The sequence below is a fragment of the Magnolia sinica genome, chromosome 11 (assembly GCF_029962835.1).
Source record: "Magnolia sinica isolate HGM2019 chromosome 11, MsV1, whole genome shotgun sequence".
NCBI lineage: Eukaryota > Viridiplantae > Streptophyta > Magnoliopsida > Magnoliales > Magnoliaceae > Magnolia > Magnolia sinica.
The window spans coordinates 9,992,621-10,136,799 of NC_080583.1; the positions used below are offsets into that span (position 1 = coordinate 9,992,621).

At 40.8% G+C, this 144,179-nt stretch overlaps 4 protein-coding genes across 12 annotated transcripts; 2 read left to right on the plus strand and 2 right to left on the minus strand.

Annotated features, from left to right (window-relative positions):
- The first annotated feature begins 6,928 nt into the window (after positions 1 to 6,928).
- LOC131218782 (kinesin-like protein KIN-8B) lies at positions 6,929 to 22,631 on the plus strand. Of its 2 annotated transcripts, none has more exons than XM_058213573.1 (16): positions 6,929 to 7,907; positions 8,013 to 8,090; positions 8,213 to 8,329; positions 10,092 to 10,180; positions 15,733 to 15,877; positions 15,984 to 16,079; positions 16,541 to 16,632; positions 16,926 to 17,027; positions 17,127 to 17,273; positions 17,340 to 17,490; positions 18,109 to 18,171; positions 18,259 to 18,495; positions 20,230 to 20,334; positions 20,410 to 20,523; positions 20,636 to 21,244; positions 22,108 to 22,234. In XM_058213573.1, exons 1-16 carry the CDS (start codon positions 7,860 to 7,862, stop codon positions 22,132 to 22,134), a joined length of 2,220 nt encoding a protein of 739 aa, XP_058069556.1. In that variant the 5' UTR covers positions 6,929 to 7,859; the 3' UTR covers positions 22,135 to 22,234. The 2 variants fall into 2 exon arrangements, with proteins under 2 accessions (XP_058069556.1, XP_058069555.1); XM_058213572.1 differs by having other exon boundaries at positions 6,931 to 7,907; positions 22,162 to 22,631.
- An 11,503-nt stretch (positions 22,632 to 34,134) lies between these two features.
- Positions 34,135 to 76,213, plus strand: LOC131218783 (probable protein S-acyltransferase 23). 3 transcript variants are annotated; one of them, XM_058213574.1, is made up of 13 exons: positions 34,140 to 34,600; positions 35,338 to 35,478; positions 40,017 to 40,129; positions 46,661 to 46,740; positions 49,057 to 49,220; positions 60,062 to 60,200; positions 60,296 to 60,395; positions 61,490 to 61,550; positions 73,842 to 73,919; positions 74,059 to 74,157; positions 74,504 to 74,582; positions 74,949 to 75,097; positions 75,646 to 76,213. In XM_058213574.1, the coding sequence occupies exons 1-13, from the start codon at positions 34,334 to 34,336 to the stop codon at positions 75,832 to 75,834; spliced, it is 1,659 nt and encodes a 552-aa protein (XP_058069557.1). In that variant the 5' UTR covers positions 34,140 to 34,333; the 3' UTR covers positions 75,835 to 76,213. The 3 variants fall into 3 exon arrangements, with proteins under 3 accessions (XP_058069560.1, XP_058069559.1, XP_058069557.1); XM_058213577.1 differs by lacking the exon at positions 75,646 to 76,213 and having other exon boundaries at positions 34,135 to 34,600; positions 74,433 to 74,582; positions 74,949 to 75,088; XM_058213576.1 differs by lacking the exon at positions 73,842 to 73,919 and having other exon boundaries at positions 34,139 to 34,600.
- A 1,667-nt stretch (positions 76,214 to 77,880) lies between these two features.
- On the minus strand, positions 77,881 to 92,761 carry LOC131218786 (L-galactose dehydrogenase). Its single transcript, XM_058213585.1, has 5 exons — positions 92,405 to 92,761; positions 92,083 to 92,311; positions 89,865 to 90,164; positions 87,132 to 87,260; positions 77,881 to 78,349 (listed from the first exon to the last, which is right to left on the minus strand). The coding sequence occupies exons 1-5, from the start codon at positions 92,581 to 92,583 to the stop codon at positions 78,218 to 78,220; spliced, it is 969 nt and encodes a 322-aa protein (XP_058069568.1). The 5' UTR covers positions 92,584 to 92,761; the 3' UTR covers positions 77,881 to 78,217.
- On the minus strand, positions 92,177 to 112,941 carry LOC131218784 (sucrose transport protein SUT2). Of its 6 annotated transcripts, none has more exons than XM_058213583.1 (6): positions 112,415 to 112,941; positions 100,319 to 101,061; positions 100,141 to 100,204; positions 99,664 to 99,707; positions 98,306 to 98,465; positions 92,177 to 92,311 (listed from the first exon to the last, which is right to left on the minus strand). In XM_058213583.1, the coding sequence occupies exons 1-5, from the start codon at positions 112,896 to 112,898 to the stop codon at positions 98,307 to 98,309; spliced, it is 1,494 nt and encodes a 497-aa protein (XP_058069566.1). In that variant the 5' UTR covers positions 112,899 to 112,941; the 3' UTR covers positions 92,177 to 92,311; position 98,306. The 6 variants fall into 6 exon arrangements, with proteins under 6 accessions (XP_058069566.1, XP_058069562.1, XP_058069567.1 ...); XM_058213579.1 differs by lacking the exon at positions 92,177 to 92,311 and adding an exon at positions 95,397 to 95,567; XM_058213584.1 differs by lacking the exon at positions 92,177 to 92,311 and adding an exon at positions 95,900 to 96,350.
- Between the last annotated feature and the right edge of the window lie 31,238 nt (positions 112,942 to 144,179).

Below are 144,179 nucleotides of genomic sequence, written 5' to 3' on the forward strand. Positions count from 1 at the left end.
CTACTTATAAATGGTACATCGAAAGATGTCCCCATGTCACCGTTTAACTTTCTCATTACCTTTCCTTGAAGGGCTGAGATAACGGTGTTAATACTCAAGGTTTTATTTACGGTGCACATCGTTTCCTTGAATGACTCATATGATGCCAGAAGAGAATTCAACAACATGCATGCTTATTCCTCATCTTTGATCACTTCCTCCATATCCAGCAGTTTGCAAATCAATTTATTAAAGTTGTTAATGTAGGCCTCCAGATCTCCACCCTTTACCATCTTAAAGTTACATTACTGTAGCTTTAAGTGTAGGCGATTTTTAGAGAATTTTTCCATATAGATATCTTCTAACTTCGACCATAAACTAGTTACAGTTTTCTCCCTCAAAATATTGTAGAGAACCTCATCCGTAAGAGATAAACGGATCGAGGATAAAACTTTTTCATCAAGGGTATTCCAATCATCATCAGTCATACTAGACTTTCACTCCTCAAGAGCATCATCTTCAGCTTGTTTGGTTAATGAATTAATCATCTTGATCTTCCATAACTCAAAGTTATTTTTCCCTGAGTACTTCTCAATATCATACTCAGTGCTTCTCATTGATGTTAATTTTACAGATCCAGATCTATATCCCAACGATAGCTCTGATACCACTTGTTGGGATTTGTGCTGCAGAATCACACAGAGATGGATCTAGGATAATAGTCCAAGAGCATCAAGCAAACACAAGAGATTACAAAGATTTAACGTGAAAAACCCTTTCGGGAAAAAACCACTGCACAAAGCGACAAAAATCCACTATGAACGCATAAATTACAAAGAGAAAAGATTTACCTAATTCGAATAACATCAAATCTCGCCCTTGCTACACCCTTTGAAACCCTTAAAACTCTTTTATAAACCCTTAAAATACATTTTGAAAGCCTTAAATTCTTTATAATGACCCTAAGGACTCCTATTTATAGTTTAGGAAACCCCACCTATGCACCTCTTTGAAAACCGCCTCAAATTTACGCAGTCTGCACACAATCTGCGTAACCCTCGACTAGTCGAGCTAGAGTTTCGACTGGTCGAAGACCTCGGGAATTCCAAATACATTGTTGTTGGACTTCGAGCCAAACTTTCTCAGGGTTAATCGAACTTTTCAAATTTAAGACATTTATTAACAACAATAGAGACCATTATTCAGAATTTACGACTGCATACCAACCGCATGAGTTACTTTAGTTGAAAAATCTAATGATTTCCCAACCCTTAAGTAATTCAATAGATTATAGTCAACCGTATATTATAAGTTTCATTTGGTTAGTGGCGACTTTGAGCAAAATGTACTTTTACCTCTAAGTCAACACTACATTCCAATTACACCAAACCAAAGCCAGAGCAAGAGACAAAGTTGAAATAAAAACGATTAGAGACTAACTCCGTTATATTTTAAGTTTCATGGTAATGAGGTGTACCAAATCATCACGTTTCCTTACAGCAATAAAAACGATTAAAACCTTTTAATTAAGTAAATCCAATGTAAGATTTTTAAAAATATAATATTTTTCAAGGAAATGACATATAATCAAATATATAAGTAGATTATAAATAATTTGTCCCAATCTCCAATTATTTGTCCAAGATTGTTAATGTGATCGCATCTAATCAAACAAATTTGATTCCATTTGTATATGCATACAAATCCCAATACTCCAATTGTGTGGCACATCTTTTATATATTTTTGTAATCGAATAAATTTTATTTAGACAAACTTGTTCAATCAACGCTTGTTAAAAGTATTAACATGATAATATATAAATATTTTTCACAATCAGTTCCTAATAAAAATTGATTGTCCATTAAATCCAACACTTTAAATAAATCTCTTGTGCATTATCATCTATTATTATTATTATTATTTTTTACTTGTTTCCGTATCTAATTTGGTTACTTAATCAATGTGCTTCCTATATAGTTGAATATATGAGTATAACCTTAAGAATGCACAACAAAGTGGTATCACTTCAATGTTAAATTTTCACATAATGTACAGTAATAAGGATATAAGAGCCACTTGCAAGACTAACATACTTGCATAGTGACTGGCTAGAACCGATCCATCGCTTGAAGGTAATTGGGTGTTAAATATATATTCATTAGCCCTAGTATTGCAATAAGGTTTCCTAATCCACATGAATATAAGAGATACCTTTTTTGCACACCATATTAGTCAAAATAGCACATATGTAATCCATTCATTCATCTATCGGATGGGCACGGCCATGAACATGCTCATATTTGATCCCAAGCTAGCTAAAAACCTAGATCTAATGATTTAATGGGTACTTGAATGTTATTAAAACTGGGTCTTTAAGAACAAGGATAGGCTAGGCAAGAGTTTGACTCGATTAGTTTAGGTATAAGAAGTATGGGACCTCATCGGAAATCAACCCATTGATAAACCCGTTTGTATACAATATGATCTTCAAATCAAATTTTGTGTTTTCTTGAAAGAAATGAAAGAATATCTATACACACAAATATATTACGGTATACCACGTGCATCTTAACATTGAAGTTTTAATTTTAAAAACATAACATGAAGGGAAGAAAAGAGATGAAAACACAATGACATAAAAGCACCACAGTGTGGCAACTGGATTGAAGCCTTGATTCAGTCATGCTCAATGAAAACATTCCTTAGCCTTGAAATCCTATCAATTCACTCATCACATGAGCCACATATACCAAAAATGAATGTTTGAAAGAGGACTAATCACCTCTGTAAATTTTTACCGTTATTAGTAGCACATGGCTTTTCTAGCCATAAGCATCCAATGTTAGTGGCTCATGAATAAGGTAGACCCCACACATTTACATGCATACTTTTGGAATTTTGAAAATTCTTGGGCTCTTAGCTACAATGGGTGTGTGTGTGTGTGTATATATATATATGAAGTTGTAACATGTACAAGGAAAGAAAGTCTTGATAAAACTTAATTTTTGTGATGCGAGATAAAAATCAAACTCTACAAACAAGAGATCTTGACCATCTACATTCAAGTTAAAAGACATATGGGGCTACCCATATCAAGCACACACTTGGGAGACTACATTGGGGGAGGAGTTGAGCCAATGGCATCTACACATAGAACATGACGAGTACAACCATAGCTGTTCATCATCCATTCTAAGTGATGGAGAGAGCCTTGCATCATCCGGTTCACGATGGCTTAGGGCGTGTTTGATCTTCCAATTCCTAGGGAAATGCCCCGTGAATGGTAATAAGTGTTTCCCTCCTTAGTTGTCACGCTCTTCCCCATAATTGATTTGACGGCTTACTTTTTGGGTGTAAAAACGGTAAATATTGTGAAATATTTGTGGTCCCATTGTGATGCATATCATATATCCATACCGTTCATCCATTATGTCAGATGAATTCACAATATAAGCCAAAAAATGAGGCAAATCCAAAGCTCAAGTGGACCACGCCATAGAAAAATGTGAATCAAATACTTACCGTTAAAAACTTCCCGAGGCCATTGTTTCTTTTGGTATGGGCCAATTGAGTGTTGGATCGACCTTATTTTTCTTTTTATATCTCAAAATGTTGTGATAAAATGGATGAACGGAACAAATATGTCATATACATCAAGATGGGGTCTTAAAATGGTTGCTACTACTTTTGAACTGGTTTTCAAGAATGAAATTCCCATGAATATCCAAACAGGTGAAACGGTTATAATAAGCCATTTCCAGAGTATTTACGATTTCTCGGTGAAACGATACAAATCAAACAGACCCTTAAGGTTTGTGACCCACTTTCTTCTAGCTAATAATTTTCTAGTTAATAATATTGGCCAAATATGTATGAAAGTTTCACACTCTAATTAAGCAATTATAGCCGTCGTTCAATTCTATGAAAGTCAGCATCTAATGGCTAAAACAAAGTCATGTACCACTATTCATACTAGTTGCCAGGAAGATCCTTTCTTGACTACTTACACAACAATACTACAAATAAATAAAAAAAGGCATCACTGTATAGAGATTTACGTGGTTTCCTATGGATGCCTTCACATATCCACACCAATCCACTGTACTTAAAAGGTAAAAAATGAAGAGAAGCTCTTAATACAACGGTAGCTTTTTCTTTCCTCGGGATAGAATGTATATTACCTAAAAGTTATTAAAGTTTATATAAAAATTTCATATGAAATTATTAAAATACCCTTTGAGGTGGTGGGATGAGCCGTACATCATTGATGATCATGCCCTGCATATTCTAACATCAGTAAGGCCACCTGCAAGGTTGGGACACATTCACTAGTCCTCCTAATGAGCATCCTAAATCTAGTACATGCTGAGGGCATGTATTTGGCATGCACAAGGAAGGTAAGGTGGATTGCCTATGAAAGCCTTTCCCGGGAACTTCGTGTAGCTGGAAGGCATAGGTGGGGCCATCATCATGTTGGTGAGAAATTCATTTTGTTCATTTGTTTTGCTAGATCCAACATGGAACCAAAAATAAGATATATCAAAATTCAAATAGGCCATAAGATAAGAAACCATGAGGATTGAATGTCAGCTATTGAAACATTTGCGGGGCTTTTTTTTGTTCATCCCAGTAGGAATAACCCTACGAACGGTATAGATAGCATATAAACATCGCAGTGGACCCAAGTAGGTTTAATTATAGGCATTTCCTACCTATGTTTTTTCCTGTCGTGCATCTGCCCACTTGAATTTTGGATCTAACTCATTTTTGGCTGTGTTCAAACAGAACGGATGAACCGGGTGGATTTCTAACAAACATCACGGTGGACCCCAGGTAGCTTTCCTTTGCAGTCGGTTGTCCTCGCAAAAGTCCGCGTCCCCTAGTTTCAATGTTCCATTGCCTTGGCCAGTTTCGTCATTTTACCAGCACAGCCATGCCAGCAACGTTCATGGCAATGTCGTAATTTGGGAGCAATGAGGTGTCGGTTTTTGTAACGATTGTCCTTTTTCTTTACGTAATTCGGAAACGCGAGGACATGAACGAGATAGGAGGAGAAGCGCCTTATTCGCGGAAACGGATTGCCTAGTCCCCCCGCCACTGGCCGTGGCTGATGGGCAGTGCTCTGTGGGCCCCACAATGATTTATTTGTGTCATCCATGCCGTTCATACATACTTAAAGATCATTTTATATTAAGATCCAAAAAAGGAGAGGGATTTAAATCTCATGTGGACCACACTACACGACAACAATGGCGATTGGATATCCACCATTAAAATCCTCCTAAGGCACACTGTACTGTTTATTTGACATCCAATATGTTGATTAGGTCATACAGACCTAAATGAAGGGAAAAACAAAGATTAGCTTTATCAAGAACTTTCATGGCCCTCAAAAAGTTTTTAATGGTCGATGTCCATTCAACAGTGTTTCCTGTAGTGTGGTCCACTTGAGATTTGGATATACCTCATTTTTGGTCTCATACCTTAAAATGATCTAGAAAAATAGATGGACGGCATGGATGACGCAACCACCAGCAGGGGAGTAGCCAATCCTTTTTCCTTATTCGCAGTCGCATATCTGCACGCGCTATATACACGTGCCACGCATGGGCCGGCTCGACTCTTTTACGTGACTTCCAGGGTATTCTTCGGCGTTCCGGATCGTGAAAGTTCTTTAGGCCAAACACCTCTCGTCAACCCATCAAGTGGGCCACACATTAAAAAAATAAAAAATGGTAGATATGTGGAGATCCGGTCTGGACGATTTCACGTTTTCGGCCCACTTTATGTACGTCCCAGATCTCCACACATCTACCACTACGGCACGCGCAGGGCGCTTGCATTTGTTGTATCTGCGTGCGCGGCTCCAAATAGCATTCCATCGAGACCAGGCCGTTGGAATTTTTCAACACGGAGATCCGCGCGAGTTTAGATTTAAGGAAGCGAATCGATACAATGGTGCCAACTTGGGACACGTATGCGAGATCTGGACCATGTACCAGTTGTTTTTTGAATATTTGAGAATTCACATATAAAAATATAATCCTTTACACTTTCCAAGTGGGCCAAATTGGTAGGTCGGATATAGGCCATCAGTTATATTCTTTTTAATCTTCCACATTCTCTTATGATTTTGGTCATCTAGTAAGTATATCTGAAGAATTAATGTTACTGAAAATTCTTACGGTCTGATTTTTGGTCCCGATTGTAACCACGTCAGCCATTCTATCAACTGTCTCGCGATTCACTTCTTTAATCTATTCCTGCGCGAATCACCACCGTATTCCATTTTAACGAAACCTATCCTCAAAAAATCCAAAAAAATGGGAAATGTCACATACGTGCGGATATACGTGACTTTCCATACGCTTGAGCTTCTTTAGGGCCCATTTAAATGTATTTATGGAATCAAAGCCGTGAATAAAATGTAAAAAATTATGTTTACCGTCCATACCAAAATTAAAATCGATCAAAAGCTCAGGTGAGACAAAAAATATGGAAAAATTTAAAACTACGCGTAAAATCTATAAAATCACGATGTGTGGCTCATATAAGTTAATGAATGGATTAATATACATTTAAATGATTTATAATTATTTAAGGATTCAGATGAACGGATAGGATGTCATATAGACATCACTATGGGCTCCACATACTATCTGAATGTTTATATGTTGTGAGCGCCCCCTCCTAATCGCTTCTGTCACCGTGAACCATCTGAAATTTGGATTAGATAGAAGTTTGGTTTACGGACCAAAAATGAGGGGCCTCATCTTTTGTACGGTTTGGATGGAACAGAAACATCCGTGGGACCCACAAAGACTGAGCTTTGGAACTCAAATACGTCCCAACGTATTTTATCCATCATTTTCTCTCCCGAATATCCAGATAAAATGAACGGTCGGATTTCCACGACACATCAGAGGATATAAATACATCCCGCCCGGAAACTCTGTCTTCAACCGTCTCGCATTACTCTGCAGAAAATGTCGATCTCAGACAGAGCTTGTGTCTGAGAAAGAGATTTTTCTTTTTCTCAGAGAGATTTTTCTTCTCCTCTTTCTCGATCGCGATTCCTATTTATCGTTTTCCGCGTCGTTTGGGGAAGATTCCAAATCGCGAATTTTCACCTTCGTACAGCTGGAGCTGAAGTCTCTGCATTTCTCTCCATTTCTGGAAGTTTATGTGATTTTTTATCTTTTTTTGGGAAATTAGAGTTAGGGTTTCATAGTCTAATCTGAAATGCGTGTTTGATTGGGTTTGGACGGATTTGGAGGTGGGAAGAGCGTCTTTCTGGGTGGTGTTTGGATTTATCAGGTGGTTAGATAGAGGATTTTTTCGGGTTTTATTTGATTTGAAGAGGTTAGGGTTAGGGTTTTGTTGTTTGAGAAGATGCAGTATGTGAAAATGGCGGTTGCTCGGTTTCTCAGTTTTTTACCTCGTTGAATAGTGTAGAATGTGGTGAGGAATTTGTAGGTTTTGTTTTAGGATGTGAAATTGGAAAAATTAGGGTTTAAAGATAGTAGGTTTTTGTGAAATTGATTTTAGAAATTTGGTCGGAATTCTTTTTGATAGGTTGATTTAGGGTTTAGGAATGGAAAAAGGAGTTCGATTTTAATGAACTTGAACGCAAAAAAAAATAAATAGGAATTTTGATTGGTTTAGCAGAAGAGAATGATGAATTTGGGTATGAAGGTGGTGGGTTTTTGAATTCAATGGTGGAACTGTGATAGGATTTTTTTCGTTAGATTGAATACACTAGGGTTTAAGAGTGATAAAAGAGGGGAGCTTTGATGAAATTAAGGTTGGAGTTTTGAGAATTTTGTGTGATTTAACGAAGAAAGGCCTTTTTTTTTGGGGAGGTTGATGTTGATTAAACATGCCAAGCATTAGAGCACCAGCTTCGAAACAAACTGCAACCCTCTTGGTGAGTCCTGTTAATAGTCCAGAGTTTAGGTATTCTAACTTTGTAATTTTGTATTATATATATAACGTTTTCAGCTTTTCTGGTGTTTTGATTTGTTGGGTATAGGTAGCTGTGAAATGCAGGCAATTGACCGAGGTAGAAGGACGAAGAAGGCGCAATATTATTCAAGTTACTGATGATAAGGTGCTGCGATTTTTTATTTTATTTTAAGAGTATTCTTTGGAATTATATTTATTGTTTTTTTTTTTTTTTGGGTGTCGGAAAGCTGTTATATACTTTCTTTGTTTTTTCAAATTAAATTGTAGGGCATCACAGTTTTGGATCCCGACCGAGAAAAGGATTACCTCAACCGCATCCAAAATCGGACCAAAGAACGAAGATATTTATTTGATCATGCATTCGGACCTGAATGTACAAATATGGTATGTCGATTGTCAGATTTAATTTACGTCTATTAGTTTGGGGCATAAGTGGTTGCAACCTCTTCATTTGGGGTCTGTTATTTCTTCCATATTCATTTTTTTATTGGAAGATTTGAAAATTTAGCTGTTTTATGAGAGTTTACTTTCCTGAATAGGCACCAATGCCTGTTTTGAGGTCACAGAGTTCCTGTAGATTCAGATCCACCAATGTGCAGCTTAGTAAATATCTCAATTCTCAGAAACCATTGAACAAATAGTAGCTGAATGCTCAGCTGCGCACCAGTTCGCATGGAACTCGTGCAAACTTTTTTGAGAACTCATCATACATGATGTGACTTCAACATCTGAACAGTCCACGTGAAGCAGCACCTCATGAAACCCCCCAGTCCCAATTTTTACTTTGCTCCAAACTTTGATGTGCCATGAAAAATGAAAACAGTTTCCTCCCTTGATTTGCATTTCTCTTTTCTATGGCCCACTGGAATTTTAGATCAGTGTGAAAATTTGTACCTTGGGGTTTCATGGGATTGCGCATCACCTGGACTGTTCGGATTAGATGCCCATGACACGTGTGCAAAGGTGCGCAGGTGAGCATGACTCTCTCTCTCTCTCTCTATATATATATATAGATATATGTTTATATATATATGTCTGGGCCTTCTATCTATGTGTTTGGACTCGGGACGGTGGCAATGCTAGAGTGGGATGTAAGGTAGCAACGTTAAATCCAGTTTATTTAATACTATTGGATGCTTCTCATTTTTATTTTTATTTTTGAAGATTTTATTGGATGATTATCATCTTATCCATTAACAAAAACTAAGCCAATGCATTCATCGAAAATTAAAAAGCATATTCCTAAAGGCTCTTGCTCAAATGTCATTTAGGATTGGTAATCATTGATATTTGAGAGAGTTTCTTTAGAGTGATTGGCAGCATTGTGCCAGCTGATATCTAGTCTAGGCAAAGGAGTGTCGATCTTAGGTAGGTAATCTTTGAATGTCCGCAGAGCAATCATGAGAAGCCAACCCCAAACAGCTGGTATAAGGTATGTGATGATGACGATGACGAGTGATGTGATGGCGATGACGATGATGATGATGGCAATGACAATTGGTGCAGCAGCAATGGTTAGCTGTAGGTGTTTGCACCCCATGTTTTCTTAGGTTTAGGTGCTTGTACACCAATGTGGAGTTCTTTAAGAAAAAACAAAAAAACAAAAAAACAAAAAACAAAAAAAAAAAAATCTAATTGTGCATAGTTTTATCGTTTGTCTAGTTCATCCATTGCTCTCATATCGTCTGTATTGATGACTCTCCCATCAACTCCAGTCCTTGTTAGTCTATTGCATTTACCAACTGCTTGCAAGTACCTTTAAGATCCTTGAAAATTCTAAACATTTCTAATATAATACATTGGGGTTGGCACCAAATTGCATGTTCACATTAACACTTTTTCTCTATTTTCGTAAAATTACCCATTAATTATAAAATAAAACACCTGGATCACATTAAAGTCTAGTAGGAGCATGCAAGGTTAGCTTCAAAAAGAGTTTACCCAGTTAATTATGAACATAAAAAAGAGTACATATTATGCGCAAGATTTCTTCATGCATCAGCATGATAGTAGGACTTTGTTGGTTTAAAAAGGGTCCCCCCCTCCCCCCCCAATATGGAATGTTCTGCCTATGTATTCACTGGAGTCATTCAAGGTCTCAATGCTATTATCCCACATAATGAAGCTTCATCTTGAACTTGTCCAGGATGTCTACAGGAAGAGCATTTCTTCTACCATTGCTGGAGTCATTCAAGGTCTCAATGCTACTGTATTTGCATATGGTTCAACTGGAAGGTATTAACTAAATTCATGTCTGTTCTTGCTATCCCTTTTGTTATGTAAAAGTTGATTTTGAGACATGTTGCACAAAGGCTAAACTGTTAACTTTGCAAATTGCAACTGAACATTCCATGGGCAATCATCAGTTCCTGAGGTTACTAACTGGATAATAGGCAATGAGTTATAGCTTATATATAGCTGACGACTATAGCTTATAGCTCAAGGCTGAGTTGGCAAGACTTGAGTACACTTATTAGCACTGTGAGTTGATTATTCCAGAGAAACTTCTTGAGGGTGGATTTGAAAATCTCTGTTGAGCTTTGTACTTATATCAAGGTCTGCTGTATGGCCATATCGGTTTTGGTGGGCATAACGGTGCCCACTGAAACTGATACGTGTAATGGCCGTTATGGCCTGTAACGGGGGTGTGTAACGGCCATTATGGCCTGTGATAGTCAATTTTTAAGGAAAAACTCCGAAAAAATGTCAAAAAATCCAGATATTGAGAAGATTCCAAAATGGTTTTTTATTAACATGTTTTTGATGGTGTAACGATCCTGTCTTTGGTAAGAATGCTATTTCAGCTTGTCTGATGATTTTATTAACTTAACAAGCTTAGATTAACCTCAAATTAGCCCAAAATTCATACAAGCTATGACACTTATCCCACCAATGCACATCTATAAGCATTTGACATCATTCCCCCCAAGTAATTTTAAGAAAAAAATAAATTCGAATAAATAATGCAGCCGATTTAGGGGACCAGTCGAATGCCACCAAATCGACCTCAAATTTATGCAATTTGTGGCACTCGTCCCTCTAATACATATCCCTAAGCACTTGACATCATTCTTCCTAAAAAAATTTAGAGTTAAATTTGGATGAATGGTGTTGGGGACCACTCAAATGTCCCAAATTGGCCCAAATTTCATGCAATCTATGGCACTGATTTAACGTATACAATGGGCTCCAAATTATGCTCATTTCACCATCCTACTATTGGATCAATGGACATTTATTGGATGGTGAAGAATTAAAAATATCTAGTCCTATTTCAATAAACAAGTGTCCCCAAAATCAATGGTTAGAATCATTCATAAATCATACAATCTGATTTTAATATTGTGACTTAGCCACATTGGCCCTAACATTTTAATGGGTTTAATTTGATTTAATGCATGCCACAGGTGTAATTTTTTTATTGCAAGTGTCTTAAGTTTCATACACCACTAGAGCATAATATAAGGAAAAGGTTCTCAAGTCAAATTGGTTGGACCACAAGCTACAGTCAACCCTGTAAATAACTTCCAATTGCTCAAGTGCATGTGAAATCCAACCTTTCCAAAACAAGGTATTCCGTAACGGCCACCACTATTACTAACGGCCCCTATAACGACCATTCCGGTCTCTATCTCTGTCTCTCTCTGGAAAAACAATCCAAAAAAACTTGTATTGCTCCGTAACGGACCGTTACAACCATTACAATGGGTGTACTGGTCTGTCACGACCCCATAACATGTAATGGTTGCCACTATTACCTTTACTTAATGGCCGTAACGACACAACATGTTCCAATGGATTGACCCCAAAATAAGAGTCACCTAGTGCAAAATTCATCAACATCAATTGATCAGGTGGGCGACACCATAGATAAAAAAGAATTAGCCATTGATAAATAACAAAAAATACAACCGTGGTCCACTTGATGCCTGAGTTTTGAAAAAAATAATCCTCGTGGTGGGGCAAATTTATTGGATTGATTGGAATTTTCATTTACATAAAAGATTGGAAGTTATTTGTTGTTGGACAGTAGCATATAGTCCATCCAGTTGGACCATCTCATTTCTTTTAAATGCTTGGATATAAAGAAGCCACGTTGTGGCATTCTTTTGAAAAGACAAAGGAGAGAGAGAGAGAGAGAGAGAGAGAGAGAGAGAGAGAGAGAGAGAGAGAGAGAGAGAGAGAGACGCTGCTAGCAGAGGAGAAGAAAGAAGAAGCATCTCCATCTAGCCTTAGCCTTAGGTACACTTTCTTTTTTCTTTTTCCTTTTCTTATCTTGAAGAAGGAAGAAGAATAAAAATAAGCTTTGTTGGGTTTTTGTTTTGGGAGGCGACTATTATGGGGGAAATGGCCATTACGCCCCATAATGAGCATTACGGTCAGGTTTTTCTGGATATGCTTGTCTCGAACTTGTATCGCATAACGGTCTTGACCGCTATCGTTATTTATTGGCCAGTTCCCCCCCAAAGTTAAGGACAAGTCAAACTAAGTTAAGGCCGAGCCTGCCAAATCTAACATACAAGTGTCCTAACCCCATCATAGTTCTAGTCAAAACCGATATGACTTAGACGATACCAAGTCATATAGGATGATATTTAAAACCCTGATTTGGATGTTATGAATATCCATACATGTGCCTAGTATGAGTCACCACCATTTTTTACTTCTATCCTAGTTTGAAACAAAGAAGTTGAAAATAAATAAGGGTAAATGGCAAGTATTCCTAGACTGCTGAAGTGTAATTTTAGCTCTCTAGTCGGGCCATGTGAATCCTAGGATCTAGAGTTTAGAAATGTTGTGATGGTAGCCTTAGAGGTATAAGACATGACTCTCTTGAGTGATTGCAGTGACTTGCTTGAGTCAAATTTATAGATGGATTGATCAAGTCCAGTTCCTAATTTTTTCAACCTTGGAAATAATATCTTTCCATAATAGATCAAGTAGCCTCAAAGTAGCGTTTAGTGGAGTAAAGTTGTCCATGGTTGCATGAGCTAATTTTTTTCAATGTAATTTTGTTTGGGGAACTGTATGCTTGGGCAATAAGGTATTCCATAGCGGTAATGGTGGCTGTAACATCTACTGTTGTTATTGTTTAGCACGGGCCGATATGGCCTTTTTTATTTTTATTTTGAAAAAAAACTTGTTTCAGCTCCGTAACGGACTGTTACAAATGTTACGGCGTTGTTATGGGCCATTTTTTCCGTAACGGCCCTGTAATGCGTAATAGTTACCACCATTATCTTTACGTAACTATTTTTAAATACCTTGTTGGACAATCAACCCTGTTGTTTCTCTACTTGTAAATTAACGTTAATCGCCATTAAAAAAGATATTGTGAAATTCTTATAAAAAATGACATTGTGGGTTCCACTAAGTTGGAAGGCTTCAAATAGGCCTGTCAATGGGTTGGGTCTTAGTGTATTTGTGTCACACCCTGAAAATCGGAACTTGAGTACAGTGACCCTGATCCTGAGTTCTAAAGTGCAAGCTATTGTTTCGCATATTCATTCATCACATTCTCATTCCATTCATCATTCTTCCAAACCAAACTATAATTAAATCATCCAAACCATAATAATCTAAACTTAGAATTTAACTTGATAAATTCTGAATTCAAATCATCTACTCCTAAAAGGATTGATCCTTTTTCAACACTACTTTCTTTAAATTCGATACAATTTCTCAATTAAATAAAATAAACTAAAGGACTCTAATGTAATGGAAGTATCCATTTAAGTATTCTTCATCTCCAGCTTTTCTCTCATCCTGTAACTTGTAAGAATAATTAATTTGGGTGAGCTAGAAGCCCAATGAGGTCATATCCTCCACAAGTTTGAAGCATACCTGATGGAGGCAAGTAAACAACGGTTCAATGCATAGCAAGATAAAGTACAAGGATGCCATGAATTTGAAATGGACACAATAGAGACAGGTAAAACATATAGTAAGATGCAATGTAATGTTACAAGATTCACAATTTGAGTATGATGTCATGATGCATGAATCATTCAAGACATAATCAAGGGAACCCCTGCTCGATAATCCCACTGATGCATGCAATACAAGTCATCCTGGAGATGATCCTCCAAGGAACCCCCTCTCGATAATTCCACTGAAACATGCAATCATCCTTGCCATGTAGGTCAAGGAAACCCCTTCTCAATAATCCTACTGCTTGATCGGGTTATTACAATTTGGACCAGGTTTGATCTGGTTTGGGTCTTGCTGGGTCCATGTCTAGTTCTTCAGGAATTGACCCGAATCCAATCGGATTGAGGTACCCATTGAGTCTTTGACCTAGGTTTCAAATAAGAGCATTTGCATGGTCGGGACCACATGATATTTGAATTAGATTGCACACACGTGCGCTTCTTTGACATATATGGTATGTATAGGGGCTCTCTTACATTCATGTGGCTTACCAAATCTTATTATTTTTAATAAAATTACCCATTTTTGATGCAACCCAATTTCAACTAGATCCAAGATGGTGGCCACATCTTGATCTAACTAGACCTGATTTTTAAACACGGTCCAAAATGGTAGACCACGGCCCCACCCAATTACTAAACGGTTTGGAGGGTCAAGTCCGTTGGGTATCCATTGTAAACCCTAATGTGTATGGAAGTGGCGGAACCCATGGACCATCTTTTTATGCATTGTTCTTTTGTTCGCATGATTTGGGAGCACTTCCTAGGTTTGTTCCACATTGATTGGGTGATGCCAAAGTCAGTTGTGGACATGATGTGGGTTTGGTATCATGGCGGAGATGAAAAGGCTGGCAAAGTGTTATGGAGGACGCTCATGTTGGGATTTGTTTGAGTTATTTGGGGACATCGAAATAGGAGGGCTTTTCAAAATAAAAGTTCTTCTATCCAAGATGTCATTGGGAAGATTAAATGGAATTTAGTGGGTTGGGCTTCTTTTGTTAAAGAAACAAAATCTGTTAATATTTTCTCCTTCATTCAATAAATGGCAGTTTTATATATATATATATATATATATATATATATATATATATATAAGCCTTACCTTCAAATGAAGAAGACACTCCCAAGTTCTAACCTTTATGGTTAGCAATAAAAAATTGTCTACTGTCTTCAGCTGGTTGGTTGTGTTTTTAATGGTAAACCCATCTCTTAAGTGGTGGCAATGGGCCAAGCTTCCTACCTGACCTGGCTCAGCCTTGTAGGGTAAAGGCTTGAGCCCCTAAACTTGGCCCGAGGGCGGGGCCAAGCTGGGCCCAGGCCAATGGTGAATGGCCCTGCTTGGCTTATTGGACAGGTCCAATCATCAAGCGGGCCATCGTTATACATAAAGAATGGACGGTTTAAGGATACTCGTTAGTGGTTCCCATTCAATGTACATATGTAGTTTAAAGACACTTGTTACATTTGGGGTCATGTTTCAATAATCCAAACCATTTAAATGATGGGGACTCGTTGATGATGGAGGATACCCTGAAAATTTTTCTTAGATTGAACTAGTTTGAACCTTTGATAATTTAATTATTTTCCATATTGTGGAGGCTGGCCCACCCTATATAGGGCCTTTTCAGGGGACTAGGGCTGGCTAAAGCCACTTAACCCAGCCATTGCCGCCTTTAATCTCTCTTTCCTTTTTATGTTTTAGCTAGCTCTTTATATGCATGTGCAACATGGAGTGTTAGGTCTATTTATTTGAAATATGATATTATTCACTAAGAATCTTGGCTTTAATCAATTTACTGGTTTCAATTGCAACTCCTTTCTTCCTACAGAGGCTTACCTGTATGCATTCCTTTTCAGTGGTAAAACATACACAATGGTCGGAACCCATGATGATCCTGGACTTATGGTTCTCAGCTTACATACAATTTTTGACCTTATCAAGAAGGATGATAGCTCGGACGACTTTGAAGTCACTTGTTCCTACCTTGAAGTCTACAATGAAGTAGGATGTGCATTTTGATTCTTAGCAGGTTAAATTTTCTAGTTCTTGTGAGCGTTCATGCTCTATTAAGGACATAATCCCTAAATTTATTTTGATTGAACCACAGGTTATATACGACTTGCTTGAAAAATCGTCTGGGCATTTAGAGCTTAGAGAGGATCCTGAGCAAGGAATAATTGTAGCTGGCCTCAGATGTATTAAGGTTCCTTTCCTTTCTCATAAGCAAATTGTATAGAAATTGATGGAATCTGTAATCGTCATCGTATATTATGAATCTTAGTTATTATTATCCTTTCGTTACAAGTACATGAACATGTCTGTCATTCGACATAAAAAGCTCCAAAAACTTTGACATGAAAGCATGGCTGTGCTGTGCATGCATGCATTTGCCCACCTTCCTGCGTGCATGGTTATATGTCATATACTCATTTCAAATTATTTCTAGTAATTTTGGCCATTCATGTTTCTGGATGAATGCATTTCCCTTTCTTCCTCTGTGCACTCTGTTTGCCTCTGATGATCGTTTATTCTATAAGGTTTATTCTGCGTGTGTGCATGTGTGTGTGTGTGTTTTTTTTCAGGGAACTAGATGTTCATCCCATTATAATAAATACTCAGTTGCAGGCTATAATGAAAGGATGCATTTATTCATCATGTTTTTAGGTCCACTCAGCCGATAGGATTCTTGAACTCTTGAATTTGGGAAACAGCAGGCGCAAAACAGAAAGCACAGAGGCAAATAAAACATCTTCACGGTAAATACAAATGACCATACTCACCCTATTAGTAGCTCTATATAGCTCTCTCATTCCTGAGAACTTAATGCTAGCGGTTTCTTTTTTCCTTTTTTCCAAATCTAAATAAATGTTCTATTCGAAGCTTCTTTATTTCCAATTATCTGATTAAAATCAGAGATCCATCCATTAATCCCTGATTTTTACTGTTCTCAAGTTATTTCTGATTTACACAGAAAAGTTCAATCTAAGTATGATTTTGTATTGGGATAGCACACAAACCAATAAATTTCATTCTCGGCATGGGTTAACAGATCACATGCTGTTTTGGAGATCACTGTGAAAAGGAAAAGAAGAAACCAGTATCGTGGTCAAGTTCTCCGTGGAAAACTCGCACTAGTAGATCTTGCTGGCAGGTGGATAAAGAAAGCATTTCTCTTATATCGTTCCTCTCTACTTGTTCAGGTCCATTTGAATGAAAACTACAGAACATTCATGAGTCTTTAACTGTGCAGTGAAAGAGCTTCTGAAACAAACAGCGGAGGCCAAAAGCTTAGAGATGGAGCCAATATTAATCGGTCACTTCTTGCTTTGGCAAACTGCATCAATGCTCTGGGAAAGCAACAGAAGAAGGGTCTTGCATATGTCCCTTACCGCAATAGGTATCTGGTTGGTTATTGTAGCATGAAGCCTTCCTTCAGGCGTAGCTAACAACAGGATTTTTGCAGCAAGCTTACACGGATTCTTAAGGATGGTCTGAGTGGTAATTCTCAAACAATCATGGTAGCTACAATATCGCCTGCAGACAATCAGTACCACCACACTGTTAATACCTTGAAGTATGCTGATCGAGCAAAGGAGATCAAGACACACATTCAGGTGAGAATGGTAAAGCTCCATGAGAATTGGTCTCTTCTATGCATGGCTCAAAACATCATCAGCCAATACATATAAGTGTTTCCAAAAAAACCTATGTGGCCCGGTGTATGGGCGGCCAATCTCTATTCTGTTTTTGAAAAACTAACGTCTGCAATGATACTAATAGTTTGAACCTTGCTTTGTGGGGGTTTTCATGCATGCAACAACTAGGCACCATCATACATTTATGTGCATGTACAGGGACCTTACACAACTAAAATATCAAAATTTAGCCATTTCCTTGCTCCAGTTTTTCAGCACTGGTCTTGTTGGAAGTGCTGTCTGTCCAAGAAACATGCTCACATGTGTATGCATGCATTTCCATGTTCGGTTGTTTATTGGATTGTTCTTTCGCAATATAAAATGGGAAGTTGTGCGGCATACACTCTCCCTCAGTTCTAATTAGTCGAGTGAGCATATTCACTGCTCAGTTTGGCAGGTTGGCTTAATGGATTTACTAACCTTTTTACTCTATTGGAGGAAATATCTTTAGCTTGTTTATTCTAAACGTCAGAAAGATGCTATTCATGACGATACCAAGTCGCCCATTCCACCACTAATACTATTCTATCTTTTCAGAAAAATATTGGCACTGTTGATACCCATGTTGCAGATTACCAACGGATGATTGACAATCTTCAGGCAAGCTGTTGAAAGAATCCTTTTCTACCTTTTGATTTTTTATTTTAAAGTTCCATTGTACTCAATTGCTGAAGCCTAACCATGCAGATAGAAGTTTGCCGATTGAGGAAGGAGCTAGCAGAGAAGGAATCACAATTAAGTGTAAAGCCTGCTGAAAAAGCAGCGGATGATGAGCTGTCTTGGTTGAATGTTTTGAGCCATGAAACCAATGAAAATGTTCAGGAACGCATAAACCTACAAAAGGCATTGTTTGAGCTTGAGGAAACTAGCCTTCGTAACCGAATTGAGCTCCAACATCTAGATGATGCCATTGCCAAGCAACAGGTGTGTAATGCCAGTTTTCCTTATCAAAGACGGATATAAATATGTTTTTCCATCCTCGTATTTTTACATTGTAGTGTTTATCATGGTTGAAACTCGAAGCCATTCACATTCTGCATCCCTCGGCTGTAGACTTGTGAAATTTCTTACATGCTTGCTTGAAAGTTCCAAGACCGTGCAGTTCTCTTGAGGATATGGAATTTCTCATTTTGGTTCTGCTGAACTACCACCAGCTAAGAGTTTGGAAATTGCAAATGTGAAGAACATTATGTTGGCAAATGTGCAATCTAGGAGTATTCCATATATCTTAGGCTGTGTTCTTGGCTGTTCAATTGAATTGAAATGCAAGTATTCAATTCAATAATGACTAAATGATGGAAGTGGGGTAAGCTCCACCGGATGCATAATGTGGCTAAGCTCCTTAGTTGCAATCACCGGTGTTTCAAAACCAACTTCTAAAACACTGGGGTAAGGGTTTGGTTGTCACTGTGCATCAGTGTTTTAAATTTCAACGATATCGGCCGATATATACCATGATATATCTTGTATCCCACCTGTGCGATACGAAGCGTATAGGTAGTGCCACTATATCCCACCTATTCGATTTGGTGAACATTTTCGATTTCCGATCCATTTTTTGTTGTAAATCACATTAAATCAAAATGGTTACAAATCTATGATTCTTCATGTTTTCCATGACAAATCATGGATTGAGAGCTTTGATTTTGATATTTAAAGAGATGGGTAAGTTGCAGAAAATTGGAAAAAATTGAATTTCTCAATTTCTCGCAAATCAGTTGCAATCTTTGTATCCAAACACAAAATCAAACATGTATGTAATTTGATCTAAGGATTCTTCTTTTGTTTTTGAATGAATTGCTTGTGTTTCCATACGTGTCTTCTTATGTTTATAAATTATATGAATAGACTTTGAATATACTTGCATCAATTCAATTGTACAACGCATGTATTAGGACCCCATGCAAAGGAAACCCCTAATGTGATATGTATATATATATATATATATATATATATATATATATATATATATATATATATATATATTGTAATGTTTTGATTTCTAAGTGTGTATTGATGTCTTTTTCAGCAATCTTTGAAGTTTCATTGAAAAATTCCACCAATTTCCCAATGTTCCCATGTTTCCCAACAACAGCGATATATTACGCGATACGACCGATATATCCCATGCGATAACCGATATGTATCCATATCCCAAGGGTGTGATACATTACGCAATAATGATATTTAAAACATTGTTGTGCATTAAATGCACCTTCCCCATTTACATAATCTGCTCTGTTTTAATTAAGTATTCAGATGCTCTCTTAAGTGTTTTATTCCTTTCTCCATTTCTGCCAATCTGCTATTGCTTTAGTGATGGAACAGAAATAGGAGAAATGTAGTAGTATTACATAATGCCATTTTTTTCTTGACGTAACATGCAATTAAAATAACAGTAGAAGAACCTATGGCTCATTACTCTGTTGATTAGACAAACTCTACCCATGCAGAATGGGGAAATGGGTATTTCTGGTTATGAATTATGATCGACCTGAAAAGGTTCCACATAAACAAGTATACACTCTTCAGTGCATTGTGAGCTGACTTTGTTCATGGAATCTGTTCTATGTCCGCCTCTAGTTTTTGACTTCTTAGTTTAAGAATCCTAAAGTTCTGGCATTATCGACTGAAATACTGATGAAGTGCTGTCTGCAGGCGATTAAAAAGGATGAAGCAGCTCTGCAGTCTTTAAGATCAAGGAGGCAGGTTATTCTTGATAACATCCGTGACAATGATGAGACTGAGGATAGTTACCAGCAGGTGTGCCTCTTAGTTTACTTGTTCATAAGCAATTATTTCCTTCCCCTTGACTAATCATACTAATATTTCCTGTAGGAGATAGAACTAAACGAGAAGCAGCGGTGCCAACTTCAAGATATGATTGAAGAAGCCATAAGTAACAATGGTAATAGAACCTACTTGCGCATTCTCAGTCAATACAGGCTTCTGGTAAGTAGAAACTGATAATGCACCATTCATCTGTATAAAAGCTATCTCAACTGTTCTCGATAATTCATGCAGTTCAAAATGACAGTGAAAGTTGATGATGTATCAAATGTAGGGAATGGCTAATACTGAACTTCAGTTTGAAATGGCGATACGTGATCAAGTCATAAACAATCAAAGAGAAGCCCAGCGGAACCTGTGGAACTTGATCATGGGATTAGGACTTGATCAGAAACAGATAATGGAGCTAGCTGCCAAACAAGGAATAATAATCGAAGACTGGACTATGCCCAATGGTGTGGCCCTCAGTCCAAAGCAGTCACCAATTCGGGCTAATGGCAAATTCTCACCATTCTGGTCTCATCCAGGCATCAATGAACAGTCATATGCGTCAACAGCTTGTGTTTTCCAGCATCGCCAAGATTTCAGTTCCATGGCTTGTTTCAATGGTCAATGGGATGGTCGCACCGTATGCAGGCAGGAGCACCATAGTTCCTACTACTTGATGTCTCATGACCACTCTCCGTCAGCCTATCTCGGTATGAGGAAGGGAAGTGAGCCTGGGGCGGGTGGAAAACCAGTTCCATGCTTCTACACGCCTGAAAAAGGGGCTCAAGATGCATGCCGTTCGTATCCGGAGGTGAGGCCTCAGTCTTACCCATGGAGTGAAGAAACCCACCTTTCTACGCCTTCTTTCCGTGATGATTTAGGCCAGCGGCAGAAGGTATGCCTGCACAATCAATGTTATTATCTTTTACTTCCAGTTTACATGCTGGTTCTGTTTAGTTGCATTGTACTTGCGATTTTCAATCATTTGCACATCAATTAGCTACTACTAAAGCATTTCCATTCCATTCTATGGGCTGCATTTGAAATATGCATGGCGTACATGCAATCCTACCCATACCTCCAAATCTTAAATTCCATTGTCAATGGAGCATGTCCTGAAATTCACAGAGAGTAGACAATCTTATCTGTTTGATTTTTTGCCATCAAATGGATGGTTAAAATGAGAATGGTCAGCAGTCTGGGCTCAATGGTAAAAAAACCAAAAAAGAAAATGGTTGGTTGTCTGATTTCAACTGGCCAGGGCTGTCAACAGGTAGGGTTGGGGTTGGGTCCTTTAGTACCCATACCTAGGCTGACTGGGTTTGAGTCTTTCTGGGCTCGAATCAGGTTCTTGAATACCCAACCCAGGCATGACCTTACCTGACTTTAACTGGGCCCATCACATGGAACCCGACCCAAACCTAACTAGACCTGATTTTTCAAAAAGGTGAGACCAGATCCCGACCAAATTTCTTTATGGGTCCGAAAGATGGGACCCAGGCCCATTCAAATTGGGTTGGGTTCGGTCCATCTGGTACCCATTGACAACCATTCAGCTGGCAAAACCAGATGATGAATATCATCCAGTCAGTGTGATTTCTGAGCTATGCTCCATCCACAACAGTGAGGATGATTTGGATGGAATGGGCTGGCGTGCCATGCCATGTATTCCTTGTACGAGTTGCCAAAATTTAGTATTTCATGGTAGACACTCATTGGAGTCTAAAGACTAATCCATTTGTTGTTTTCTATTTCTAGATCTTCAGCCATGCAGATTTCTTATGATATGATATATTCATAAATTTTGGGCAGGATGCATGGCATACAAATATGCAGCAGCTGCCAGGGGTCATGCCTGTCACCGGCAGCAGCCACAGTTCATGCAAGGAGATTGCAAGGCATAGTGGTGTGGCCCGACCTTTGTTTGCTAACTCTACAGAGCTCACCAAAGGTATGCCTAATTCCCCTAATTTTTTCCATAATACACTGTCGGGCTGTCCAGATCTGTCTAAGTTGCAGTTGTCAAGGGCTTTCAGTTCCCTTACTCCTGAATACAAGGGTCACCCCTCCAATTTTGTATAGGCTTCTTGCTGTTTTTTCTTTTTTTTCTCTCTTTTTTTCATGTAATATTTACCAATGAAACAGTGATTCTGATTTTGCCCCTTCCAAGTTGTGTTCTTTAATTTTCTATGTAAGAAGATGTGTAGCTTTCGGTCTCATTGGAAAATCTGAAATGAACAGTTGAATGCCCAAATAATAATAATAACAATAAATTCCTGACATCTAATCAACCAGTTTGAATTTGACAGGCTGCGTTTGGATGCACTCAGGCATCAAATTGCAAGAACCTGTTTGGATTGTGGAAGAAAAGAAAAAACATGAGGTTTTTCATATTTGATCCTTTTCTTTGTTTCCAGGTAAAGGAAATAGTGAGATTGGAAATGGCTAACCTTTTCCATAGTTGAAATCGAGGTGAAATTTGTCTACTAGATTTCTACTTGCCATCCAAAGTGGAATTTGTGGGAATCCATGCTTCAATAGGTGCTCAGGGAATCCATCATTGGTTACTTCTCTCCCACCATCCAAACAAGTTAAGAGGTGCACTCTAACATATGGTGGGACATGGCTTCAGTGAATCCCCATGGGGCCCACCGTGATGTATGTCTTATATCCATGCCATCCATCTGTTGTGCCAGATCATTTTAGGGTATGAGCCCAAAAAATGCAGCAGATCCAAATTTCAGGTGGACCACATGACGGGAAATAGTGGTGATTGACCATTAAAAACTTCAGGGGCCATAAAAGTTAAAAAAAAAGCTTTGGATGTTTGTGTGGTCCTTTCATCCAGGGCTTTGTGACCTTATCAACAGGTTGGATGGAAAATAAACATTCTAGTGGTCCCCAAGAATTTTTTAACAGTGGGTGTTCAATCACCATTGTTTCCTATGATGTGCTCCACTTGAGATTTGGATCTGCTGCATTTTTGGACTCATCCCTTGAAATGATCTGGCAAAACCGATGGATGGCGTGGATATAATACACACATCAGGTGGGCCCCACCCAGCGAAGCTGCATCCCTAATGGTGGTACCAGGTGTGGGGCCCATGTGATGTATGCAGGACTTTCAACCCATCCATTAGATGAGTGACCTCAGGTATAGAATATCAGCTTTTTTTTTTTTACACGCACCCCACACACGCCGTGGGATTTCGCCACTGGTGGGTACTCGAACACTTGACCCGGTGTTGAAACTCCTGGGAGTCTACCACCCGGGTAAGATTTAGGACCCTATAGAATATCAGCCTGATCCAGCACTCAGGTGGGCTGCAGCATAGGAAGATGGAAGGAAACCCCCACTCTTTATTTGCACTTTGGCCCACTTAAGTTGTGCCTGAGTTTTGGCCTAACCGTTCATCCAGGCCAGACGAAGCCTTTGAATGGCCTAGATTGCATATACGCTACAAGGTGGCACGACATTCAATTCAACAGTAGGCGCCCACTCTCAACTAGTTTCCATAGTGTGGGCCACTTGAGGTTTGGATAGGGCGGATTTTCCAGCATTTGGGTAACTTTAGGTCCTTAGTGTGGCCCACCTGAGGTTTGGATCGGGCTCATTTTCCAGCATTGGGGTTACCCATCCCGCAGATGGCTTGCAATTTGGATCGCTGACTGTGGGTCCGCTGCGATGTTTGCGTCGGATATCCATGCTGCCCAACTGTTTCACCAGATCATTTCATCGATGGAATCTAAAATGCAGTAGCTCGAAATCTCAAGTGGACCACACCACAGTAAACGGTGGTGATTGAATGCCTACGACTAAAAAGTTCCTGGGGGCCACCGGAATTTTTATTTGTCATCAAACCTATTGATAGGGTCACAAAGACCTGGATGAAAAGACTACACAAGTATCGGCTGGATCCAAAACTTTCGTGGCCCCTGAGAAGCTTGTAATGGCCGATCACCACTGATACCTGTGGTGTGGTATACTTAGAAGTTTGGATCTGCTGCATTTTTTGGGCTCATACCCTAAAATGATCTGGTGAAACGGCGGCATGGATATAAGAAGCACATCATGGTGGGCCCCATGGTCAGGGATCCACCGAAGCCGCTAGTTGGTTGTCTTGAATACATCACGTGGGCGCCAATTTCTGTCTGGTACCACCTGAGGGTGCCCCATAAGTTAAATATAGAGGGGGAGTAATGAGGTAGCCCTCAAATCATGGTTACGGATCCTTCCATGTCCTACTTGAAAGTAACATAATTGCAATTTTGATGAATGAGCCATCCAAACACTCCTACAGAGGAGCTGACTAGGTGCAGCCTGGCCTCACCCAACACTGTGAGACCCTGTGTCCCCCCCTTGCTGTATGTATGTAGATCCACGCCGGCTGTCTGTTTTGCCGGCTCTTTTTAGGGCACTAGCCCAAAAATGAAGTAGATCCAAATCTCAGGTAGACCACACCATGGGAAACAGTGGTGATTAAACACCCAGGGCCTGCTATAATGTTTATTTGCCAATCAACCTGTTAGTGAGGTCACAAAGACCTGGATGAAGGGGGGAAAACTAATATCAGCTTTAATCCAAAACTTTTGTGGCCCACAATAAGTTTTTAATGGTCAATCACTATTGTTTCCTGTTGTGTGGTCAATCTCTATTTTGGACTTTCTTCATTTTTGGGCACATGCAGTCCAAAATTGAGCTGAAAAAATGGAAGGACCACATGAAAATACAATACATACATCAAGGTGGACCCACGGCCAGGGCCGCACCCAACTGCACCATGTTGGGAGAGGCCTGACCGCACCTAATCCACTCCCATCAGTCAGCCGAACAGCCTCCCATGTCTGACTCAATTTCTAAATTGCAACAGCATTTCCATCTCCCCCTCTAATGCCGTTTCTTGAGCACTTCACTGAAAACAAAAAAGAAGCTGAAAAACGCACCGATGCCCACACCGTTTATCCTCCATTGGTTGTGAACTTGGTTTGTTGTGTGGACTTCAACTTATGGGCCCGTCTCAGTGAGGTTGGGACCGGCTGACCCAAGTGGCTGACTGAAATATTGGTTCAGCCAGGCTGGGCCTTTCCTGATAATTGATCAAACCACTACGGTCCACCATCAATGTTCCTAATCCATATTACAATAATTTTGAATTTCATACTTAATTTGAAAACATGCTTGAATGGATACTCACATTACTTCAACTCATCACAACTACTCATTTTCCAAATATCTCGACATTATTAGAATCCATGTCTACATATGGAGTATGGTCAAGTGCATCACCCTTTATGTATATGACCCGGTCACAACTATCATAGCCCGCCAGTATGTTTAGTGTAAATATCCAACGGTTAATAGATTTAATCATTGTGACCCATTGACCTTGTAAGCTAAAAAGGGCCTAGCTTTGGAGGGCTGGCCAACATGGCTCTATAAGAAAAGGAGTTACATGATCAAAGGTTTGAAATAGTTTTATCCAAGAATTTTTAATGGCTAGCAATCAATCTATCTACTAAGCGGTACAATAGAGGTACTTTGGGGAGAGGTCCATGTCTTTAGTAGCCCAACATGGGCTGTTGTCCATATCGCCAACTCTCCCTTTGGCATTTTCCTTCCATCATTTCATTCTCACAAGCACAAGTAGAAATGTAAGGGAGTTGTTGCAATATCCAATATATGTACTTGGCTTGAATTTCTTATATCTGTACCCTACTTCGCTAATATCCAGATCCATATCCAACAATATATCAGATATTCAATTGATAGTTCGGTAATGGGATATATTACATTTTCATCAATTATATATTAACATTTGATAATTTAGTTAAAAGTATTATTGTTAGGACTGTAAATGAGTCGTTGCAACATTCAATATCTATATCTGACTTGAATTTCTTCTATTTGCATCTGACTTTCATGATAGCATCTGAATCCATATTCAACAATAAATCAAATATTTAATTAATAGTTAGGTACTTGAATATATTATGACTTTTTTCATCAATCTTAATGTTAAAATAGAAATTGATCCCATGATCTCAGAGTTGAAATAGAGACACTCCACCACTACGATCCCATAAGCTCAATGTTAAAATAGATGCTCAATGTTAAAATAGATATACACTCCACCACTACGATCCCATAAGCTCAATGTTAAAATAGATGCTCAATGTTAAAATAGATATCGATCCCATGATCTCAATGTTGAAATAGAGATACTCTATCATTGAGCCAAACACCCTTATAAGTTTGGATAATTAGGTAAGCTTATGTATATGGGAAATGGTATGTTGAGGTCAACTTCATGGGAACTTCCCATGAGGTCAAGCTGTGTGGAGCCCACTGTGATGTATGTTGAACATCTACCCCATCAGTCAGATGCAACATTCCATGATGGGCCATGGGCTTAAAAATTAGGTCAATTCATAATTTAGGTGGACCACACCAAGTAGAACAGTTGAGAGGGGTAATCTGCTCATTAAAACCTTCATCATCGTTTATTGGGCCCACTGAGATGTGTTTCACATCCAGCCCATCCATTGTATGTGTCCCACTTGGATGAGCGGTCAGACCAATTTTCAGCCGCATCCAAAACTCAAGTTGGCCCCATCAAATGCATTTATATATTTTAGTCATGTCTTCACATAGTTTTAGATGATATGGCTCACTTGAGTTTTATATACAACTAATTTTTAGTATCTCCGATAACCTAAAGGGAACTCATCAAATGCACGGTGTTGATGTTCGATGCACATCACGGGTGCCACACAGCTTAACCCATGGAAGGTTCCCATGAGGTCGACCTCATTGTACCATTTCCCTTTATATATATATATATATATATATATATATATATATATATATATATATATATATATATATATATATATATATATATATATATGGGAAAAGGTACTATGCACTCGACCTCACAAAAAGCTCCTGTGAGGTCGAGCTGTGTGGGCCCCACCGTGATGCGTGTCGACCATCAACACCGTGCATTTGATGGGTCATATATATATATATATATATATATGAAAAGGTACTATGCACTCGACCTCACGAAAAGCTCCTGTGAGGTCGAGCTGTGTGGGCCCCACCGTGATGCGTGTCGACCATCAACACCGTGCATTTGATGGGTCCCCTCTAAATTATGGGATATCCCAAAAATCAGCCGTATACGGAACTCAGGTGGGCCATACCATCTAAAATCATGTGAAGACACCGTTAAAACATATAAAAGCACTTGGTGGGGCCCACCTGAGTTTTGAATGCTATTGAAACTTGGTTTGAACCCTCATCCAAGTGGGACACACATAATGGATGGGCTGGATTTGCAAACCACATCTCGGTGGGCCCAAAAAATGATTATGAATGTTTTAATGGTGCACGGCCCCTCCCCACTTCTGTATGTGGTGTGGCCCATACAAGTCACGGATTGACTTGATTTTTGAGACCTAGGCCCACGATGACATGTTGCATCTGACTGATGGGGTAGATGTTCGAAACGCATCACGGTGGGGCCCACACAGCTCAACCTCATGGGACGAACTTATGAGGTCGAGCCCATAGTGTGTGTGTGTATATATATATATTGTTGTCGGGTAATGAGATAAATAGATATCTATTGACACATCATGTACAAACAGCCAGACGATTACTGCACAACAACATTTGTCATAACACACTTTTTGAGAGCGGGTTAGGTGAGACCTAGGCCTCACCCAAGACAGTGCAGACCTTACCCGGAGGTTACTAAAGAGCCCTTGATGTATGTATTATATGCCCATTCCATTCATCCAATTTTCCAAATCATTTTAAGGCATTATTCCAAAAATGAAGCAGGCCCAATTACTAAGTGACCCATATACCTTGAGAAACAGTAGTAATTGACCATTAATAGGCCACAAAAGTTTTGGATTAAGTTGATATTTGTTTTTGCCCTTCATCAAGGCGTATGCAACCTTATCAGCAGATTGGATGGTAAATAAACACTATGTAAATACTAATGTATGCCCTAAGAAGTTTTTAATGATAGAATGGTCAATCACCACTATTTCTTATGGTATGGTCCACTTGATAATTCGATCTGATTCATTTTCGGGGTAATGCCCTAAAATGATCTGAAAAAACAGATGGATGGCGTGGATACATGATACACGCATCAAGGCAGGTCCTATGGTAAGGCCACAACGTCTTGGTTATGTCGCTCTTGCATGCTAGAGTAACATTCAATACAAATATGGAAATGCAGGCCGTTGATATGATTGGACCTTCATGGAAAGTGGGCATGGGAAAATCTCCTATATTATAGGTTTTTTTTTATCATTTGATTGTTGGCCTGTGAATAGGCGGTCAAGAGAAAAGTACAATCAATGGTCTGGAAAAAAGAGGCTAATGGGTTGGATGATAAGATCTTTATATCTACACTAACGGTCTGGATCAACGAACCCGGGCTCCATGGCTAGGGGCAACAGTACGCTATTCAAGTTCTGATGCATGAAGAGAGATTATGGTGACAAGACGCACCAGTTTGTACATATAGGTCTCATGGTCAGGATATCCCGATCGTTGATACGTATGGCCCACAATCGGGGTCCATCCATTATTTGGATGACCAAAATATGAACCCACAGGTATAAAGTAAATGGGAAAAAAAAACACTATCCAAGTTATAAAATAGTAGGACAGAATAATAGCCGGGAAGGAATGATAAAATGCTAAATTACTAATGTATTAAAGTGTACAGTCTCTTGATTTTCTGATTTCTTATCATGGTTTTATTTTTGTTCATCTTTGAAATTGTGTAGAATAGTATAAAATATGTGAGGAAACTTAGTAGAGCTATATAATGTATGACTATGTCTTAAATTGAGTGATTAGGACTAAATAAAATTTATGTAATTACTTAAAGTAATTTGTTAATTTAAATCAAGTAAGACAAATAACTTTAAAGCTTCCAAGTTAACAGATGCTCCAATTGTATAGACAACACAAAATATATCAATTAGGCAACTAGTTTATAAATGACGTTGTATATATGTGTGGGATATGCTAATTATTCAAATCCTAGCATTCATCTAATCTCGTATATATATAACTCAACTAAACAATCACATAAATATATTTAAAAAATTGTTTAATTAGCAATCACAAATATAAGTATGTATAGTAGGTGGCCTTACCCACTCCACTTCCGGCGAGTGTACACTCCTTAAGTATACAAATATTTATTATCGAAGGTTCTAAATCAGGTTCACCTCTAACCTTTATAAGCGTACACTCTCGCCAGATGCTTACACGAGGACTTACCCACATATTCATTTGTGTCAGTGGCTACGCATGGATTTACCATGTACATACCCGTGTCGGTAGCTTACACAAGGACTTACTCACATACACGCTCGTATTAGTGGCTTACACAAGGACTTACACACATACTTACTCGTATCGGTGGCGATACAGTCCTAAACAAGAACTTATGCAAGTTTGAGTTACAAACTCTACACTCAATCCTACATGAGTAATGAGTGTATAGATTCTTACAATTTAACAACTTGTTAAATTGAGCTAATTTTGTAATGCTTTATCGGATTGCTCCATCGATCTCCCGTGTTTCAATCGGCTCCTCTTATGCTTTATCGATTGTTGATGTCGATGCTTACCAATGTTTCATCTGAAAGATTAAACGCCTTACATGTAATGGTCCATTGAGGTAACCAATGTGATGAGAGGATGGTAAAATATCCTATAACTAATGGAAGATTGTAATACTAGTGGATTCACCTACATGGGTGCTTTAAAGGGTTTAAACAATAGATTTGCTAATAAGCTTGAGTCTAATATCTAGAATAATGTCGAATTGAGTTCATCTTGAACATCGATATTGGAATCCTCATTAGAGTAGTTATGCTTAAAAAGATGAATCCAGACTCATGGGTTTAGAGGCTAGGAATGTAGGATGTGAGTGGGAAATGTCATATACTTTTATTGCACAAAAAACTCATCCTTTTGCCCAAGAATCGAATCCCCCTTAATTTGCGATGACTATAAAATGACTAATTAACGACCATGTCGATCCGATTGAATAGCTATTAAATGGGATCGAATGTCATTCGATAGGATTGAGCACACTATCGATTCATCGAGAAAATTCATGATTTTATTTATTGGCTTGTTGGACTAATTCATCGATTGGAATGAGTGGTGTTTCGATTCCATCGAGTCCAATTGACAGTCTTTCAGTGATTATCAATGCGATCGATGACCACTTGAAAACTGCTGTTTTGTGCATACGATTCACAATAGCTTCATGTATCTTCTAGCCTTGCTTATCATGTTTCAATTGAAGTTATATGGCTAATAGATGATTAACGAGGTTTACCTATTTAAGTAAAGACCATCTAAAGGTTCAATGGTTATTTTAAGTCAAGGTTAAGGACACTAGAGAACCTCATTTACTCATTCTTTATTTTTTGATGCTCAACATCCTCTTGTGTCTCGGGTCTTCATTTTATAAGGGCTCAACTGACTATATGACACATGGACTCACATAATTGACAAAAAATGTGTATAAATCAATACACTAATAATCTCCACTATCAATATCATGTGACCCACTTCAAATGGTGGATAAAATAAAATATTTTTCTATTTTAAGAGAAAATCCTTTACATATTTGTCTTGCGATAGGGATCATTGACTCGCTTTTATTAACTGTCGATTTTAGTCCATTAATCAAATGTCTAAAAGCTTTAATCAAATGTCTAAAAGCTTTATTATTTCTTTATTTTTAAATGTTGTTGCTCCCTTAGATGCAAAATTTGATCACGTGTAATATTTGTAGGCATGCCGGAACCAACTGTATGGCTCAATTATAACCAAACAACTTTGACTCAAACACCAAGATAGGAAAATATGTTAAAATTGACAATATATGACCGAGATTGGAAAAGAGCAATCACCTATTTAGCCACTAACGGAAATGTTGTTTTAAATGATCAAGTGATTATCATAAGAATGGTTCGTCCTCTGAGAATGGGTTACACCTTATCTTCAATAAGAAGCAAACAAAATTGAAACATTTATAGTTGACTACATGGAGTAACTACAAAAGTACATTTATGATGGAGTAATTACTTATATTACAAGAGAAATTTGTCCAGCAAATAAGCGTAGACTTAAATTATAGCTACTAAATTACTACCACTAATGTACGATTAGGCTATTAGTTATGCTAAGGAATATAAAAGATTGTTTATGTTAAAGAATATAAATAATAATTGAAAAATAGATTTGATGTATTTGATTGAGTTGGTATGAGACATATTGCTTCATTGAAATCTTTTGTTACATCTAGGTACTATTATGGCCTTTTCAAACTATTCTTGAACACTCGTCTTGATAACCGTCTTAGCATCGCTTTTATCCCATTGAGTTATGTGCTTCATCCATTGATGACATGCAGCAGTTCGAAAAGTGTCAAATATACTTGAAATATTCTCAAGATTTTAGATATGATTTACATTTGTTGTGCAGTAACAGTCTTTTTTTAATTTGATATTCTATAAACGGTAAAAAATAAGGTACAACATTAGTATCCTCTCATCAACTCTGCCTAACACAATATAAATGGCATGGATGACTAATTCATGGGTCCCATCTCTACATAACGGTGCATCGGGGCATTATTTATGTTCCCACAAATTAGCACCTTTACATAACAGTTCCTCTACGACAGTTATTTGATACTCTGCTAGAGTACTCTGCATGATACGCCGAAGCATCAAAAAGTTGTATATTTGGCGTATTTTAGCTCAAGTTGAGATTAGATGAGGGAGCAAACCGTCAAAAACTAACAGTCTCAAAATCAGATTAGATTGGCTGAAAAATCCTAACCTCTAATTCGTGGACACTTATATGTTGAAAGAAGACCATTTGATGTTTTTTAATTTTTAAATACATATCAATTCAATAGTAAAATAATAAAATAAGAGTAATTTTGACTTATGATACATCTTAATTGGTACCCATAATCTGACCAATTCAATTTAAATATGTATCCACGTCACCAATTTCTAAGTGCGTGCGTATCACCCATCACAGTCTCGCAGAGTAGCAAAGCTTTTACCTTCTCATTTTTTTGTTTTTGTTTGTACCGGTGAAGGATTTGCCAGGTAAAAACAACCGGGCCCGCGTGGCTAGGACCCCGGGGGCAGCCACGTGGGTGCTACCCTTACTGTGGGGCCCACCTCGATGTATGTGTTGTATATTTACCCCGTCCATCCCTTTTGAAAGATCATTTTATTGTATGGGCCCAAAATTGAAGCAGATACACATCTCAGGTGGACCACACCACAAAAATAGTGTTCAATGATTGCCTACCATTAAAAACCTCCTAGTCCATCGTGGTGTTTATTTTCCATCCAACATCAATGTCATATATATATATATATATATATATATATATCAAAAACTTTTGTAGCCCACCAAATTTTTTTAATGGTCATTTCCCACTGTTTCTTGTGGTGTGGTCCACCTGAAAACTGGATCTACTTTATATTTTGGGAAAATGCTATAAAATGATTTGAAAAAAAGGATAGACGGCTTAGATATAAAACGTATGCATCGAAGTGGGCCCCACAATCAGGGTCCTACCCAAGTCGCTGGTTCCGGGGTCCTACCCAAGTCGCGCCCAAAACAACCGGGATCGAACGCTGGATCGCTGACGGGCGCGGTTTGGGTACCAACCCGCCAGGACCTACCTTGAGGAGGACGGTCCTGTCATGGGCTACGTGAGCCCTCATGATTTATTTGTTTATCCACGCCGTCCATCCATTTAGAAAAATTATTTTAAATATTAATCACAAAAGATAGGAATATCGAGCGCTCAAGTGAACCATACGGCAAGAAACGTGGGGATTTAATGCCTACCATTGAAAACCTCTTGTGTTCACGGAAGTTTTGGATCAAAATGATATTTATGTTTTCCCTTTATCCATGTCTACGTGACCTTAGTAACAGGTTGGATGGAAAATAAACATCACAGTAAGCCCTAGGAACGTTTCAACGGTGGATATTATTGTCATCATTTCTTATTGTGGTGTGGTCCACTCGAGAGTTATATATTACTAATTTTTGGTCTAATTACCTCAAATTATCTGTAAAAATGGATTAACGGCTAGGATAAAATTTATATATCACGGTGGATCCCACGGAGCCCCTGACAGGACCGTCCGTCTAGCTAGGTCCTGGTGAGGGTAGTACCCAATCCGCGTTCATCGCTCACGTACACTGCGCCGTTTCCACCACCTCGTCCAACAAGCCGGAGACTCTCTTCCTCTTTGCAAGGGAAGGAAATATATGATACTGGGGCGTCGAATGACTCTTGATACGCAGGCACTCAGAAATTGTATACTTGGCATATATAAACTCAATCAGAACCATCTAAATAGTGGAAATAACTGTCACTAAGTCACATTCCAAGGATCAGTTTTGTTGAACGATTCCATCCTTTGATTCGTGGACACTTGTTTGTCGGAATAGAACCATTGGATATATTAGATTTTTAACCGTCTAATAGATGTCCACCAATCCGTAAATAAGATCATAAAATAATTGTAATTTTTGGTTAATGGTGAATCTAAACTATTTAACATGATTTGTACGGTTTGATTTGAATTAATTATATCCAAATATTGCAATTTCTAATTAATATCTACGTGCCTGCGTATCATCCATCGTACACTGCCAGAGTATAGAAGTTTTTCTTCAAAGGAACCTCCTGCACTTGCCCCTCTAACCGTGCTGCCCAAAGAAATACCTAAATGACAAAAATACCCTTCCGAAGCAAATCCTGCTCCAATCTGAATTGAATCCCGATCCGATCACCCAAGCACGAATTCCCATTTTCCCAAACCAGAATTTCCTGCAAAAACCCTAACCCTAGAGAGAGAGAGAGAGAGAGAGAGAGAGAGGAGAATGCCGCCTCCTGCCGAATCAGAGATCGAAATCGTATCCGATTTCAAAACCGGAGAGAATTCAGCTCCTCCAAACGGGAACGCCAGCGATACTTCTGTTGTCATCGCCGACGTCTTCTCCGCTTCCGCCTATGGAAACCTCCAGAAGCTCAGCAAGTTCGTCGAAGAAGATGGGTTCCCTCTCTCGAAACCCGACGGCAACGGATACTACGCTCTCCAGTGGGCCTCCCTCAATAACTACCCTAACATAGCCCAGTACATAATCGAGGTACACTGTAGATTCCATTTCTTTCTGTTTTGATTTAGACGCGTTTGGATGCTCAGTAGAACTGAATTGCAATAACCCAATTGGGAAGTAAGAAAATGGCCAAGATGGAGGTTTGGTCGTTTTGGGAATTGATGACAACCGAACCCGTAATCGCAAATTGCAATTCGGTAGCATGGACGGAGTGGTTCTTCCCTCACTTCGGCTAATTTTTCTTTTATCGAATTGAATTATTGCAATTCATTCCAATTCGGCATCCAAACGCGGCATGAATTTTTGAGTTATACTCTGGTTTGTGTTGGCTACACCATGTTAAATGGTGGTTAGTGACCCAATGTACACATCACGTAGATGTATTTCAATTCAGACCGTTCAACTTCTGGCCACATTTTGGATGTGGCATAGCTGGTAAATTACGCTTATGACTGGTACCAGCTGACTGGTTGGTGACTATTGAATGGATGATTGGAGAAGGAAATGGTGAACTGTCCAAATTCAAAGGGCAGAATTAGATGATTGGGTCTGTTAGAGATTTGCAGGCTATGCTCCACTGATAAAGGTGTCTGTGATTTGGTCAGTCTAGATTTACGTACATTTCTGTGACATGGCGGTGAATGAGTCACCACTTTTACATGGTTCAACAAACGTATGCAGCTAAAGTCCTTACTGGGTTGCAGGGACTTTGGTTTGGTAAATTTGCTGTTATTTTAATTGAATTTCTGGTTTTTATTATTGTGAAGCATGGTGGAGATGTAAATGCTGCTGATAATACGCGGCAAACAGCTTTGCATTGGGCAGCTGTTCGTGGGTCAGTTGCTGTTGCAGACGTTTTGCTTCAGAATGGAGCTCGAGTTGAAGCGGCAGATGTTAATGGGTACCGGGTAAATTTTTATTTGATAGTTTTTGTACTTTGACAAAAGTGAATGTCGGTCTGACCTTGCATTTTCCGAGTTTCAAGCCATGAATTGTGACATGGTTTTCTTTTTGTTTTGTTTTTTGGGTTGAATCTTTGGGTTAGAAGTTTTTAATGGGTCAGATGTTTTTCATTTGAAGTTAGACTTCAGCATGATATTCCCACTACTTAATAGTAACAGTAGAGTATATACTGTCCACAACTGATTTTCCATGTTATATGATAGAAATAGATTTAGATTTCCTTTCCTATTAAGGGATTTTCATTTTGGCATTTACACATGTGCAGACTCTTTTAAAGTTCAACCCTCGTGTGGAGAATTGTTTGCAGGATTGAATGTTTAGTTTTGCCAATTCTTGCCTCCAGCTCGTTGGTGGAGCTGGTAGTGCACACCTCTCACTAATGGAGGCTGAATTCCTTCTCATGTACTTGTTTCGGTCCTTTACCTGAACTGATTATGTACACCACCCATAAAAAATAGAGTTTTCACCATTTCTTGGTAGGTACTTAGAGAAAGGTTTGGGGTTCTTTTCGTTAACCTTTTCTAAAAGCTTAATGGTGAAAGGAGACCAAAAGAATGTCAGGGCGACCCACTGTCCCCATTTTTATTTCTTATAGTCGGTGAAGCCCTCTCCAGAATGCTGAGACAGGGTCAGATCGAAGGCATCATCAACGGTTTTAAGATTAAAAGTATGGATACCTGGATCTCGCATATTCAGTTTGCAGATGATACCCTTCTATTCTGTGAAGCAGATCAGGCAAAAATTAGCAATCTGCATACTACAATCCGATGCTTTGAAGCAGTCTTGGGCCTTAAAGTTAACTTGAAAAAATCAATGATGTTTGGCGTTAAAATGGATGAAACAGAAACAAGGACTCTTGCTGAGTTTTTCGATTGCTCGATGGGCACACTTTCAACAACGTTTGTTGGCCTTCCTTTATGTATAGGCAAACCCCCAAAAATTCTTTGGGACAAGTTGATAGACAGGTTTGAATCATACTTAGCTAGATGGAAATGCAGATACTTATCTTTGGGCGGTTGTCTTAATTTGATCAAAGCTGCACTGTCGAACCTGGCCCTATACTTTATGTCCCTTTTCAAGTGCCTAGCGGCGATCTTGGCTACTCTGGAAAGACTAAGACGAGACTTTCTTTAGCACGGAAAGGAGGGAAAAAAGAATTTCATCTGGTCGACTGGAAGGTGGTATGTCAGCATATCCAAGATGGAGGTGCAGGCATTAGAGACCTTAAAATCATGAATTGGGCATTGTTAGGGAAGTGGATCTGGAGACTTGGAAATGAAGATGGGACATTATGGAACACTTTAGTCAAGTGTAAATATGGTCGATCAGCAGGTGGTTGGTGGACCAAGGACTCCACATTCTATTGGGCATCTGCTTTGTGGAGAGTTCTTTCTCTTAAGAAGGAAGTCCTCAAAGGTATTAGATATTCCATAGGAAAAGGCGAGAATATTCTTTTCTGGGAAGATACTTGGGTGGGAGAAGCCGCTCTCAAAGAAGAATTTCCGAGTATCTATCGGCTTGCTCCGGATCGATCCATATCGGTTGCTGATTGTTATTCCTCCCTTGGAAATGATATCGTCTGGAACCCTCCCTGCAGAAAGAATCTCCATGATTGGGAGATAGAAGATTTTGCAACTCTTATTGGCTGTATCAGCAGTTGTAATCCTGTCCAGAGCTTTGCGGATAGCCTATTTTGGAGACCGGACAAAAAAGGTTCATTCTCGGTGAAGTCCTTATATAGTTTCATTGATAGGAAAGCAGATGGTGTAGGAAAGTCCTTGTTTGATAAAGTGTGGAAATACAAAGTTTCTCCAAAGATTGTGTTCTTCGGCTGGTTGGTCAGGAAAGGCAAGGTTCTTACAGTCAATAACTTGAGGAAATGGGGAATGATAATTACTAACATCCGCCATTGCTGTATGGTTGATGAAGAATCGGTGGTCCACCTTTTTATTCATTGCCCCTTTATCAACAAGGTATGGTCAGCAATATTAATCTCCTTCGGTGTCTCTTGGTCCTTTCCTAATTCGATGGGCCGATTGCTAAAAGCTTGGCATGGTGCTGCTCTAGGGAACCAAACATCCATGGTCTAGAGAATGACCATTTTGGCTGTGTGGTGGTTAGTGTGGGAAGAACGAAATGGGAGGGTTTTTAACAATGTTTCTAGTTTGGTGGGTTCCGTTCTTAGTAGAGTTCATGCGTATATTATTGAATGGGCTTCCATTGTGGTTAACCTAAAGGGTTGTAATCTGCTGCTTCCTGGAGGGTAATTGGTTTGCTACCTCAGCGGGCTAATCCCCTCGTTGTTTCTTTCCTCTTTTTTAATGAATTTGCTGTTATCTCTCAAAAAAATAAATAAATTCGTTTGCTTGTGTAGGAAGAGAGGCAAATCTTAGCGTTTATATTAGGAATGTTTCCCTCTTCCATTATCTTGTTGCGAGATCTAGCGTTTATATTAGGAATGTTTCCCTCTTGCATTATCTTGTTCTAGGTGACATTTTTTGTACTGATGAAGTTATTGGCTTTGTCTAAAGGTTTTTCAAATTCAAAGTTGTATCCTTCCTTATAGAAAGTTATGTGGCCTAGTTTTCTTTCAATACTAGTCTTGTTGGTAGGCATTCTTTTGAATATGCTTCTCTAATCACAATCATCATCATCATGATTTGAGAAGCATATTCAAAAGAATGCCTACCAACAAGAGTAGTATTGAAAGAAAAATAGGCGAACCGGCATCCCATACGGAAGAAAGGATACTATAATAGTGTAGACATTTGCGTGTGGACCAGTTTGGCCTTTGGGTTTGTGGGCCTTTGGTCCTTGGGTTATTTCTCTTCAAGTTATTTATGTTTTCCCTCTTTTTTCGTCTTTTCTTTCTTTAAGTGCTAAGGGCATATTTGTGATTATACATCTCTACATGTTATAAATAAGGATTGGATGTCCAACCGTATATGGCTTTTTCTTCTTTGTCAAATTTTTTTTCTTATCTGACATGGTGTCAGAGCTCCTTGAGCTTGAAGCAAGCTTTTTAGTGGGGCCTTGATTTATATCGGATTTATCACATTCACTCAGATCATTCTTTGTTTGTTAAGAGGCGTGTGCAAGGTCTCATTATTGTGAGTGTCCATGTGGATGATATACTCTTACAGGTGATGATGTTGGTGATATTTCTGAGTTGAAATTATATTTGAACAAAGTGTTTGACATTAAATATTTGGGGCCGCTAAAATCTATTTCTATCATATAACATTAAAGTGATTATATACTCTTGTTCTAAGAAGGACATAGTTTTGTCTCAATGGAAATATTCCCTTGATTTGTTGACTTCAACGGGTAATCCTGGTGTCAAAACTATTGATTTTCCATTGGAAGTTAATAAGAAGCTAACTTTGGGTAGATGATGGGGAACTCCTTGATAATCCTTGTATGTGATAGCACTTGGTTGTGTTGTTGATATATTTGACTATTACTTGCCTGAATCTATCTCATGCAATGAGTTTGGTTAGTTAGTTCATGCATGCTCCCCATTGTGGTCACCTTGAAGCAATTTGTTGCATCTTGCGCTACATTAAGGGCCTGTTTGGTTTTAGGTAATTACCGGTAATTTGACATAAATAAGTAATAATTATTTACTTTAGTATTTCCTCCCATAAGATTTGATAGGTATAGGGTCCTCGATTTGCATAACATATGTATAGCATCCACGTGGAAAAACTTTGCGTGCCCCAACATGATGTATGTGTTTTATCCATGTCGTCCATTCATTTTGCCAGATCATTTTAGGGCATGAGCCCAAAAATGGGGTAGATCCAAAGCTCAAGTGGACCACACCAAAGGAAGCAGTGGGAATAGATGTCCACAGTTGAACACACTGTTTTTTTTTTTTTTTTTTTTAATGGTGTCGTCCACTTGAGCGTTGGATTTGCCTCATTTTTTTGGCTCATGCCCTAAAATAATCTTAGAAAATGAATGGACGGCGTAGATATAACACATATCATGGTGGGGCCCACAAACTTTTCCCTTTTACAAAGTTGAGTTTTGAGGTAAAATTCCGGCTACATTTCAAACATCTGCCCCTTTTTATTATTATGCTTTTACCATTGTTTACCTGTATTTACACCAGACCAAACGGGCCCTAAGTCTTCTCCCAGCCATGGCATCCTGTTTAGCTTTCATAGTAATCCAAGACATACCAATTAGTTGATCATCATCATCATCATCATCATCATCAAAGCCTTAACCGAACTAACTGGGGTCAGTTTACACGAATCCTGTTACAATATTCCACCATACCAATTATTTGATGTTGTATATATAATGTGGAAAACTGCTATTACTATCATAATTTGTAGTTTTAAGGTTATTCCTATTTCTATGTCATCTTGGTAGCTTGCGAGGACTGTGATTATATGTGTTTGTTATTTCTTGCATGTCAAACTATTAAACTTCAGATAGTCCCTGTGTTTATTCCTTGGTATCTTTTCACCAGGCAGTTCATGTTGCAGCTCAATATGGACAAACATCTTTCTTAAACCACATCATCATTCGGCATGGTGCAGATTTTGATGCACCAGATAATGATGGGAGGAGCCCCCTGCATTGGTATGCTTATGTTTCAGGCTTAACTCGTTAGCTATCTTGAAATAAAATTTGTTTTTCTTGAAATAAGGGAACTTGTCGATTTTCTTGTTCAGAGAACAAATAATTGTTGGTTCTTTCATATGCCACTGCCATTCTACATATTTTTTTAATGTAAGTTGCCATCACTTGCATAGGTTACTGCAAGAAGTTCCAGAAATGCGTCTCATCAGTTTCAGCATTCTGGAACAAAGTCGTGGTTTTGCAGCTTATTTGATTTTATACCATTTTTTCCCATCATATCATCTCTTTCCATATCTAGTCCATGGTTTTTTGTTGGGAATGATTTCCAACAGAATTCATTCTTTGCGATTCCAATATGGAACCCAACTTCTTTTCATATTTCCTCAATTAACAACACATCCAAACTTTATTTAGGTAAATGCTATATGTGTAAACTTTTATAGGAAGAGTCGAGTATTCTGACTCCCATTTTGGATAATGAGCTGGAGTTCCTGAAATTATGTGGTGAGCGAAAAAAGATGGGGAGCCATTACCGGTGAAAAGTAAAGGGAAGCTGGCATCTACCAGTAAAGTCGGGCCTGACGAGGTGGTGTTAGAAGATGACACACAAAGGAAATGGGAAACTGTCCGGAATCGGAAGGAGGGTCAACAAAGGTTGGGGAGAAGCGGTGGCTCAATACTATCAGAATATCTGACACTATTTGCCGAGTGTTTTCTGATAGGTTGGCAGCTGATTAACTTCGAAAGGGTGTTTGGGCAGGATGGAATAGCTATGGAGGTAGTTATCCCAAGAGAGAGGAACTCTAACAAGTTCAGGGGATTTGCCTTTGTTCAAATGAGTTCTGAGAGGGGGATTGAAGAGGAAGTCCAGCTTCTGAATGGGGAAAGCTTCGGAGGTACCAAACTGGGAGTGCAGAGAAGAGAGCTTGATATGGGCCAGACGAAAGAATATGGAAGAGAATCGTTGGCAAGATCAAGGGAAGGTAATCAGTAAAACAAAAAAAATAATCGGAAGGCTCGAGGGAAACAGGTCTGAGGGAGGCAGGTTCATCATCGTAGGGCCATCTCCCAATGTCAACAAAAGCGAATGCAGGAAGGTCCTTCAAAGAGGCAGTCATGAACATTCCAAAATAGGGAGGAAACTTGGAAAAGATAGGGGACAATCCTCCTGAGAAATGGTTGTGGAGGGTGGTAATGGATGGAGGCCCAGAGGTGCACATTAATAAGAAAATTTGAGAAGAATCATGGCAGACATTCCAGTTCTGCCTTGTGGTGATAGTTAAATCAGGTTTAAAGGAAAGGGAATTGCTGGACTGGTTAGCTCGAAATTGGGGGGGGGCGTTAGGATATAGTAGCTAAAAGTCTACAGAAGAACACCTTTTTTGTTTCTCTGGGAAGTCAGGAACACATGTTCTCAGTGCAATTCAACTGTAATGAATGTCAAGATGGGACGGTGAAAGGGGTTCTCAAACGGAAACAGTGGTCTGTGTTTGGCTGGGAGGAGCATTGGTATCAGATCTGGAATATTCTGATGGAATTCTGGATGGATGACATCTTCAGAGAAATTGGAGCTTGCATTGGAACTGTGATGTCGATTGATCCCAGCATGAACAATAGTGAAGAACTCAGGTTTGCCAGATTGCGGATTGGAAAGAAGAATCAATCAGTTTAAGGGTTGAAAAATGAGAAAGTGTATGTTAAAGTCATCCAAGAGCAGGACGACCAGACGATAGAAGTCGGAGAACTGGTCAGCAGTTCACCAATGGTGGCCAATTGAATGGATGAAGATGGAGTACAAAATAGTTACTCTAGTGGAGTACCAAATGATAAAGCAACCTTGTGTCGAGCCTCCATTGGCCATTGAAAAGGGGAAAATGAAAATATTCAAAGGAACTTGATGCTTGGAGATATGTCATCAGGCGTAGCGGATTTTCAGGTTCACATTAATGACCGAGAGGAGCTAGTTGTCGAATCGACCATAGCATGGCCGGCGCATGGCCAATCCTCTGAAACACCATTTAATGCGGGAGATAGAGACATAATTCGAAAGGAAACCTCCCGAAATATCTCTCCGAGCCGTGCGAATGTAGTCCCGTGTGTGGTGGAAGCTACGACTCCCGCATGCTCGCATATTGACTTTAAGTCAAGCCATGTGTGGCGAAACAGCTGGAATAAACCCCAGTCCCGTCAAATCTCATATATAGGGCAAATGGGGGTCCTGAGAGTGTTGAATGTCCATGCTCCCCTTCCAAACGGCCTCACCCTTCACCTATGATCCAAGGATCTAGAAGGGGCTCCAAAAGACCTTCATACAAGAGGTTCATTTCAAAATGAAGAAGACGTACAGAGGGGCCTGACGCAAGAAATAGAAGGGGAAAGGATTTGATATGACGCTAAGCAGCATCAGAACCCATGGTAGACCATCAAGGTCTCACAACTTCTCAAATGGTACCATACAAAGGTTACGACGACGCCTCCTCCACATCAGACGTTGCTCACACAGGTCAGATTGTGGGGTTTTCTTTACCGGAAATGGTAGCAACTGAAAGTCAACTGTGGCAAGGGGATATACATCCAGGAGACAATGAAGAACCAGAGGAACCACAAATGGTGACCCCACTGGTTATTGATGAGCAATCAGTACCTAGAGAGGAAGATTCTGATACAGAGGGAAGTTGTAGTCAGCAACTCGACTCAGCTATGGAGTACAAAGATGTCAATGGCCCAAGGTATGAAATGTATAAAATTATTTACGGCTAAAGTCGCTTGGCTGGTGGGGGTAACTTTCGGGGATAGGCTGAAGGATTACGTCGCACTGTTTGAGTTTGTAGAAGAAAGAGGCAGGCAACTGATTCAGCAAGCTGGAAATGTTATAGATTTTCCCAGTGGTGGAGAACTGGAGTGTGTTGTAAAGGATTGACAGAATTCAATTGATCTGCCTGGGGGAGTGGTTTGTGCGGGTCAGATGGGGTTAGCAAGTGCTCAATGAAGGTCATGAGTTGGAACATGAGGGGATTGGGTGTCTGCAGAAGCGAGGCCAGATTAAAAATATGTGCAAAAGATTCAAAGTTCAAATTGCAACGTTTCAGGAAACGAAGATGCAGGCAATTGATCTAAATATAATTACTTCTCTGTGGTGGGGTCAAAAAAGAGTGTGGGAAGTGCTGGAAGCATCAGAATCAACGGGATGTATTTTAGTAGTGTGGGAATCAAATTTCTGGTGTAAACAGGATTGCTGGAAGGGGAAATACTTTCTTTCCTTGCTGTTTAAAGAAGCATATTTAGATTTCAGATGGGTTTTCTCAATGATTTATGGATCCTGCCGATTGAGGCTTTGTTCAAAACTGTGGGAAGAGATTGATTTGTGTAAGAGTTGATGGAGCTTGCCTTGCTGTGTGGGTGATGACTTCAATGTGGTAAGATTTGTTCATGAGAAATCTAATGTGGGTCGAATAACTGCTACCATGTGGAACTTTTCATATTGGATTCTTAGGAATGACATGGTCTACTTACCAACAGGTGAGGTGAAATTTACATGGTCAAATGGTCAAGCAAAGGCAATAAAGTCAAAATTAGATCGGTTTCTCGTTTCTCCATATTGGGTGGATAAGATACCTTTGATTCATCAGCGAGGCCCACTGAAGCCAGTTTCATACCACTCTCTGATTTACTAGAAATGGATGAGGAAGATTGTGGCCCCTGTCCGCTCAGATTTGAACTCTACTGGCTACAAATAGAAGGATTTGCAGACAAGGTGGTAGAGTGGTGTTGCAAATGGAGGAAAGAAGAGCTAGGGGGTTGTGAAGAGGAGACTACGGAAATTTTGCTAGAAATCCAAAGTCTCGATGTAAAGGAAGAGTCGGGAGATCTTTTGGAAGAAGAAAGAGCATGGTGGGAAGTGCATCGTGCAAAATACAATGCTAGAATACGTGAGGATGAAATCAAATGGCGCCAATGATCGCGGGCATTTTTGGTTCAAAAATGGTAATAAAAACACAAAATTCTTCCATGCCATGGCAAGTGCAAGGGCAAGGGTAAACAAGATAAAATCTTTAATGGTAGAGGGGGAAAGAATGGAGGGTAAGGCTAAGGTATGCAATGCTATAGTCGATTTCTACAGGAAACTTATATCAAAAGAAGAATGGAAAAGGCCGTTGCTTGATAATTTGTCCATCGATGCTATTTCCTCTTAAGCGGCGGAATCTATGAAAAAGGCTTTCTCCGAGGAAGAAGTTTTTCAAGCAGTGCAAGAATTGGGCAGTGATAAAACACCCGGGCTGGACGGTTTTCCAATTGTTTCTATCAAAAGTTTTGGGAGTTGGTCAAGGAAGATGTGTATAGTTTCATTAGAATTCTATGAGAAAGGATGTATTGCTTCGGAGTTAGGATCCACGTTCGTAGTAGTAATTCCCAAAAAAGAAGGGGCTGAAAGCTTGAGAGACTTTAGACCCATAAATTTGCAGACATAGTAGATAACTTTCTATTGGCGAATGAGTGTATTGACTCTTGTAATAGAAGAGGATCGAAAGGCCTTGTCTCTAAGCTTGATCTCGAAAAAGCCTACGATCATGTTGATTAGGAATTTATGGACTATATGCTACATAGGTTGGGATGTGGGGCGAAGTGGAGATCCTAGATGCCGAAATGTGTGAGATCGGTGAAATTCCCCATCCTGGTTAATGGTTCCTTGAATAGTTTTTTCTTAGCATCTAGAGGTCTACGTCAAGGGGATCCGTTGTCGTCACATCTTTTCGTCGTCGTTATGGAGGCCTTGGGCAGAATGCTAGACAAAGAAGGGGTGGAGGGTTTGATGAAAGTCTTTAAAGTGGATAACTCCAATTTCCAGTTTTCACATTTGCAGTATGTAGATGATACTTTGCTATTTTGTGAGGCAGACTCTCTACATTTTAGAAATCTTTGGGTGATTATTGTCAGCTTTGAGGCAGTCTCGGGTTTAAAATTAACATTGTGAAGAGTGAAATTTGGGGGTGGGTATCCCTGAGGAATTGAAGATACATGCTGATCAATTTGGTTGTAGAGTGGGTTCCTTTCCTACGTCATATCTTAGGCTTCCTTTGTGTGTTAGTAGGCCAGCGAAACACTTATGGGACAAAGTGATCGAAAGGTTTGAAAGAAGACTGTCGCAATGGAAAACTCAACATTTCTCAATGGGCGGAAGAATAACTTTGATTAAGACTATAATATCTAACCTTCCAGTTTACCATATGTCCCTTTTCAAATGACCCAAGTCGGTATTGCAAAAACTGGAAAAACTTAGGCAGGACTTCCTTTGGAAAGGAGCAGAATACAAACAAAAGTTTTATCTCATGAAATGGGAGGAAGTATGCAAATCGCAGGATCAAGGGGGGGTGGGGTTCATGAGGTTGGAGATCATGAATGTGGCTCTACTAGGGAAATGGGTTTGGACTTGGAGATTTGGGATGGAAGTAGAGTCTCATTGGCGAGTTGTGATAAGTAGGAATATGGGTTAGAGGAAAGAGGTTGGTGGACCGTCTTCAATATATAGAGCTTCATTCCTATGGAAATCTTTCACATCAATGAGGCAAAAAGTTTGGGAAGGAATTGGGTTTCTATTGGAGGATGGAAAGAATGTTAGATTTTGGGAAGATAGGTGGGTTGGAGAACAATGTTTACACGATATGTTTCCATGATTGGTGGGGACTTCCATAGAGGGGGATCTTACAGTAGATTCATGCTTTTCCATAGCGGGAGGGGAAGTAGTATGGGCTCTGCCTTGTAGGAGAAACTTGGTGGAGGAAGAAATTGAAGAAGTTATAGGTTTGTGAATGTATGTCTTTTGTGTCTTCGAGCTGAGGAATCGGTGGATCATCTTTTTATCCATTGCTCGCTTTCTAGAGAGGTTTGGGATGATTTCTTCAAGTTATTTCAGTTTGCATGGGTGATGCCGGGCTCAATTGAAGAATTTCTTTTGATGTGGTATGGTGGGGGCATAGGAAAAATGGGTTGGAAAATGTGGCGTTTAAGTTTGTTAGCAGGTCCTTGGGCTCTTTGGTTAGAGAGGAATAGCCGATGTTTTAGGAATTGTTCGGGGCAGGCTTGGGAGTTATTCTGAAGGGCTAAATATCTAGTCTTGGAATGGGTGGAAGTTCACAAGCATATGCCTACTTTGTCGGAATTCTAGGGGGATTTGTAAATCTTCGTTGCTTTTATACTTGTAAATTTGCGGCTTTAAATATAATCATCAATGTTAAAAATAAAAATAAGAAATTCTCACTCCCATTTTGGTTTCCATGAAGTGGTTTCTAGTTTCTTCACTATTGTAAATTACTGGAAGATGTGGTTCTTTCCCATACTAAGATGCTAATGAACTTCTAAAAATTTGTATGTGCTTAAAATATCATCATTTTGCAGTAATGGGCTATTTCAAGACAATTTGAAACATATATTATAACCAAATCACCTTTAGAAAAAAAGTATTATAACTGAATCATGGAATTCTTTTGCGTTTTTAACAACATTCTAGACATCTTATGCTTTTATGTTCACCAGGGCTGCGTACAAAGGCTTTGCAGATACTATAAGGTTGCTTCTATTTAGGGACGCATGCCAAGGGAGACAAGATAAAGAAGGTGTGGTTACTAGGCGTTTTCTCTCCTTAAACTTTTGCATTGCTTGTCTATTAATTATATGTACAGATTCTTTTGGACCTCATGAGCTTATGGTATCATCAACAAGCTTCATCATTGGATGTTATAAGCTTTACATTGTTATTTATTTATTTAATCTGACCATCAATGAATGGGGATATAAGTACCAATCTCATATCGTGGTCTGAAGAAAGTCTCAGGAAGTTCATCGGCAGATGGTTCTATAATTATAAGTTGATTTTGTTTCTATTTATCAACACATACAGTCAATTGCTTGCCATTCATTTCTTGATAGCTTATCATGCCAAGTGGAATTAAATACTTGGCATGACACTTGATTTTTTTGAAAGATGAAGCAATTTATTAAGGCCAAGGCTAAAAGAAAACAAAGAACAAAAAAGAAAAACAAGAACCAAAACCAAAAGAAAAAGAAAAAGAAAAATAAAATACAAAATACAAGCAACCCCCAGGCTAACCAACCTCAACCAACAAAACAGACCTCTCAAGAGATCCAATCCATAATATACAACAAAACCCGATTTAAGATCCTAGCAACGGAAACACTTTGTTGTAGAAACATCGGTTTTTTCTCTCCCCAGATGGCTCAAAGAACAACTAATAAGGTGATCCTCCATCTTGCTTTACTGAGCCTTCCCCCTCCACTTACGTGCCATGATTGGAAGAGGCTGATAATAGATGAAGGCATAACCCCTGAGGTCCTCGAATGGACTAAATACTAGACCAAACTATTCAAGAGAATGAGCAGTGGAGGAAAAGATGATCAATGGACACCTCTTTTGTGAAGATTATCGATCGTGAGAATACGGTTTTTACTAGCCAGCCATGCAAATGCAACTATTTTAGAAGGGGCTCCATACGACCAAACAGGACCCGAGTGACTGCTACATCCAGGATTCTCGAGTTGGGAGAGGATACCGTAGAAAAACCGCATCGAGAAGACTCCTGATTTGCCACACCTCCAAACCAGAGAATCTTTGACACTGGGGGAAAGCACAAACCCCTGCAAACGAGAAAGAAGGCTGACCAAATCATCAATCTTAGAGTCCAATAAACTCCGACAGGGGGGAATACAGACACCTCCAGTGCCTTGGCCAGGGAAGCAGTTGGTGACAGGGATGTCCACCACAGGGTAGAGATTAGCTAGAGACGAGAAGGTCGATTGGAGGGAAGAATCTCCACACCAGACATCCTCCCAAAATCTGACTCTGGCCCCGTCACCAATGGAGAAGCTCGAGCCTTCAAAAACCTTGATGGCAATACGAGCAACAATCTTCCAAAGGAAGGAAGCTCAAAGAGGGACGAATCCTTAGTCCACCAGCTTGACAGAGACAAACCATATTTAACAGCAATAATGAATCTCCACAGATTAGATTCCTTAGTACCAAATCGCCGAACCTATTTGCCCTGAAGGAAGAGTTGACGAGGTCTAGGCACTTAAGGAAGTGGATTGCCTCCTGCCCCCGCTCGGACAAACTCAGTTCAGGCAGGGGTTCTGTGGGGCCACCGTGATGTTTGGGTTTTATCCATGCCGTCCATCCATTTTTCCAGATCATTTTTGGGTATGAACCCAACAATGAGGCAGATCCAAGGCTCAAATGGACCACACACACAGCCTTGAGAGTACCTACTCTCAAAGTGCACTGTGTGATATAAATATATTATAATAATTTTGTTAGCATTGTATTGTGATTTTACTGTGTTTCATATTGATTAAAAAAATATTTTGTAGGTAAACTACAGCTAATAGACTATTAAGTTCATCATTAATAACTTATATCCTTGAAGCCAAAAGTTTGATGCTAGAATAAAACTGCTACCGTTGTATTTACATAATACTAACACATGAAAAAGGATCCCATTTTAAGCACTTCTTCTCTTAGATATATGTGACCAGCCTCTGTATGCAGAACAATTATATGTGATCTAGATTGTTCATTGCAGGCCCCACTGTGGCCTTTGCCTAAAAATCAAAATGATTGGACCATCCTAATTACCTGATTGGAGGATTTTCTTTCCCTCCTGTTGAACATGACTCATGTTGTATGTGCATGTATCACATGCACTTTGAAGTCATCAGTGTATTGAAGTACCAATGCCGGGGTAGCATTTTGGCAACATTATGACGATTAGCCATATTTATAAATGAGTAGGTTTCCCAATTTATCACAGTAGGAAATTGTAAACCTATTGACAGTGATTATGACAAGATAAGATGCTTCTTTTGGTAGAGAAACTGATTTTCAAATATCAATATTGTTTAATTTCTCATGTTGTTAGGCTGTACGCCTCTGCATTGGGCTGCGATAAGAGGAAATGTGGAGGCATGCACAGTACTTGTGCATGCAGGCACTAAGCAAGAATTACTGGTGAAAGATAAGGCTGGATTTACTCCTGCTCAGCTAGCTTCTGATAAAGGTCATCGGCATGTCACTTTTTTCCTTGTAAGTGTTCATTTATTTGCTGCTGTACTTGTTACGCTGTTTTCACATTTAAATATGTAACTAAGTTGGTTAATCTAATAACGTATTACATTACAAGGTCTGCTTGTGCTTTGGTTTCCATTGCATGCATGATGGAACCCACAGACTATAAGCAGGGAATGCACTAACTACATGGAACTCTTCAAGTTCTCTTGTACCTTGGGAGAAGGAAACACGGTTTACAGATTATTAGCTAGCAAATTGCAGCATGTTCAGATTCCTTGCACACTAGTCTATCCATCTTTTCTATTTGTAGTAACTTCAATTCTCCTTTCTTCCAGAGCACTAGTTCATTTTTTGTATTTGATTCCTATGGCTACTGGCCAGGGTGGGATATTGTATTCTACTCCTCCACACGTGCCATTGTGGCACATTCGAAAGATCCAGGATGTTCATCGGGCAGCCACCACCACATATGTGCCTGGAGGGCTGGACTGATTGTGCTCCACCACTGTAGAAATGATTTACGCAGCTGCCACTGAGTTTCTGCCTTTCCGGTCTGAGGCAACCCAAAGAAACATAAAAGGAATAAATTCAATTCATTCGTCCCAAACTGTGCAACTGAAAGTAATTTGCACCACGCACACAGAACTGTGTAACAGTTGCAAGGGGTATATGACCCAAGGATGAAGAAATCTGACCAGATCCTATGAGTGAGATTGGTATAAATACATCATTACCCATGTCTATGTGGTTGGTAGGGGTGTCAGTGGGCCGGGCTCGGGCCTGAAAATCAGAATTTCCAATAGGCCTGGCCCGACAGCCCAGCCCGAAACAATTCAAAATCCCTAGTGGTTGGTACTTTCGGCAAAAGCCATAGAGGAGAGATCACCTGCATCATCAATGATGCTGGTGAGTTGGGATGCTAGTGGTTTGGGTTGACCCATGGGGCAAGCCAGTGGATCCACTTAGAAAGATGGGCTTGAGTTTATTGGGTTTTTGGTCAGGCTTGGGTCAGAAATTGTGGCTCATAAAATAAAGTGCCTATTTAAGCAAACGTGTCTAGCTTGGTTAACTCTGACGTGATGTGGTTCATGGGACAAGGTGATAGAGAGAATGTGAGAGGAAGTTGTTGCCCCGGAAAAGTAAATTGTTGTCCCTTGGGTGTAGAATTATCCTAATTAAGGTGTCTCTCTCCAATCTCCCCTTCTATTTTATGTTGCTTTTTCGTTGCCCTAACTCTATTCTTCTAAGAATAGATAAGCTTAGATTTCCTTTGACGAGGTGGTGTGCGTAAAGGTAAATTTCATCTATAAAAATGGGGGGAGGTGTGTTGTCTTTTTGATGAGGGGGGTGTATGCATTAGATGTCTTGACAACATTAATTCTGCTTTGCTGGGCAAGTGGGTATGGCGTTTTGGGGTGGAGGAGAATAGTCTGTGGATGGCCATTATAGTTGGCAAGTACCTCCATGGGTTGGTGGATTAGAGATTCGTCCCTCTACCGTGCTTCCTTTCTCTGGAAGTATATCTCCTGAATCAAGAGCAAAGTCTCAGCTGGTGTAAGTTTCGTTATCGGGATGGAAGTCAGATTTTGAAAGGATGTTTGGTGTGGGGCTTCCTCGCTCCGTGTCTTTCCCTTCTCTAGCTTCCCCTTTCCATTTGAGATGAGATCCCTTTTCATCTCTCTTTAAGGGAGTAGTGACTTCATTGTCTGCCTTCCTTTCCTTGACAGAATTAGTTTTCTAACTCGGCATCCTCAAAATGGACGTTGGCGCACTAGTCTTGGAGGTTTTGTCTCACTTGAGTCAGAATGGTTCTATTCCATCCAAAAATTTCACCGGCCTGCCTAGTGGCGAATATCTGTTGCAAGCTGCTTCTAAGGCCAGAGTATCGGGGGTGCTTGGGTTCCTTCGTGTCGTTGGAATTATTGGATTCCGAGATCGATGACTTTTTATGTCTTCTCTCTCATCTGCATCTGTACCAAATGGAAAGGGGGAGCTAGAGCAGGGAAAGACATCTCCTAGTGTGAAAGACACTATTTTGGGAGAGGTACAACTCAACATTTTTCTCGGTGTGATCGTTATACTCTATTATCCGGGGCTATGTCCAATGGCGGCAACTTCTTTATTGTCCTTGTTTGGTCCTATGGTGTCCCTCTTAAAGCTATGACCTTTGCGTGGCTTGCGGGTTGAAACAAGATTCTTACTATCGACAACCTCTGCAAACAAGTTATGATTTTGCCAAATGCCTACCTCCCTTGCCTTGGCTACGCAGAGTCAGTGGATCATCTATTCATTCATTGTTCCTTTTTCCAAGGTGGTCTGGTTCGGGATCCTGCGTTTGGCTAATGTTTCCTAGGTTATGCTAACTTCGATCGAGCATCTATTCTAGTCCTGGCATGTCTATGGAGGTGGTGTGTTGGGTTCTCATAAATGAAGGGTGGCCCTTTTCGTTGTCATTTGGTCTATTTGGGGTGAAAGAAATAGTTGATGTTTTCACAACAAAAGCATCTCTGCTGATGGGGTTCTTAATCGGGTTGTTGTTTTTAAGGGATTGGACGCCCTAAGGGCCGTTTTCTTTTCTTGGGTTTGGGTGCCCTTTGAGCTGGTGTTGTTTTTCTTTCTTTCCTTGTGATTTTTTCTTTTTCTTTTTCTTTCCCTTTTGGCCTTTCAGCCCCAATAATATTCATCATCTTTCTCAAAAAAATAAATAAATTACGAGCGATTGGAGAAGAATCAGAGTTTCCTGCAGATGAGGTAGAGACAATGAATGCCTTGTGTTGCACGAGAAGAGGTTGAATCTCAGAGAAGTTTGGAAAGGGAGGCTGAGTGGTCGTGAATGTGACAAATGTGATCCCTTTTTCCTAATCTGCCTAGGAAAGACCATGAGCACGGTTTGACTAGCCGTCCAGCACTAATGCTCGCTTCTCTAAACCCCTTTAGTTTGACGGAACCTTTTGTACAATTGGAAGGCTCTGTACCACATCACGTGTCCTTCTAACCAATTGGATATGGCATGTGTCTATAGCCGTTTTGGGCTCAAAATGACTGTCATTTGAGTTCGAAGACATCCCCTAGATGACTATAAATAGCCCCTAGGGTCCTTTCGAGGAAAGGTGTCATTTTGTCCATGATTCATGAAGAATGAGATTGAGATCCAGCTCCCTTCTCGCCACCCAGTGCAATGAGACAAGGTGAGATGGAGTGAGTCTTCGGGCTCTGGTCCTTAAGGCATTCCCCTCATAGCACCCTCTCTAGTGGGATGTGCAAACCTTAAAATGCCTTTGAAGAGAGTGGCGTAAGGTGCTCTGCACCCGGAACAATACCACGTGGCATGGTGCTACATGAATAGTATCAGATCCTAACATCTAATGGCCATTACATTGTGGTTCAACACGAAATAAATAGTACCTGATCTAGGTGGTCAACATTGAGGCACAAGCCGTCCCACGTTGACACTATTCCAGCTCAGAAATGTCACCTCATTCCACTTCTTGATGGCTAACTGCACCCAGCCACACCTGTTTTAATCTCCATTGGCATGTTAGACCCATGGCAATGTCAAGTTATCAATTCCCAACCGAGATGGCATTGTAAGAAACTATTTGACGGGTTAATGGCTGCTTGTCAGTTATAAAAGACATGCACGCTACATTGCTACATGGCTATCTGATGCCTTCCTGGCTACATGGATATCTCAAGCATATGCTTCTTTGGATATATAATTCGGGTCCTATGCTAGTACCCCGAAGCCCAACTGGCTATGTGAATTGCCTAAATGCTAGATAACCATATGAAAAGCCTGATGCTAAATGGCAATCAAGTAACTCGAAGTTCTTGAAGGTTATTCTGATCAATGTTCTGCACACTCTGAGTTGCAGGATATTTGATAGGGACATCACGCGCACGCACGCCGCCCCTTACGCACGTACGCCAAAAGGAGGACCCCACCGTCGATCTGGATTGATGACGACGTCCAGGGAGGGCCTCCTAGTTAGGAGACGAAGTTTTGATTCAAAAGAGTGGGCCCGACAGTCAAGAAAAGTCCACCATGGGATCTCATGATCGTGGCCCACTAGTCAGATTGATTTCATATTTTAGGTTTTGCTTATTTATGTTATTTAGAACATCATGAACACTGTAGATTTCTTTGATTGGTTTTTATTTTACTTTACTTCATCTCCAAGTAATAGGTTACGCACATGGCGCGAGTTTTGGGGTATAGGGTTTTCCCTATAAATAGGCACCCCTTGTAGTTCTTTTGATTCATTGAAGTTTAATAAAAATTCTGCGTTTTTCTACTCCTCTGAGTTCTTGAGTTGTGGAAATCCAATTGGGTGCGAAGCCCTCCCTTCAGCGAAGGGCTAATTACTGTGGTGCGAAGCCACATCTATCCCGATTCGCTTTCATCTTCTACCATCCATACTTTTCATCTCGTACAATCATCCACGATTCAAATCCGTTCTTTATTGCAGCAGTTTTCCTCTCTACAGCAGAATTCCAGATTTTGGCCCTGCAAGAGGGCTGAAACTTCGGCGGAGCATTACGCACAAACCGTGCATTGGATCGAGCTGAGATTTGGGGGTTTTGGAATCCATCCTTGGCCGACCATGGCCATGGTGGCCTTTTTCTGAATAGTGGGCCCCACACACGTGCGGTTGTGATCACACGCACGTGCGTCTGGGCCATTGTTGATGTCCGCACGCGGGAACTGTCTTCCGGTTCAAGTTTTCTTCTTATTTTACCCTCTCATACCAGTTTTTCATAAACCCTAACCCTAGATTGCATTATCCTTAATTTATTTGCCCTTTTTCTCACCCTAGGGTTCCTTTAATTAAAATTGGTGAATCCCTTGGATTAGGGACTGATTACTGTGCATGTGTGGATGATTACTGCTTATCTTTGAGCATCGTTTGGTTTATAATTTTTACAGATCCAACCCTAACATGTGTAGCCCTGGACCCGTATAGATTCCCCTTAATTGAATGGTTTGGACTTTCATGTGGGATATGGAATTTGTGTAATTGTTTCTGAACTAATGTGATCTTAAGCCTGAAATCTCGCACATCAATATTGAATTTGAATTTCATGTCCTGCATCAAATATTAGATTAAGACATCACGCATTTGCGTCTGTTTTCCTAGTATCATGCAGGCTGGTCTCTTTGGTTTTCTGATGGGGACATCTTGCGCATACGTGCACGCACGCCGCCTCACCTACGCACGTACGCACGGAGTAGGAGGGCCCCACCATCGATCTATCTCGATGATGACGTCCAGGGAAGGCCTCCTACCTAGAAGACGAAGTTTAGTTCAAAAAATTAGGCCCGATAATCAAGAAAAGCCCACTCGTCGGATTGATTTCATATTTTAGGTTTTGTTTATTGTTATTATTTAGAACATTGTAAACGCTTTAAATTTCTCTATTTGGTTTTTGTTTTAATTTACTTCATCGCCAAGTAATAGGTTACACACATGGTGCGAGTTTTGGGGTATAGGATTTTCCCTATAAATAGGCACCCCTTGTAGTTCTTTTGATTCATTGACGTTAATAAAAAAATTCCTGCTTTATTTTTCTGCTCTTCGTGAGTTGTGGAACAATTCAAAAGTGGGTGCGAAGCCCTCCCTTTTCGAATGGCTAACTACCGTGGTGCGAAGCCACATCGATCTCGATTCACCCCCATACTCCATCTTTTTTTCCATCTTCCCCCACCATCCGTACTTCGAATTCGTCCTTTTGTTGCATCAGATTTCTTCATTATAGTAGGTTTCCAGATTTCGGCCCGCAGGCGAGCTGAAATTTCGGTGGAGCACCACGCACAAACCGTACATCGGATCGAGTTGAGATTTGGGGGTTTTGGAGACCATCCCTGGCCGACCAGGGCCAATGTGGCCTTTTTCTGAATAGTGGGCCCCACACATGTGCGGCCGGGATTATACGCACGTCCGTCTGGCCATTGTTGCCGCGGGATCGTCTTTTGGCTCAGGTTTTTATCCACTTTTATCCTCTCATAGCCGTTTTTCATGAATCCTAGCCCTAGATTCCGTTTTTCCTAAGTTATTTGTCAATTTTCTTACCCTAGGGTTTCCAGAATTGGAATTTCTGAATCCCTTATATTAGGGACTGATTACTATGCATGCGTGGATGATTATTTCTTATCTTTGAATATTGTTTGGTTCATAATTTTTATTGATCCAGCACTATCATGTGTAGGCCTGGACCCACATAGATTCCCCTTAATTAAATGTTTGGACTTTCATGCGGGATATGGAATTTGTGTAATTGTTTCTGAACTAACGTGATCTTAAGCCTGAAATCTCGCATATCATATTTAATTTTCATGTCATGCATCAAATTTAGTATCAAAGCCTAGGGTTCTTGCAGGGGAATTCACTATATATTTAGGGTTTAGTTTGTTTGAGTCATTCATGCATCCAGTCCATCATATATAGCTGCTAGAAAACCGTAGTCCTTGATATATATAGCTGAATTTTCCTAATGGTGTGTAGTCTCCTTCATATAGAGTCTCGTAGGGTCATTTAGTTTTTAGACGCATATAGTCGTCATAGAAAGTCCTTAGGTTGAGTTAGCCAGTGTATGCCCACATGTACAGGTCATGGTTTTGGCTTGCACCCTACACTAAACATGGAGCAACTGCTAGAGTCAATGAACAAGTTGTCCCAGCAAATCGAGTGTTTGGGTAAGTGCTATGAACATTATATAGACCAACGCTTTGATCAATTTGATGCGCGCATTACCCAACTAAAGGCCTCTGCCAGGACAAATCCCAGCATTAAGGTAGATGTCCATTTTCAGGCTGGTGGACAGGAGGATAGACCAATGAATGGAGGTGGCCAAGGAATCAGTCATGGGCATGCACCTGTGCACCCACCCCAACAGGGGCATCAAGACCACTATTTTGAGTAGCACAACATGTACGGCCTTGTGGCTAGAGAGAGTGCCCCAGAGGCTAGTATGGAGTTACCCACTGAGGCCATTCCGGTAGTAGATGAGTTTCATGATGTCTTTCCTGATGATCTACCGGAAGAGTCTCCCCCTAGAAGGGATATAGAGCACACCAGAACATGGGACACCGTGATACCTATAGCCGAGTTTGCATTTAATAGTTCTGTCGATAGGTCCACAGGTCTCAGTCTTTATGAAGTTGTTATTGGTTATAAACCTGAGAAACCTATTGATCTTGTCCCTATGTCACTGTCCCATAGGCCGTCAGAGCCTGTAGAGTCTTTTGTGCATCACATTCATTCATGGCATCAAGAAATCAGGCAGAAGATCACTACTAGTAATGAATATTACAAATTTTCTGCAGACCAGCATAAATGTTTTAAAAAATTGAATGTAAGGGACTCTGTGATGGTCCGCATTAGGCCCGAGCGGTATCCTCCGGGGGCTGTTCGTAAGTTACACGCGCGTAGTGCTGGACCCGTCAAAATTATAAAACGAAACGGTCTCAATGCGTATGTGGCAAATCTTCCACCCTCCATGGGAATTAGTTCCACATTCAATGTGGAGGATCTAGTTGCATTTCAAGGGGCCATTGATGCATTGTCTAGCCTTTCGCCTAACCATCCTGATTCATCAGACCTTTTCATTAATTCATGGTCCCCTCCCGACCCATTTTCCCAGCCTCTACCTCTCATACCTATCCGTCCCGACCCATCTTCCCAGTTACTACGTCCCATATCTACCCCTCCCGACCCATTTTTCCAACCTCTACCTCCCATACCTATCCGTCCCGACCCATTTTTTCAGCCTCTACCTCCCATACCTACCTGTCCTGACCCATCTTCTCAGCTTCTACGTCCTATACCTACCCTTCCCGACCCATTTTCCCAGCCTCTACGTCCCATACCTACCCGTCCCGACCCATTTTCCCAGCCTCTACCTCCCATACCTACCCGTCCCAACCCATTTTCTCAGCCTCTACCTCTCATGCCTATTCTTCCTGACATTTCTTCTCAGTCACTCCCTCCTATACCTAACCTTCACACACCCAGAGAGGAAATAGAGGATATCCTGGACCATCAGATAGTTTTAACGTCGGACGGCAAGTTTCAGAAGTACCTGGTCAAGTGGAAGTCACGCCCAGCTTCAGACAGCACGTGGCTCACTGCGGAGGAGCTTCAGAGACTTGATCTTGACGTCCTGGAGTGGTTCAGGAGTTTTATTTCGCCAGTGGCGAAATCTTCGCAGCCGAGGAGAATTGATGGGGACATCTCGCGCATACGTGCACGCACGCCGCCTCACCTACGCACGTACGCACGAAGTAGGAGGGCCCCACCATCGATCTGTCTCGATGACGACATCCAGGGAGGGCCTCCTACCTAGAAGACGAAGTTTGGTTCAAAAGATTGGGCCCGATAATCAAGAAAAGCCCATCATGGGATCTCATGATCGTGGCCCACTCGTCGGATTGATTTCATATTTTAGGTTTTGTTTATTGTTATTATTTAGAACATTGTGAACGCTTTAGATTTCTCTGTTTGGTTTTTATTTTAGTTTAATTCATCTCTAAGTAATAGGTTGCGCACATGGTGCAAGTTTTGGAGTATAGGATTTTCCCTATAAATAGGCACCCCTTGTAGTTCTTTTGATTCATTGAAGTTAATAAAAAAATTCCTGCTTTATTTTTCTTCTCTCTTCGTGAGTTGTGGAAGAATTCAAAAGTGGGTGCAAAGCCCTCCCTTTTCGAAGGGCTAACTACCGTGGTGCGAAGCCACATCGATCCCGATTCACCCCCATCCTCCATCATCTTTTTTTCCATCTTCCCCCACCATCCGTACTTCGAATTCGTCCTTTTGTTGCATCAGATTTCTTCATTATAGCAGGTTTCCAGATTTCGGCCCGCAGGCGAGCTGAAACTTCGGTGGAGCACCACGCACAAACCGTACATCGGATCGAGTTGAGATTTGGGAGTTTTGGAGACCATCCCTAGTCGACTAGGGCCAAGGTGGCCTTTTTCTGAATAGTGGGCCCCACATGTGCGGCCGGGATCACACGCACGTCCGTCTGGCCATTGTTACTGTCCACACGCGGGATCGTCTTTTGGCTCAGGTTTTTATCCTCTTTTATCCTCTCATAGCCGTTTTTCATGAATCCTAATCCTAGATTACGTTTTCCCTAAGTTATTTGCCAATTTTCTTACCCTAAGGTTCTCCGAATTGGAATTTCTGAATCCCTTGGATTAGGGACTGATTACTACGCATGCGTGGATGATTATTTTTTATCTTTGAGTATTGTTTGGCTCATAATTTTTATTGATCCAGCCCTATCATGTGTAGGCCTGGACCCGCATAGATTCCTCTTAATTGAATGTTTGGACTTTCATGTGGGATATGGAATTTGTGTAATTGTTTCTGAACTAACGTGATCTTAAGCCTGAAATCTCGCATATCATATTTAATTTTCATGTCCTGCATCATTTTCCCTTTTAATCAAGGGTTTTCTCCAAAGGTTGTAATAAAGGTTTGTAGTATAACATGGCCTGGAATGTTCCTTCCCTCAAATCAATGAAAGCCTTTTGACAATGCATTTTTTGGATATAAACACGATGTTTGGTATAAACAGAACATATAAATGAAACTGATTAAAGAAAAAACATTTGTTTAGAAACAGTGACCCATCAAATTCTGTCCGTAGGCAATGGGCAAAATGTGACCTTCCAGAGGATAAAGCTGTCTTCTGACAATTTCGTAGGTACTAATTGATTAAGAATGAAGTTGATAATGATGGCAGGGTAGAAAAGAAAGCAAAACAAGAGAAGACAAATGATGTAGAACAAATGAATCAAAGCAAAACCACTGTCAACACCTGCTTTGAGGTTTTGGGTTTGGGGTTACATTGAACTAGGCGCTTTCATTAGAATTGCACCATGATAAGAGCATGGCACCCCTCAAATTAATCCAAAGAAGTATCAAGAAATGACTAAGATATATTTTATTTTTTTTCCATTGACTGTTCACCACGCTGTGTGACATTTTTAATATATGTAATGTAAAGAACAATCCTAATCACAACCATTAAACTCTACAATATGTCATGAATCTAAAAACCCTAATCTCTTTGTCGCTTTGTATTTTCTTAATGTTTCCTGTATTTTTTTCTTGCTAATAACATGAATATATATGTGGGGTAGCAATTTAACAAATAAACGAGAAAACAATTGCAGTTCATTGCTGCAAATACTTGTCTTCAAGCCTATGGTGGAATTGAGTTGCCTTGTCTTCTTTGGGTCCCTAAATTAGACACATTTTGGGGATATTGGAGGTAATGGTTCATTAAATTGCATGTCAACCAATTTATCCATGATGGCTATTGGAGGTAATGGTTCTTCAAAGATCGATTGTCACACAGATATGTAGAGATAAATACATATAAAGAGAGTTGCAATTTTCTTTCTTTCTAGTCGGAACCTTTAAAAAAAAAATAAAAAAAATAGAGTTATCATATTGTGATTTTGATTCTGTTGTGATTTGTTATTCGTGATGGCTATTGGTTTGAGCCTTTAAAAAGAAGAAGAAGATGGCTATTGGTTTGAGAGATATTGATTGAGATGAGAGTTATGTAGAGATAAATACATTTAGAGAGTTGCATTTTTTTTTTCTAGTTGGATCCAGTCATCGTTTTGCAATTTTGATTCGTTCTGATTTCTATTATGCTATTGTTGTCCCCCCAAGGCAGAACAACAAAAATATCTTCTCATAGCATTTAAAATTTTGTGACAAAATACCATTTTTTTGTGCATCCAAATGCATCCTTGACGCCTTTGGAGGATTGTCCATATTTACCGATACTATTATTAGCTTTACTAACCATCACATTCTGTATTCTATTGTGTTTAGTCAAATGCACAGAGGATGCATGGCAGTCATTGTGAAGACAAAGTTTGCATTGGGAGGATGGGAAAGATTGGATATGCTCCTATTCTATTGCTTGTTATAATCATCCTTTTGGTTCTTTTTATCAACACAATTATTATAGGTGGGTACCCATGATGCTAAAAGTACTTATATATAGTCAAATGGAGGTTATGATTTGCAAAATTGGATAACTAATTTATCTTGTACTCTTCCTAGCACCTAATTTTACAAAAGTCACTGCCGTTGTTGGACTTTGGGGATGGACTGCTGTTTCTCTTGCAATCGGCACACTTCTAATGTTCCACAGGTGTAGCAGGTAACTTCCTCCCCCCCTCCCTCCTTTCCCAGTTTTATTTTGTTGATATACTTGCATTCAGCTTGCCCACTGGAAGGAATAAATGCAAAGGCATGAATATCAAAACCATTTAATATTGGAAAGCATGTAGTGCTTGATCTGAACAGTAGTTCATAAACCAAGTCGGTCAATCAGGGGCTCACCCTAGTCAACTCGGCCTGGTCAAATAGTGGGTCGCTGGGCTGGTGAAATAAGATTTACTTTGGTTCTGGGCTAAACACTGTGGGTCACCTGAAGACCTGCTTGGCTTGACCTAGTCGCCGTCTCCCATGATAATGACCTATGAGGGTCCCAGACATCCACAGTTTATTCTTGAATCAACCTCGACAATGCACAAACAATTGCTAAATAATAAACTCGATAATCTTATTGCACGTGGTCCAGACTGAGAAAAAGAGCTGAAAATCTCCAAAATTGTTGAAAACAGGACACAAAATCAACTGACAAAAGTCAAGCAAGTCCATCGGTGGTCTGCATTGGCTAATTTGCTGGGTGATGCATCAGCTGACGACTCTAGCTAGTTCATGCCTCAGTTGACGTTGGTTCGTGCATCATCCAGTGACACCAGCTGAGGTGTGCAGTGAAAAGGAAAGGGAAGGGGGGAGAAAAAATGGGAAAGGGGAAAAAAGGGAGAGAGAAAAAGGAGGGAAAAATGGATTGAATCTACTGCTCTGATGCAATGAAAAGTTACACGGTATAATGCAAAAAGGAATGGAAAATACTGGGAGGAGAGATGTAGAGAGATTAACCCATTTCTCTCATGTAATGTCCCTTTATCGTGAAGCCCTAAACATAAAAAGACATGGTCTCATGAAGGGCCACCAAAGGAAAAACACACACACACCAACAACAGTACCCACTCCTACCTGCATACAAGTATGCACATACACACACCCGCACACAATATCCTACAATTATCATTTTCATGTTGATATAAAATGGGATTTGTCCACGTATGTTCAGCTATGAGCTACTACTGCGTTGTTTTTTCTTGGTTCCATTTATTTATTTATTTTGAAGATAGCATTGCAATAATCTTCACAATTCTCTTGCAGTAAGGATCCAGGTTACATCAAAAAAAGTCCTGGAGGATCAGAAAATCATTCAGATGCAGATGTATGCAGTCGCTTCTATATTCTTGGATTTCTTAAAGCTCTTGGAATGCATCATCAAAATATAATATGATTATCACCAGAGTTCGTATATCTCACAAGTACCATCATACAACTTGCTTATTATTTGGTCATTTGAGCCTTTAAGCAAAACAGTTTTCCTAATAAAAGTCAATTTGATTCGATAGAAATACCCTCTATCAATCGTACTTTTGGAATTCTCTATGGCATCAACATTGATTTTATAGGAAGCAACTATCGAAAGAAAGAGCAAACATTGTCACAAGGAACAAAGATGTGGAGGGGAAAAGGAAGGATTATTACATCTCCACCTTAAATGGTGTCTTGCTTCATTCACCACCATACACAATCTAGTCCCAAAGTGGGTGGATCACCAAGAAAAACATCACACAGATTAGATGCTCCTAACCCTACAACAGACAGTGGCATACAAATGCATGGTTTTGAATGTTTGTTTTGCATCGGCGATTAGACGATACATGATATGGGACCATATTGGCCCACCCTCAAAAAATGGGCTGATGCAGGACATGAAATTAAATATGACATGCAAGAGCTCAAGCTTTAGATTATACCAATTTTAAACAATCACAAAATTCCACATCCTACATACGATCAAATATTCAAAAAGGGGAATCTATGGGGGTCCAAGCCTACACAATTTTAGGGTTGGATCAAATTAAAATTATAAACCAAACACGCCCAAAGGATTGTAAGAGTCATCCATTCTTGCAAAGGATTGTTCCCCAATTCAAGAGATTCACCAAGTTTCAACTTGGGGGGAAATCTAGGGTTCGAAAATTGGGAATAATTAGGATTTGGGACTCTTTAGGGTTAGGGATCTGGATTAAGGGGTTTGATTTAAGTCTAAAGAGAAGGAAAATAGAGGAAAACAGAACCTGAGATGAACCACATGCGTTGGACAGCAGATGGCCCTGGGTGCACATGCATGTCCAACCATCCGCAGGTGTATGGGGCCCACAAAGTCAGAAACTAACTTTTAGGCTAGGATCGGCCAAGGTAGGATTGCCTCCATGCCAAATTTCGTGTTGATACAATGCACGGTTTGTGCGTAGTACTCCGCCGAAGTTTCAGCCCCTCGGATGGGTCAGAATCTGAAATCTGCTTGTGCCCTGCTGTAGAAGAGGACTTGTGTACGAGAAAGGTTGAATTTGAAGATGAAAAGGATGTAGAAGATGATGGATGTGAGGTGTAAAGAGGTGGGGGTGATTTGAAATGGGTATGGCTTCACACCAAGGTAGTTAGCCTTTCGAGGATGGGAGGGTTTTGCACCCAATTTTATTCTTCAACCCAAAGGGATAGAGAGAACGCAGCAATTTTATTCATAAACTTCATTGCAATACCTACATGGGATAGCTATATTTATAAGAAAACCTTAAACCCAAAGAAAAAGGACAAAATTACCCTTGCGCCATGTGTGTTCACTATTATCAAAGCTTAAAGCATATAAATACTAATCTAAGCAATCAAATCCATTCATGAAGTTTCTAATAACAAAAGTAATCAAAACTTAAAATCCTATATCATCTAAAGTAGTGGGCCACGATCATGAGATCCGATAGTAGAATTTATGTGATGATCGGGTCTACTCTAAAGATCCACAATGCAGCCCCCTAATTATGAGGCCCGCCAAAGATGTTGTCGTCGATCCAAATCGAAAGTGGGGCCCACCTCCTCGAATACGTGCGTAGAGGGGGTGTGTGTAAGATGTTCCCATCAACTCTCCTCGGCTGCGAAGGTTTCGCCACTGGAGAAACAAAGCTCCTAAACCGCTCCAAGGTGTTTGGATCAAGTCCCTGAAGTTCCTCCTTAGTGAGCCACGTATTGTCTGAAGCTGGACGTGACTTTCACTTAATAAGGAACTTTTGAAAACCGTCATCCAGCTTCGATACAATCTGATGGTCTAGAATATCCTCTATCTCCTCTCTGGATATGGGAGGTGTAGGTATAAGAGGTAGAGGCTAGGAAGATGGGTTAGGAAGAGGCCATGGGTCAAGGGAAAGATTAGGAGAACTGGGATGGTTAGGTGAAAGGTTGGACGACATGTTAGTGGTCCCCTAGAATGAAACTAGATCCTCCACATTGAATGTGGAGCTAATTCCCATGGAAAGTGCGATTTACAACATACGCATTAGGACCGTTTCGTTTTATAATTTTGAATGGTCCAGCGCTACGCTCGTGTAATTTCTGAATGACTCCCTGAGGGTACTGATCTGGCCTGATGCGGAGCATTACAGAGTCCCCTACATTGAATTCTTGAGTCGTTTATGTTGGTTTGCAAAAAATTTGTATTGTTCATTACTAGTATTGATCTTTCGCCTAATTTCTTGATGCAATAAATGAATATGATATGCAAAGGACTCTGCAAACTCCGATGGCCTGTGGGACGGGGACATAGGGACAAGATCAATAGACTTTCTAGGTTTATAACCGGTAACGACTTGAGAAGGACTTAAACTTGTGGATCTATTAACAGAACTATTAAATGCAAACTCTGCGATAGGTAGTGCAGTGTCCCACGTCCTGGTGTGTTTCCCCACTAAACACCTGAGCAAATTTCCTAGGCTCCTATTGACCATCTCAGTCTGACCATCAGTCTGAGGGTAGTAGGCAGAAGAAAATTGGAGCCTAGTACTCATCATATGCCAGTGTCTTCCAAAAATAACTCACGAACCGCACGTCACTGTCAGACACTATGGTTTTGGGTAACCCATGAAGCTTGACAACCTCACTAAAGAACAATTTGGCAACATGGGATGCGTTAGAGGTCTTCGAACAAGGGATGAAATGGGCCATTTTAGAAAAATGGTCCATGACAACAAATATGGAATCATGTTTTCGAATGGTCTTGGGGAGCCTAAGCACGAAGTCCATACTGATGTCCTGTCAAGGGGCAAATGGAACTGACAAAGGTGTGTATAGCCCCATATTCTGCTTTGCTAGTTGACAAGTACGACACTATCCTATAATTTTGGCCATGTCTCGCTTGAGGCTTGGCCAATAAAATTTATCCTCCACTAAGGCAATGGTCTTGTCTTGACCAAAATGACTCGCAACCCCTCCTGAATGTAACTCCCAGACAAGAAAATCGCAGAGGGAGGTGCGAGGTATGCACAAACGGTCACTCCTAAACAAATATCCGTCCAATATCAAATAATCACTGCTAGACATAAACGCATACTTCTTTAAGTTGATGTACAATTTTTTGGCTCTAAGGAGCCCACAAACTTGCCTCAAATGGTTGAGGCGTTGTTCCTTGGTCATGTTATAAATCAAGATATTATCAAAATAGACGACCAGGAACTTCCCCATGAAGGGCCTTAACACTTGATTCTTGAAGGCCGTCTTCCACTCGTTGCCAGAGCGTATACGGATTTGGTGATAACTACTATTGAGGTCAATTTTTGAGAAGATAGTAGCGTTGGCCATCATATCCAACATGCCATCAAGATGCGGTATGAGAAACCGATACTTGATTGTGATTTTGTTGATGACTCTACTATCAACGCACATCCTCCATGTGCCATCCTTCTTAGGTGTAAGAAGGGCGGGCACGACACATGGGCTCATGCTCTCTCGAATGAAATCCTTTTTTAGGAGTTCATCAACCTGCCTTTTCAACTTTGCATGCTCCTTTGGGTTCATTCTATAGTGAGGGAAGTTTGGTAGAGTCGCCCCATGGACTAAATCAATGACGTGCTGTATATGCCTCATAGGGGGAAGCTCATCCAGTAGATCATCAGGTTAGACATCACGAAACTCATCCACTACCGGAATAGCCTCATTGGGTAACTCTACACTAGCCTCTGGTACACTCTTTAGATTAACCAAAATTTGATGGACGCATGCATCTAATTGGCCCAAGCGAGTATTAACCTTCCGCGAAGATGTCTTGATGCTTGCATCCATGAGGTCCAACTTTTGGGTATTTTTTTGAGAGACTTGGTAAGATGCTCGGTGTTCATGATGGGGTGCAAACCAAAGCCGCATCCAGTACGTGTGGGCATGCACTACACAACTCAAGGGGTCCTAAGATGCAACTATATGCGCCTAGACTCCGCTATATGCACCCTAATGACATTAAATGAACCTATAGGACCTATATGAACGAAATTACGCAACTCTACAAAAATCCAGCAATATGACTATCAAAATAAATGGACAACAGAAAATTCAGCAATGCAAATTGCTAACTTTCTGATAACAGAAATTTGAGCAGCCTAAATCATGAATTATGGACCTCTAAATAGCCCTAAATGAAAGAGTGTGGTACATAGAGAAAAAAAAAAAGAACTTACCCCTAATCAAGCATCGTGTTCCCCTATGAAAACCTTGTGCTTTGATACCAAATTTAATGCAGGACATGAAATTAAATATGACATGCAAGAGCTCAAGCTTTAGATTATACCAATTTTAAACAATCACAAAATTCCACATCCTACATACGATCAAATATTCAAAAAGGGGAATCTATGGGGGTCCAAGCCTACACAATTTTAGGGTTGGATCAAATTAAAATTATAAACCAAACAAACCCAAAGGATTGTTAGAGTTATCCATTCTTGCAAAGGATTGTTCCCCAATTCAAGAGATTCACCAAGTTTCAATTTGGGGGAAAATCTAGCGTTCAAAAATTGAAAATAATTAGGATTTGGGACTCTCAGGGTTAGGGATCTAGATTAAGGGGTTTGATTTAAGTCTAAAGAGAAAGAAGAAAACAGAACCTGAGATGAGTCACCTGCGCTGGACAACAGATGACCCTTGGCACACGTGCATGTCCAACCGTCCGCATGTGTGTGGGGCCCAAAAAGTTAGAAACTGACTTCTAGGCTAGGATCGGCCAGGGTAGGACTACCTCCATGCCAAATTTTGTGTGGATACGATGCATGGTTTGTGCGTAGTACTTCGCCAAAGTTTAAGCTAGAATCTGAAATCTGCTTGTGCCCTGCTGTAGAAGAGGACTTGGGTACAAGAGAGGGTGAATCTGAAGATGGAAATGATGTAGAAGATGATGGATGTGGGGTGTAAAGAGGTGGGGGTGATTTGGAATGGGTATGGCTTCACACCATGGTAGTTAGCCCTTCGAGGAATGGAGGGTTTCGCACCCAATTTGATTATTCAACCCAAAGAGATAGAGAGGAAGAAAATGCAACAATTTTATTCACAAACTTCATTGCAATACCTACATAGAATAACTATATTTATAAGAAAACCCTAAACCCAAAGAAAAAGGACAAAAGTACCCTTGCGCCATGTGCGCACACTTATACCAAAGCTTAAAACAAATAAATACTAAATCATCTAAACTAGTGGGCCATGATCATGAGATCCGATGGTAGAATCTATATGATGATCGGGTCCACTCCAAAGCTCCATAACACAACCCCCTAATTATGAGGCCCTCCAAAGATGTCGTCGTCGTTCCAAATCGAAAGCGGGGCCCACCTCCTCGAATATGTGCATAGAGGGGGTGTGTGTATGATGTCCCCATCATGGGCCGTATCAGCCAATATGCGGGCGTATTGGCACCGATAAGGCCAGTATGGGCTGATATTGCCATAAACGCCTATAAATGTATTTATTTATTTTTCAAATTATTTCTTATTTTGCCTCTTCTTATTTATTTATTTTAGACTAGATTTAAGCCTATTTTGGGGATAAAAGCAAAATATTTGAGTGGGGTTCAACGAATCAAAGCGGAATGAACCACTATGGGAAAAATCAAAAACAGGGTACACCATCACCTTTTTTTTTTTTTTTTTCGTTTTTCCATTTTCTTTTTTGTTGTATTTCAATGTAGTGGAAATCATGCTCGACTTGGGTTCAATTAGAGCCCATCTCGTTGACTTTCAATAGGCCAAGTCGACGTACGACATTCTTATCAAGGAAAGGTCTGATTTACATGTCTGGAATAAAAAAACAATGATGAATTCTTGAATATCTCATCGTTTCCCTTTTGTTATGATAGTTTCCTTAATTCTTTGGTTTAAATAAAATTTCAACCGATACTGATATGTCTCTCCCGTATCGTATTGTTGTTCGGCCAAGCCACCCGATATTGATATTCAGAACCATGTACAAATGGATGGCTTTTCTCAATTCAACCATCTATTTGCAGGCCACCAATTAGACCACTAGGATCTCCTAATTGATATTGATTTCATGGTGTCCATCCATGTTGGCAATTGATAGAATTTTGGTTATGATCATCTCCACGGTAAACAAGCGTAGTGTTGGATGGAACACTAAGGGATATCAAGAACATAGATGTTGGAAGACAAATTGGCAAGATGTGTTATAACAGTATCAGTGGGCGTAATGGTTCCCACTAATATTGTTACGTGTAACGGCCGTAATGACTGTTAGGAAGGTGTTACAGCCGGTAGGGCCCTATAACGACCTTTTTTTGTGTCTATATATATATATATATGGGAAAATCCTAAATATTTAGAGAATTCCAACTATGTATTATTTTCTCTTTTTGTTTTTTTAAACCATATTATGATGGCATAATGGTCTACTCTTTGGTGAGAATGTTGTTTCGGCCTTGTATTAACTGCAAAACTCCTATATTTAACATTACTAATCCAAAGCATGATTTTGTATATGTAATCATCCTATATTTGTTGGAATAATCAACATTAATATTAGGAAAAAAAACCATTTTTTGGATTTGTTCCCTCATAGTCACTATTCATCTGAAAACGATCAGAAAAAAAAGGTTAACTTTGCTAATTAAGGCATGGTTTTATACATGTTAATCATCTTACATCTATTGGAATCATCCACATTAACTATATTAGACGCAAAAATACATTTTTGGGGGGTTTTTTTTCTCACAGTCACTATTCATCCAAAAATCATTAGAAAAAAGTGGTTAACATTAGTAATCTAAGGCATGGTTTTGTACATGTAATCATCTTAAATTCATTGGAATCATCCACATAAAATTTTACAAAAATGCATTTTTTTGGGATTTTTTTCCCCTCATAGTCACTATTCATCCAAAAACCGTCAGAAATTTTAAAAATATAAAATGTGTTTCACATTAGTAATCTAAGGCATGGTTTTGTACATGTAACCAACCTACATCCGTTGGAATCATCCACATGAATGTTAGACAAAATATATTTTTTAAGATTTTTTCCTCATAGTCACTATTCATTAGAAAATCATTAAAAGTTTTAAAAATTGAACATAAAATATAAAATATGATTAACATTACTAATCTGAGGCATGGTTTTGTGCATATAATCATCCTACATCTGTTGGAATCGTCCACACTCAAATATATAATTAAAAAATAAACTGTTTTTTGTCATTTTTATGTAAAAAACAGTAACATTATTGTAGAGAAAAAGGAATTTTATAAAAACTAACTATAGAATTTACATTCCAATACCTTTTTCAAAAAGCTTTTCTATAAATTACCACATTAATTTAAGTAATTATCATTAGAGTACCTTCCGTTGGAATTTTTAATGGATGTTGGGATCAACCATGTAAGCAAAGGAGTCGGCAGCTTGAAATTGAGGTTTTTTCCGCAATGCGTTTAAGTGCAGAAGCTTGGCGGAACTAAAGAATGAAGGCTATGTCCTGGAGGGGGGTTGATTAGGACCAATTTAAAAATTATTTCTATTTAAAATTCAGATTGCCTAACTTAAACTAACTTGTAATTAAACTAAGGCAATATAACTCTAAGGCTTTCAAGCTAATAGAGGATCCAATCACAAAGTCTACAAATGATTTACAAAATAGCAACTAGTCTATATCAAGATAGTGTATATATGTGTGTGGGATGTGCTACCTATCAATTACTAAGCATCCATTCAATCATGCATACATAATTCAAACATTTAAACTTATAAGCATAATTAAACAAAATGCACAAATGACAATCCCAAACACAATTATATATAGTAGTTCGGCTACTTGCTTACTCCACTCCCGGCAGACACACTCAACCCATGAGTATACCGAATTTCACTATCGGAGATTTTAAACCAGGTTCACCTCTAACCTCTATAGCCCTACACAAGGACTCTAAGATTTATGCCGTATACAAGAGCAAAGGTCCTACTCCCGAACTCGACGATTTAGGCTCTACTCCTGAGCCAAGCTCTTACACAAGAACCCAAGGATTTAGGCCCTACACAAGAACTTAGACGAGTTTGGGTTTATAAACTCTTAGCCTCAATCCTATACAGGAAAAGAGACTAAACTTGGACTCTTACAATTGACAACTTATCGGATTGAGCCCCTTTCGTAGTGCCTATTTGGGTTGCTTGATCTCCGTTCTCCCGTGCTTCAATTCGCTCCCCTATGCTCCCCTGATCATGCTATTGCTGCTTCGCCAAGACTTCAGCTCCACGATCAATCACCTTGCTTATGATGCTCCCTTGAGGTGACCAAAGTGATGGGAGGTTGATTGAATCTCCTATAACTAGTGGAAGAAGTTTATCCTAGGGGATTCACCTGGATGGACACTCTAGAGTTTGGTAGACACGATAGATTTACCAATAAGCATGGTCTCTATACTCTAGAGGAGGCATGAGATCATGTTCTTCTTGAATAGAAGCTTTGAATGCTTATTAGAGTAAAGAATCACTAAGAAGAGAGCACGATTCTCATTTGGATAAAGTCTAGGATGTTTGGTTAGGCTTGGGATGCACTAGGTTCTCTAGAATGCCAAAATTCATCATCTTTGCAAAGATTCGGATGCTAGTTATATAGAAAAAAATGCTTCAACGGATCTTTAACTGCTACTTTTCAGTCGCACCGAATTAGGACCAAAAGTTGTTAGACAGTTTTGGCCAAATTCAATCGGACTGAAACTGTCCTTTGGTCGTACCGAAATATATTCGGTCACACGGAACTATAGTTTGGTCGAACCGAATTAGGACCCAAACCTCATGGACTGATTTGGCCACTTTCGTTCGGACCGAATGTGATTTCGGTTGGACCGAAGATGACATTCGGTCGGACCGAGTCCAGCTGAACACGAGGACATATATACTTGTTCTTGCCTTTGTCCTGCTTTGGCCAGTTTTGGTCGGAGCGAACCATATTTGATGGGACCGAATGTTGCTGAATTCTAGTGATAATATCAGCAACAGAAACCTCTAAAGCCAATCAAAATATGACAAAGTATAGACTTCTATGGCTTAAGGGATGATAAAAAAAGGGTTTTACCAATTAGGCCTGGATCATTTAGAGGTCTATAGGTTGTTTTGGGACAAGGGTTAGGATCACAAAGGCACCTTGATTTACTTGTTCTTGCTTCCTCGATGCTCCGACTTCGCTTGTGTATTCGGTCTTCACTTTCCAAAGGCTCAACAGACTACATGATATAATGACTCACATGATTGACAAACCAGGTACAAAATGAGTGCACTAACACAGCTAGGGTGGGCCCCCCGTGATATTTACATGAAATCCACCTCAACCACCAAGTAAGTTACCCCATGTTAGGCCCAAGGCCCAAAAATTAGCTCAATCCATGATTTAGGTGGACCACACGATTGGAAATAGTGTACAGGGTAATGCTTACCCTCCAAACTGTTTCCTTGTTGTGGCCCACCTAAATCACGAATGGGCCTGATTTTTGGGCATTGGGCTTAAAATTTTAGTATGACATCTAATAGTTTGAGTCGATTTCATATAATCATCATGGTGGGCTTTATAAAAATCAAGGGTGGACGTCTCTCTCCCAATTGTTTCCTTGGGTGTGACTCACCCAAATAACAGGTCAGCCTGATTTTTTTGCCTTGGGCCTAATGTGGGATTACACATCAAATGGTCTAATGTGGGATTACACATCTAATGGTTGGAGTGGATCTCACATGCACATCATAGTGGGCCCCATAAAAAATCAAGGGCGGATGTCCCGTAAAATTCCCTTTTCTTTAATATATTAGCAAGATTCTCCTCTTCTTTTTTAGATAGTTGCGGGAGGGACACATACCTTGATTTCTTATGAGGCCCACTATGATGTGTATGTGAAATCCACTCCGACCATTTAATGTGTAATCCCAAATTAGGCCTGGGGCCAAAAAATCTGGCTGACTTCTTATTTGGGTTGGCCACACCAAAGGAAATAGTTGGGAGAAAGATGTCCACCCTTGATTTTTACAAGGCGCACGATGATGATTATATGAAATCCACTCCAACCATTAGATGCCAAACCAAAACGTAGGCCTGGGCCCATCCTCGATTCAGGTGCTTCACACCAAGGGAAACAGTTTGATAGGTGAGAGTTGCCCTGTACACTGTTTCTAATCGTGTGGTCCACCTGAATCATGGATGGGCCCGATTTTTGGGCTTTATGCCTAACATGGGGTGACGCACTTAGTGGTCGAGGTGGATTTCACATAAACATCACGATGGGGCCAACCTGAGCCACTAACCCCTTTGTCCCTAGAGCCCACCTTGATTTCCATTAAGAAATTTGATAGAAGGTACTCTAATGATAATTACTTGTATTATTGTGGTAGCTTGTTCAAAACCTTTCGAAAAAGGTACTAGAATGTAAATTCTATAATAAGTAGGTAGTTTTTTGTAAAATTCCCTAACGAAAATTATAAAATTATAGTAAAAAATAAAAATAAATCGACCATGAATCTATCTAGCTGTGGTCCATTTGGTGGTTTAATATTCAGCAAGAAATTAAAAAAATACAAAATAAACATTATCACTTTCAAATTTTTCCTTAAAATGACCCACGGAACTTTGATCCGTCCAAATCACTTTAATAAAGAGTTTTAATCCATAAAGAGTGCACAAGCTAGATTGGAAATGGCTTGGGGTTACTCTAACTAACATTAGAAATGAAGAGATTGCAAAAAAAGAAAAAGAAGAAGTGAAAAAGGGCATTTGGGCTGGTTTTATTTGAAAAAGAAAATAAAGGAGTCATTTATTTTTACTGTTACGGGGAGGATGTGACCGTTACGGGGGTAATTGCCGTTATGGCACCATTTTTTCAAAGGTCACCGTTTCGACCCCGAATTGCATAACGGGTGGTGCCAATACCATTAAGTAACCGTTTTGGCACACCTTACAAACCGGAGTATACAAAGGACTCTGGAAGAAAAAAAGAAGTCTTGAAAGAAGCATCATCCCCTTTAGGCCAAATGCTTGGGTACAAGTCCCTGGTGTAGAGAGGAAAGAAAATTTCTTTGTGGGTTTATATGTTCACCCTCTTCTCCACCTTCAAATTAGGATTTAAGTGAAAGACATTCATTCCAGGCAACCAGAATTGTATTGCATTTGAATCCAATGCTGGTGGGGGGTCACCTAATACTGAAGACATCAGTCTTGTGATGCTTGTGCCATATTTTGAAGTAACAATTGAAGTTGTTATATCGTTTTGTTTTTTTAATAGAAGAAGAAGAAGTTATTGTGACCGTCTATACTTGACAACATGAAAAGTTTTTGTGCACCATTTCCTCCGGAAGTCTGAGCATATATCTCCCACTGTAAAAAAATGGTGGGTGTGAATCTTAACACGCATTTCAAAACAGCCTCTGAAAAGTCACCTTTTGAAATGCTTGCTAGATTCTTGCAATCGTCTTTTAGACGGTGGGAGATATGTGTGCACCAACTGTCGCCGCTCACTCTGCACGTTGTGGTCGTTCTCATAACATAAATGTTTCATCATATAAGTCAAAAGAATAGTTCCACTTGCGTAACTTGAAAATGGTTTTGGTGCATTTTGCATTTTTTATGGCCTGTTTGGATAGAATGCTAACTAGAGAATGCAACCAGTTTGCATCAACAAGACATCTGCACTTGTTTGGGAAGCAGCAGATGCTGTAGCAAAGTGTTTGCATTTGCTTTCCCCTCAACAAGAGATGACAACCTTTTTCTCAAGAAGTCAAATGGAGAGAAAAGAGTTCGCCTCCCTTTATGAGATTGCAATCCAAACAGTTGCAAATGCAAACGAAAAGCATTTTCCAAGACTTTTCTTTAGCAAAATAAACAGGTGAGGAAGGGTTTGCTTCCCCTAGTGCTGATGTCAGTTCACCTTCCACTTATGTTACTTTTTTGCTTTCCCTTGCATTCCCCTAGCTTACCTTCAATCCAAACAGGCCCTTGGGCATCTTTGAGCCAACCCAACACTTTGCATTTTGAAGGGCTTGTAGAGAATTTTCCAATTGGGATGTGTCTGGCTTTTGGTTGTTAGGACTGTTGGTCATTTTGCTTTTCCGTTTTGGAGTACTCACCTGAACTGTGGTCCATCCTTTATATCATGCAGGATCCTTTGTTGAACATTGATCTGAACAATTCCTCAATTTGGACAGGAAATTGGTCTCAACTTTGCCCTACCTGCAAGGTTCTCTCAACTTATGACTTCTGAAGGAACAGTGTCTCATGATTGTTAGAAAATCGTTGTCATCCTGTCTTCATCATCTTCAATGATTTAGATCTATTTCTATTTTGAGTGAAATTTAATTCCATGATTTCCTTATCAGATAATCAGACCTGTGCGCTCCAAGCACTGCCCCTCCTGCAAGCATTGTGTGGAGCAGTTTGACCATCACTGCCCATGGATATCTAATTGCGTGGGGAAGGTGAGAAAATAGACTACCAAGCTCAGATAAGTATATTGAATATAAAGTTGCATTGCCATAACTGTTGTTAGAAAAATGAGACCATGCACATTACAGATGCAATTAGTATGAGTTCTTCACTAGATGCTAGCTCAGCCAGTTATGTGGTTCAACACTGAGAAAGAGCTCTCTTGCCTCCATACTATGCATCATGTTAAATTCCCTTGGTTTGCAGTCCCATCAAAATGGACATTCACTGCTTGCCCTCATTTTTTCCCCCTTCGATATAACTGCAGAGGAATAAGTGGGGTCAAAATGGTCATTCACCTGTCACTGTATCTTATTTTATTACTTTTATATGTTGCAGAGGAATAAGTGGGACTTCTTTGTATTTCTTTGTATGGCAACCTTGACATCATTTATCGCTGCCGTCATTGCAGTTCAAAGTATGTGCAACTACTAATTTTGCAGATTTATATTGTTGATTAGCAGAATCCACAAGTGTAAATCGCAGCTACTCTACATGTATTTATCTGGCTCAAGAATGACAGTCGACCTACCAGGTGGGCAACATGTGCTTCTTTTTTCTATTCCTGGCTCACTTGAGTTGGCTGGCCTGATTCTTGAGCGAAGGCATATACATGATGGGACCATCTGATGGAGGGATTGAATCTCATGCATGTGCGCCATGTTCACATGGGTGGAGATGTGCAGAGGGGCCTCAGATCTACACAACCGTGGAATTAGCAAACCTCTCTATAATGTGTTGAACCTTCTGGACTAAAGCATTCTACCTTTGTGTGACATGACAGGGATGTGGACTGAATCACCAACAGTTCCGTCAGCAGGGTCATGGGCTCATCACATGGTAGTTCACCATCCTGGTGCCATCGTATTTCTTGCCATGGATGCTATTTGCCTGCTTGCAGGAACAGCTTTGACAATAGCACAGGCATCACAGGTAATAATAGGCTGATAGAACCAGCTTGTGCTTATTTCTATTAAGCACTATGCTGCAGTTTGATTGTGTTTGGTGATAGAACGACGTCTGACAGGTCAGGGCTGTCAATGGGCTGGATCTGGGCTGATCAAATTCAAAATTTTGAATAGGGCTGGCTTGACATGCCCAGCCTGACTGGTTCAAAATTCAGGCTGAAATACAACCCTTGTCCAGCCCATTGACAGCCGTAGACAGCATTGACACATCACATCACACCATCTATGAACACTTCCATTAGATGATTCTACAGCTCATTGCATATGGGTACAATTCCAGATGCTCCCACTGATAAGGACCTTAATTTCATGCATGGTATTTGCTAACAAGGCAATGTTCTTCTATGCCTTGCTTCAAACTACAAAACCAAACAGCTCCCTTGCATCCATGTATTTCCACGGAATATGAGATTTTAGGCTGATTGTAAGGTTCGTCACCACACACACACACACGCACGCACGCACTCACACACTGTTAAGCATTGTTCTTTGAATAATTCGACACTAATGCAGATTGCACGAAACATCACCACCAACGAGGTGGCAAACGCTGCTCGATATAATTATCTTCGGGGACCGGAGGGGCGGTTCCGCAACCCATATAATCACGGGTGCCGAAAGAATTGCACAGACTTCCTTATACATGGATACAACAACGATGATGAAATTGCCTGGCCATCACTACAGCGGGTGACAAATTAGTACCGCCAGAACAAGATCATTGATCCGGTCAGTTTTGGTTTCTCATTTTTGAAACCTTTGTTTGGACAGTTCACCAAGAGTTGCATCGCTATTCAAATACATTGTGGAATTCAGAGGTCGGTTCCTTGCTCTCTCCATCCCATAGTTTTACTGCAGAGGACGGGAGACGTTAATGTTGAAGGACGTTGTTTGCGCAGGTTTGGAAGGATCCATGTAAGAATTGATGTGTACATTCTTCTTGTGTTTGGCTGCGGAGAGTCCCAGATATGCTCTCTCCCAACCCATTCCATTGAAAAAGCAACATTACTATTTTTGATTTGCAAGATGTCATCTGTAATATGATTGTTGTTTTGTGAGATCCAAGTCCTCTCTGTGGCCACTTTGATGGTTTAGGTTGATGGATTGATTTACATGAGGATTGGATGGTGATGCATGGACTGCATAGCACTAAATGTAGCATTTGTTTAGAAAAGATGTGAGTAAGAATGACGTAGTTTCGATCATGACATTCTGGTCCCATGTGTATGGTGGGGATTCAGTGAGCGCCTCATCAGGCCCCATGCATTGGGGCGCAGGAATCACAGAAGAAACACGGCCCAGATGATATCTATTATCTTATCTGCTTTTATAGATATGCTTGAAGAATGCAACCATATCAGGGCTTGGCTCCCTGGGAAGCAGGCCTTTTTAGTAGGTGGGCTGAAAAGGCATGGGCTCAAAATTCAGGTCCAAGCCAACCATTTGATTGCTGTAATGGGTCTGGATATGGGCTTTGGACCCAAGCTTGCTACGGGACTCAACAGACGCTTTCAAAATGGAGCCTGAGTCCCACAATTCATGTGTAGGGATCTTAATATGGATCCTGTGCCTGGGCTACCACTAATTTCAAACCAAACCTCATACTATCCCAAATGGCAACCAGACAAGATGTGATGCTGCATCACGCGCAATCCTATCTCTCTCTCTCGGAACAGGATTTGCTTCTGCAAAGCGGTTGGAAGAAATTTCGAACAAAAGTATTGGAACTCACTGATAGAAAAGGAGAGAAAAGCAACGCCAACAGTGGAGTCAATCCTTTGTCCATGGACGAAGCTCTCGATTTCATCTCGTACCCGATGCAACAAAAGGTGGGTCCTTTTTCCTTGTCGCCTGTATACAGTTCTCACAAGAACTCATGACCACTTTTTGACGCGTGATGTGAACACAAAATCTGAAGGAGAAGATGAATCACCTCATGAAACCTGAGCCCGATTCAGAAATCTGCAGGCCATAGCAAAGTGAGAGAGAATTTTGTCCCTTGATTGGCCTCTCACTTTGCCATGGCCTACTAGATTTTTGGATTGGGCTAAGTTTTGGGCCATGAGAGTTTAATGAAGTGACTGTCTAGTGGACCGTTCGGATTGCATACACACATGTGAGTTCTAGTTAGAACCAGTTCCCAGATGATCATTACACATACTAACTTCCAATCTTTGATGAATGTGCAATATCCAACCAGTCCAATAGGTTGGACTTACCACGGGGATCAACTCATGCTAAAACCAGAAATATTCACCCATCGAGTGGAGCAAACTAGTATTTTATTATTTATCAATGGCTATAAATCATTTTCTATTGTGAGGTGTCCATATGATCTGTAGATGGGGCTGATTTTTGCATAAGTTGATACTCATCGTGGGGCCAACCAATTGGAAGGGTTGGATGTCAATGCACATTGTAGGTTGGAAGCTATCTGCTAGGTGGACTGTAACCTGCGGTCCAACCAATTTGACTTGAAACCTGCTAGAGAGAGAGAGAGAGAGAGAGAGCAACTAGTTGTACATCCAACTAGTTGGCATGTGGGGGCCACTATGGTGTTTATATGAAATCTCGTCCGTACACCAAGGTTGTCCCTATGATCAGCTTGATTTTTGGGGCATCTCATTTTCATGATGAGATAATCTTAATGGACGGGTAAGATGTAGAAACACCATGGTGGACCCCACACACCAACTAGTTGGACGTACAACTAGTGTATGAGAATTACTCACTCACACACACAACAAATTAAAAATTAAGGGCATTTCAGGTCCAACCCGAAACATAACCAAATATCAATATGAGTAAGAAATGTGACCTGCTGGCCTAATAGAAGTTGGGGACCAGTATGTCATAACTGGAATGATCTCACTTTGATACTTAGGCAGCCAACATGTGGCCCCCACCGCCTAACCTGTACACACTTCAATCAATCAACTATTCATCTGTTATAATTTTACAAACATTCATTGACGACGGATTAATTTGTCAAGATCCAAATAGCAAGAGGCTGGAGAGAAATGCCATACTAGCTCTGCTGAATAAATATCAGACAATGAAGTCTCCCTATTCAAGAAATGGGAAACTAGCTCTTTTGAATGCCGCTTGGCCACGTCTGATTTTTCACTGGCTCTAGAATTGCCTCAACCTCCTTGAAAATCTCTTCATCTTTCCCTACAGTGGCAACTTCTATCGCTGCAGCTACATTTTCTTCCACCTGAAAAAATAAAAAGACAAAAGAACAAAATCAATTGGAGGTAAAATAAATGCCCCTACCTTCATCCATAGGAGGTAAAATCTACACCACTCGTAGGGCTAAGAGAGTAAAATCTGAACTGTTGGTTGCTAACCACATAGACCCCTCCAAGTCACGCAAATCATCTTAGCTCTATTTCAAATCCCTTCCCAAAGTTGGCTCTGGGCTGGGCTCTTGCTCTCCCTGAATTTTCAGGGACCCTTTTGGCCTCATTGAGGAGAGACTGTGAAGCATCTGTATTTGGGTGATCAGGCTTGTAATTGAGTTTAGCCAGTCTTCTGGTTGCTTTGTTGGTTTCGATGTTTTCCTCTTTTGCTTTTCTAGTTGTGGAGTGACAATAGGGTCATCTTCTAACATTATTTGTAGTTTTTTTTCTTCCTCTGATGAAATCAGCATGTTCTAATAAAATAAAATAAAATAAAATAAATAAGAGGTGTGTTTGTGTTATGGACCACAGCCTCGATGCCATCACTGTGTGACGAAATCCAAAACTCCAGTCTATGCATCATTTGGCCTTCCCCAACCCATACAAAGAAAAGTATAGAACTTATCGTCAAAACCCAATACACAGTTACTGGCATGGACATGGATATGAGAGAGGGGACATGGCTCTGCATCTCTCAAAAGTCAAAATCCAGGACAGGGATGTGAATGGTTATCCGATTTTTAACCTGCTATTTATATTTACTGTCAGGATTATACTTGAACATAGATACTATTCTACATTAACTTTTGGTTTTATTATACAAGGGATTGTTCCTTTAGTCATTTTAGAATGTGGCATTTAATGGAACTCTTAATGTACAGGAAGACTTAAATTTTTTTATATATAGAGAGTATAAGAATGTATGGAAAACATATTCTACCAGTGTTCAGGTATAACATTCTTTATATTCCCTCAATGTGCACATGCGCCACATGTCATTGTCCATCTTCAAGCAGCCCGATGTGCCACATGTGCCAACAATCTTCAAGAGCCTCACATGTACCACATGTTCTACCATCAATCCAAAAGCAGTGCACACACCACGTGTAAATTTGCCAATGTGTGCATGTGCAATTCTACCCTTCCCTATTCAGGGTAATTCAAAAACAACATGTTGGATTGGCTATCCCAGAGAACCTATCTGAGACAAACTTCTGCTGCATCCAAATGGGCCCTATGTGCATACCGAAAAAGGAAACTTCCAAAGAAAGAAGGAAAGAAGAGTGTGTGTGTGTGTGTGTGGAGAGAGAGAGAGAGAGAGAGAGAGAGAGAGGAATGCTCACCTGCGCGCACCTTCTTACGTGAGCACCCATGCGCACCTTTGCACACATGTCATAGGCACAGAATCTGAACAGTCCACGTGATGCGGCACCCCTTGAAACTCAAAGGGCCCAATTTTCAGCCTGATCCAAAACTCTAGTGGGCCATAGCAAAGAGAAATGCAAATCATGGGAGGAAACTGTTTCCTTTAGCCATGGTCCACCATAGTTTTGGATCAGATTGAAAGTTTGGTTTTTTAGGTTTCAAGGGGTGCCGCATCACGTGGACCGTTCAGATTCTGTGCCTAAGACATGTGCAAAGGTGAGCACGGGTGCTCACGTAAGAAGGTGCGTAGGTGAGCATATATATATATATTCCCATGGTTTCCAGCAATCCCGATCTGGCCACATGCTGCTTTCAGAGATGGGACCCACCTAAAGCATGTTTGAATGTTGTTCGGTCAAGTACGTACTCGACCGGGCTCAATCTCTAATAGCTGCATGTGGCCCAATCAAATCCCGCCACATTGGGTCACCAGGCAATGCAATTATGCTATTTTTAAATTCTCCCCTAGTCTTTGTTAACAATCTTAAAAAGCTCCCCACGGAGCTGTGGCCTTTCATTTCATGTAGCTGGACTTAATTTGGAAAATGATCAAATTATCCTTCTAATGGAGAAGCTAAATTGCCATTTACTTTCCCACAACCAACCTACTAATGGCGTGTTAGATAAGCAGGAATACAAGGGAAAAATAAAGGAACTTGTAATCATATTTAATGATTTTAAATTTTAGTGGTTAATCTAATTTGCAAGTGAAAATCTTCAATTCATCTCACAATGGTCACCTTGAATTTTACGTTTGAAAATTATAGAAGTGAAAAAGTGTAATGATTATATATTGGAGTCCATGTTTTTCCTTGCAAATCAAACAACAGAAAACATTATGTCAAAGGGAAACAACTTCATTTCATTTCATTTTTAATTTTCTTTTCCCACTTGTAGATATGTAGGGCTTTGTTACGAATGACCAAAGTGTCCTATAATCTCTCTCCCTTGGCATAGGAATTTAGACCATCTTAATAGGCTACTCTTATCTCAACCCCTAAATTTGACATATGTAAGAGTCCATTGCTAGCCACAACTACTTGTCCATACTCCATACATGTCCCCAATGAGAGGTCTAGGACATTTAGTGAAGGATAAGATGTTGGACATTAAACACAACATGGGAGTTGGGGTAGCTCAACAACTATTCATGTACCATGTACACCAATTATTTTAACCTTGCAATTGTGGTCCACCATGGATAGAGAATAGAATAACCTGAAAATCTAGAGGCTAGTGCACCAATTATTCTCACCATTCCAAGATGGATGGTGGAAATCTAGTTTCATTTCAAAATTTGGATTTTCAAAAGCATTTTGGAATGCTTGCTAAGATCCCACCAACCATGCCATATATGGATGGTGGCAGATATGAGCATGCACCATACCAACTCCTGGTCAGCACTTGCTGCACAAAACCTTTTCCCCTAGCATTCATCATATGATCTTGCCATTAAATTTGGACTAATGATTATTTTCTCCTTAACCTGTTGTTCAATGATTCCTAATTAGATGGTTAGGATCATGTCCAATCGGTATGATTTTTCAGATTACGTTCCATCCATTGGACTTGCATGAATGCCACACGTATGGTGGAATGGCTGTTGCACATTCTAAAATGACCAAAGTGCCCCCTTTACATCAATCAACTAAATTGTTGTTGATTAAATTTAAGGGCCTTTCAGCGGGAAAAGAAAAAGAAAGGAAAAGAAGTTGTTTCTTTTAACACGACAATTTCCCATGTTTGATTTGCAACGAAAACCATGAATTCCATGATGTAACCATCACACTTATCTACTTCTATAATCCTAAACTGCAAGATTCAAGGTGATCGTAGTACGATAAATTATAGATTTCCACTTGAAAATCAAACAAAACACATAAAATGAAATCCATTTCTCAATAGTACCTTGGAAAATAATCATTAAATAACAATTATGAATCCTTTCTTTTCCCATGGGTTCCCGCACATGCCTAAGGAAAAAACTATGATACACTGGAAGAGTGATGGATGATACTCATGCACTTAGAAATTGCATACTTGGCATATGATTAGCTCAAAATAAACCATCCAAACAGCGGTGCAAATTTGGATGATTAATGAAACAATATTTATACCTACCATGCAATTTGAAACTGCACGCTCCCACATGTGAAAATGCTAAAATGTGTAAAAGATCAGAACTGATCATCAGGAAAACTCCAGTGGATAGATATCTTATGAGCCACACATGTACAAACAATATGAATGGTCAGAAGAAATTGAGTAACAATTGAAAGTATACATGTGGCCAAGATAATGATCTGATTGAACTGATCTTCTAGACAAGCAGGTAAATATGGGAAACAGTGAACGACTGAGTAAGAGTCCCAACTGCCCCCCCTTTCTTTGTCCTAGAGCTGCTCTTTTGCAGGGATGCCTCCCTAATCCTATGCTAGAGGATTCTATGTTGTGGAAGTTGTGCAGCTCAGGAGTTTTTTCTGTCAAGTCTCTTTACAATCACCTCTCGTCCTTGGTCAACCCATCTTCCTGTTGTCACACGGGTGCAATTTGGTCGTATGGCATCCCTCCTAAGGTAGCGGCTTTCAGTTGGCGTGCAGGATGGAATAGAATCCTTACAGTGGACAATCTGAAAAAGAGAGGGATGGTCTTGCCGAACATCTATCTTCTGTGCCTCAAGGACGAGGAATCTGTGGACCATCTCTTCATCCATTGGCCCTTTTCTTCAGATATCTGGTGGAGTGTTATTCGTCTCGCGGGCGTGTTGTGGGTCATGCCTTCCTCTCTTGATCGGTTTTTCTGTTTGTGGCATGCGGAGGCTGGTGATGCGATTGGAAAAAGAAAATGGCGCTCTATCTTGTTGTTGTTCTTTGGGCGGTGTGGGCGTAGAGAAACAATCATGTGTTCAGGAATCAAAGTCTCTCTTCTGCCACTGTGTTCTCTAAGGATCTCATTTTGTTTGGGAATTGGGTGTCATGATCCTCACGTCCGGCTGGGGTGTGGCTGGGAGTGTAGCCTTTGTATTTGCTTTTTTCTTGCTTTTCTTTTCTTTCTTTTTTCTTTCTCCTGTTTGTAGTGTCTTTGTAGTCTTTTTGGCTGGCTCTTGCCGCCTCTTCTAATAAATTTCTTATCTTTCCAAAAAAATAACTTCTCACTAACATTTCATTCAAAGCATTCTAGTGTCAGCATGGTGCACCGCCCTACTTTAATTTCATCCCTCCATGACTTTAAACTAATTGCTATCCAGAGGACATAAAAACATGTTGTAAAGCAAAGCCTCCCCAATCTTTCCCTTCCCAATCTTTCCCTTCCTAGGAATTTCTTCTTATTCAAGAGGGGCGCCAACCCTCCCCTCTTTCCCCCCCAATCTTTCCCTCCCCAATCTTTCCCTTCCTAGGAATTTCTTCTTATTCATTTTCCCTCCAATTTGTTATTTTGTTCTACAAGCCTTCTACGCCAGGGAAAGAAGACTGTAGGATATAAGGGAATTGATTCAAGAGAGGCGCCAAGATTCAAGAAATACTCATTACTAGAGTTGATGCACAAGGTTAGTGCACCAACCCTATGGTCAATTTTTCTCACATTTTTCTTGGTTTTCTTGAACAAAAGTTTCCTCCTTTCTTTTCCACTTCTACTTTTCTTCTCCCTTTCCCTTTCTTCTCCATGGAGAGATTACGGATGTGGGAGGCTTTCCTAAGGTAAGGAGGCCGAATCAACGAAGAAAACCACTCAGAAAATGGAAATGAGCTAGAAGGGGTCGTTGAGGATCCCGTATCCCATATATCGTCTTTCTCCCTCCTGGGTTCCCGTGGTTCCTATGCCGTAGTGCTTCCTGGTCCTTTTCTTTTAGTTCTTTGACCCAAAGTGATAGCTTAACACTAGGTCAGTGGATAAGATGATTGCGCTCTAGCTCACCCAACAATGGGACAGTAGTGGTCCGCCAACAAGGTCATTCGAACGGTCAGTTGTGGTCGAGAATGGTACAGACCGGGCTGAAGTGTTGATCGTGATCGAGGCTCTTTTTTGAGGTCAAAGTTGGCACTCGAGGCCGAGGTCAATATCCGGGGTTGACCTCCAACGTTGATAACCGAGGCCGAGGTCAATATCCGAGGTCAACCTCCAAAGTTGGTAACCGAGGCCAAGGTCAATATCCAAGGTCAACCTCCAAAGTTGGTAACCAAGGTCGAGGTCGATATCCGAGGTCGAGGTGATTTTTCAGCCCTCAAGTAATCCACAGTTTTCGAGTCTGTACATCTGGTCAGTCCATTTTTACCCATAACAAGAATCATTTAGAAAAGGTAAATTATTTTATTTTGTTCTTTCCAAGAGATTAAATGATATATATTCTCTTCAATGTTAAATCATTGGGGTTTTTTTTTTTTTTTTTTCGATTTCTTACTTCTTAACTAGTCGAAACACCAAATTGACGTATAACTTATCTGGATTATTTTTATGGATGGTTATGATCATATTGACTTGTATGCATTTTGGAATGATGGTTAGAAATCAAAATATATTTTTTCCTCGGTTTACAGAATCCAATGCTGCTCTTCAAATGTGATTCTACATTCAAGAAAGGTAAAAAGAACATAAATTATTAAAGGATCCTTGTATGTTTTTCAAGGAAAATTTCTTGAAAGACAAAAAAGGAAATATAAGAATCCTTTAACACTATCATGACATGGAATTACTAGGCGCCTGTTTGGATTTGCGTATAAATCCTTTAACACTACCCGTCCATCCATTTTGTGATTTCATTTTAGTACATGTTGCCAAAATTGAACCGTATCAAAAGCGGGCGTGAGTATAATCCAGGATAATTAGACGTCCACAGTTGAAATAGGGATGGGGCCACGGAAGTTTCGATTCATGCTAATATTTTTGTTTTCAGTTCATCCCAATAGGAATGACATTATTAACGGTGGCATCTTTGATGGATGAGGAAGATTATTCATAAACATGACAATGGATGCCACCTAGGTTACCAGCGCAGGAACTTCCTGTGAAAGGCGTATGCAAGAAATCCGGGCACATGGTAGAGTAGAGTTGATTCTCGATTTTCTGTGTGGGTCCCTCAATGAGGTTCGCGCTCATCCACACCGTCCATCTATTAAGGCCAAACAGCAAATCAATTCCATCTGATCAGAATTCCGTTCGTATACACCCCATCAACGAGGGGCCTCTTGCACTCCAAGAGGGTCATGCAACTTCTAACCTAAATTGGCCCATGGTTACAGGGTAGATGCATATCGCAGTACGATTGGAAAGGGAGATATTTGTACCTGAACAATCGGCTTTCCGCCGGACGATCTAGTGGACGATTGCCCGATTTGCCACAATCCAACTTGGTAAGAAGTATATTTTCCGACTGTATTTTGAAATCAGACCTTCGGAAGCAAACCTTCTCAGCTGAATGGCCACATGCAGAAGGTCAGAGATGATCTAAGGCGCTGCTGGAGTAGAAATATTAGGTCCTCCTCAGAAAACCCCTTGCAACAGACTTTGCCTCTATCGCACACGAATACAATGTCTTGAATAGGTTGTACTGAAGGAAACAGAGTCGTCTGACAATACACTACTGTCGTTTCAATTTTTTGAAGAAAGGATGTATTCGCGCGCATAGTGTTCCACGGATCTCAACTCCAAATCAAACACTGTATAATGTATTTTAACCCCTTTAATACAATACAATACACCCTTACACGCGAATCCAAACAGGCCCTAGGTGCATATTGATGACTGATGAGTTTTAAATTTTTTCCTGATTTATTTATTTGTATGTGTATGTGTGTGTGTATATATATATATATATATATATATATATATATATATATATATATATATAAAGAAAACTATTTTTAAAAATCTTATGATTTACGATACGATTTGCGAGTTGATACGATTCAACCCCTATTACGATTTGCGATACAATAACAATTTTGACAACAATGGATGTAGTCCACGAAAAGCTATCAATTTGACTTCTTTTTTCAGTAAACTCAATTTCTCAATATTCTCAAGGCCACTTTCCTTCCTCTTTCACCTTCTTCACCTCTAAAAATCAGACCGTCTGGCAATCTCCCCGATCACTTGCCTATACTTGACCTTAGCTGAGCTCCACTCACCATCCGAAGAACTCAGAATCCTAGCAAAACACCTGGCAAGGCAAAGATCAAATCCTTCCCTTTCTGGTCAATCTGTTTATAAATCAGTCTCTATCTCTGTCTAAATGATGTCCTTACCTTCGTACAAACTAGAGGAATTCAGTCCCCATCTTGTCCTTGACTTCTCAATTCAAGCATACTTGATCGATCAAGGACAGGCAATGGACTCAAGTAAAGCAAGCACCGGATGAACTCATCCCTTGAATTGACCAAGTGAGAGCAATTGGAACCAGCAATAATAAAGGTAAATGTGTTTTGCCACCGTAGGCCTGTTGAAGCGATGAGGAGCATTGCTTCAAAGGGCAGTGAAAAACAACCTGGACTTCCAAACCAACCATACAACCCATTTGGCAAATAGGTATCCACTGATTGGCCTTTTTTTGCACCTTTAGCACGGAGAAAGCAGGTGGTACAGTCATCTTTACTTCTTACTGAAGTTCTCCATTATAGAAAGCATTCGTTGACAACTTGATATAAACCGTCAAGATCACTCGATGAGTGGCTCGGATCTCTCACACAAGTTCATAATTTGCATGTCTTGGGACAAGTGCACTTAAGTTCACTTAGCATTTCTCGATCCCCAATGTTCATATACATGGTGTATCTGAACTTTCACACAAAGCGCCTTTTCTTTTAAACGTGTCACCTGTGTGTTACATTTGAGCTGTGAAAAGGATGGGCTTTTCGAAAGGTATATCCAGAAAAAGAACCAGCACAGTCCACTAATACTACACTAAATATCAATGGACAGCCAACTATCTTTCTTAATGTATAAATGTGGTCTACCTAATGAGTCGACTGGTCCAATTTTCTTCCCAGAATATCTTTGTGGTTCTGCCCATCTTTTTAACTGATCAGATGTTCTGCAAATGTGAAATGTTGGCTGGAAACGGGGCATTGTATATGAAACTTCATATTATATGAGAGGAGAATTTGAATTTAATGGATTGGTTGTGGGAAAGTGGAGACAATTTAGTCTTTTCCTTAGGACAGCAATTGATAATTTTCCATATTAAATCCAACAGCAGTGAATGGACAGACCACAATCGTTAGTTTAGGGAGGTATTTAAGATTGTCAGCATATGTTAGGGGGAAATTTAAAAATAGCAGAAACCACATCAAAGTATTTAAGATTGTCAGAAACCATGAGAGAAAGATGTAAAAACCCAAGAAAGAAAGAAAGAAATAAAGGAACAAATGACCATTAAAAGATGATTAGAAAAATAACCTGTCTTATAGAGTTCATGCCAACAAGCACAGATGAAATTTCTTTATTTGCCAAGCTGTATTGCAAGGCTATCTTTGAAATATTCTTCCCCTTCTCTTTACAATGAGCGGCTGCAGCTCGGCATGCAGACTGTGAAGAGTACACAAGGTAGAGTTCGAGTCTGAAAGGTTAGTATTATGCTGGACAATAAAATAAGAAATTTTTGAAAAATGAAAACCTTGGACTTGCCGGGTCCGTGTCAATAATAAATCCACCTGAAAATTTTAATCAAATATTCTGAAGCATTTTTAAGAAAGAGAAATGATTTAGAGCTGCCGGAGCAATACAGGTTACAGTGCTACTAGCTGCATAAGGACGAATGGAGAGTCCAATCAATTGAGATTTGGCACGTCCATTAGGTCTGGATCACTTTTCATGAGCCACCAGGCCAAAAGAAAAAAACTGATTGGACAATTCTAACCATCTAATCAATAGCCTATACAATTGATGGTGAAGATTGTTCACAGAAAATAGGTCAAATCAACAACTTGAACTATCTATTTGGGGGCCCCACTATGGATTGTCTATTTTTCTAAAGAATCACCTTGATTAGTGGGTCATAATCATTCCATCCATGGATTTGAAAATGAATGGCTACAAAAAAAATGGCAAAACCAAAATTTGCATGGATAGCTTTATTTTGTCCATTTGAGGGAACTTGGAGAGTAAAACCAACACATAATAAGATGAGGGAAGTTGACTTGAATGGTTTGGCTATGTGCAACAAAGATTAAAAAAAAAAAAATTGCACTGGTTAGGAGTGAGTTAGTTCAAGTTAATGGCTCTAAATGGGCAAGTGGAAGGCTTGAAAGGAGGTGGGTGGAGGCAATAAGAAAAGACTGAGGATATGGTCCTTGGTTTAGCCTGCGGAACAGGATTGAAATAGCTGACCCCAAACAGTTAGTGTAAGGTATAGATGATGATGTGATGATAATGATGATTTTTGCATTGTGGCCCATGACTCGTAGGTTGGACCTCCTGGGCAGTCCAGATTGAGTGGAACGGATCTTATGAAAATAAAGATTACCACATGAGAGGAACGCGTGATTCCCAAACTGAGAGTATGTATGCTATCCTCTCTTCTTCTTTTTTAAAACAAGGTATGCATACTATCATTGGCTCCTCAATTTGCGCAAGTGGAGCCTATGGCGACAGGATCCAGACAATTGATTAGATGGGCCTCACTGTAGATTGACCATGTCTCTACTGGATTTTACCAAGCCTGTTCATGCACAACATAATTCAAGTCTGATTATAGAAAGATTCTCCTCAAGTGAACCACCTATCCTCTGTAGGGGAACTTCTGCCAGGGAAATCTATTAAAGGGTCTATTGAGTACAAAGGAATGTGTTCTTTCTTTTCCTTACTTTCATTTTGATCCATCTAAATTACGTCCATAGACCCAACAACTCATACACTGGAAGATCCTAGCATCCAATCTTCCACTTCTTTTCAATTGAATTTGGATTGTTGCTGCATTTTATTTATTTTTTCCTTAAGAGTCTAGTCATAGGGAAAGAAACAGTTAGGATTTTGATGGTTGTTGTCCCATTGTGGAGATTTTTGGGGCATAGGTAGGGCCATCAAATCAATGGTCTGGACAATTGAACAGTGGGTTGTACTGGTGCAACCTGGGAAGTGAGAACCTGAGGACTCTATGCAGATCCTTAGACACGGACCATATGATTCCTCACATATCATCCTCTTTTTGATAGTCAAGTTCTAGAAGGCCATATTTGAGTTCTATTAGGACCCAACTAAACTTCATACTCCTCATGTCCATCATTCATGAATTTCTTTTACTATTCACCCATTAATCTGCAGCATATGCCATATGCTTTCAAATGGTAAAAGATGATTTCAATAACAAAGATCTCCACACGTTTGCTAATGGGATGTGAGTGCATGACCTAGCTTCCCCTGCATGCCAGCACATGTGCCAATAACATCCAAGCGGTCCCTCATGTGGCCCCCACCATGCAGATGCTCCACAGCATACAAAGCAAATGGATGGCTTGGACAAGTAGTTTTGGTTGTTAATTTGTTTTTGTACACTGTTTCCCACCTGACAAGTGAATGGCCTGGCATGATTTTTTTTTACCCTTTTTTTTTTCTTTTTTGACGAGTGAGCTGGCCTGATTTCCTGACCAAGGAATCTCACGTACACATGGTACGCAATGTTGGCATGCGTTCCGGCATGTAGAAGGCTTGGTAATACATGCATGTGGGATTAGCAAGACTCAGATCTCCATATCTTTCGTAAATAAAAATACAGGAATATGAGCTGGCAAAAAAAAAAGGAACTGGGGTAGCATAATACTAAAAGGAAGTTTGCTACACGTCCTGACGTACTATTACGGGATACATCGACACAATAGCTAATGGATCTGGTCACTTTCGGCAATCCAAACTGTTGATTTGACAAGGTATATAACTGTCTGCATTCATAATTTCAAGATTGCGATCCTAAACTTTCAATCAATAGCCCACAAAGAAACAGTTACGGAGACGGTCATATCCAAAGGATGAGAGATAAATGATCAAAGATTTGAAATATTCCATTTTGAGAGGCCCAACATATGAACGGTTTGGATCATTGAAACATGACCTATATCCAACGGCTATATTTCCGACATATCATATAACAATATGTTCAGACGTATTGTCTTCAACCTCAACTGAAAGAACAATCACCTTGAGTTCTTGTGATGCCGGATGCCATTCTGGTGGACCATTCTCTGTGAGAAGACCCATCGAGAGCGGAGAAGCACTGATGACACCCGCACCCTTGCTCTTCAAGTAAGGGAGAAGATCTTCTAAGGTCGAGTCGTTGATGCCGTAATGGCAATATGACAGGATCACATCAACTGATCCGGGTGGCACTCGATCAAGCACGTAAGTGAAAATTCCCAAAGGAAGACCAGTAATACCGATGAATCGGATCTTTCCAGCCTCCTTCAGCTTTTGAAGTGCAGGAATTGTCTCATTTACAATCTGTTAGAACATCCGAACCATTTCCAATCTCACCACTTCAGTAGAAAGGATTTAAAAAAAAAAAAACACATGTTTCAAGGGGAATCATACAATGCTCAGGGCGAATGTTGTACAATAACATTTCGGCCTTAACATGGACAAATCATAACCCTTACATAGGTGGCCCAACAAATACACAGTTAAGAAAGAAAATATAGAAACAGCTTGAAAAGGGCCAAATATTCTACAGCTAGGATATTCTCATCTGGGAATTTTTTGGTGCATGGGCCATCAAGGGCAAGCCCCATAATATCAATGGATTTGGATCATTGAACCATGGACCCCACTTGTACAAATTCAAAACCTGAACATACTGTACAAAATCTTGGCCTAAGCATTGAACAATACCTCAATTTATAAATAAGAAATTACAGAATTAAGCAAACTTGAATAAGCAAACTCGTATATTGAGCTTTCACAGCCCAATCTAGGTTCAATATGCTTAAAATGGCACTAAGCAAGCAGATGAACACAAATAATAGTAATAATAGTAATAATAATAAATAAATAAATAAACAAATAAATTGCAAATGCATCTGAGACACCCATCACCATTAGATGGACCCTCTGTAATTGTGGGTCTGGATGTAAAACAGCTCATGCTACTCAGGATATTTTGCTTATTTTGGGAAGATCTTTTAAGATTTAGAATCTTTTAGTAGTAGTTATTTCCTTTCTGGATTTGAAATCTAAATGTCAAGATTTAAGAGATGATTTAGATCTAGATTGGTGAAGTTTAGATTTGAAAGATTTTTTTAGATCTTTATCCTTTGTATGTAGGCTGGTACAAAGACCTCTAAGGCTGTATGTATGAAAGAGTTGAAGAAGCGTGAGGTTAGGGAGAAAACATTCTCTTGTATGAGGAGAACCCTAAAAAATCATTTTGAATTGCATAGGTTGTGCAAAAATCCATCCTTCTCTTTTCTTTTCTCATCCATCTTGCATCAAAAAATTTGAGAACACTCATAAGGTGGACCACATGGCAAATGGTCTATAGATTAAAAATCACATATACCCATCTACTTGGAGGATCGGTGGGTCATCATAGCCATCCAACTGGAACATGGATGGTCCATAGTGTATTTATTTTTATAAAAAAAAAACACACATGGAAAGTTTCATATTCATCTACCACCTTAGTTATTTTGATCTTTTAGCATCTATTTTTGTAGGTCAAGGATCAGACATTTAGGATTTATTTATTTTTTCTTATTTTATTTGTGTGCATTTTGAGCTATAGACCCTCTACACCAGTCCCCCACCTGATGAGTGGTTGGAATCTCATCTGTTTTTTGGATCAAATTCGCCTTTTCCCTGAAGACTTTGATTTACTAATGCGGGCAATGTGCAGCAACCACAGCTGTTCATACAATGCGGCCAGGCAATCCCAACCAATAAGCCCACAATGGTTCAGATTCAACAGGTCAAAGTCCATTCAGATGGTTAGAATTGTCCTCTACATGCAATCATCATCCATATTGCGGCCCTCTGAGTGGATGGTGCAATGCAATATCTTTCCAACCCATCCAACACCAAGTCGCCAACCATACATTTAATTCATTCATGAATGCAAATAATCAGAACCATCCAGCTTGTGGGGTCCAACTATGGGTGAGTCACATTGCAAACGCCACGTCAAGCTAACGATCGGTTGGCACAGCCATGGTCCCTGAATCCATTCCATTCCTTTTAACCATGCCCCATCCATAGTGGGCCCCACATTACAATGGATGTGAAAATTGGGGACGATCATCATACAAAATAATAATAATAATAATAATAATAATAATAATAATAATAATAATAATAAACCAAGAATATTATACCAAACAGTCAAAATTCAAAATTAAAAAGAAAAAGAAAAAAAAGAAGAGGAGACCTGATCAAGATCCCCAAATTCAATATCATGGCACTGCAAGATATCCACATAATCAAGCCCCAACCTCTCCAAGCTCTCATCGATGCTCTTCGTGACTCTGTCCGCGCTGAAATCGAAGCCGTCGGTGTACCGTCCACACTTCGTCGACACGATGAACTTCTCCCTCGGCGCCCCGAGAGATCGAAGGGCCTTCCCCAGCACCGTCTCCGAGACAGTCCCACCATAATATCTGAAAATAAAAATAAAAATTCAGGAAAAATCAGGAAAATTAGGAAATGAATCGGGGTAGCTCAATTTCAGGGTTTTTTTTTTTAATTTTTACGGTGAAGTGTCGAAGAAGTTGATGCCGAGGCGGAAGGCGAGATGGACGGACGCGATGGCGTCCGGCTCGGAGACATGGCCGAAGACATTGCCGAGCGGAGACGCCCCGAAGCCGATGCAGCTGAGGCTGAGGCCGGTGTGGCCCAGTTGACGGAGCTCGAGGGTGGGGCCCACCGACATTTTCTATTTTTTATATTATTTAAAATTGTTTCGTTGGGTTTTGAAGGGAGTTTGCGTTGGAGAGGGAAGGAGGGGTCTTTCGGTACGGGAAAAGAAATGGAGGGGGTTTTTGTACGGAAGAAAAAAGAAGGGGTTTTTTTGTTTATTTCAGGAGGGAAGGGTTTTTGCAGAGAGAGAGAGAGACGGAACGGGAAGAAGGGAAAAAGTCGGCATTTTGGAATCTTGAGCAATACTGAGGCGATTCGCGCGGGAGAGAATGAAGATGCGAGTATCTTCACACGTGGTAATTCGCACGTGTGAGACATCTAGGCCGCTTATCAGGTGGACCCATCGTGTAAATAGCCTGGCACGAAATTTGGTTGGTGTGGTTATCAATTAGACTATGATTGGACGTTGAATAGGCGCCGTCGGTTAAAATTTCTCTTACCGTTGTTTCTCTACTTGTACACGTGTCACCATCTGATGGCTAGTCCATCCTTATGGCCCAGATATATTCAATGTATGGAAACCCGATGAGTGGTCCGATCTCTCGCACGAGCGTCACTTTGTGCGAATCACCATAGCACTTACTTAGCGTGGATGGATGAATTCCAACGCGGAGTGGGTAGGACCTTACTCGACAAGCTGGCGCTCGTGATTTGGAGAAGACCCCACTCTGGAGTCCTCTACAACTGCTGTAGGACGTGTGTAAAACACCCAAGCTCTGTGGGGCCCATCGTTATGCACGTGTTAAATCCACTCGTCCATCAGTTGATCCCCCATGTTCAATGTACATAACAAAAAATCAGATAGATATCAAATGTAGGTGGGCCACACAAAGGGAACAATGTAAAATCATACATAAACCTCTACATTCACACGGTGTTACGGACCGAACTTGGATCAAGCTGATCAATGGTATATATCCTTATCCTAATTGGGATCACCTGATGAACGGATATGATGGTACAAAAACAACACGGTGGGCCCCAGGAAGGTTTCCATGGTAAGCCTTTTCTTCCCTTCTGTTCCCCGTAATGTGGCCCACCTAAGTTTAGATCAGCGTGAGTATTGGCATAAAGTAATAAAATGAGGCTTTGCAACTGATGGACGGAGTGGATTTCATACAGACATTACAGTGGGCCTATAGAGATCTTGCGTTGCACGCTCTTGCTACAATAGGTGTGGTACAGGATTCTGGTCCGCTATGCTACAGTAGAGTGTGCATTTATTAAAACGCATTGTGGCAACTCATTAGCTGCATATATTGTATGCGTGAAAGCCAATCCGAACCGTCCAAACCGTTGATCCCGCTTAGGATGGAGTACAGCCTGCGAATCACACTGGTCGTGTAATCCTAACCGTTTGATTTTCCAAGCATAGGAAGAGTATCCGATGCCCTGGAGGTACCACATTTTCGTCCCCCCTAGTCTGCACACGTAGCATAATGGACAAGATTAAAACCGTTCATGTTTCCAAAAGTGAATGGCAACGGTCTGTTTGACCGTCAGGTGTGCAGTTCTGATTTCAGATGGTCAGGATTGGATAGTTCCCGACATATGGACGGTTGGGATCAAGTAAAAAACATGGCATGTATGAGCTGTGTGAAGTATTTAAACCGTTTATCCCAAGATGCCCCTACCATTTTTGGAAGGTGGACCCCACATTGCTTGTTCAGGAACAGACACTTGGTGGGCCTCATCTAGCAATCAGAACAATTAATAGCAGACCTTTCAAAATGACAAGGACCATTCACCTAGTAGGCGTCTCCTTATCGGACGTTGCTGGTCGTTCCATAAATGGACCTTTGGGTGCTCTATATGGATTGTGGGCTGTTGGCCATGCCTTATTGCATTCAACTGTCAGGATCATCAGATGGACGGTTCAGATATACCGGTAGCACAAACGCTCCTGTTATATATAGAGGTGCGTGACTGACTACCTAGTCTTCGCTCGCTTCGCGCAGTCCCTGGAGCTTTTAGCTATGACAGATGGGGAAGATGATTTGGTAATCCAGACCGTTGATTTGTTACATCCCACTTTGGATGGACCATGCTTCAAAATTCTCCTCACTAGAGCGATCCTACCGTTTTGATTTGTGGCCCATAAATGGACGGTTAAGAAGAGATACAGCAACGATTTAAAGTTAACTGAAAAGATATAGTATCATCCAATCTGGGCGATCCTTCAAGAATGAATAGATGAAGAGATAAGCGGTCAGGATTACCATAGGTTGTACCCACTCGTCACACAACCGAAAGCCAGATATACTGTACTAAGCCTAGAGATGAGGGTTGATCAGCTGTTGGAAATTTATTGCATGTGAGATCACCCTTTCATCAGATGGGCCATCTCAAACCTCTGCGGCACAAAATCAGACCAATCTGCTTATCAGGTAGGTTACACGCGTGTTAAATTTGGACTGTTGATCAACTTTCTATTACTGTCCATTTTTCTCATGTACGTGTGGGCCCCACGGGGTTTATTTTTAGATCGTGATGCACTGGGGCACACCAGATGAAGAGTCTGATCTCTGTCATGCCACATATGGGGACAGGGATTCATTCGGCTACATTTTCTATTGCTAATTTGCCATCCCATTTGTATTTTCATGGGAGTGTTTTCCTTTCATAATCTGGAAATATATGTGATTTCCATGGAAATAGAGTTGGACGGGTTTGGTATGGAAAAATAGCCGTGGAATTTGATTTTAATTTCTAATGAATCCAAAAAAAAAAAAATGAATTCAATAAATATAAAAAAACTCAAATATCTAACTTTAATTTTACAAGAGTACGCAGAGAACTAGCTTCTTTTTTTTTTTATCATTGACCTTTTTATATTTCTACGTAAAATTACATGTTTGGACAAGATCTGGCAACCTCAAATTCGACGAAATAGATATAGCCATGTGGCATGCATAAAATTTTCAAGAAGTGTGCTAATTATACGAAGGACATTTCATTAATGACTAAATCTTCGGAGAGTCGTGTTGCTTGAGTAGACTGAGAATAAGAAAAAGTAATCATCAGCACTACGTCAACATCGAAGCATAATCGATAACTATCCTAATAAGAACACATTTGCTACTTTACAGATGAAGTCTCCAGAGAGTTGTGCCACTTGAGTAGGTTGAGGATAAGAACAAGTAACCATTAGGATTACGTCAGTATCGATGTATAATCGTTAACCAACTATCCCGATAAGGACACATTTGAAGAAGGACGAACATTAATGAGTAAAGACAATCGCCACTTTACAGCTGACAATATAGTATCATCACATAAGCAGCGGTTATTCTCAAGACATCGCTAGAAAGTCTATAAATAACAAATGAGAGTACGAAGTGAACAAGGAATAATCAATCAATCAAATCAAACTCATACAACTCAACTCCAATGCAACATTGTTTATCCGGTCCTCCGAGAGACTTATCACATCCACCGCTCATAAGTATGGAACCCCTAAATTTTAGGAGTAGTTTAATCCGTCTTCGATCTACACCGGACTGACTTAATCGTAATCAATAGTTGTAGTTTTATTTCATCTGCGCATGTATGCTAGATATGAAGGAATAATGCAGTCTTAAGAATCGTTCACCTACACTTATATGTTGGGTCGACAATTGTAATTTTACAATTGCCCATCCTTCGCTCATCAGTGCGCTACTCGGTTAAGCACTCTGCTACTCTCAGCTAGGACAATGATCCGTATTAATGGTACATTTTATTTTACATTTCCATCATTAATTTCCGTTCAACCAAACACTTGTTGCATCTTCGAAAGTTCTTGATTCCCAAGATAAAAAAGAACCCATTAGAGGAATATCCCTAACCTCCGCGAATCGCCTGATAAGCACACTTGACATGTGAGGAATATCCCCTAACATTTGTTGCATCTTCGAAAGTCCTTGATTCCCAAGATAAAAAAGAAATCATTAGATGAATATCCCAACCTCTGCAAATCACACGATAAGCATACTCAACAATTGAGAGAATAGACAATCAGTTTACCACCATTTAATTCCACCACTATATCTCGACACCAAGAGTTTGAGGCATTTGGTTTGAATCAGACCGCAATTGGTTATAGCACACTAGCAAAATACACATGCACCATGTGGCCGAATTCTAGACTAACACTGCACTTAAAAACCAAATTATAGAATTCCATATTTATCCATTACTGAAGGATTTCACAAGGCTTTCCATGTCCACGTTTTGGTTTGTCTCTATACAAATAATCTAAGAAATACATACATACATATAACTCTATGACCATGAGGCGTAAAATTCAACTTATATGGTGACAGCGGTTCGACACCGTTGATCTTGTCAGCCTGGCACAAAATTGAATACATGTGGGGACCATGGTTCGACGCTAATGATCTCATAGGCCTTAACAGTGCATGAGGAACACCGTTGGCACGCAATGAGATTGCATTCCCTATGTAAACCAATGAGTAGAACATGGACTTCGTTGCCTAGAGCATTTGGATGCACTTTCAAAATGAATTGCGGTTGTTCTCTAGAGCATTTGGATGCACTTTCAAATTGAATTGCAGTTGTTCCCTAGAGCATTTGGATGCAGTTTCAAATTGAATTGCAGTTACAAGTGTAATCAAGTGGTAATGAACCAGTTGAAGCTACCTTCCTCGGCATCAAGATTCAGGGTTCACACTCCAAATTGCAGTTATTTTGCTTTCAGATTCTACTCGAAAGGGATGCAATTGCATTTTGAAGTCTCAAGTGTCTTCCTTACCAAGAATATCATGCAATCTAGCAATTTGAAATTTTGTTCAATTGACTGTTCCCAATCCAATTTGCCTGTACATCCAAACGCAGCCTAAATTAGAAAATTGGACAAAAACCATGTACTAATAAGGATGTCCCTGGACATGGAACAGGTAAGACTTCAGCAAACCGTGGACTTGTAGGTGAGAGATTCCCCGCAGATGGGTTCCAATATCAAGGCTTGATTGGCATTCAAGCAGTTTGCCTCAAGCTCACCATTCATCAGTTGCAGCTTGAGATCAAAACTCTCACAGATTGGAAGATCCTAGCAACCAAAACTGGGGCCTTTTTCAGTTGAATGTGGAACTTGTTGCTGTATCTCTTCTGAAATGTTCATTTATTTTGACACAAGTCAAAGGTTCCCTTGGTCCCATCAAGGTGATTTTCGCAGAGTCTATCCATGGTGGGGACCACCAGACAATGGTGTGGATCACCGATCAATTGGTCCCACTTGTCGGACATGAAAATCTCTCCAAGTTCGGGATTTCTGATTGAGTAGAGCATGAAAAAGGACCATCTTTATTAAGCTAATGGATAACTACTTAAAAATTCTCTGCATCTGCTTTTTCTCTACGAATGTTGATGAATAGCTACGTATCTCTCTCTCAAAAAAATAGCTACTTAATTGAAAGAATACATATAAAGATTTGCTAGCCTCACACGCAGCACGTGTGCAAAAATGGTGTGCGTGTCTTGCATCTGGGGTGTGCACAAGGTGTGCCCCACCATGCAGCTGACCTGGGGCAAAGATCAGGCTAATCCACTCATCAGACGGGCCACACAGGTGCATTGAATGTGGACCATTGGAGAGTTCTTTTTTCCATTGCTTACATGGTTCAGATGTCCCACATGCATTTTTGTTTTGCACGTACGCTGCATGTAAGATGAGTGTGGAGATGGTGTGCACTAGGCTAGCGGACCTCTGCAATATATAGATCCATATACCATACCTTAATGGTGGGTCCTAGGCTTGTCAGCTTGCCGTCGCGGAAGAGCTAGGATGGCTACAAGTCCACTGGCAAAGGCTGCAACTGCTGCTACAGAAAATGCTGGTGAATTCCCACCCCCAAACAGCTGATCCCATGGGCCACTTCCCAGAGACACTATCATCTGATCACAAACCACAAATGAAACCACCATAAAATCTAAACCATTAGAACTATTGCGTGTGGGGCTCATGGTGATGTGTGAGTGCCACCAACCTTTCCATTAGATGCACACGCACCCCATCTAGTCCTAGATCCCAAAATCCAGCCCAAAACGAAGGGAACAGCAGGGGACATTGGCGGCGGGGGGGGGGGGGGAGGGAATGCCCATGAAACTTCCATATGGAATTTGGGGTCCACCATGTTGTGTATATGTCATCCTACCCATTCATCAGGTGCACCCATCAGGATGAAGGGACACACCAAAAGTCATGCCATTCCAGAAACTAGGCAGGCAATAGAAAGTGAATATATAGGTTTTAGGCATGATTTCACATTGCTGCCTGCAGTCTGTCCAAGGATGATTCTTGGGATGTATATAGTAAACACAAGGATTTGTACAAGATGCATGATTTGGATTCAACATGCACATATGGTGGACCCCACACAGCTTGAACATGTGGTAATTACCATATAAATTACCATATGTTCATACGTATGTGATCATTCCCCATGCACGTTACTGGATTGAGAGAAACCACTTCCTCTTGTTCAACCTAGCAATGGTCTGAATAGGACTCATGTTCCAGTAGCCTAAGCTGTTGATCTGGCAGTCCCACCCAAATATCTCCCACACCAGATAATCCTAGCCATGCGATGAAAATGGACACTCGCAAAATAGGGTCCACATTTAATAGGGTGAAAACAGATGGTTAGGATCATCAGATGAGGGAGACAGCTGAGGCCTGGGGGTATCTCACATCCACTGTGGGGCCCGCATGAAAATGATTTTGAACACCGGATGGCGGGCTGGTAGGCCGGCATGGACAATTTGTTGGGCCAAACAAAGGATTGGCCAAGCATTATACATGTCTCTTTTTCTATCCTCTCTAGATCTTTAGTTACCAGAAAGGCAGAAACAGGAAGTGGGGTATGTTCAAGGATTGACTGCCTGTCCGAGTCAATTTGGACTTGGTTTCGCACTAAGAGTCAGCATTGAATATCTGATGTGGCTCAGCCCGACTCAGCCTATCCTGACTTAACTTAGGACTGAACGAGTCGTTCTGAGTTGCTGAGTCTCAAAACCATGTGAATGTCACGTAGATTGGGTTTTCGAAACAGGCAGCATGCTTACAAATAAGAGAGGACGAAGAAGATCCTACCTGAGGGATCACAATTGCCAAATTCAAAACTCCCATTGACAATCCTGCAATCCAGATAACTAGCCTCTCAACCATACTTAAGACAAAAGATGGCATCAACAAACAAAAACTAAAATGAAAGGAACGCCATGGGACATGGAGCGGACATGCCCAAGATCCACACCGTTCATCCTCAGGCCCCACCAACTGTCCATGTTCCAGAAAAACCAGGCCAACCAGATGATCCTAACCACTCAATTGGAAGAGGGCCCAAAAGGGGGCTGTGAGTCTGTGACGCCCTTTTTCCTCAAATCAAACAATTAGGATCATCCAACCGGTGATTTCGACGTCATGCTCAGTTCATGGTGGGGCCCACAGAAAAACAACCAGATCTTATACACATCTGCCACATCCCTATGGAAACTTGTGCATGTTAAGGTAGTATCAAAAGCATGTGCAATCAGCATAGATCTTAAAATGTGTCCAAGAGATGCACACCTTGGCCAAGCCCTAAAGATTCCGTGTAAGTAGAAATCATAGCATAAGGAACTGTGTAAGTAATCTGCAAGAAATATTAAAAACATTGGAAGTCAAACAGTGGAATAGAGATGAACATAGCTACAGAAAATGGAAGTCCATTACAAAGAGAAGCACAAAGAGAACAGAGATAACTTACTGCCAATGGCACTCCAAGAACTGCAAAAACGACAAGGGCAGCAATTACAATTCCATCAGGAGGAAGACCATCGTTTGAAAAATCCATGTTACTCGCAATCGCGGATATTATGAGCATTGTTACAAAGCAAATTGACATGAGAATGTTCGAAACGCCCCACACCAAACCAGCTCCCCACTTCCGACACATTTTCTCAATTCCCAGTGACGTCAAACCAAGCATAACAGAATTCAACATAAGCCCAAATGCTCCCATTCTTACTCCTGTGTGATAGTTCTGCCCTTCGCCCGGCTTGCCTCGGTAAATCTCGCGTCCCATCCAATCAGTATCAAAGAGAAGAAATGGGAACCATCCGATCCATGTCAATGCAGTAACGATGAGAACTATCCAGATTGGCAATGAGAGGTACCTGAAACTTCCCAACAATTCCCAGAGGAAAGCTTCTTGACTGTGATCCAACTGCAGTTGCGGTTCTTCTGAGCATTCAGGTGTGTTGCGAGTATTTAGAGGCTGTTCTTGGACTGCCGAGATGCTTACAAACGTAGTGATGACCAGAAGGACAATATCGAGAAGGAAGGCAGACTTGAGATTGGCACAGTTAATACTACAAGAGGAGGTGGTGGTGAAGGGGAATATGGCATGCCAACCACTGTAGGACCCGGTTGCAAAGCCAAGGATGTTACCCAGAGCCATGAAAAGTGAAAAATATGCATTTGCTATGCGAGTCCTTCGATGATCCTTCCCTGAAATGAGAAAAAATTTATGAGTCAAAAAAATGTTGGTGAATGGTTTTGATGAGGTATTATATGATGTTCAGTTTGGAGAAAAGAACATTGTTTGTTTGACATGGCAATGGTACAGGTGGGCCCACCTTTTGGCAGTAGTCTAATCCATTCATCTAGTGGCCTTATAATTGGATGGACTGTCTCAGTATGTTCCCTAATCAGATGAACCTAGCCATCCAATGAAGAAAATGTACAATTACAACCAAACAATTCAGATTTAATGAAAGCCAAATTGGACGGGTTAGGATTGTTCGATAGTGGAGATTTCACAGGTATCTTCTTGAAAGAAGTAGTACACAATGGAGCAAATGAAGAAAATAAGATGAAAATAAATAGACTTGTGGGTTCAAATGTTGACTTAAATAGTCAATATCTTGAGACAATTGGTTGCCTTTTTTCTAGATATTCCAGCAAGTGCAAAAGAATGGAGATGACAAATTGTCTTCAGGATACAATGAACTCACAGATCCAAAATTCAACATGAAGATTTGCACCTCTAAGTGTTGAACATATCTCCAATTGTTGTCACCGATACGCCTCAACAAAAGAACTTAAGAGAAGTGAAAGAGGGCAAAGATGAGGGTACTAAGCTATGGATTGCTTGATCTAGGAATGTTGTTGTATCTCCGGGCTGTTATGTCCAAGATACGTTAAACCTGTAGGGACATGTAGTCCTTCCTAGAGAGACTATTTTGCCTCTTCAGGACATCCACACACCCTTTCAACTATTTTGCTATAATGGACATATCCTTTCTTGTGGTAGTTATTTCTATCTCTATAGGATAGAAACAACTACACAATATGTAACTACCACCTAGATCCTAGTCAACCCAACCACCACTACGTGTATGACATGTTTCACCCATGCCACGTATATAACATATGTTAGGCACACCCAACCAACATTATGACTAGAACTATACACATCAGTGGTCAAACCCATGGCTAGACTTTGATTCATCTAATTGCACCATGGCTTAGATGGGTCTAAACCAAGTGCCAAAAAGATAAGACTCTTTAGGCTTCTTGTGACGATGTGCACTTTGTGAAGTGTGAAGCGCACTAATAAGGTGACAAAGTAGCCATACCACGCCACGTGCATGCATGCGCAGACGGGGCTTCACACTATCCTTGTAAAGATTTGAGCGTAAGTTTTTTTTATGGCAAAAACTTCACTTACCACTTATCCATATGAGTATTTTTCGAGAAAGTTTCCATATATAATATATTTACTTTATAAAAATAAAATATTTTATTTTGAAATTTCTTTTTCTTAGAAAAACACAACATATCTCACATCCACAATGGGATATACATATGAACAATATCAGTACAATTTGGCCCCTCACGGAATAGTATTTGTTTCCTCTTTTTGATTCTTTAGATGTTTTCTTAGAGAGAGCACAAAGGTGTCACTTTATACGGAGAGAAACGTACTTAGGTGATTTTTATTCTTTTTCTATTCTAAGAGAGAGCACAAAGGTGATTTCTATTCTCAGATGCCACGGTTAATTTCTGAAAGCTGCCACCAACGATTGTCTAGTCCAATGAAGATCTAGAAAGGCTATGCAGACCCTCTCTAAAAGCCCGAGCGGCTGCTTTTGGGACTGAGCATGACCTGATGGGTTGCGAGAAGGCCTGACTAACTTGCTAGTGGCATTTTTAAGCGCACTACCCACACATGTGAGCCCCTAGCCAACATCCAAAAACCCACTAAAATTCAGCTTGAAAACTCATTGGAAGGTCAGGCATGACCACTTCTTGCATCAAGAGAGACAACTCAATTTCTATATCCTTCACTAAGTAATCATCCTTTGTTTCAATCATGTGGCCCACCCAATAGCAATCCCTTCTCACTAATTCACTCCAAGACTTCTAGGTCTACCTCTCCTCTTTTCAGACCCTTCAACAGGTTGGTTTAGTATAATCTTGCCAACACACATGTTGAATTTGATAGGGAAAACTGTACTTATACTATAACTATAGTAATCCACTTATTAATCATCTAATTACCCATGGGAATAATTTTATATCACTTTCTTTTATGTACTTTGTCAAATAGCCAAGATATACCATAACATTAATGGCAGCCATAACAGCCACTGCCGTTACCATTACCTGTACATAACGGCCATTACAGATTTTTTTTTTTCAAAAAAAAAAAAATCTATCTTGGCCCTATAACGGACCATTACAACCATTACAGTACCCGTTACGGGACTGTTATGGGGCCATTATGGGGCATTTTTTTTTTCCATTAACAGTTGTTACAACCTCTTAACGCGTAATGGTTTAAACCGTTACAACTGTTAAAAAGAAAAAGAAAAAGAGGTTAAACTGTTACATAATGCGCATTACATAACCATTTTGGAATACCTTGAAATAAACCAAAAAAGAAACTTCATCTAAATAACCACAATACCCTTCTTGTTAAAACCATACATTCTTCTGTTTATGGGGAACTGAAATAGTCTAAAACACGTGTTTTACATGTGGCATAAAGCACCAAAGATGTTTGGGGCCAACATGTTGCATATGTGAGATCTACTCCATCCATTAGTTGATATCCCTCATGTTCACCGTACAACTAAAAGATCAACCCCATAAAAATAAAAATAAAAATAACTACGATGGGCCCATGGGAACAATTTTGAACTCGCAAATAAAACATCTAAATTCATGTGTTTTGGCCTGCCTAAGTTTTGGACGAGGCTGTTTTTTGTTTATGCCCTTCATCTTGGATGATCACACCTGAATTCCGCCTCACATGGGCTGCCCACCCCGAGTGTGCCCCTGCATCCCGCAAGCCACCCCACTCGAGCCCGGTGTGAAAATGCCCTTGCATTAGTAACACATCACCAGGAGGGCCCAAGATACCTATAAATAACCCTTTAGCCTTTTCATTTGTAGGCACTTCACTTTTCTAGCCTAAGTAATTCCCTTCTAGTTAGAGTTGTATACGAGTCGAGCTTGGCACAGCTCGGCCAGTAGCTAACCTCAGCTCGAACTCAGCTCGACTCGGTCCTCCAGCCTAACTGGCCGGCTCAGCTCGGCTCGGCTCGGTCAACAACTTGGGCCAGTTTGAGCCTCTACGACATTTTCTCAAACACAGAGTGCATCTTCAATTTCTCACAGAATGCAAAACAATAACAACACTTAAAAGGTATTTCATCAAACACTCGTCGAGCGGCATTAAAATCAAGATATGAGGGTAATCTTATAATGTACAATAAATAAATTTTGTAGTGATTTGTTTCAAATCCATTTCTTCCTCACCCATAGCCGATCCTGTGAAGAATGTACACACCCGAAACAACACTTCATTGAGTCATTTCATCAAACACTCAGCAAGCAGCATCAATATCAAAATAACTGAGTCATTGAGCCAATTCGATCCGAGTCGATTCGAGTTGAGGTTCGAGTCGAGTCGAGCTCGGGCAAGCTCGAACTCAACTCCAAAATTTTTCAAGCTCCAAAAATCAGCTCGACTCGATCCGAATCCAATTTCGAGCAGAGGCGAGTCAAGCTTTTTTGAGTCGAGTTGAGTCGATCGAGCTGACCAAGTTAACTCGACTCATGTATAGCTCTACTTCTAGTTAATGTGTCCATCCTAGGTGAAATCTAGAAAATTCTAAGGCCCCGAGGAGCTTTCAAGGGTTTATATGATGGCGCCAACCGACCAGCTGGAGGGCTGGCCACGCTAACCCCTCCGGTGGCCAATTTTGTGCCCAAAGTGGCCAATTTTGTGCCCAAATGCTGCCAGATTTTCTGACAAGGCCATGTCAACCCATGTCTGACCCTCGAAAACCCCATTTTAGCATATTATTTCATTAAAGTGCTAGTTAATTCTTTCTTTTATTCACTTTAAGAGTTCCTCACTTAGTTATATTGAGGATGTATTATCTTTTAGAGGGTTAAAACCCCTAATCGCTCTAAATCTCTTCCACGAATGAGTTCCAATCTTAGCCCTATGACTACTCGGATTGTGATTGAATATACACCATTATATGAGAACGATTCATTCTCTCTTTCTCCAGTAGGGAATCCATGATGTTATTTCAAATATCCATTATAGTGCAAAAGCATTATTCCCTTGATATGCAATGATGCGTTCTCCAAAAGAGATAAAATACTTCAATCACTGTCTTGGAGATTCATACGTAAATGCACATACTCCCTTATCCCAAATCCATTCCATATTATCATGGATTCTATACTAAAAAGGGTACTCACACCCTGATATCTTACCATGTGAAGAGAAAATAGAGCCCAGATTGATGATTGCAAAGCCGATCCATGAATTGTTTAAAGACAACCACGCCTTGCATGCATATTTACATTTCATGCATTCCTTGCATTCTATTATATATCACCTTATTTTCTTTATATATGCATCACAACTTTTCCTATATTTTACCTTAGAATCAAAAGTTATTCCATAGAATGTAATTTAAGGTTTGTGATAGACAACAATCTGGAATGTTATTTTATTGTTTTTAAAAGGAAAGGTAATTTTATAGCCTGTAATGCAATAAAAACCAAATAATAATAAAAGCCTTTCAACTAATCATGCCCTTGTTTCTCGTGTGAATGCGGTAACGTTGTGAGAATGTCTTGTGAATGAATGACAATGAATGTAATCCCCAATATAATATTTATACCGATCCCAAAATCACACCAACAATGAATTTAGATTTTATTTTTCATTTTTCATCGCAATTTTATGTCGTTCCCATGGCCGTCTCCTATTTTAGTTTTTCAATCAAGCTGATCTTTTGTTTTTACAAAGAGCATAAGGGTTATTACCTGGTGAACAGAGTGGATTTCACATATACAATATGTTGGTGTGAACGCTAGGAAATCGACGCTCAAGCTAATTTATGTTTATGGTAGGGGTGATTGGGCTGATTTGGATTGTTGATGCAATAGACTTGGAGTCGCCACTAGCCACTTATCTCAAAATCCCACAGTCGTCTAGAACCTAAAGAATATGTAAAGCTAGAAAATCCGAAGACTCTTTTGCTTTAAGTTGACTCCTGATCTGCGATTTGGGATTCTGAGTAAGGGACCTCAATTACAAAGAGGGAAGGTGTTAGGTACCCTCTCTGCCCATACGAATGTACGGTCTCTACTCCGTGTGGTAAGCTGATCTTATGGGATGAAATGATAGGATGCATGACATTAAAATGAGATTAGACAGACTCGGATTTCTGATGTGGCAGGGTCCGAAATTTCGACAAGCCGCAAAGCATACATCCAGAGAATGTCTACAAATGAGATTTATAATGATTCTAGAATGACATGTATAAGAATTAGACTACCATGAGTTTCTGATGTAACAAGATCCAGAGTTTTGACAAGTCACAGAGCATGCATTCAATGGCAATCTAGAGAAGCAGGAGAGTTGAGAAGGAAAATAATGATCGATTGATGAAATATGAATGCTAGTGATGATTGCATGATCTTTGGCTTGCACTTGAAATGGCTTAAATGTTTGGGTGCACCGTGGTTGGGAACGATTGACCCAAGTAAGATTGTAAGGCTAAGAGACGGTTGGAGGAGGCTAGAGGGATGCTAAAAAGATGGGAACTTGAAAACTCAAGTACTCTCTCTCTCTCTCTCTCTCTCTCTCTCTCTCTCTTGGTGGGGGCTTACTTGGTAATGGGTTGTTGTTGAAATGAAGAGAGGAGGGGGGTATTTATAACCCCTTGGGATGACTTTTATGTACTTCAAGGGTTTATCAAGGGTAAATGACGATGTGGCAGGTTTGGATTGGTAGAGAGAAGAAAGATGTCATGCGGCACTTCTTTATAGGCTAAAGAGCTTGGTAAGATGGTAAATAGTAGGAATTTTGAGGTCAAATAGGTTCTAACAGAGTTGACTTTTGAGGGGAGCAACAACTGTAGCTGCGGGCACATCTGTCGAGGTGGGGCGGTAATCAGATTACTGCCTCTGACTGATCTGGTCCAAGACTCAGCCAGCTGGCTCCACGCACATTTTTCGAGAGGGGTGGGTAATCGAATTACCGCCCGCAGTAATCCGATTACCGCCCGGGTATAGTAGCTCCCCCGATTTGGCTGGTGGGCCTTTTTCGAGCCCCGAGAGTGGCCCAAAGCTCGTCTTGGATATTTAGCCCAAAAATGACTCAAAACTGGCTCGATTGTGACCCGAAAGTGGCTCGAAAAATGGATTGATTGTAGGTGAAGGTTTGGGTATGCTTCGGCTTAGGTGATGGTCTTGAGTTAAGTTGGGATTTGGGGTAATGGGATGGCTCGGGTTTGGCCAGGGTTTGGGGAAATGGCTGCGGTTTTAGGTAGGGTGCGGGGTTTAGATTCAGTTCCTAAGGATCATCCATGCCTTGTCAAGTTGCTAGCCTAGGTGGGGTGTCTACAGTTGGCCCCAAAGAGCTTGGGCCTACTCTGCCCTATGTAAAACATGTGTTGGAAGACGACTTCACCCCCAAGACAAAAAGCTGCATTCAAATAAGAAGGGCATTTTGGTCATTTGATTAAGTTTTTTGGTCGACTCATTGACTAGGTGTATAAAAGAAAGTGTTGTAAAATTATTAGGGTATAAGCAGTGTTCGAAATATCGGTATTGCGTTACATATCGCACCCTTGGGATACAGATACGTATCGGTTATCACATGGGATATATCGGTTGTGTCATGGAATGTATCACTGATGTTGGAAACATGGGGAAACATTGGAAATTAGTCGAATTTTTCAATGAAATTTCAGTGATTGTTAAAAAAGACATCAATACACACTTACAAATCAAAATATTACAAAAAACAAGTGCACATAATAGGTTTTCTTTGTATGAGGTCCTAATCTATGGGTTGTCTAACTGAATTGATGCAAGTATATTCAAAATATATTCATAATAATTTATAAATGTAAGAAGACGTGTGGAAACACAAGCAATGCATTCAAAAGCAAAAGAAAAATCACTAAATCAGGTTACATACATGTTTGATTTTATGTTTGGATACAAAGATTGCAACCGATTTGTAAGAAATTGGAAAAAAAATAATTTTTTTCAATTTTCTGCAACTTGGTCCTTCTCCTCTAAATCTCAAAATCGAAGCTCCCAATCCATGCTCTTTCGTGCAAAACATGAAAAATCATGAATTTGTAACTATTTGACACTGATTTAATATGATTTACAGAAAAAAAAAAGGATCGAAAATAAAAAATAAAAAATAAAAAAATTTTGATAAGGAGGACATCACGTCACGTACACCCTTATGTACGTATCAAAGGAGGAAGAAGGCCACGCCGATTTCCCTGTGGCTAGGCGAGTACCCGTGATCGTGCTGAAGACCCCATATGCATGTGCGAGCATCTGGAAGACCCCACACTGGGAAGATGCACGTGGGCTCCTTTATGGAGTGATCCAGACCGTTGGATCAGAGGGATGCGACGATCGGGCCAAGGGATCACATGGATCACATGATCAGGCCATTGATCGTTAATTGTCAATGATCACATCAGTTTTAGAATTTATTATATTTTAGGATTTAGTTTTTGATTATTTTATATTTGGACACATTATGAGTGTTTTAGTTGATTTTATTTAGACTAGGGCTATTTTCGTTAAAGTCCACAAGACGGAGGGAATTTTGTAATTTTTTAAAGTTCTTGGATCTATCAAAAGAGGAGTGTTATAGTTGAGGCGGAAAATAGAAAATGAATCACTTAAAGATAGGCTTAAAGCGCGTTACGATGTCGCTGTCTTTAAGGCGATATTCGCACCCTACTGATGATTAAACCAATTTGCAAGAGGGTTACAGCAAATCCGCCTCCAGGATACAATAAGTCTCTTCTCCAAGACCGGAGAAATGTGGGTTTCGGCCTGCAAAACCGAAAAACCGCACCCCGAACACACTTTTACAGCATACAACCCTGACTTCTGTGCTGTTACAATTTACCCCCTGAAAACTGTTTGCAATTTACTGCCTGAAAAATTATTTGTAGTTTAGCGCCTGAAAACTGTATTTTTCTAAAGAACATCCAAAAACAAAAATGGAAAAGAAAAAGAAGAAGATGGAAGAGATTGTTGGAAATTATGAATTCGGATTGACCAAAAGATGGGTTTATATAGAATCACAAAAGATGCTTAAGGCCCTTTTCATGAAAAGACATCTTCTTCCATGGTGCCTTTTCATCAATGGTGGTGTCTTTCCAACAATGGCATCCCTCCATTTCAAATTCAAAAGATGCTCCCTTTACCAAGAAACATCATCGTTCATACTAACAATCACCAAAGTCACAACCCTTCTTTTCCCAAAATTAAAATTTCTTATTTTCAAAAAACCTAACAAGGAGGGCGTGTGACCTTCTCCCATCTTCATGTGATTTGAAGATACTTTCATACGATTTGGAAGGAAGATTGGTGCGAGGCTAATCTTCACCAATGGAGGTGCAAGGTCTCCATCTATTCCCATATTGTCTTCTTTTTTCTTCCTAATCCAGGTATTTCCTTCAGATTTTTAATTCTCCAATCCCAAATCTTCGTCTTCTCCCAAACCAAACTTTCTCATACTCATCCACAATCCAAACCCTAACCCTAAACTTAAAATTTTCAATTTTCCTACTTTCTCAAATTACTCAAACCCTAATTTTAACCCTAGGTTGTATTAGGTTTCCTATTTCGAAATAGACTATACCCTATACTAATTGGATGTCCATACATATATTAGATCATAGTTTATTTTTATTTAATGATCTTGTGTTAGATGTTGGTAGCTTAGGTCATGATTATGAATGATTTTCTTTTGATTTCATGATATTTGTGATGAATATAGCGATGTTTGTGTTTTTTGTTAAATATGTTAATTCGATTATTTGATCTCACATGTTACTTAGTTTATGCATCGGTCCTGTATAAAAAATGCTCACCGGATCAAACATGTGAGATATATCCCACTACTTAGGCGTTTCGTATCACACAAGTGAGATACAAGAAATATTGTGCGATATATCGGCCGATATCGTCGATATTTAAAACACTGGGTATAAGTGCAATTACATGATTAATAATTGAATAATTATAATTATACCATAATTAAATATGGGTGCTTGATTATAATTTTTCCTATCTTGATAGGTAGGTATCACCATATATTACAAAATTAAGAATATAAATAAAAAAGATGGAAACATATAAGTATTGGGTGAAATTAGATTAGTCTGGTTTGCTAGTCTTTTGAATAAAATTTATATAGACAGAAAATGTCAGATGAGTGGAGGACAAGCATCATGATACATATTTACACGAACCACCAAAATGCGCAAAGTTCCACCAACTATCAAGGGATCAAACTTATGTGTCACAATATGAAGCATTTGGGGAGGGCGGTGGAGCATCAAGAGATCTAATGCATAAATCGTAGTGGGGCCCACAGCCCCAACCAGTACAACCACGGTACTGGAGGGGCCACCACCGAATCTGAGTCCAACAATTTGTACCAAAGAAACATGGCCCCCACAGCCCCCATCTTTACCAACAAAAAACCCAATCATACCTTGCATACCCTTGGCATATTGTCAGGTCCAAAATCATATTATTCTTTCTTTTTTCCTATTAAACACATTTCATTAAAAGAAGAGCCAAAAGGCTGAAGAATATATCTAGGATGATATGATTCTCCACCAAAAAAAGCTAAAGTAATACCCCTGCCATCCTAATAAAGAGGAGTTATATGATTCTTGAGCTAAGGACATTGATGGCATCCACAGAGACTTTGTACAAGTGGGGCCTATGGTAAGGTGATCATGACCATTGATCTGATGGGCCACCATTTTTAGGATTAGGATGATACTATGAAGGAGATTATTTTTTTTTCCCCAGGAACCCTGGCAATGAATAGATCCATGGTCTGGATCACTTATCCATGGACCCCACTTGTAAGAATTAAAGGCCTAGGCATGCTATGCACGTCCTCATCTCAAGTATATATAATTCCTCTAACAAACTATGATCTCATAGGTTGATAAAAAAGCCTCCTGGTTGAATTACTGAAGAGAAATGCTAAAGTAATTTGCACAGGGAGATCGAAGACGGGTAAGATCTGAACCATTTAACAGTTGGGTCTCAGTCTCAGTCCAAAAAACTAGATTGGTCCACTCATCAGGTGGGTGAAACATGTATGTTGAGTATAGGCCCAGGTTACATGTCCACTTTCCTCATACAAATGTGGCCCCATCTGATGAGTGGATCAGCCCGAGTTATGGTCTGGGGCATGTTCACGGTCATTCCCATAAAATGAACGGCCCAGATATCACACGTGTGCCATGCACGTGTGGCATGTCTAACAACTTCAATGGAACCATCCAAGCATTCATTACAGATCTATTCTCACCAACTCCTTCAAATCACCAAAATGCCACTGAGGTTGACAAACTATCCTAAAACACAAACCAAAAGGCTTCTACAATTCTTCAAGGCAAAGTCATCTTATTGGGACCATTTTTGCAATTTAAAAGAATCATGGGGACTTTTTACTCCAGCTAAAAAGAAAAGTGAAAAACTTTAATACTCAGGCAGAGTGTGATGGATGATACACAGGCACTTAGAAATTACTTTAAGATAGCATACATGGGATACAAATTTTTCAAATTTAACTGTCCTAACTCTTAATTATGGGTCCCAGTCCAGATTTGTCATGAAAAAAAAAAAAAAGATTGCTTGATCATGTGACTATTGGATAGGTAGACATTGATTAGATGGTTAAAAATTGAAAAGCATCCAACGGTCCAATTTCAACAAGCAAATGTCCACAAATCCCTGGTTAAGATTGTTTTTTTTTAAAATATGATCATGTGGCTGTAACTAAACAACAGTGGGTTAAACGAATTAGTTGGATTATTTTGAGTAAATGTATGCCACGTGTACAAGTTCCGGTTGCCTGCGTGTCAAGCGTGATTAGTTGTCAGAGTATCAAATAACTCCCCAAAAGGAAAAAAACAAAAGAGGGGGTGATCGGTGGAGGACCAGCTCAGTAGTCTGCAGGACCAGCCAAAACTGTAGTCCGTGGGCCTGCAGCGCACATAAATGGGTCCGACTACAGATCAATCAAGCAATCCTAACCGTCCAACTGATATTAGCACTTCTATTTCAACCGTCCATTTCACAGTACTAAATTCACCAATTAAGGAGTCTTTTGTAATGTGTGACACCGAACTATTCCGATCACTAAAAGTGGGCCCCATTTTACCCAGAAATGAACGGCTTCTTCCATTCCTCTAACAGCATTTACAGGAAAATCAAAATCAAAATCAAGATTGGGAAAGAGCGAGAGAGTTACCGGTGAGATCTGCGAGTAGGGCCCGACAAGGCCCCTGCATCACGTTATTCGCGACATCGAGCAGCCAAAACCCGATGACGAAGGCGACGATGGCCCGCGGACGCCGCACGCCGTCGCCCAGCAACCACCCGATGTCGGCCGAGTATCCGATGATCAGCACCGCGACGACTATCGCCGCAGCGCCAGCCGCGATGAACGGCCTGCGGCGGCCGTATCGGCTCGAGCAGCGGTCGCTCACGTGGCCGACGAGAGGCTGGACAATGAGGCCGGAGAGCGGGCCGCAGAGCCAGACGAGGCTGGCCCACGCGTGGGGGATGCCGAGCTCCTGAACGTAGGGGGTGAGGAGGGAGAGCTGAAGGGCCCACCCGAACTGGACCCCACACGCTATGGACGCGACGCGGAAGAGACGCTTGAGAGGGACTCTAGCTCGGGCCGGGGGCCGAGCCCTAGGCCGCTGGTGGTGGGCCCGTCCGGGGCCCGTCATCTCTCTCTCTCTCTCTCTCTCTCTCTCTCTCTCTCTCTATGAATTGGAAGGGAGAGGTGGCGGTTTCGGTTCGCCGCGTTAGCAAATGGACGTTGTGGGGTGTTTTTTCAATGGAGGTGGTGGTGGGAAGGTTTTGTTTAGCCCACACGCTTGTGGAGCTCTGCCTGACAAATGCTGATATGAAACACGTGGGAGGGATCCGAGGTTTTCGTTGGGTGGGACCCACTGTTAGGACTTGTGGCACGAAAAATCATTTTGCAGGCGGTAACTACCAGGTGCCACTTTATGTAAAGGTGCGAGACACGACTTATTACGCGTAAAATCCACGCCGTCCATCGAGTATGCCTCCCCTCCCAAAAAAACAGGCTGATTCAAATAGTTAGGTGGACCACCCCAGAAGAATTATGATAAAATCTCGGGACTCAAGTGGAATTGCCCACCTGATATTGGAAAACTGTCATTTGGGTAATTCCTTTGGAAGTAGATTGAATACCGACAGCGTTCATTAGTGAGGTGGCAACTGATAGTGCTATGTGGGGGCCATCATGATGTATGTATTTTATCTACGCCTTTTATACATTTTTTTCAGACTATTTTATGGCATGAGCCTAAAAATGAGGAAGATCTAAATCTCACATGGACCACACCACAGGAAAGAATGGTGATTTAACACTTACCATTAAAAACTTATTAAGGGCCACAAAAGTTTTGGATTAAAATCATATTTGAGTTTTCTCTTTATCCAGGTGTGCGTGACCTGATCAACAGGTTGGATGACAAATAAACATTATAGTGAGACTTAGGAACTTTTTAATGGTGGGCATTCACTCGACACTGTTTTCTTGTAGTGTGGTCTACTGGACATTTCTATATTCCTCATTTTTGGGATTTTGCTCTATAATAATCTTTAAAAATAGATGGACGGATTCGATAAAACATATATATATCATGCGGGCCAACGTAGCACTGTTAGTAGTTGCTTCTCCGGTGAGGCCCACTTACCGCGTGGGCCCCAACATGATGATTTTTTTTGTATATCCACACGGTCCATCCGTTTTCACGTATCATTTTAACACATGATCTCAAAAATTAATCATATCAAAATCTCAAGTAGACCACACAACTGGAAACAATTGTGAATGATAATTAAAAGATTTTTTGTGGGCTACAAAAGTTTTGGATCAATGTGATATTTGTAGATTCCCTTCATCCAGGTCTGGTTGACCTTATCAACTGGTTGGATGGAAAGAAATCCTTACAGTGGGCATTACTTTGGGCGTTATGAAGCTTTTAATGGTGGACGGACATTCAATAACCACTGTTGGCTGTGGCGTGGTCCACCCGAGATTTGGATCTACTTCAATTTTGGCAAAACTTCCTATACTGAGCTGACAAATAGATGAACGGTATGGATATACAACATATCATTAAAGTGGGCCCATGGTAAGGGTTACACCCACTAAGGTATTACCCGGTAACACTCAATCCGCTCCCCTCATTTTAGTCCATGATCTAAAAAATGAAGCGGATGGGCCCATCATCATTTCCCCACTGTAATGGTTTTTTGCTACTCTACCTGGAAGGTTACACAGACCTAATTCAATGAAAAACTACTTTTGTGACACTGAGAAGTTTTTAACGGTGGGGATTTAATCATTCTGTTTCTTGTGGTGTGGTCCACTTGCACGTTGAATTTGCTTCATTTTAAGAGGCATTCCCTGAAATGAGCCGGCGAAATGGATGGACAGCATGGATTAAACATATACCCCACGTAGCCTATTGGGTCCACCACCGTATCTGCTTCCTTCCAATTCTTCATCAGATGAATGGATGGAATGGCATATATATAAATACCCCGGTGGGCCCTACGCCAAATTAACGGTGAGCGTTTCATCTCAACGGCTTACATGGTCTTGGCGACTTGACTTTTGGATTCTCATGATTTTTGAGTCCTTGGCAGGTGGATCATTCGGTACACGTGGCTCTAGATTTACGGAAGTAACCTCCGTACGGATCTGCAAGGTACGCCAGCGAAGATCCTTCGAACTCAGATAGAGAGTCCGTTTGCCTCTCTGGCGACTCACGATCCAGCGTCTGTGGTCACTCGTTGGGGCCTACGTGCTGAAATGTTCCTGTGATCCATGGTATCTTTACTATCAAAGATAAGCTATTTTAGCGTAAGCAAGCTCCACAGATGATCCTACCCTTTGATTTGAAAGTTGACATGAAGCCATTGAAAACTTCCTTTAGTTATTCTAAAATCATCTTTAATTTGTGATGGTCACTATCAGCCACTCAGTATAAGTTTCTTATAGTAGAACGTATGCGTGGATCCACAACATAGACGGTTCCGATCATAAGGACCACTCAGCACGTTGTCCCCAGTGGTCAGCGACACACGCTGTAACCTGAATTGCGACGGAGTACCGAGATTTTCTTAGTACAATTTAGGGAGCGGATTATTTGTTACGCGGTAACGCGTTGGTGAGTGTTTCCAAGTGAACGTGGAGCCCATCTTGATGTTTCTTTTGTATATCCGTACCGTCCATCAGTTTTTCCAAACCATTTTAAGACATGATACCAAAAATAAATCAGATCCTAATCTCAAATGGACTATACTAAGAGAAAGAGTGGTCATTGAATTCGTATCATTAAAAACCTTTTAAGAACAACTGTAATGTTTATTTGCCATCAAGTCCGTTGATAAGGTCACTAGGACCTAAATAAAGGTTTATATATATATATATAATCTTGATCTAAGGCCTTTTTTGCCCCCAAAAGTTTTTTCAATGGTAGAAATTCAGTACCTACTGTGTGGTCCAATTGAGATTTTGAAATACTTAATTTTTGGGACCATGGACTAAAATAATCCGAAAACATTGATGAACGGTATGGATATAAAAAAAAAATATCAAGTGGGGCCACAGTCAGGAAAACATACTTCAAAGGGTTATCCCATGGCACGTAATCCGCTTCCGCGCGTGGAACTCTTGCCCAGGAGAGGATAAGGTGTTACCCGAGTATCCGTTGGGGTGTTGTTATGGTGTGAGGTCCATTTTGATATATGTTGTATATCTACGCCTTCCACTATTTATTTTTTTTAGCTTCTTTTAAGATATGATCCAAAATATGAAGTAATCCAAATCTTAAGTGGACCAAGCAATAAGAATTGAATTTACACTGTCCTAAAATCCAATATTTGTATTTTCTATTCATTTGAGTATGCGTCGTCTTATCAATAAGTTGGATGGCAGAAGGAGAAGAAAAAAAAAAAAACTGTTTCATGGTTCACTTGAGATTTGGATATATTTTAGTTTTGGACCATGGCCTTAATATGAGCTAAAGAAAATACATACATCAAGTTGGGCCAACAGTCACTAAAGTGTTAGCCGGGTACCACCTAATCTGCTCCGTCAAAGGGACCACTCATGCCATTATCTGACATAGAGCAGATATCTGAATGTTTCCTGTGGTGTGGTCCACCTGAGGTTTTCATCTGCTGCATTTTGGATCACATGCTAAAATGAGCTGGCTAAATGGATGGACGGCATGGATATAAGACACATACATCACGTGGGGCCACATGGGGATCCACTGAAGCGCCGTCTGCTTGGCTTGTCTATTGTGGCCCACCTGATGGATGAAACGGCCTGATGGAAAGCTTCCAAAAGGAGGTCGGTGTCCAAACGTCTCGATGGACAGAAGATCCAAATATTGGGCCCACCTGCTGGAAAGCTTGGATGTCTCGCATAACCAGACACATTGGCACGTGTGCCTGCGTACGGATGGGGCACGTCACCCGGGCTTAGCAGGCGGGGTGGGGAGTTTTCCAGTTAGTCGCGATGAATCGTGATTGGTATAATGTTGCGTCTTAGCACCTCGAATGTGGCTGTGATGAAGGTGAACCGTCCATCTGGGTGGCTTCGTGGTCCATGGAAAAGGGTAACCATCGGTTTGTTCATGACGGGCCCACCAAATGAACGAAGTGGACCCACCGAATAAACGGTTCGTATCATGTGGTTTTGGTCCCACCAATATCGGGGCCTGCGGTATTGACGGTCTGCATTAAAAAATGCATTGCCAGTCGTATGATGAGGATGGAATCCGTACAGCATACGGGGTTGCTAGAACATCTTTTCAATACGAGTGCGTGTTGATGGTTCGGATCAGGTGTTCTAGGTGTGGATTTTGGTTGTGGGCCGTTCGTAGATGGGGCTGGACAACCAGATAGATGGTCTGGATAAGCATATAAGAGCAATTGAGAGACAGCTTGAACAGTCCACTTAGGAAAGAAATCTAGTGTTTGGATCCAACGGTTAGGATCAGTCGGTCAGTATGACTTTTGAGACATGGGCCTCGTGGCCCATCATGATGAGGACGAAGTGTACGGAAAAGATCATCTCCGTTGGATAGAAAGCCTGTTGGTGTCTCAATGAAATGCCCCTCCTGCTTGAAGAATTTTCGGAGGATGCCACTGTAGTTTGGATAAGGCTCTTGGATTTGCTATTTAGTAAGGGCAAAATTGCTGCGGTGGGGACGCGGATTTCGTGCAAAAGCCTTTCGCAGGAAGTTCCTCACTAGGAGCTTGGTGGGGCCTACCGTGATGTTGGTGATAAATCCACCCCGTTCATCCGTTTTTTGAGCTCATTTTAAGATGTGAGGCAAAACCTGAGCCAGATCCAATACTTAAGTGGGCCCAAAACGTAAGGATTGAATATACACAGTTGAAATATTCGTGGGGCCAAAGAAGTTTTAGATCAGGCTAATATTTGTGTTTTCAGTTCATCCCAATAGGAATGACGTTATGAACGGTATGGATGGCATTTAAACATCACTGACGACCCAGGGAGGTTTCAACGGTAGTAATTTCCCTACCCACATTTTTCTTTAGTGCGGCCCACTTGAGGCTTGGATCCTTCTAACTTTTGAAATCATGTCCTAAAATTATCTCACAAAACGTATGTACGGAGTCGATTTCTCAAAAACATCACAGTTGGCCCCATCTAGATTTCCAGCGTAGGAACTTCCTGCTAAAGTCTTTAGCAGGAAATCCGCGTCCCTGCGGTGGCGAGCGCTAGAGGGCGTTGGACGGACGCGGATTGCCTACCTAGCGAGGTGGCTACTGGACAGTTCTGTGGGCCCCAGTATGATGTATGTGTTTTATCCTCGCCCTCCGTATATCTTTCTCAGGTCGTTTTAGGGTATAACCCAAAAATGAGTCAAATCCAAGGGCTCAGAGTTCTTTTTTATTTTACTTCTATTTATAGAATTTCTAGATGGTAGTTAGAGATATTCCTAACAACTCCTTATATTTGCTGACGTTGAAATAATTATTTGGGGCTATAAACAGTTGGGCCTATCAAAAAAACGCCATGGGTTTTAGTCATTTGTTGTAAGTTGGCTACTAGTTGCAGGCACATCTTCAGTTCACTACGCAAGCGAGAGTACTCCATGGCCGACACATGTAATTAATTGTCAACCTTTCTTAAATGTGCATTATTAGTCCTAAAATTAGGCTAACTTGGCATTGTTATTACGTCGCTTCATTGCTCGTGGATAAGTTTTGACTATAATGATTGTAACACCTGTTCAATTGTGCAATTGTAGATCCATTAATTTTATTCTTCTATTATAGGAAGTACTTTTTGACCATTGATTAATAGGATGAACCATCAAATACCTTAATATGTTTATCTGTATATTAAAACTTACCGTCAACATAACCTATCACCATCAAATATAGATATTTGGCCATTTGTTTTGAATTTGGACTACCCGATTAAAGTAAAGTAACTACCAAGTCTTTATATCCACTCGTTTACACATCAAATTAAATTTTGAATCAGTTTATCTTCTTCGTCACTTATAAATATGCTTAACTTACTATTAAAACTATAATTTAAGTATTTTACACTCGTGAACAACCACTTGAATTTAACAATAGAGTTGGGTAGAATCTGACCCAATCCGATGGATCCTACCTGATTCGATTTGAACCGAAGGCCACAATCGGGTCGGATCGAGTAGGCCTACTCAAATCCAACAGTACATCGAGTCGAGTTCAGATGAGTGGCCAATCTAGACCAATTCGATCCGGGATCCGATCCGCACTATGTACATTCAACACTCTTTCCTATAATGTTGTCCACTTGAGCTTGGGATATACTTCATTTTTTGTTTAATACTATAAAATGATCTAGAAAAATAGATGGACGGCATGGATGAAATAAATACATCATGGTGGGGTCCACGGAGCACCGACCACCAGCCATTGGTTGGTGGTAGGGGGAGTAGCCAACCCATCCTCTCAACTCATGGCTCAAGGTGCATTGAGCACTGAGCCTTGAGCATCGAGCACCGAGCTCTGACGAGAAATGGTTCTATGCGGTGGAGCTCATGGGAACTTCCCATAAGGTCAAGCTATGTGGGCCCCACCATGATGCATGTCGAACATCAACACCGTGAATTTTATGGGTTCCCTTTAAATTATGGGATATCCCAAAAATCATCCGTATACGGAACTCAGGTGGGCCATACCATCAAAAATCATATGAAGACATTCCTAAAACATATAAAATCACTTGGTGGGGTCCGCATAAAATTTGGATGCATCTTAAACTTGGTCTTACCCCTCATCCAAGTGGGACACACATAATGGATGGTCTGGATTTGTGAACCACACCTCGATGGGCCCAAAAACAATTATGATAAATGTTTTAATAACCCTTCTCCACTTTTGTACGTGAAGCGGGATTGGCAGGTGTACCACGCACCAGGCCATCTGGTGACATGTCAGCAAGTTCTGGGGGTCCCATCATGAGGTATGTGTTATATCCAAACCGTCCATCCATTTGGTGGGCTCGTCTTAAGGCTTAAGCCGAAAAATAAGACAGATCTAAAGATCAAGTGGACCACACTGCAAAAAGCAATGGGGGGTTGAATGTCTACCATTGAAACTCTTTTAGGAGTCACGGAAGTTTCGAATCAATATGAAATTTGTTTTTCCTCTTCATCCATGTTGTTGTGACCTTATTAACAGATTGGATGGAAAATAAACGTTATGGTGGGCCCTCCCACGAATTTTTTAACGGTGAAAATCATACTTTTTAAAAATTTTCAAAAAAATAAATGAATAATAATTCAAAATAGAAGATTCGATCCAAACCGAACCCAACCCGATCCGACTCGGTTTCCCTAACCAAGTCAAACTCAGTTCGTGTCCGGCCAGCAGTGCAACACATTGGATTGAGTCAGAGGACCCAGACTTGGTCCAGGATCGAATCGAGTTCGGGCTAGTGGATTGAAAATTTCGGACTAAGTCGAGTTGGACCCAATCCAGTCCGACTTGACTCGATGCCCACCTCTATTTAACCGTATACATTTCTAACATAAACTACATCCAAAAATCACTTTATACGCATCTGTTTGTGAAATCGAACATACAATAACATGGATACATTATTAATATTATCATCACACAATTGATTAAATTTTACACCATCAATTGATCGTCTATCACAGTCTGATATGGGCCATCCAAATGCCTAAATAAACCGATCATTTAAAATATTGTAGGGTATACGTCAAATTTATTGGCTAACTTTTCCATTAGATGTGTGTAAATGTTATTTTGGATCACAAAGTGTGAGAATCCATTAAATAAGCATCTTGGTCATCTTGAGAGATCAAAGCCCAAACTTAGTCCGTTTTTAGGATACACAAAATAATAAGCTATAGTAAAGTTTCACTCGAAATAAATAGTCTGAGTAGAAGGTATTTATGTTTTAAGATTTATAGTACAAAAGTGAGATAATAGGTATTTCAAGTCTTTAAATCGACAAGTACATATATATATATATATTAAAAGTTAGAAACAAAATAAAACCCGTAAGTCCTTATTTTTCATAGGAATGGTTTGATTCATTTGTATACATCACCTATGGTTCCCATCCATCACACATGTGTGCGTACACACATGTGAAGGATGGTGGTATACTAGAAAATATATTAAAAAAAAGAAGAAGAAAAGAAGAAGAAGAAGAAGATAAGAAAGAAGAAGGTTTCAATGGTAAGCATTGCATTGTGATATGTGGCCCACCTAAGATTCGGTTATACCTCATTTTTTTAACCCGCATCCTAACATGTTATGACAAAATTAGCGATTGGTGTTGATTTCATACAAATACTTTAGTGGGTCGCCCAAGTCCCTATATATTAAAAAAAAAAAAACAAAAGACAAAAAAAGAAAAGAAGGAAAAACAACGTCTATGTGAAGAATCCCAAGCCCAACCGTCTCTCCTGCTTCTTCCTTCGCCTCCTTTGATTCCGCAACCCAACTCACGTTGCATGCCACCCATAGTTGTGAAGCCCACCTTGTCGATGTAGACCGTACATCATTAGCCGCTAACGGTCGAAATCACATCTTTGTTGTTCTTTGCGGTGCAACCCATTTGAGATTATGATCTGCCTCATTTTTCAAACTTTTACCCATCATGATATTTAAAACCTGATGAGTGGATTGGATTCTTCAGATTTTTTTGTTGGACCCCACCTATTGTCCCATGTGTCCCCCACCCACAATTAGAAATTTCAAATGAATGAATTCTCTTTTAGTTTTGTGTAACCGTCGAGCCGCACACGACTTTTCCTCTCAAAAATCTTGGTGAGATCCTCTCAAACTCATCCCAACCATTTATAAATCTCCATCTAATGCTTCTCATTGCTCCAGCACATCTCCATGAAGAGAGTTGATCAAAGAACTCCTAAAAACACAACATTTTCTCTTTCGTGATTGTCGAACCCATCAACCAAAACTCGTTGGAGCTTCCAATTATTACATCTCTGAACTTCCTTCGATCAATTTGATCAGTCCAGTAACTCTAGAAACGTGGCCAAGTCCTCTAGATCATCTCCAAGTAAGTCATTTGATTGAACCCAAGCATTTGTTCAAACATGGCATGCTTTCATAGTATCATTACACCATAAACCTCCACGTAGATGTTTATATTTTGCTTTTAACATGAGAATTGGGCTCATATGAGATCTGATCCACACCGTCCATCTGATTATTGATATTAAATTACGTTGAAACCACAAATATTAGGTCAATCTGACCATCAATCGATTAAATGTTATTTGTTAAAAAGAGAAGTATTAAAAATACTGTGTGGGCTACTAAGGTTTCAGATCAAACTGATTATTTGGCCCTACTTAAACCATTCCTTAATAGGTCATTAATCGGTTAGGATATGACTAATGTATTTAAAGTGTACTTTAGATCTTAAATAATAAAAATCTCAAAACTTTTATTCATCTCTAAAAAACGGAGTAGAATTCCAGAGTTTGTTAATTTGACATGTAGGATTATTGATCTAAACTGATAAAGATATCCTAACAAAATTTGACAAAGCATGCACTCTGTCGGTTTGACGTGAATCGACTGACAAAGGGTAAAACCATACTACTTATACTCCGAATTTAAGGACTTTGATGAATGAAGTTATTTGATTTATGATTAACTATAATTGTTGGGTTATTTAAAATGTAAATGAAAATGGTAGAGACCACTTTAATTAATCAAGTGGGTCCCACATGAAAATGGTTGTGATTACAGACCCTGTATCAATGACTGAATTTGAAGAGATCCAGATTTGAGAATATTGTGGACCTTAATCATGTCCTCGATCAATCAAAGGTGGGCCATATCATATGAATTCATATAAATCAGGATAATGATTATATGTACATGTTGTGTTTTAAAAATTTGTAAACTATCATATTTCAATTATTTGAAAAACAATTCAACCTCGCCAAATCATTAGGTGAGTGATCCTAACATGTTTCCTCTCCGTTGTACTTAAAGTAGCTATTTGATTGATATGCTGAGTGTATTTATTTGTATCGGTCGTTTTATTGTATCTGTTTAAATTTGAAATTTTATTGACATAACATGATGATATATGTGACAACATGTTAATATGATGCATCGATCATTTTCATTCATTCATGCCATGCATAGTACACCTGCTGTAACAACCCATTTTTTTTAATAAACGGTGGGACCTAAATCCCAGCATTTCCTATGGTGTGGCCCACTAGAGCACCGGATCTATCTCATTTTTGGCCCATACCCTAACATGTTTGAATGCAACTGATGAGCGGAGTGGATTCATCACGTCATTCCTGTGGGGCCCACTGTATATTTGAAAAAAAACAATATGCTAAGTGACGTGCCTTAGCATGTCGCCACTCGAGGCAACTACCCGAGTTTTTTTTCTCTTCTTCCTCCTTTTCCGTTTCACGTGGTGAGACCCCATACCCATCTGAGGCTAGCACCATCCATCATTTAGGGCCCACCTTCTAAATCCGGACCGTTCATCCAAATTGAAATCCCATGAAACCTTATTCGTTGACGCATTTTGCTATGAAATTTCATGTGTGACCCACTTTGAATCTCCGATCGAGCCACAAATTGAGCTCTTAAACCATTTCGACCCTACAAAACTGATAGATGGATTTGATTCCTCTTGACTAGCTCGATGGACCCCACCTATCAATCGTATTTCCAACTGCAATCTGCACGTTACAAGACTCCATCTGAACTACTCCGTCCTTCTCGCAGCGGTAAAGTCACGTATGACATCCATATCTGGCAATTTGTGTGAAATATTCTTAGGTAATATTAGTCATCCAAAGCCTTTTATCCAACTACTCGTAAAACACCAACCTTACTCCGCTATCAACAACTAACCAATAAACTCACTTTACGTGCCTCTAGCAAGAACAACGTCGAAACTCTTCAATTCACCTAGATTGCTCGTGAACTTTGATTTACATCATCCATAAGCTCCATCACGATGATCTGGACCATCCAAGAGAAGTAGTAGACCGAGATTAATTTGTCAGCTACAGGAAAATGCCATTGCTATCTTCCTCATTCACATCAAGAACCTGTCAACCATAGGTTGCTGTTCAACCCTTCTCTCCATTTTAACAGTCAATGGTCCTTAAATCCTCCAGCAAGTCACCCCATCACCAACTAATTAGAACGCCTTCTACTCGTCGTCTTCAACATGCAGAAGCCAGAACACTTTTGCCTCGTGACCAGCAGATGACAAGTTATGAACTTTCATTTTTTTTTTTGCCTTATTTTACACTTCTTGACATCAATCCTCACCATCCATCGAGAAATCAGAAGAATAGGTAAAGAAGGAAGAAAGAGAAGTAGACAGTTCCATCGAGTTGACTCAGCGAGTCAACCAGATGACCCACTAGCCCGATCATCCTAGCTGATTCCAGATTCCGACTTCGAGCCATTTATCAGCTAAGATTCTATCTCCATCCTTTAATTTTTTACATTAGAGTAGCCTTGATTTGAGTCGACTCACCGAGTCAACTCAGTAATTTAATGTGTTATATTTCTTATATTTTAAATATTAGATAATTAGAAACCTTAATGTATGTTTTAATAAATCAAAATGTATGATTTGTGTAGGGACGCAATCATTTTACGTTGAAAATATTTACTGAGTGATACTAGTTTAAATGCGTCAAATTGAGTTCATGAGATATCAACTCAGACCATCCACATGTAGAATCCATCATCATATCAAATCTATCACTCTAATAGCAAGTAGGTGATCTTCCCTATTGAAAATTTTATATTAACATATCGATTGATTTGATTAGCTATTATGTATTAAATTTATTTGATCATTGTCATTAGTTACATATTATTTTATTTGATTTCTTGGTTATATATTGTAGAGATAATTTATTTAAGTTCTTAATTGATTGACTTCATTTCATTATCGTGGCATGCTTAAATTGCAATTATTTCCATATTATTACATGATGAAGAATGTATTTCAATTTACAGGTGCTCTACCCCAAAAGGATTACCATGTTATTATTTATGGGATGATCTGCCCAGGGTCATTCCCAAAAGGATCGGCACGGTACGGATGCTCTGCCTAGGGTCATTTCCGAAAGGATTGGCACGAGTGCTTTGCCTTGACGATTCCCTAAAACGATCAACACACACGGGTGCTCTGCCATGAGTATTTACCCTAAAAGTTTATTTACCAGGTGCTCTGCCGATGGTCACTCCCTAAAAGGATCAATACCGGTGCTCTACCGAGGGTTATTCTCTAAAAGGATCAACACACACTGGTGCTCTGCCCTAGATTGAACCAAAAAGGATTTTAGATGATTGCATTGTCTTATTTTATTGTTATAAAAAAAAAAATTTATTATTGTTGTCATGTAAAATGACGATTCAATATTCGTAATTAATCATATTTGTATTATTGAGTTTTATTTGTATTAACGTAGAATTTTCAATTTTAGGAAGGATGTGACCCTACGAGCTATCGCGCTCACACCCATATAGATTATTTTGCAGGGTTTGTATATGAAGAATTAGTTGGGCATGATTGAAGACTTTTTCCCTTATTTATTTAGAAGTTAATTAAAGATCAATGTATATTGTTATTAATTATTTCTGAATGTCAATGTAACTAAATATTCAATGATTGATTTATGAATGTTATTTAACGATAATTATTTTGACCCTTTTTAGTTGGTCTGATTGCCTTGAAAATGCATAAAAATAATGTGGGTTGCAATGTATATTTTGTCTAAGTACAACTCACAGTCCTGGAATTCGGGTTCGGGCCTGGCCAACTTAAGTACGAATTTCGGGGTGTGACACTTGCGTTGACTCCTGGGGGCACGCCCTAGAAGACCTGTAGGTATTTACAGTACTAGGTGACTTAGGGGACCATCCCTGAATGCCCACAATGTATGAAAGCCTACCAAGATGCTGAAAGCTTACCCAAAAGGGGATATACGGGTTGATGGAATCCAACTTAATGGTTAGGACGGATGACACAACTTAGACACACAGGGTTAGGCCGCCCATCGATGGGTGGAGGGCGCCCACAAATGATGTAAGGGTTGTCACCCGAATGCAATTGTGGAGCGGTTGCGACATCATTGCAGTTTGATGTACTAGGCTTATAGTTTTATTGGTTGATCATTGGTCATTACGGGGAGGCTCATCACCCCAGCGTAGGCCAACAACACCGACACATTGTCCCATTCCACCATACCCGACTCCTGAGACTTGAAGATCGTATCACTAACGGTTATCAGTAGGCCTTTCCAGGGTATGGGGTGCTCTAGATTCAGGCATGCGTGATTGTACATGGTGGACACACATGGTTAGTCAGTTATTAGGCTAGTTTGGTTGATTCGGGCGAACTTGGCGTAACCGGCACTGGATGCAAGCATCGCATATAGTCCGACTACTGTTGGTTGTCTACGCTCGCCCCGAGTCAATCAGACTATTTTGGAGTGGCCAATCCAAATAGAGCTGCCCTCGTAAATTTATGGTTTGCTGGCCAACCCGATTAACTAAATAGCCACAATCAATCAATATACTTACTAAATTAATTATCGCAACTATAGGAAAGAGTACAAAACAACAAATTACAAAAATTTTATTTGATTTCAGCATTTTATTGAACATGCGGGTATACCACCCAAATCATCATAATTTACATGTGATAAGGGAAAATTAGGCCCATAAACATGAAATTTCAGCAATTTCACCATATTCTAGCATGCAATCAAATGTTCAGGCTATATTACACAAAAATTTGAAATTTATGAAGGGCGATCAATTGAACAAGTAAACACTGGTTAACATGCGATCATCCATTCACTATATAAACCATTAATTATGACATCAGCTCGATAATTAGTAACATAAGGGTAATAGTCCGCACCTAGAAGTGATTCTTCGATTTTTGGTGTCGATCCTAAGGTTGGGATCCGTAGGTTTGCGTGCTGGTGCCCTGTGCTAGTGAAATTAGCTTATAAGGGGCGCATGAAATCAACTTATAAGGCTCAAATCATGAAGAGGGCTTGATAGTTACCTCTTTTCTGCCGACGGGCTGTCCCTTACGGCATGACACTATTGTGAGCTCCGTTGTGGTTAGCAATGGCGGGGAAATCTCCCATACAAGCTCCCCCAAAATCTCTCTTCTTCACTCTCCACTCCCTCTCTCCCTTTTGCAACTGAATTTTCGTATGAGAGAGAATTTATGGGCTTTTATAGTTTCAGATTTTGTGCCCAAATGGCCCTAGGGGCCTCTTTTCCACTATGCTTGCCCATAGTGGGTTGGTTTTAGCCCACAGGTCCCTTTCGGGGGCCCGTTAGCTCATCCACACTAAGGAAAAGATGCCCCACTCTGTGATCTATAATTCGTCAAAATCGGGTGGCAATCAGATGCTTTGATTAACCGTAGGGCCTCACTTATGATTGACGGTCGCTAGTGTTTGATTGGGGCCGTGGCTATACGGATACGAGCGAAGAAATATCCTTAACTCGTGCCTCGAATTTGGTCACAATCCGACAGTCGAAAAGTCACAACTTCATGAAAGAGTGGAGGCTTATTTCACTTAAGTTCCAGATTTATGCCTAGGAGAATAACGTGTTTCAAGCACTTAGCTTTTGAACCAAGTTGAGCAATTTCAGACACTTCCTTGGTTCACCACCCGCGATAGACGTCAAGCCTACTAAGATGAACATCTTTTTATAGCCTCAGGTTTAGTGGCCTACTAATGAGCGGTCTGGAGCTTGTTTGGATAATCAGGGCATTTCTATAATGAATTAGGTAGGGAGACATTTTGTACACAACGATTAGGGTCTGGATTAGCTAAGTGTATGGTGTAGCCTATTCACAATTAGCGAAAATGGCGATTCGGTCATAATCACTCTAAATCGTTGGTTCTTAGGTTAAAATGATAATTGAGTTGCTTTGGTTCGTTAATTAAGATCTGATCCCTAGTTGCTTCGGCTTTGAGGAGATCTTTATTTAGTTGAGGTTGTCTTCATTACTCAGTAATAGGTCGGCTAGATTTGGGCATTATGTGAATAAATCATGGTGTTAAACTTGATGTTTAAGTGATCGGTCAGATTCGTTGGCTTTCTACGGCTGATTAATCAAAATTTTGCATTTCTTTACCGGTATCACCCGCATATAGGCTTACTTCGAGCATCAAGGATCAATTACAACATAGGCTAGTTATAAAAAAAATTTCAAGGATTTTATTTATTATTATTTTTTGCAGAAATCCAAAATAGCGAAAATCTAGGACGTTACAAAATATGATATGCATGAACCATGATGGGTTTACTCACTAGCTTGGCCAGTTAATATTGTGGATTGACAACCGTTGTCACGCCCCAAACTCGAAAACCGGGCTTACAAAATTCTCGATCACCGAATCTGGCGTCGACAGCCTCCGTAGTACCCCATTCTCGGCTCTCGGTACCTATACATCAGGTTTCGATCCTGGGATGCTACAAGGAGGATTTCAAATCATCAGTTCAATTATAATGAGCATAACCAAAAGCATAACCCATGAACAATAACCACAAGAACACCATCACAAAATCCACTATGATAAAAAACTTTAAGTACAGTGCGTCTGAAGGAAAATACAAGATAATGCGAATAACAAAACTCCAAAGGCTCGACCGCACACTCCTGCTGCTGCTATACTACGGTTGCGACCTGGCGTCACCTACACGCATCAATCGTGCATAAGCTTATAGAAAGCTTAGAGGGTGGTGTAAGTGTGTGCATGTAACGTCCTGAAAATCGGGGGTTATGCATACGCTCGACTCCCGAGTTCCCGGGGTCACTTATAATCGGTTTTCATTAATATGCGATTAATCCAGGTTTAAAGGCGCAGCATGGAATTACTTGAAACATGAAGCATGATCACAACTAGTCTGCTGAAATGAAAATAAATCATTATATACATGTCCAAAAGGATATAAAAATAGTCGCATCAGGCGTTGCCCAACAAAATCACAAAAGGAATATCATGTCCAAAAGAATAGGGCTGAGTCCACAACTCAGCTATCCAAATCCTGTCTACTAGGCCGACGGGGAACCATCCATCAGCTGAAAGTAAGAGAACTCGTCCTCCTCCTCGAGGCTCGCTCCGTCAGGCTTCACAAAATCTGTATCACCTGCATCTATGAATGGGTCTGGTTGGTGTTTTAAAACACTGTCCCAGAGTGGGAGTGAGTGATCAACTCAGTGGGTGCTATTAGTCTTAAGTTGCAACAAGCATCAATTATAATAAGAATTTAATGAAAAATAATCAATCATAAACATCTATCTAGTCTTGTTAATGCGCATGCATGCAGGATGATATGATGTATGCCCTCGCCATAACACTCCCTCGAGCGACTCCATCTAACGATCGCGTATGACAACACTCCCTCAGTGTGACCTCGACTGCCGAGTCTCCAACCTAGCTAATGCCATGCAATGATGATGTTAACCGGGTTCTTAGTTAAGTCCATTCATCCAACAGATTTGGGAATCTGATACACCCCACGTATCAAATGTCCTGAACTGGTTGCGAGGCCAAGACCCCCCAATGTGTGAGGCTAAGACCCTGTGATCCTTGACCCAGTCGGGTTTCTCCCATTCCCGACTTCAAGCACATGGGGGGTGCTGAATGTGGGGTCGCTCGCGGTCACTACGGGGAGGCGCGTCACCCCAACGTAGGCCGACAGCTTGGACATAGTGTCCCATTCCACCATGCCCAGCTCACGAGACTGTGGATCAATATTTCATCCGGTATCGATGGGCTACAACGGTGGTGGGATGTTTCAGTTTTCATATATTTGTGAGCAAACAAGGTTAACAAACTAGGTGGGTCAGCCAGTGGACTAAACCGCACGAGCCTAGGCAAGTATGTGGCGGAACGACATCGGGTATAAGCGACCCATATAGCCTAACTACTGCCGCCCATATATACTCGTCCAAACCCATGGGTTTAGCCTCAAGGTGGTCCTACCAACGGAACCACCTTCGCTCTCCTCATGTTCCTGACCAACCCAAGGGTAGGAATAGTGACTCATAGCATGCCAACTACCAATATAACATCAAACATATTCAACACCATGTTCTCATGTTACTCAACATACAATTCAAATTTCCCTAGCAAGCAAACTATAATATCATGAATAATGTGCATGTGTGTGGTGTGGGTTGGTGAGGAAGTTAAGCACTTCCTACACCTCAAGGGATCAAATACATAAGAGCAAATGAATCATACACAATATGAAGCAACAAATATGAGAAAAAAAAATCAACCAAACATGAGCATGTAATCATCCATACACTAAATCATGAGAGAGGAAAGATTAACATTAAAGAGAAATAAACATGCAATTCATACAATTCCAACAACGTGTCATCCCTAGGTTCCTTTAGATTCTTGCATACAACATACCAAGCAAACAAAATCATTAAACTCCAACTATAGTTGGTGCTAGGCCACCTGAGGATAATAGTCCGCACCTTAAGGGGAGATTTCCATTCTTTGAGATCTTAGGGTTTGGGGATTTGGGTAAAACCATTATTTCCTAAATCAAAATCAAGAAAGACAACATTAATACCTAGAAATCTACAATAAGTTACTCTATTGAAGGGAAATATACCATTCTTACCTCCGCTTCTTGGCATGGGTGAGTTTGGTGGAGGTTTCCTTGGAGAATGGGTAGAGAGTTTGCAAGGTTGAGTTTCCTTGGGCCCCACCTCCTACCACATACTCCTTTCATTTCTTCTTCCTCTCTCTTTCTCCTCCTTTCTCCTCTTTCTCTTCTCTCTTTTCTCTCTTCTCTCCTTCCTTCTCTAGGGCAAACTCGTATGGGGAGAGGGGTGCCCCAAATGAGGCCCATTTATAATGCCAGATTTAGTGCAAATGGCCCCAAGTGCTAGTGTCACGCCCCGAACTCGGAAACCGGGCTCACAAAATTTTCGATCGCCGAATCCGGTGCCGACAGCCTCCGTAGAACCCTATTCTCGGCTCCCGGTACCCATTCACCAGGTTTCGATCCTGGGATACTACAAGGAGGATTTATAAGCATCAGTCTGATTCATAATAAGCATAACCCACGAACAATAACCTCAAGAACATCATTACAAAATTCACTAATATAATCATTTGAGTACAATGCTGAAAGGGAAATACATAAATCGAAAATCAAGCTCTAAAAGATCGTTGCATGCTCCAAGCTCAACACTGCTGCAACCTAACATCACCTGCACGCATCTATCGTGCATAAGCTTATAGAAAGCTTAGATGGTGGTGTAAGTGTGTATACAAGGTAAGTGTCAAATATTCAACATAATGACATCATCATATAAGACCAGAAATACCGGTAATCCATAAATCATACAATATCGGAATAAGCAGAAATATTGATAAGATCATGAATTATCAGAGTAAGCAAGAATATTGACAAGATCATACGATAACAGAGTAAGCTAAAATACGGACAAGTCCATGAGTCACTCAATGTCAGAATACGCAATATAGAACAATTATGCAAATGAGGAATTAAAGATAGCCAAATATCAAATGCAGAGGATGCAATACAATATAAATTCCTGATGAGTAACACAAATAGCGTCACCCATACCTAGACCATATAAATGCAGAGACACAATAGCCCAAAATGTCGTATGCTGCGAATGTTATACAATATGCGGTGCGAATGGAATGACCATACTGGAGTGTGAAGTCGGGAAGATAGTACGTAGTATCGCAGGCTATGGAGTCCATCACAAGGGACTTCTATCTAAACCAGTCCCATACCTAAATTTTGATAGTTAGACTCAATGTGTTAAACTCCTGATCTCAGGTTAGTCGCGCGCCCCAACCGAAATCCTTGCTATTGCGAAGGCACACGTAACAAATAGTTACGCACCACCAACCCGAGTGGATAGTGAATGAATGAATGTATGAATGAGTATGCAACTCCTGCTCACTAAATCCACATATCAATACAGTTCATCTCTGGGATCATCACCGGGGTTTAGTACACTCCAAATGACACTGTCTCTCTCCTAGCAGCACAGTCCAAGTGAGCGTAAGAAACCTCACTATCCGCCTGGCCAATAGTCTGCCAATATCTATCCGGCACGTCGATAGCGGAGCCATTCACGAGCTGGTCAAACTCAGCCTAGTATTGCCCCCTACCCTCGGGCGGGTAAGGCCACACCCCCTCCCAACCGACCACGACACAGCGGGAGACGCGGCCTCCTGGTATTCGGCACTCGGGCGCTCATGTATCCACTCGGTCTCGACGTTGGGGCGTCTCCTGGCCACGGAGGTTTAGGGATTTTCACCCAGGGATATCTATGGCGCCCGTATGCTAGAACCAAACATTTTCGGTGTCCCATTTGGCCATCCACGGTATGCCTATGGAGGTTACGGCCCTGATGTCGCTAGGGCGTACAGTAATCATAATGCGAGATGCATGAGTCATACAATCCAGTCATGTACCAATCCTGCACATACCGCGTGCTCATGTGAGATAACCTCCGCCTATCAGGGAGTCTCATAACAACATGCTCAATGACATATGCAATGATTAACCACATCTCATAACAAACATGCAGATGATGCATATGGGCATGTATCATGATGCTATGCTGTCACATACTCATAACTGGTATCAACAACCGGCATCGACAATCGACCTCGACAATGTGGACGTTTAACCAACATTACCCTCAAGGAATGACCCACATAGGGTCAAACATATAATGGGCCCACGACCTCACACAAAGGCCTGATATACAACACAATCAGTCTTACTCAAGGGACACATATACACAACAGGCAGGCCCTGCTAATGGGCTTAACATACATCACAATGGGCTCCTTCGCCTGGCCCCCAAATGCATCACAATGGGCCTCATCACCTAAGCCTCAATATACATCACATTGGGCCTTAAATATGGGCTGGATACACGTCACAATAGGCCTTAAACACGGGCCGGATACACATCACAATGGGCCTTAAACACGGCCGGATACACATCACATTGGCCTCGATAATCGGAATCGGTAATCAGCCACGATAATCGAAATCGACAATTGGCCACGATAATTGGCCTTGATTAGTAATCAGCCCCGATAATCGAAATTGGCCATCATCCATGACAATCGGGATCGGCAATCGGTTACGATAATCGGAATTGATCAATATTCAGAATCGACAAATCGGTCACGTCAATCGGGATCGATCGATAATCAGAATCGGCAAATCGGTCACGACAATCAGGATCGATCGATAATCAGAATCGGCAAATCGGTCATGACAATCAGGATTGATCGATAATCAGAGTCGGCAAATCGGTCACGATAATCGGGATCGATTGATAATCAGAGTTGGCAAATCGGTCACGACAATCGAGATCGATCAATAATCAGAGTTGGCAAATCGGTCATGACAATCGGATCGATCGATAATCAGAATCGGCAAATCGGTCACGACAATCGGGATCGATCAATAATCAGAATCGGCAAATCGGTCACGACAATCGGATCGATCAATAATCAGAATCGGCAAATCGGTCACGACAAGCGGATCGATCGATAATCAGAGTCGACAAATCAGAGTCGGTAATCAGGATCGATCAATAATCAGAGTCGGCAAATCGGTCACGACAATCGGATCGATCAATAATCAGAATCGACAAATCAGAATCGGTAATCGGGATCGATCAATAATCAGAGTCGGCAAATCGGTCACGACAATCGGATCAATCGATAATCAAAATCGGCAAATCGGTCACGACAATCGGATCGATCGATAATCAGAATCGACAAATCGGTCATAATCGGGATCGATCGATAATCGAGTCGGCAAATCGGTCACGACAATCGGATCGATCAATAATCGAGTTGGCAAATCGGTCACGACAATCGGATCGATCGATAATCGAGTCGACAAATCGGTCGTAATCGGGATCGATCGATAATCGAGTCGGCAAATCGGTCACGATAATCGGATCGATCAATAATCGAATCGGCAAATCGGTCACGAAGCGGATCGATCGATAATCGAGTCGACAAATCGTAGTCGTAACGGATCGATCAATAATCAGAGTCGGCAAATCGGCCACGACAATCGGATCGGCATGAATGGGCTTAATAAGGCCTAAGGGAAGGTCACAATGAGGACATCCAACCATCATTGCCCATCAATGTGGACATTTAACCAACATTGCTCCCAAGGAGTGGCCCTCGTAGAGCCAGACATATAGTGGGCCCACAAGGGCCTCATGTACATCACCATGGGCCTAACTCAAGGGCTGAATACACATCACGAAGGGCCTCACTCATGGGCCACATATATGTCACATTGGGCCTCGCCCATAGGCCTCGAATACATCAGGTGGGCCGAATCAATGGGCCGAGTCGAATGGGCTGGAAATACATCTCAATGGGCCTCATCATATGGGCCATAAACACATCACATCATGCCTTGCCCATGGGCCTCGAACACATCACAACGGGCCACAACCCATGGGCTTCAATTACACAATAGGTGGGCCCTACACATGGGCATAATATACATCACAGGTGGGCCCTACACATGGGCCTCATATACATCAAGTGGGCTGCACCAATGGGCCGCACTAATGGGCCGAATCCAATGCATTTTGGGAGATCCAACCTATTCATAAGTTAGCATAGAGATAGGTGAAGTGAGAATCAAATATCAGCTTGGGCGGGAACCACTATGGCTCCCAAGAAGCTTTAAACAGTGGATGCTACTGTACCCCATTATTATTGTAAATGGTGGGGTTCACTTGATCTTTAAATCTCACTCATTTACTCCATGCCATAAAATGATCTCACAAATGGTTCGACTGTTTGGATACAACACATGTATTATGGTGGGTCCCATAGATAAACGGCATGGATAGAATAGGTGGGACTATGGAACTTGTCGCCGTGTACAGCAGCTAGCAATGGGGTACATTTGTTGTTGTGCATAGCAGCAAAATAGTTGCCGTGTACAAGCATTCAGCTGCTGCTGGCCCACCCTTAAATATATACAAGGTATGTATTTTAATATATATGTATCTCTGCTGCTAGTGCAGCTTTACACATTAAGGAGAGGGCAGAGGTGGGTCCCACGCAGGGCCCACCCTCATATATATTTTAATATATACACCTAATATTATATTATAATATAATATGATATGTATTATATTATATTATATTATATGTTAATATAATACAATATAATATATTAATATATTATATTATATACACAACGTCCAGGCCCTGGACGACCTGGACATACACATATATTAACTTATCATGGTGTCCCCACACGTGGGGTGGGTCCCACCGTTCATGGACAGTGGACGGCTCGGATATACACGGTGGTGTGGCCCACCAAACTAGATGACGTCGTGCATGAGTCCCATGTACTCTACCGTCACACACACCTTCCTGGACGCGGATTTCCTGCGAAAGCCTTTCGCAGGAACTTCCTGCGCAAGATTCTGTGTGGGGTCCACTACGATGTTTGTGAGAAAGCTACTCCGTCCATCCATTTTTCCACTTCATTTTAGGATATTCCACCAAAAATGAGGAGGATCAAACACTCAAGTGGGCCACACGAGAGGAAACAGTGGGGATTTAGTGACCACCGTTGAAACATTTATATGGCCACAAAATTTTTGTATCGAATTTAATTTCTTGGTCTTTTCACTTCTCTCAGTGAAAATGACCTTATAAACGGTTTGGATGGAATATAAACATCAAGGTGGTTCCTGGGAAGGTTTCAACGGTAGGAATTCATTTCCCCACTGTTTCATCTAGTATGGCCCACTTGAGTTTTGGATCCAAATCATTTTCAGTCTCATGCCCTAAAATGAGTTCAAAACACGGATGGACGGGTTGGATTTCTAACGAACATTACAGTGGGCCCCATCCAGAATCCTTGCGCAGGAACTTCCTGCGAAAGGCTTTCGCAGGAAATCCGCGTCCCACCTTCCTGCCACCTGCGTGGTAATCAATGCCCATACCTCAGCATTGAAACGAGGTATCCTTCACTCTGTCTACCACCTGAGCCATGGGACGTGGGTCCCATGTTGAAACGTGGTGTCTTTCACTCAGTTTACCAGTTGGGCTGTGGATTTGGTTGTGGAAAATGGGCCCCACAAGGATGTGGCCCCACTGTCCAGGGCAGTGGACAGTTTGGATAAAACACATGCATCATGGTGTGGCCCACCAAAGTAGACGGATGGAGGGAGTGGATGGGTCCCATGACCAGTCGACACTCACACCAGTACTCTCCTGTCAGTACACACTCCAAGTTAGCCACCACCACAGGGATCAATACCATGACCTCCAGTGTTGCAACGAGACATCCTTCACTCGGCCTGCCACCTGTGCTATGGAGCTGGGTGGGCCCTCATCAGATCACACTTCACTAGCAGCCATCCCCACTGTTAGCCACCTCAACGTGGGCCCCCCCTATGGACGGTTGGGATGGCATATAAACATCATGGTATGTCCCACATAGATGGAGTCCACTGGTAGATGACATAGATGAAATACACACATCATAGGTGGCCAAGATCATAGAAAGAGAGAGGGAGAGGGAGAGAGACATCGGCAATATCGGAGGGGCCCCGCCACTATAGGCCCCTCTTAAACATAAGCATACATCAAGGTGGGTCCCACATATATGGACCCTTAAATCAAACAAATGAATGAAATACAAAAATCCAAAATCACCCACCGATCGGTCTTCTTCTTTAGCTCCTTGAACTCCTTAGCTCATTCTTTAAGGGTGGATGATGAAATTTGAAAGGTGGAGATGGGAGATGAGAGGGGTAGAAGGTGGGCCATACATAACCCTTTAATCTCTTTGGAAGCCATGGACGTTGGCTCTCTTGGGAGTTGCTTGAATGGGGTGAAGAGAGAAATGAAAGAGTGATGAAAGTTGTAAGGATGGATGACATGGAGTGTATGGGTGAGGGATGGGGCTAATTGACTTTTTGGGCATGAGATGAGATAGGGTATGGGTAGCATTGCCTTGTTGGCATGAAAGATATGGGAGAGGTAATGTCTTGGTTGACTTGGTGGAAAGAGAAAGTATGGGTAGAGATTCCATTCTCTTAACCAGGAATCTTTCTGGAAACGGCGCACATGATTCCCGCGGTGTTTCCTCGATCTATTCTCAGGCCCACAACTCCTGGCCTGGGTATCTCACCGGCACGCAAGACGCGGCATCGGAATCGCGACGACGGTGCGGTCGTTAAGGTGCAAGTCTCGAGTTGAGCTAACTCTGGAATACAAGATAGGACTCAGGGATGCGCGCAAATGCTATTTACATGTCGCGAGTCGCCGGAATTCGACCAGAGGACCGCGGAAGCTTACGGAATGGTACGGTATAAGATACGTGCCTCACAGCTAGGTTTTTACTATACTAGACCTATAAGAGGGTCTTTCTAAGCTCTAGGGCCCACTATGGGGTGTACAAGTCAATATACACCGTAGGATAGTTATCCCTAATGATGATCTACGTATGGATATGATCGGCCCGCCATTTGGATGCGTCAATCGACGGATATGATGAGAAGTCTGTTCAACGGTCGCCGATGGTCGATCGGGGCCACGGCTATATGGATATGAGTAGAGAAATATCCTCACTCTATGTGTGAAGTTTGGTCGTAAACCGACGGTCCGAAATTCTCAACTTTGCATAAGAGTGGATGACCCAATTCACTTAAGTTCCAGCTCCTTTCTTTGGGGTATTTGCACTTCTCATACACTTGTCCCTTAGCTCAAGTTGAGCGGTTCTGGGCAGTACCCAGGTCCGACTCCCGCGATGGATGTCAAGCCCAATGAGATGGACATTATTCTATAGTTTTAGAACTAGTGGCCCACCAACGAGCGGTGTAGAGCTTGTTTGAAGAATCGGGGCAGTTCTGGTGGCCCTCTGACCATGAAACTTATAGGATAGGTGCTGTCACGTCCCAAACTCGGAAAACGGGCTCACAAAATTCCCGATCGCCGAATCTAGTGCCGACAGCCTCCGTAGTGTCCCATTCTCGGATTCCGGCACTCTCATGCCAGATTCCGATCATGGGATCCTACAAGGAGGATTTTCAGTAGAAATTTTTTTTTTTTTTTTTTGTAATAGAGCATAACCATAAGCATGACCAAGTCACAAAAAAACATCATCACATATCCACTATATCGAAAACTTTTAAGTACAATGCAGAAAGGGAAAATACAGGGTGATCAAAAGCTTCAAAATAAACTGATGTGCACTCCTGCCTCAGCGCTGCTGCTGTCCAACACTACCTGCACGCAACGGTCGTGCATAAGCTTACAAAAGCTTAGAGGGTGGTGTAAGTGTGTGTGCAAGGCCAGCGCCAAGTGTACAATATCAGAGTAATGCGGAAATATGCGATAAGTCCATGAATGCTATCAGCTGTACCAACGCTATATGATGCAAGACATGAATGCTATCGGCCATACCAAGGCCATGCGATGCGAGGCCTATGTAGCCAAATGTCGTATGCGAGATGCGAAGCAAGCATGTCGATCCTCATCAAGTACACATATCAAGACAGTCCTCTCTAGATATCACCGGGTCTAATACACCTCACACCGACTGCCTCCTGGATGCGCAGCCAAGCAAGTGGAAGAGACCACACTATCCGCCTGACCAGTAGTCTGCCAATACCGACCCGGCTCGTCGATAGTTGACTCATTTGCGAGGTGGTCAAACTCAGCCTAGCTTATAGCCCCCTCACTCGGGCGGATAAGGCCACACCCCCTTCCAACCGACCACGACACAGTGGGAGACACGGCCTACTGGTATTCGGCACTCGGGCGCTCGTGTATCCACTCGGTCTAGACGTTGGAGCATCTCCTGGTACCAAAAAGGTTCTGGGACTTTCACCCAAGGACATCCTAAGTGCCCACAGTGCTAGAACCAAGCATTTCCGGTATCCGATATGGCCATCCACGATGTGTCTGTGGAGCCACGGCCCTGATGTCGCTAGGGCGTGCAGTGACCAAGTCACACACATGCGAGATGCATGAGTCACACCGTACAATCATGCAGCAATCCTGCGCGTACCACGCGATCATGTGGGGCACTCCGTCTCATAAGGAGTCCCGTAAATGTCTCAGCCCAACGGCTTATGCTATGATCAAACATTCCTCATCTCAAGCATACATATGATGCGTATGAGCATGAATCATGGGAGTGCACTAAGCATGTTATAAAGTAATGAACTATCAACAAGTATGGGCCTATCAATGGGCCCTAGGGAGAGTTATAATGTGGACATTTAACCAACATTATCCTTGCAACGTGGACGTCAAACCAACATTGCTCCCAAGGCAAGGCCGGCCATAAAATATCATTACCCAAACCATAGGGAATCACTCGTTGCAATGGGCCTATATACGTCTTGTTGGGTCTCGACCCATAGGCCTTAGATACATCAAATGGGCCGCCTCATAAGGGCCTTATATAAATCAAGTGGGCCGCATTAATGGGCCTTATGTACCTTGCAATGGGCCATGTCCCATGGGCCTTTGAAAACATCACAATGGGCCTTATAACATGGGCCTTATGCACGCCAAATGGGCCTTGAGTCTAATTATATGGGGCCTTAGGCATACCAAATGGGCCTAATCATACGGGCCTTATGCATACCAAATGGGCCTAATCATACGGGCCTTATGCATACCAAATGGGCCTAATCATATGGGCTTTACATTCATCAAATGAGCCACATTAATGGGCCTTACCAACGGGCCTTATGTACATTGCAATGGGCTATAACCCATGTGCCTTAGAATATATCAGAATGGGCCTAATCACATGGGCTTATGTATCTCAGATGGACCACACCAATTGGGTCCCATATGTGGATCAAATGGGCCTCATAACACGGGCCCTATAAATGTCAAGGTGGGCCTTAAAAATGGCCACAAATATATATATACATACATATATATATATATATATATATATATATATATATATATATATATATATAAATTCATGCCAAAGGATCAACCGATCCTTACTTCAAATAATAGTGGTAGGACCCACTTGAACCACATATCTGACCCACTTGAATCACTTGAATCATGCCTTAAAATGAGCTTGCAAAAAGGATTGACAGTTGGGGATGCAACACAAGCATCATGGTGGGGTCCACTGTCCAGAGAGTGGACAGTGTGGATAAGCACATAAATCATGGTGGAGCTCTGGAGGGAACACATACACGGTGGTTTCCACCGTCCCATGCTGGGGACGGTGTGAATAAAATATATACATAACTGTGGGTCCCACGTGGGGCCCACCATAACGTTTGTTCACCATCCAATCCGTCCATGTGGTCACACAGACCTGGACGAAGAGTAAAAATAAATTTCAGATTGATCCAAAACTTCTGTGGCCCGGATAAGGTTTTCAAAGGGTAGACATTCAATTGCATTGTTTCCCATGATGTGGGCCACCTGAGTCTTGGAAGAGGCTGAAATTTGGAGGGGGGCTCTCTGCCCTAATGGCCCACCCTATGGACGGCTTAGATGACATATAAACATCAAGGTGGGGCCCACGGCTGGAGCCGTGGGACCCTGCTGTCCGCTCGCCCGCGCCAGGCAATGCTACTGTTTGATATTTTTTTTTTGAAAACCCTAGATTTTGTGGTTTTTCAGAGGTAGGGCCCACATCTGCTGAATCCGGGTCCGCCGATGGATTCTACCGTGTATAACAAATCCATCAAGTCCAATATTGGGCATTTTTGGACATGTAGAAAAATTAAAGTGAGTTTCAACGGTAGAAATTACTATTTTCAAGGGTATGGCCCACTAGAAAGTTAGATCGGCCCCATTTTTCGGCTCAACGCCAAAATAATCTGAAAAATGAGATGGACGGCTTGGATTTGAAGCATACATCAAGATGAGGCCTATATGAGTTAGCCACCAAGAAGCTTGTGAACCAAGCTTATATTTGGACGTCCAGCGTCCCTGGACGCTGGACGGTCTAGGCCTCTCACGTGCATAAGGTGGGCCCTATTTAGGTGGGCCACCAAATGATGAGTGTTGTGGTTATAATACATATAAGGTGGGTCACACCTATAGATGGTTTAGCATAAAATACAAGCCTTATGGTGTGGTCTATTCGGGCGGGCCACACAATCACACCAACATCACAAGAAAAGAAGAAATAAAGGAAGGGAGGGAGAGAGAGAGATATACACGTGTGATGGAGGGACCCCGGCACTATGGTCCCTCCGTTTCAAGCATCCAATCATACATCAAGTGGGTCCCCTTGCATATGGGCCCACCAAATTGAAAATCAACGGTGGAGAACATTTCTCCACCAAACTAGAAGGTCTAGATGACCATATTCATGTAAGAAAATAAACATCATGATGGGGTCCATGGAGAATGGCCCCATCATGGAATGATCTTAAGCATCAAGGTGGGCCATTAGCCACATCAAGGGTCCAAAGTGAGATCCATACCATTGATCGGTAGGCCTCACTTGGCCCATTATAAGAACATGAAAACCTAGTCTATAGAAGCACCCACCGGTCGATCTTCTCGGTCCGTTGAAATGCCGATCTCCTTAGGCTTCACTTCAACGGTGGAAGATGGAAAATGAAAGGCTAGGATGGAAGATTTGGGATGGGAAAGTGGGCCACACACATGCACTCTCTCACATGGAGAAGCTTGGACGTGAGCTCTCTCCTTGGTTGCTTGGAGTTGAGTTGAGAGATGAGAAAGAGAGAGGGAGAGATGGGATGTAAAGAGAGAGAGTGATGGATGTGAGTGATGGGTGAGGTGATGTGTACTTGACTAGCATGGGTGTGTAAGAGAGAGGGTGAGAAAAGGTTGACTTTGGAGAGAGAAAGCATGGGTTGCTTGTACTTGACATGAGGTGATGGATGGGATTGATTGATGGGATTGATTTGACATATTGTAGAGATTCTCTTGGGATTGCAAACGCGCGGCGTTTTCTTCGAAATAAACGCCGGCTCACATCTTCCTGCCAGGGTATCGGATCGGTGCGAGAGACGCGGCGTCGGAACCGCGGCGACGGTGCGGTCGCAATGGTAAAGGTCTTGATTTAAGCCGACTCAAATGTACAACATACGAATTAGGGTCGATCGCAACGTCAATTATACGTCACGGGTTGCCGAAATTCGACAGGAAGGATCGCGGGATTTGACAGAACAGAACGGACTAGGATATGGGTCTTACAGGTGCTCCATGGCCCAATGAAGGGCCATGCAAAATTTGAAAATGATCAGATATGGGGTTTGGTCGCACGGGTCTGATTCGCGACCAACAGTCATCGTGCCACGATCGGGACCCAGATTTTTGTGGGCGGGTGTAGAAAAATACATTAGACCCTCATCGTAGATTATGAAGAAATCTGATGGCTGAAATTCTTACATTTCAGTTTTATTTACACGTGCCCGATTCTAATTTTGACATTGGTGGGGCGCATCTGGCAAGTTCTAGATTCCACTTCTGGGTGTCCACATGGGTCCGTGGTCCGCGATGATCCCCAAGCCCAGTTAGATCTATGCTCCCCTAATTTTTTATAATTTTTTGACCTTCCCGTGTCACGGTATAACCTGCACGGGCTGTCGCTAGGTGTTAACGGCCATCTGGCTTGGAGGCCCGCATCAGGATCTATCAGGACCCGTCTGACCTATTCAATTGGGCTAATCTTGGTCTAATTTATTTGTGATACCTCACTACGAGTGGCTTAAACTAACGGTCCTGTGACAAATCCTACGTGGATGCCCTAGGACATTGTTCTGGTTGGGCAGGACGTTACACTACACCTGATGTTCAAGTGATCGGGCGAATTCATTAGCTTCCTACGACTGATTAATTGGACTGGTGCGACTGTTTACTGGTACCACCCCTGTATACACTGACATTGAGTGCTAATAATTATTAAGTAATATTTAGGTTAATTAAATAAAATTAAAAAATAAAAATTGATGGATTTTTAGAAATCCAAAACAGTGAAAATTCAGGATGTTACATATGATCTCTCCAAATAGATGGACAGAGAAATGCGGGATCATGCTGATGAACACATGTATGCAATCAGCCATACCAAGGTCATGCGATGCAAAATGCAAGTCAAGCATGTCAATCATCATCCACATATCAATGCAGCTCCTCACTAGAGCATCAAATCAGTGCGGTTCTCAGTATGGATAATCACTGGGGTCAAGTACACTCTACGCCAGCTTGCCGCCCCTATCCGGACGCACAACTGGGAGGGTGGAAGAGACCTCATTATTCGCCTGCCAATATTGGGCCCAGCTCGTCGATAGCGGACCGATTTCTCAAGCTGGTCAAACTCAACCTAGAAATTGCCCCCTCACTCAGGCGGGTAAGGTCACACCCCTTTTCAACCGACCACGACACAGTGGGAGACGCGACCTACTGGTATACGGCCCTTGCGCGCTCGTGTATCCACTCGGTCTCGACGTTGGAGTCATCCTCTGGTACCATCGGGTTTAGGAATTTTCACCCAGGGACATCTATGACGCCCGTATGCTAGAACCAAATATTTTCGGTATCCAATCCTGTCATCCACGATGTGTCTGTAGAGGCTATGACTCTGATGTCGCTAGGGCATACAGAAACTACAATCACACAAATGCAAGTGCATGAGTCATATTATCAGTCATGCAACAGTCTTGCGTGTACCATGCACTTATATGGGGCAACTCCGCCTATCAGGGAGCCCATAAACAGTCCGCCCGAAGGCATATGCTATGATCGGGCACTCCTCACATCAGGCATACATATGATGCGAATGATCATGAATCATGGATCTATACTAAACATGTATAAAGAGATGGGCTCTGTGTATAACGGAGATGGGCCTAGACGGCCTACTTACTACAAGTATGGGCCTATCAGTGGGCCTTATGGAGAGCAATAATGCGGACATCTAACCAATATCATCCTTACAATGTGGACGTCAAACCAACATTGTTCCTAAGGCATAACCCACTACAATAGTCAACACATAAACCATGGTAGAATCACGTTGTAATGGGCCTTATATAGATCTTGTTGGGCCTTGACCCAAGGGCCCAAATACATCAAATGGGCCTCAAACCATGGGCTCATATATCTCAAGTGGGCCTTAGTGGGCAGGCCACAAATACATCAAGCTGGGCCTAATCACACGAGCCTTACATACTTCACAATGGGCCTCATAATATGGGCTTTATACAAGTTAAGGTAGGCCTCAACAAGAACCACCAATACATCGAGATGGGCCTTAAATTATCTCCAAAAATAATTGGACAGTTGGATGAAACACATGCATCATGATGGAGCCCACTCTAA

Excerpts from the sequence above, each read along its gene's own strand:
- LOC131218783 (XM_058213574.1), top strand. The coding sequence starts at position 34,334 with ATGCCGCCTCCTGCCGAATCAGAGATCGAAATCGTATCCGATTTCAAA. Across the intron at positions 35,479-40,016 it reads CAGATGTTAATGGGTACCGG|GCAGTTCATGTTGCAGCTCA; the intron begins GTAAATTTTTAT and ends TCTTTTCACCAG. Across the intron at positions 49,221-60,061 it reads GGCATGTCACTTTTTTCCTT|TCAAATGCACAGAGGATGCA; the intron begins GTAAGTGTTCAT and ends TATTGTGTTTAG.
- LOC131218782 (XM_058213572.1), top strand. The coding sequence starts at position 7,860 with ATGCCAAGCATTAGAGCACCAGCTTCGAAACAAACTGCAACCCTCTTG. Across the intron at positions 18,172-18,258 it reads GGATGATTGACAATCTTCAG|ATAGAAGTTTGCCGATTGAG; the intron begins GCAAGCTGTTGA and ends CTAACCATGCAG. Across the intron at positions 21,245-22,161 it reads ATTTAGGCCAGCGGCAGAAG|GATGCATGGCATACAAATAT; the intron begins GTATGCCTGCAC and ends AATTTTGGGCAG.
- LOC131218784 (XM_058213583.1), bottom strand. The coding sequence starts at position 112,898 with ATGACGGGCCCCGGACGGGCCCACCACCAGCGGCCTAGGGCTCGGCCC. Across the intron at positions 101,062-112,414 it reads CCTACTCGCAGATCTCACCG|GGAAGGATCATCGAAGGACT; the intron begins GTAACTCTCTCG and ends TTCTCATTTCAG. Across the intron at positions 100,205-100,318 it reads TTCTTGGAGTGCCATTGGCA|ATTACTTACACAGTTCCTTA; the intron begins GTAAGTTATCTC and ends TATTTCTTGCAG.
- LOC131218786 (XM_058213585.1), bottom strand. The coding sequence starts at position 92,583 with ATGTCGGTGGGCCCCACCCTCGAGCTCCGTCAACTGGGCCACACCGGC. Across the intron at positions 87,261-89,864 it reads CGGCATCACAAGAACTCAAG|TCTGCATGCCGAGCTGCAGC; the intron begins GTGATTGTTCTT and ends TACTCTTCACAG. Across the intron at positions 78,350-87,131 it reads GCATGAACTCTATAAGACAG|GTGGAAGAAAATGTAGCTGC; the intron begins GTTATTTTTCTA and ends TTATTTTTTCAG.